Source organism: Malaclemys terrapin, chromosome 4, assembly GCF_027887155.1.
Source record: "Malaclemys terrapin pileata isolate rMalTer1 chromosome 4, rMalTer1.hap1, whole genome shotgun sequence".
Classification (NCBI taxonomy): domain Eukaryota; kingdom Metazoa; phylum Chordata; order Testudines; family Emydidae; genus Malaclemys; species Malaclemys terrapin.
Genome location: NC_071508.1, coordinates 153,817,804 through 153,961,982, shown reverse-complemented (window position 1 = coordinate 153,961,982; position 144,179 = coordinate 153,817,804). Strand labels below are relative to the sequence as shown.

Sequence of the window (144,179 nt, the reverse complement as noted above, 5' to 3'; positions counted from 1 at the left end):
CTATGCACTTTAGTGGTTAATCACAGACCCTTTGCTCTGGCAGTCTCCAAAAATGGAGTTGTCTCTCTGACAGGAGATATACCTCCTGTCCCGTCATACTCATAATTGATGTATCCGTACCTATGGCTTCTGAATTATGTAACTCTGAGGACTCTGAAACCTAAATGGTGTCACACACCAAAATCAGCCTGTTTAAATCCTAAGGAGATGTGTGTATTTTTCCCCAAGAGGGCAGAAGTAATGCCGACCCACTGAAGCTATTTCCCTTACTGTAGCGGGGTGGTTACCCCGCTCCTGCCCTGAAGGGCTTAAAACAGCCCTGGGGGAAGGTTGTGGCTGGGAGCTGCTAAGCTGGGCTGATTGGGGGAAGTGGCTGCAGCTGGGCCACACCCCAATCAGGCCTCAGCTGGTCCTATATAAAGAGGCTGTGAGCCAGAGGCCAAGAGTCTCTCTCTGAGTGCAGAGAGAGAAGGGCCTGGCTGTAGGGACTAGAGATAGCGTACCTGAGTGGAGCTGGGGAGCTCCAGCCTGGAAAGCCCCAGGCTGCAGCCTAGCGGAAGGCCAAGGGGTACTGGGGGTTGCAGAGGGCAGCCCAGGGCTAGGCCAAGGCAGCAGGTCCAAACCCTCCTTGCCAGTGATGAGTGGCCTATACTGCAGTCTGCCCCAGGGAGCGGGGGCTAGTTGGTGACTGGCAGTGGCCTAGTGCTGAGGCAAGGTGGGGATAATGGGTGGGGGTTCCCCTGGGAGGGGAGACCTAGTGTGTGTGGGTACTGCCAGGGGGCAGCACCCAGAGCAAGGGGCACCGGGGTCCTGGGAGGGACACAGGAGCCGAGAAGGAGAGGACAGGTGGATCATCGGCCTGCAGAGGGCGCTCCAGAGGCTGGGGAGCTAATTCCCTGGACGACCAGCAGGAGGCGCCGCAGGGGTGAGTCCGACCTCTTACACTTACACACTGGATCATGCAAATAACCAACCAAGATGCGTGAACATGGCAGACAATTCTCTCCCTAGCCCTGGAGACATAGTGGCAAGGATCCATTAATTCCAGAGGGAAGGTCTGGAAGCAAAGCAGACTCCATGTGAGACAGGCATCACATGCCACGGGTTGGGGGGATGGGTGTGTTACGTGCATATTGACAGTTAGAGAGAGCTGGAGTTGTTGATGCATCATGAGCAAGGTTAGGAACTTTAAGCCGGTGCAATGGAGAAAGTGGGTGGCATGGTCAGAGGGAAGGTTATTGAATTGATTGGCTCTGTACAGACTTCAGGAGGGGGTTCAGGTGTCACCTGAGAGGAGCAGATGCCACTAATCAAGCTGTAGGACATTCAAGGCAGGGCAAGGGCTGGGATAGAGAGGAAGGGCTGGATCTCTGAAATGTTGCAGAGGAAGAATGGCAAGATGAGAGGGGAGAATAAGAGGAATGAGTTGAAGCTGAGACCCTAAAGTCCACCCAGACATTCACTCCACCTGCCAGTTTTTTCTTTAGTAGAGAGATCTAGGATACTTCTCTTAATTTATTAAGTAAACTAAGTGAAATTCAAATTAATAATATACATAACAATATTCTTCATACCTTTGTATTTGACAGCATCATGAATGAGAGTAAACAACGCTTGTGGTACAAACTATTCCAGGCTCGCAGTGTGACACGGTACATTGCATATATCGTATATAGTGCAGCCACAAGTTATAGGGCTTGATAGTGTTCACGTAGAGTAGGGAAGAATAATTCCCTCCATTGCAGGGATTGCTGGGTGAAGTCCTATGGCCTGTATCATAAAGGAGGTCATTTGTGTCAGAGGCTCAACAGAACTGCCTCACATCTTCCATTTGACCACCTTGCGGGGTCTGAGCTCAGCAACCACCATTTTTAAAATTCAGGTTGGGCACAATTTACTATGGTGGGCAACTCAAACCATTAAACAACCCTAATCTCAGGTCTTCTCGGTGTATACATTCCTAGTGACTCTTTTCAGACAGCTTCAGTAAAGGCACTAAAGTATTTATCAGTTACTTTCTATTGAAGATTTACCAACGAGCTATCTGGAGCAGAAGTTTGGGTATATGCTTCCAACCCCACATCCCCTTTGGTTTGTTGCTGCCCCGAAATGCTGGCTGTTCAGTACATTCAGATACCATCAGAAGCTGTCAGTTCTGTGAAAAATGCGTGGCTTGGAAAAAGCCAAGTGCATTTCATTTGAATTCTATGAACAGTCATTCATACATATGTGTTCTCAGGGCACCATTGATGAAATTGAGGTAATAGTGGACTAATTAGGGGTGCAATCCTGCAAACACTTAGCAATGTTCATTGTTGTATCCGCTTCAATAGCGATGCAGACAGGGACAAGGATACAACAGAACAGGATCCTAAACTGAAGCCTGAGGGCACCTACAAACATATGAATCTAAAAAATTGCCTAATCAACCTAAGAGAAATGCTCCTGACAGAACAGACAATATTTGGGATTTTATTGATTATTTTCAGTTTTCATGAATAAAGCAGCACATGGAGGTGGTTTATTAAGGGTCTGAGTGTGCAACCGTCACACAGATGCTCACACCAGTGGTCCCACTGAGGTCATGAAAGTGAGTAATTGTTGGACAAGCGAATATGAAATGACTAAACACAATAAGAGCTCCTGTAAGCAAGTATAGCCCTGCCACGGGGTTCACTCACTGCTAGTAGTGCCTCCTTGTGGCAACATCTGGGCTTAGTTCCACTCAGGTCTGATGACCCCTTCCTTGCACAATGGCCCCTCTCGCTCCAGGACTCAAGGTGCTTCTTCATGACTCAGCCATCTGCCAGGTCACTACAGTCCTTCCCTTCTGGGGAAACACAGTCGCTGCGAGCCAGCTGTCTGGTTGGCATCTCCAGCGCTCCAGCTGGTGGAACCCAGCCCCACCCATTACAGTGGCTTCCAGCCCAGGGACCCTGTAACAAGCAACCAAGGTCTGCACAGGCCGACCTCTTGCTGCTGTTTCCCTGGGCCTCTTCCTACCTGGCCCTCCCAGGCCTCCTCTGGGGCTGACCCTTCTTCCATGGCTAGAACCCCAGGGCTGATTCTCACTCCTGGGTTTCCCTTCCCCTCCTCTCTGCTCCTAGAGAGAGACTGCAGACTTGCTCCCTGCAGTCCCCTTCTGCTGTGCACTTCCTGGCTTTTTAACTCAGCCTAGTCTGGCCCAGCTGGACTTCTTGTTCAGTTAGGTCTGGCTGTCCCTCCAGGTGCCCTAACTAGCCCCTCAAGCCCACATTAACCCTTTCCGCTGGCCAAGACAGAGGGCTGGGCCCATGTAGCGTCTGTGGCCTGGCACTCCGGGGATTTGGGCGGCGCGGCACTGGGGGTGGGGCGGTCGGCGGCGCGGTGCTGGGGGGGGGGTTGTTACGGTGGGGCGGCACTCTTCTTTTTTTGCCTGGGGCGGCAAAAAAGTTAGTCGGCCCTGCTCTCAGTGTGGGTCTTGTGGAGAAATAATCCCACTGAAGCTAGTAACTATCCAGAGCTGGTATTGCATGCACACCAGTGTGAATCCCCCAGGTGTGAGGGTAACAGGGCAAGAGTTCAGGATTAGGCCCCCATGTATCAACGCTGGATGGAAATCAGTCTTGTAGGAACCTACCGTGTAACCTTTGCTGTGTAATAGTCTGATGGCTGGAAGTTGAAGCTAGACGAATTCAGGCTGGAAATAACATGTACATTTTAACAAGGAGAGTAATTAACCATTGGAACAATTTAACAAAGGTCACAGTGGATTCCCTGTCAGCCGGTGGATTCTCCATTAATTTTTTTAAACCAAAATTGGATGTTTTTTCTAAAAGCTCTGCCCCAGGACGCATTGAGGGGCAGGTCTGTAGCCTGTTATACAGGAGGTCAGACTTGATGATCAACAAGGTCCATTTTGGCCTTGGAATCAATTAACTTCTGACCCTATGGGTCAGAAACATTCAACACTCTACCAAGAAAAACTACCTGCTATGGAAAGATCCAGCTGTCTCAGCTGTTTTCTACCAGGTTCCCACCACTGTGTCCTGCAGGGGAATACAAATCTGCAGGATAGTCATGTCTACAGCAAAATTCATCTGAAAAATCCGTTTGAGCCTCTCCATGTTACTGGACACGCTATTCCCCTCTCCCAGAGCCTTGGGAGCCCACGTTGTGTGTACATCCATCACCTGCTTCCAGTTCAGACAAGGCCAGTGCCCAGGCTGGCTCAGGACGTGCATGATGCTCTCCTGGCACCACAAGCGGTACAGAGCTTACATATGAATACACACTGCTTTGTATTTTTCCTGGTGCAGAGGGTGACCCTGGGCATGGCCGTGCTGGCAGCGTGGCTCTGTCCCCCCATTACAGCCTGGCCCAGGGGACATGGAGTGGGGCTGGAACGCTGCTGTTCTCCCAGGGGGATCCCTGACTAGCTGAACCGACATGGGCAGCCGGCTGCAACTAAGAGCAGCCGTGAGGAAAAGCTGGCCCCAGCAAGACCCGTGTTTGGCAAATATCAAAGGCTACGTAAAGGCGTCATTTCCCTCCGCCCTCCAAGGCTGTGACGAGCGTAGCTTGGCTAGACCATAGGGACCAAGCCAAAGACATTAACTCTAGTTCTCAATTTTACTGCAAAGCAGATAACGCAGTGGCTGCTTTTTTCCTTGGTAATGTAATGACCAACTCATAACTGAAATACCAAAGCCCCCTTCCAACCAGGGACAAGGGGAAGGGAACCACACAACAGAACTTACTTGGACTTTCTACCAGACTGACAAGTTTCCTCAGAAGTTATACTGGAGGGAGAAGCAAAGTAGTTCATGGATCAGGAACTGTGAAAGAGACAAGATACAGGGAGTCAGATACATGGTCAATGTTCAGCATGATGCAAGGTTAACAGTGGAGTGTCTCCAGGCTGCAAGTTAGCATCAGCGTTGTTTAATATAGATTGGAAAAGAAGGTGAATCATGAAGGAACAAAGTTGCAGACCACACATTATTTAGGTTATTCAAGACCAGAAGAGACTGAAGGTGATCGAATGGTAACAAGACAGTAAATGAAAAGTGGTTTGATAAATTCAAAGTGATGCATGTGGCGGGAATAATTTGAACAGTTCATCCTCCTTGCTGGGTTCAGAAATTAACCCTACCAACTCAGGAAAAGGACCTGTACATAACTGGGAGTGCTCAAAGACTCAATGTGCAGCAGCGGTCAAAACCAAACACACACACTCACTCTTGGGGCACATAAGGAATGGGATGAAACGGTACTGAAAATATTTTTTTAACCCTCCCCCCACCCGAATAGTGTGTTCAGCTCTGGTCACTGTCTCGAAGAGAGCAGAGCAGAAATATGGGCGGGCGAGGGGGGATGGAAATGATTAGAGGCCTGGCAAGACGTCTCTAGTAGACGCATTGACCAGATTAGGACTGTTTACCTTGCACGTGTGATGATAAAGTGGGGACCTGACAAAGGTAAACCGAATACCAAACAGTGCCATGAAGGGAGATTGCGGACTTGACTTGTACACATCCTGTCTCATGGACCAAAAACAAGGGAGCGTTCTGTGACAATGGGATGGAGCAATTTTCAAACAGATAGCAGGGCGCACTTGTTCATCCACAGCACAATTAGCCTGTGGCTCTCATTACTGCACGATATCAATAAAGCCCAGGGCCTAGCAGGATTCACCGAGAATTCAACATGTATACGGAAAATGGGAACTTCCAGGGTTACCTTAGCAAAGATTAACATAAAGCAAGAAATCAGAAGGGGTATAAACCATCATACTTCAGGGCATGAGGCAACCTCAGAATAATAGGCATGGGACAAATGTGGAAGTGCACTTTAATAATGATTAATTCTGGATCTGCCCCTGTCGTGGTGTCTGTGCCACAGAAGGCAAAGGATATTTCACCCTAGGGGTTGTTGGGTTAGCAGAGATTGCTTACCTTGGGAAAGAAGGATCAGACCCTCTTTACTCATCATAAAATATCAGGGTTGGAAGGGACCTCAGGAGGTATCTAGTCCAACCCCCTGCTCAAAGCAGGACCAATCCCCAGACAGATTTTTGCCCCAGATCCCTCAATGGCCCCCTCAGGGATTGAATTCACAACCCTGGGTTTAGGAGGCCAATGCTCAAACCACTGAGCTATCCCTCCCCCTCTTTGGTTTGTTTTAAACCCTCTGCCTGCTAATGTAGATGTGTTAATTCTCATCTATGTGTTGTTAACAAGACATATGGGAGTCTGTGCACTACAGCACAGGTGAGAAACACAAGGAGACCCTTTAATATGAAAGGGTCTTTCAAGGGCCAAGGACCAGATCCACAGGGGATACTTCTATTAATAGGGTGGGATGCTCTGCAGACCACTGAGGGCAGTGGTGGGCAACCTGCAGCCCGTCAGGGTAATCCGCTGGCCAGCCACAAGACCATGTTTACACTGACTGTCCGCAGGCATGGCCGCTTGCAGCTCCCAGTGGCCTCAGTTCGCCTTTCCCAGCTACTGGGAGCTGCGGGCCGCAGGAACAGTCAGTGTAAACACTGTCTCATGGCCTTCCAGCAGATTTCCCTGATGGGTCGCGTGCCACCCGCAGGTTGCCCACCACTGACTTAGGGTGATCATCTGCGAGTGGTACATTTGTCCTCCAGCCTGAATTTATCCAGTACTTGAAACATTAATTTGCTTTCTTGGCTGTAGGAGAACAGAGGATGTTTAAAAAAAAAAATCAATATTTGTCAAATGGAAAAGACCAAGACCATTACGGAAAGACATTTTAGTTTTTCAAGCCTCAGAGTATAACAAATAATGGAAATCTGAAAGCATGCTGTGAGTGCCCCTTTAGGTATAAACACTAATGATTTTTTAATTTTACTTTTTGTAAAATACAGCAATTGTCAAAATTATTCTGAAGCCCTTTACTGCATTTGAATACAATTTATTTCATATTTTGTTCTAAGGTAATTAACTAGACTGTTGTGTATAATGAGCTGTGCAACAAGTTGTACCTATCCTCACTACACTCTAAGTAGAAACAATTGCTAATCGGTTGGAATATTGGTTTCTATTTAATTAGAGGAAGAAAAAGATAGCTATCAGACTAAATGTGAATATTTACAGACTTTGATGTGTTCAGGGTATAAATCTGTTTGCTTTTAAATTTAAAAATATAAATGGTGCTTTGATACTCCAGTAACTTCAGAGATACATGTGAAGCCTTTGCCACAAAGATCAGTCTTGTTATTCTGTTTGTGTTTTAGTTGCAGTGACTCAATCCAATCAACATGGAAATTAACAGTTCTGCTTCAGTCTACTCCAGGCTTAAGCCACAGTTTTGATCCACATGGGTGAGTTTTATTCTAAATCATCTTTTTCATTATTAACATATATATATGTTTAAACAAGTGCACACACTATTGTACAGTCTGACTGCAAAAGTCCTAGCTAGCAAAGTTTAAATTGAGAAAGAAAAGAAATCATTTTTATAGAGCACTCCACCCATGATGTGCTCCTGTCAGTGGTTGGAAGTTGGCTAAACTGACCATGGAGACACGGTCTCTGAAAACTGTATTTGCAATGTAACTATTTTATAACACAACTTTTCATTACACCATCGTCACCTGCCAGCCTTCCTACAAGGATTAATCCGGCATCCACTGAAGTTGAGGGTAAAGCTCCCATTGACTTCAGTAGGGCAGGATCAGATACACCAAGATGGCTCTACACCTGAGTTATGCATCCCAGCTGTTCTGGGTTCTCAAAAACCCCCTTGTAAAACGTGTTGGTGAAATGCCCTTAGCACCAAGGGTCTTATGGTGGATCTACCCTAAGCAAAGTGGGACTGCTGTTGTCACAGACCTAGCTGGGCACTCACCAGACTGGGATCCAAACACTGGATCCCATGTTCTTTAAGACTCTGTTCAGACTCCCGAGTCTAAGCCCTGCTCCTGGCTCAGGGTCTCTAGGCACACTCTCGGGGTGCAGATCCTCTGCCCAGCTCCCCTTCCAAAGAGCCAGGAACTCGCAGTCCAACTTTCCAGCTCCTGGCACCTGTGTTGAGCCCTCAGGCTGTCCTGTAGCTTAACCGCCCCCTCTCCCAGAACCCAGCCACGGGGCGCTCTGGGCCCACAGGGTAACTTCTCAAGGGCCCAGGACAGGTGTAACACAGAGCACACAGTCCGACACGCTTTGCACAGGAGTCTCACGCACCACTGCTCTTTCCTTAATAGCCCGATAAATACACAGATCTAGACAAAGATAATCAATTCTCTGTGCATTTCCCTGCCTCAGTTTCCTCATAACTCCAGAGTTTTCCTGGACCCCTGCCCAGGTATTACTCTGGGGGCAGCCAGGGCCCTTCTCCTGCAGGGCATGGTTCGGCTTCTCAACCACAGACCACTTCTCTCTCCCCCTCACCAGATCAACTTGCTTGGACCTTGGCTCGTCCAACAGCTATATGCGGCCCCTGCTGCTATGAAAGCATGCCCATCTTTCCCCCCTCTCCTTTCCAGAACATCCTGCTATCTTCCTCTTTCCCACACACCTGCTGTGGGTTTAAGGGCAAGCATGAACACCTTGGTGTTTTGGGTCTGCATTTTGGGTTTTCTAATCTCTCCCCTTCACAAGCTCCCTGCAGCAAGTTGGGGAAAAAATGGGTTCTTCCAGTTTCAGCCAAACTCCTTAGTATATCCGCTGTGTGGTCAGAGTACAGGCATGAAGGTTACCTACTCTCCATTACCTGAGTCTGGTGGCTACACGCCCTATCAGCCCACACATAGAGGCATTTAATGATACAGCAACATTCGTAGTAACAACTTCACAATATCAACCAGAATTCATAAGCGATACAGACAGATTCTCCAAACTGTCGCTCTGAAAACTCCGCCACAGGAACGCCTCATCCCATGGAAGCCTGGCAGGACCTAACGCTCCAGGGAGACCCATCCCATTCTAACATCGCCAGGCCTAAGGAGCAGGGTTCGTTTAACGTTTGCATTATAATAGCACTCAGTGGTGCTAGAGCCCATTTTGCTAAGCCCGGAACAGCTACATACAAAGACACAGGCTGCTGGGAGATGAGACAAGACGCATGAAGCCTGACTTATTTCCTGCGTCACTAGCTGGGAGGGAGGAGGTGAACCACCAGCATCTCCGGAAACTGGGGAAGGAGGAGGCTCGAAGTGGAGGCTTTGAGATCAGCCTGGAAAGAAGTCGTTCGAGACTTTGCAAGGGCAGCAAAGTTGATGGAAGCCAGATCAGATTGTTTTAAATGGCACATTCAGTGGGCTCAGCGGGGAGGGAAAGACTGGGAGATAGACTCAGTTAGAAACTCTAACTGAAATCAGTATCAACCCATGAGAACAGGCCCAGGTGTTACACTCCTGGAGAACTCTCAGGGGATTAAATAGAGAGGAAATCTGGAGACCGCTCTAGAAATTTCACATGATTGTAACTATTCATTGAAGCACCCTATAGAATTCCAGAGCAGGGATATAATGATGGTTCAAACTAACCTACAAAAAGATTGTCATGCTGACCCACATTCAGTCAGACTGTCCCACTAGGGTGTAAACAGCAATGCCAAACCACACACGCTTTGAAGTTATTGGTATTATTTATATTTTGGAGGTGCCGAAAAGCCTCGGCCAAGGTGGGGACCCATTGTGCTAGGAGCTGTACAACAGCCAAAGGTTCAGAAGTGGTGAGTAGTTCCACTGACTTTAATGAGACTAGTTACATGTGTAAAGTTATACATATACATAAGTACCCTGTCAGTCAGGGCCAGGGTCTTTATTCATTAGCTTTACTCCTGGTATTTATTAACTTTTGGACGCCAGTGCTGGATGCATAAACTTTGGTTCCCCATCATTATGGATGTGCTGGAGACATCTGTGGGATGAATGAGGAGAAAAAGTTGTGAAAAGAGATGATCCCAGCAATTACAGGCTGGTAAGCCTGATTTCAGTACCAGTCAAACTGGTTGAAACAATAGTAAAGAACACAATTGTCAGACCCAGAGAGGAACAGAATTTGTTGAGGAAGAGTCAATGTGTTTTGTAAAGGGAAATCATGACTCACCAGTAAATTATGAGCTTGAATTCAGTGGATACTCTTCTGCACCTGTAACCGCATCACTCTAGGGAAAAGCAGATGCCTAAGAGCTGGGAGCAGCCCGTGATTTGCCCATAGCTTGCATTGGCACTAGTGGGACGTCCACATGTGTACGCAGAAGTCATTCGTCTTTGTTCCTGCAGTGGGGTGAAGTTCAACCTGGTGAAGTGTCTGTGTAATCCTATGGCCCCTCTCCCCACCCCAGCAATGGCTCATGGTGTAAGATATGCACGGACGTATTGGAAAGGGTTCAGAAACGAGCCACAATACTGGTTCCAGGTCGGGAAAACCCATCCTACAGTGAGACAGCAGCAGCTCAATCTACTTAGCTTACCAAGAGCAGGTTAAGAGGTGACTGGAACAGCGTCTAGCGGGGCTGGCATGAGGAGAAGGTTTCTGAGAGTAGAGGGCTCTTTAACCAAGCAGACACAGGCACAGTGAAAACCAGCGGTCGCAGGCTGAAGAGACACATTCAAACAAGAGGCAAAGGGCAGTTTTAACAGGGATGGTGACTGATCATTGTAACAATGAACCTGGTGGATCAGCCGCCCCTTGGAGGAGTTAAATCCAGGCTGGAACCTTTCTAAGGCAGATCTGCTCTAGCTCAGCCTGAGAAACAGGCTTGAGGCAGGACCACAGTGGTGAAAGTCTCCGGTTTGTGCGCGGCAGGAGGCCACACTGGAGCTCCCAGTGGTCCCTTCTGGCATTAAAATGTAGGAATCTGACTACTTAGAAGAGCAAGGATTTCTTCCCGTGTAGCTTGCTGCAGAAGTCAGAGAGAGGTCTGTTGTACAGCTTTCTGCTTGATATTGCCTGAACATGATGAAGAAGTTTAGCTTTCCTTCCTAAGCAAGGCCAATAGAAATCCACAGTAGCGGAGTCTGACTCTGCATTTATTTCCCCCTCTGGCACAAGTCTATAGTCTAGCTGACATTCCCCATTTCTCCCCACTAACGCTTCCAAACCAGGCCAGAGAGAGAGCGGATGTTGCAGTGGGTGGCAGTGTGGGGCAGAGTGGGAACAGAAAGGCTGGTGGAAGACAGAGAGCAATTCCAGAGAGGTTCACCTTTGCTTCTGTAGCTGACGCCATCACTGGCACATCCCCTTTTAGAAAATAAAAGTATTTGTAAAGTTGTAGAGACCTGTGACTGCTGCGCTTCTGATGGCGCCTTACCAGCCCGGAGACGCTCTCCTACCCACACCGCAAGGACAGCTGTGGAGGCTCCCCAGGGAGCCGCACTAATGTGCCTTAGTGTCATTCTGGATGGACCATGGTAGGGGACAGAGCAGTTCCCGTCTTCATGCCCAGTTGAAGCCCTGACCCTTCTGGTGGAACTGCCAGCAAAGCAGCTAATTAGTGCCAATTGTGGTGGTGGTTTTTTTTAATGAGAAGCGGAAACAATTTATCACAATTAACAGCCCCAGCCAAGCGCAATCTACTGGACAACACTCCTCTGCTTCTCCCAGCTCATGTTAATCAGCGCCAGGTAGACTAGCGTGAATGAGTGCTCTCCGAATCCAACCAGCGCAGGGCAGAACCTCTGCAATGGTCAGTCTCTGCATTGCCATTGTGTGGCTCGGGATGCTGGGCGAGCTCATTCAATGCATCACAACGGACAACAGTGTAACACAGGATAGCTGCCAGGCTGTAATATTGTCAGCAAAAGGCTTTCTTGTAGAGAGCCGTTTGAATACTTGATTTTGAATCTTTAGGAAAAGAGAAAGCGATGGGGCCAGAGTCACTGGTGTGCCTGGGCTACCAGGCAGCTGTGACCCAAGCCAAGCCAGTTTTGTGGCTAGGGGAGTGCAAGCATCCAGAGCATACTTGTGAATCTAGCCCAGGTCACAACAAAGCATTGTGTCCTGCTGCACTGTTCAGTCTGTTAATGTTCCTCTGTCTTTGCTGTCAGTTTCCATCCTCTCTTCAGCAAACCCCTTTCTTTTTCTTCACTTGCCGGTATCGTGTAAGCTGAATTTCAGTGCACCCAAAAGGCAAATCTCACTCAAGCCAACTTCTGCTGATGTGTAAGGCCGCCTGGAAAACAAAAATTCCAGTTTGCAAAAAATGTCAGATTTCTAAGTCCCGCCTACCAGGAGACTAAAACTGAGGCCTTCGGAATTTTTCTGTCAAAGAAACCCCCTTGAGGCTATTCCTCTCTGCCAGTAATATGGTGGTTATGCCATTGGCCTGAGAGTGGCAGGTCCCAATTCCTGCTCCAGCCCTACCGCTCAGGAGCGTGCCCTCACCACTGGGCAATTAGTAGTGAGTCCGGGGGTGTGGTAGGGGGGCTCTGTATTCTACCCTGGGCCTGAGACATTTTTCTAAGAAAAAATGTTTTATTTCCCAATTCCTGACCAGCTCGACTTATCGGTGCCTGCTGGTCAGGAGCACAAAGCTGTTTTATTGTCTAGAATGAAAAAGAAAGCAAAACAGCCATCTCCAAAACCCCCAGAAGTGAATGTTTTTTTCTGACCTCTTCAGTCAGAACGGGGCTGGAGAAGAGCAGTGATCCTTGCTTTCCCCGAGGAACACAGCTTGAACAGGTTCACATCAGAAGGTGTCTCCTTTGAGAGGAAGATTGGCGTCTGAAGATTTAAAATGTGATTGTCACAGGCTGGTACTAGTACAGTGTGGCTTGAGCCTTGGTATTTCCGACAACGTTGCCAAGTGGAATCTCTTTTCCTGTCAGCGTATGTCTACACAGCAATTAAACACCTTCGGCTGACGCAGGCTCCTGGGCTTCGGGCTGTAAAATTAGTGTAGACATTTGGGCTGGGGCCGGAGCCCAGGCTCTGAAACCCTATGAGAGGGGAGGAACCCAGGCTCCAGGGCAAACCTAAATGTTTACACAGCTCCAAGCCTGAGTACTTTTTTTTTTTTTTTTAAATGGAGATATCATATCTCCTAGAACTGGAAGGGACCTTGAAAGGTCATAGAGTCCAGCCCCCTGCCTTCACTAGCAGGACAAAGTCCTGGTTTTGCCCCAGATCCTTAAGTAGCCCCCTCAAGGATTGAACTCATAACTGTGGGTTTAGGAGGCCAATGCTCAAACCACTGAGCTATCCCTCCCCCCCAGCTGACATGGGCCAGGCACGGGTGTTTAATTGCAGTGTAGACAGACCCTCAGTTCCCTTTTTACAGTCGATTTTCCTATAGGAACAAAAAAATCATTCCTGGGTGTCAAGGCTGATTTCCCCACTCTGGCACTTGGAGTGCAGAAGGTGGGGCCCACAAGGATTCTAAACATTAATACTGGCCACTCCAGGCGTGTATTAAACTCCCAAGCTAACAGCTTTTCTCTGACCTTGGTTTGGTAGATGTTGCCACCACCCAAGTGCAGAACCCCCTTGAGAGCCCAGGAAGGCTCACTTGGGAATTCCTTCCTGTGGGTACCCTCAAGCCCTTTCACACCTCCTCTGGGGAAGAGCTGAGAAACAAGGGGGGCGTGTAGTAGTTTTGGGCCACGGTTCAGCCCCACGGTTCAGCCCTCAGCGGGGCTGTGGGGTAGCCCACCGCCTCCCTACAGTCAGAAAAGAGCCCCGAGCCCTCAATCAGGGCGGGGCAGTAATCACACAGTCAGGCAAATACCCAGGCCTTTAAGCAGGGGCTGGGTCGGGGTTTGTAGCAGCCCAGGCCCTAGGTCAGGGCGGGGCAGCAAGCAAATAGTCAGTCAATGGCCCAGGCCTTGTAGCAGGGGCTGGGTCGGTAGCAAATAGTCAATCAGGTCCCCAGCCTCTCTAGGCTGGGGAAACAGGGGGAGTCTGACACCCAAGGGGTGGGTGGCAGGGGGGACGCAGGCCCTCCTACTCCACTGCGTCCCAGCCCGGGCCCTAGCAGCGACGGGAACTCGCTGCTGTCAGTGGGGATCCTGGCCGCAACACACTGACATCGGCTCTGGCAGTGCAGCAGCCAGACTGGGGTCGGCTGCCCCCGGGCTACTTCCACACTCCCCCTCGTAGGGTACCTGGGCCGTCCTAGTGTCGTCGGTGATCTCCACCAGCATGGGCTCCTCTGGGTAGGTAGTGGGGGGCAGGCTCGGCTCCTCCTCGGGGTAGCTGGCACGGGACAGGCTCGGCCAGTCCTCCTCGGGGTAGCTGGCGAGAGGTAGGCTCGACCGGCCTGGTGACTCAGCAGGCCGGTCGCGGCCTGCGGCTGTTTCCCAAGCGGGAGCTCGGCCAGGGACGTCTGCTCTCTCCCCTGGCCTGGCCTCCACTGAGCTCTGCAGGCGGGCTTTTATACTTCCGGGTCGGGGCCGTGACCTCGGAGGGGCGGGCACCGGACCCAGTGGCTCTGCCCACGTTGGTATTAGGGGAGGTTCGGCCCTCAGCGGGGCTGTGGGGTAGCCTCACTACAGGGGGGAAGAAAAGAAAACCGCTGTTGCCACCAGCTAATTAAACATGTGCACAAACCTCTTAAGACACAGAAATCCAGTCCTGTTCTTAAAAAAGGTAAATTTTATTTAAAAAAAAAAAAGGTACATGATACATCTGGAAACTCAGGCTATTGCTAGATTTTAAAAGAGTAACTACAAGGATTAAGCACCAAGAATAGTTTTCTTAAAGGTTACAAGCAAAACAAAAGCACCTGGGGTTAGCACAGAGGAGTCCACAAGCCATTAAGAGATAAACCTAATCACATCTTCCTAGACATTTCCTCATCTACTTCCATATCTGGGGTTTCAAATGAGTAGTTTCTAGGTATGATACTGAAGATTTTTCATACTTGGCCCCAAGCTTCTTACAGCATAGCTGTTGTCCTGTCTGCCTCTCCCCAGGAGAACAACAACAGACAGAAAACAGTGGAGCCTTTGTTCAAGTTTAAAAAGATCTAGCCTTCCCATTGGCTCTTTTGGCCAGTTGCCCACTCACTTCCTTTTCCTATGCATAGCAGTGAGACTTTTTAACCCTTTACAGGTGGAGCAAGTAGAGAACAGCTACTAAGAGGGATTTTATAGCTACTGGCTGGCTGGGTGTCCATACCTCGGTCTAATTGTTAGACCTGTTTGGGACAGTGTCTCTGATGTAAGAGACTGTCCGTGTGAACCAGCAGTGGGGCTTCCCCACTAGCAGCTGGAATCTGAGAGATGTGTTAAGTGGTAGGACCTGAAGCCATCCTGGCGGATCAGCAATCAGCTGGCAGGATGGCTGCCGGAGAGGATCGGAGTGAGCCTGGCGAAGAGGTGTGGTGAGTGGCCAGCAGGGCGGCTAATGGAGAGGAGCAGCGACCGAGTGCCTGGGCAGCAGACCTGAATCGGGGGGTAGAAATTGACCTCTCGGGGATCGATTTATGGGACGCAACACTCGATCCCCGAATCGACGCTCTTACTCCACCAGCGGAGGTGGGAGTAAGCGCCGTCGACGGGAAGCCGCAGAGGTCGATTTTGCCGCCGTCCCTACAGCGGGGTAAGTTGGCTGCGATACGTCGAATTCAGCTACGTGATAGCGTGGCTGAATTTGCATATCTTAAATCGACCCTCCCTGTAGTGAAGACTCAGTAAGGTGCCTTCCTCCCCTCCCCCTCCACCCAGGGTGGAAGGTGTGGGGGAGGGATAGCTCAGTGGTTTGAGCATTGGCCTTCTAAACCCAGGGTTGTGAGCTCTATCCTTGAGGGGGCCACTTGAGGATCTGGGGCAAAATCAGTACTTAGTCCTGCTAGTGAAGGCAGGGGGCTGGACTCAATGACCTTTCAAGGTCCCTTCCAGTTCTAGGAGATGGGATATCTCCATTAATTATTATTATTATTAACTCTGCAGCTGCATCTCTGGACTCTGGGGATGCACTGCCCAAGGATAGCAGTTGTGAGTGGGGTGCAGAGAAGAGACAGGCACATTAAAGGGACTTTTGGGTTGCTGAACTTAAAACCCTGAGGGGAAAAGGACACTGCCCTACTTACTTGGGGATGGGTCTTTTGCTCATGGTTTGTTTATGAACCCTGCTTGCGGTGTTTCCCAAATTAATGACAAGTTATTTTCCCCCCTTTTATTAAAAGTGTTTTGCTACACTCAGACTCTGTGCTTGCGAGAGGGGAAGTATTGCCTCCCAGAGGCGCCCAGGGGGTGGTGTGGAATTGTCCCAGGTCACTGGGTGGGGGTTCGAGCTGGTTTTGTGTTGTATTGTTGAAAAGGAAGCCCTAGATACTGAACCCGGCCCTGGCTGCTGCCAACGCTGACTGGCAGAAGGGTTACACATATAAGGTACTTTCACTTGAACAATAGCACCATTAATAATGGATGGATGGATGGACATCTAGAATGGTCCATGGGCCCGTAAAATTTAGTCCTTGTGTTATTGTATGTGGAAAAAAATAGATGGGTGACACTTACACAGCAGAACTGGATTTTTTTATTCCTACAGCCTGGTTTTGTGAGTGAGCAATTGGGTTACTCAGAGCATCCAAATCACATTTCCTGCTTTGAAAAGAGCTGTGCAAATCTTCATTCCCATGGCAGGCAGGATTTAAAGATACATGCAGTAGGTGCCTACTTTCCCAGCTTGATGTGAATTCAATTTGATTATTCATCCAAAGGGCCCTATGTTCAAAAGCCATGCATTTTTCAGCTCCTTAATTAGCAATATTTGAAATATCAGCTAGTGAGGGATTTTCCTCCTCATAGATAATCGGCTGGGCTTCAGAAGTTTTCTACCCTTCTTTTCACAGTGCTTTGTCCTTGGGCATTCCCTTTGAAGATTTCATTTGTATCTGTGGGGGAGTCCTCAAACTCTCTAGCACAGAACATCAGATATATCATTCATATTAACGCTTTCAGTCTGATTCATGGTGCAAATTGGCTAATTCAGCCAGCTCCATACAGTGTCAGGAGGGATGTGTGGGGGTGTTCTCACTCAAACTGTGGTATGGGCTGGTTTGTTTATTCAAGAGTAAGGACAGTGACTGAGCCAGGCACCTAGAGGTGCAGCAAGGTGGGGATATGACTCAAGCCAATATATTTTATGCCAAGGGAATTGGAGTTATATTATCATAACACCTGGGAGCCCCAGTTGTAGAGAAGAACCCAATTGTGGTAGGTGCTGTGCACACACAGTACAAGAAGTTAGCTTACAATCTAAGTATACGACAAAAGACAACAGGCGGATACCGGCAGATGGACAGGGGAGTACAAGGAGACAATACTGACCAGAATGCTAGGCAATGGACTCCGCACACCGGCAGCCTAACCATTGTCAAATTTTGTGTCAGCTTCGTGGCAGAGAAGAGTTTTAAGGAGGATCTGAAAGACCATGAGTTCTGCAGATGTTTACAGGAAGCGCCTCCTACATGTGAGGGACAGCCTGGGAGAAAGCATGAAGGTGCTTGTTTGTAAATGTAACAAGTTGGCAATGGTCATTTGGAGGTGGGCACTGACCCCTTGATAGTGAATGGGAGATTATAGGTGGGGGGGTAGGCTATGAAGGGCCTTGAAAGAGAAGACAAGCAGCTGATGTTTGAGGTGAGGGAGAAGAGGAAACCAGTGGAGGGACGCAGAAGGAGGGTCAAATGGTCAAAGAAACAGGTTGGAAGAATGATCTTTGCATCAGCATTCTGAATGGATATGAACGGGGCAAGGCAGCGGTCAAGGCTGATTCCCCACTCTGGCACTTCGAGTGCAGAAGGTGGGAGCCCGCAAGGATTCTAAAAAAATAATACTGGCCACTCCAGGCTGGTATTAAACTCCCAAGGTTACAGCTTCTCTCTGAGCTTGGATGGGTGGATGCTGCCATCACCCAAGTGCAAAAAACCCTTTGGACCCAGGAAGGAGCACTTGGGAATTCCTCCCTGTCGGATACACTTACGCCCTTTCACCCACGCCTCCCTCTGGGGAAGAGCTGAGAAAGGGGAGGGGGAGGAAATCAGCTGTTACTACCAACTAATTAAACAACATACACACAAATCTCTCAGGACACAAAAACCCCTAATCCTGTTCTTAAAAAAGTTAAATGTTATTAAAAACAAAAAGAAAGAAAATACATCTGGAACTTAGACTATTGATAGACTTAAAAAGAGCAAATGTAATAATTAAGGATCAAGAATGGTTTTCTTGAGGTCCAGCTTAATGGTTATAAGCAAAACAAAAGCATTTGGGGGTTATTGCAGAGGAGTCCACAAGCCAATACGGGGGCAGGGGGAAGAATAAATCTAACCGTGCCTTCCTAGACATTCCCTGATTTACTTACATATCTGGGGGTTTCAAATGAGTCGTCTCTAGGTTTGATCTGATCATTTTTCATACCTGGCTTAAAGCTTCTTACAGCATTGCTGCTCTGTGTCTCCTCTCTCCGAAGAACAACAACAGACAGACAAAGGGAAAGTTTTATCCCAATTTTAAAAAGTTCTAGTCCTCTCATTGCTTCTTTTGGTCAGGTGCTCGCTCCCTTCCTTTTACCTATGACTTTTTAAACCCTTTACAGGTAAAGTAGAGAACAGCTACTAACAGGGATTTTATAGTTAACTGGCTGGCTGGGTGCCCATCAAAGGGAGCTACCCTCACCCTTCATTTATGACAGCAACGTTTGTCAAGACCAGAGAGATGGATGTGGCAATAATGGAGATGCGTCTGACGAAGTGAGTATTCACCCACGAAAGCTTATGCTCCAATACATCTGTTAGTCTTAAAGGTGCCACGGGACTCTCTGTTGCCATCTGCCATTTTGTTGCTCAGTCACCCAGTTTTGTGAGATCCCTTTGTAATTCTTCGCAGTCTGCTTTGGACTTAACTATCCTGAGTAATTTTATATTGTCTGCAAATTTTGCCATTTCACTGTTTACACCTTTTTCCAGATCTCTACGGAACCCTGCTATTTACCTCTCTCCATTCTGAAAACAGACTATTTATTCCTACCCTTTTTTTCCTGACTTGTAGCCAGTTACCGATCCATGAGAGGACCTTCCCTCTTATCCCATGACAGCTTACTTTGCTTAAGAGCCTTTGGTGAGAGAACTTATCAAAAGCTTTCTGAAAGTCCTAGTACACTATAGCCACTGGATCACCCTTGTCTATGTTTGTTGATCCCCTCAAAGAATTCTAATAGATTGGTGAGGCATGATTTTCCTTTATAAAAGCTGTGTTAACTCTTCCCCAACAAATTGTGTTAATCTGTGTGTGATAATTCTGTTTTTTACTAAACTTTCAATCAATTTGCCCGGTATTGAACTCAGGCTTACTGACCTGTAATTGCCTGGATCGCCCCTGGAGCGAGCCTTTTTAAAAAATTAGTGTCACATTAACTATCTTCCTGTCATGTGGTCCAGATGCTGAGTTAAACGCTAAGTTCCCTACCACAGCTAACAGGATGAGATTCAAGAAGAGCAAGGTTGATGGTGTTGATCTGACAGGTCAAGGAGGAGGAGCACAGAAAGTTCTGAGCTGTGGCTAGAGAGTGGTCACTAGAGAACAATTCAGAATGGTTATGCGCAGGAAGGGGTTCAAAGGCACCACGAGACCAGCCGACCCTGAAATACAGCTTCCAGTGGCACTCCCAGTTCAGGGAACAATCCTGGCCCAGGGCGGCAGTCTGAGTAGCTGGGGCCTGCAGGAAGCCACATGTGGGTGGGGCTGTGGGGCAGACCCCTTGTCCCCAAGAGGCAGCAGGCAGCTCTCCATCTCTGCAGGACAGGTGCAGAGGCAGCAGGCGGGGTGGGGGCTCCCACTCTACATGGATTTGTTGAGCAATGGTCCTAGCTATGCACCTGCTGTAACATACTGACAGTCTCCTTAAGCAGCAGGTTCTAGCCATGGTTGTGTGATCAACGTGACTGACCTAGTGGGTCCAGGGAGCTGCAGAATCCCCTGTCCTGGCCTCCCTGCACCCCCCAGCCCCACTGCACAGTGAAAGCAAGTCATTTCCTGGAGGCCCTGCCTGCAGGGGGCTGCAGGATTTCCCCACCCATCAGCAGGCTGCGTTCAGAGGCCTATGGCAAAGGGGAGAACTATGCTAGCGAGGAGCCAAGCAGTGGAAGTAGCTCGCATTGCACTGATATTCCTGGTGGCTTACATTCCTGCAGCCTCCCGAGAAACGGCTTTTAACAGTTGTTATTCCGCTGTATCTGAACAACTGTAGGTGTTGAGCGACAGCCGGGGAGTGTCCTTGCCTCCTGTCGGCCTCCATGGAAGGCACCATCCTCTCTGCCTGCCCCAGGAGAGGAGGAGGCATGACCTCTCCAGCCAGCAGCCCGCCCCTGCTGTCCCCGCCCTAGCTCCATTCTGCACCTAAGCTGCTGTGATCCTTCTTTGTGCTTTTGTCCTTCCTCTGTCTTCCCATCTCCTGCCCTGATGGCTTCTTGCTCGCTCTCTGCTTAGTCCACTGGTCACTTGCCTCATTATTATGATGTCCCAGAGGAAAACAATGTCAACCTGGAGTTAAGACTGAGAGCGTATCACTGACTGCAATATGAGAAATGGCTTCGTGCTGTGTCCAGTGACAAGGATCTTGTACAAACTGTGCTACACTAACAATCTAGCATCTGAGCAAGGGCTTGAACATCAGAGAGTTAATCTACGCTCCCTGTACTTCGCTGTGCTGCATTCTGTCATTGTGCTGGGAAAGAGAGATTGCATTTCCTTTAGGCTGCGGCAAAGCAGCAAAGAGATGCCATGGGGCTGCGAGTTTGTGGACTGGCACCAGTTAGGCATCTCGCCATAGTTAGAAGAACCTGGGTGTGACACACAGCTCAGCTTCACTGAAATGCATGGAACAAAGCAAAAATAACTCAGCCCATCTCATGCTTTCAATAAATAATTCCCCTCGAGGTGGGTGTCCTCTCCCACTGTATAGTTACAACAAAGGAAAACCAGCACAGGCCACACTATGCGGCTTCTAAAAGTAGCCCCCAGTGAGTCTCTCAAATGCCTGGCCGTTTACATTTCGGCTCACTCAGCTGCAAAGAAACTTCTTTTCTGAACTTTCCAAGTGGTGGTGTGAAGAGAGTCCTGGATACAGCATTAGTTGTTACCTAATGTGAACAGTGGAGCAAAATCATAGGCTCATCCCTGTTTTTGTTAACTTCAGTGAGAGCCTATTTCTGTCAGAGATGCAAACAACATATTGTGATGCAGTGATTGGATCTCACTCTACTTCTCCCTTGCCAATCTATATGGCAAGTAGGCCACATATTAGGCTGTTAATTCTTTGGTGCATATATGTGCATCCCTTAGATCATCCGATGGACACTACAGATTTCCCTGTGCATGATCTTCTATATTTATATAGACCCCCCCACACACACACACACGTGTGCACATGCACACCTCTTTGTTAAACCATTTCTGTAACTCTTACTCACAATGCCTCTTTCTTGGAGAAGAAATATATAAACATATCATGAAGAACTAAATTCAACCAGAGTCAACAAAATAAATCAAAACAAAAACACCTAGAAAGGAAACACCTTTCAGAATCCTCTAGGGAAGGCCTCAGTTTAGTTTGTGTGCAACTCCATTGATTTTACAGCAGGGATGAATTTGACCCAACTGTCTTAGTGCTACATTTGCATTTGGTTCCCTGAGGTAGCAGAGAGACTGAAACACATACAGTCGTCAGAAAAATCCTGGCCCACAGAAAACAATGGGAATTTTATCATTGACTGAAATGGGGCTTGTAATGCAGCCCTAGAGATTACACAGCTGTGTTGGCTAAGGTCAAGAATAATTTATGTTTTAACAGTAGGTTGCCCACTTCACACCAATCGCAGTCTGTCTTGTAATAACTGAAATGGTGATCTGTCCTCTTTCTCCAGGATGGCGTCATAAATTCCAGCCAATTATCTATTTCGTTCACTAGTTGCTGGCAAGACCCATAATTCATAAAGAGACCCATGTTTTTGAGCTCTGCCAAGCAGGTCTGATGGTATCCCATGGGACCATGAACTGAATAGTAAATAGTAGCCATGTCTTTTGAAATATATAATCAAGACTGTTCTATATGAGACTATTGCTTCTTTTAGTTGACTGATGCCATACAATTTGATCTACTTTTTAAATATTAATGTTTCTATATTTTCTTAACAACATTAGATGTTACTAATTTGGGGTTACATTATGCTATTGGTTTTGGTACCGTAGTTGTTGTGAGCAAATGCACCCCTGTATTCTCTCCCTACACACCGTTGTAATATTTTGCTGTACAAAAATATGAGGTATCATTTGAAATCACTTGCTGGTCAATAATATCCTGGTTAACTATGTGTGGCAACTTTATATGTAGCGTTGGGGGGAGGGATAGCTCAGTGGTTTGAGCATTGGCCTGCTAAACCCAGGGTTGTGAGTTCAATCCTTGAGGGGGCCACTTGGGGATCTGGGGCAAAATCAGTACTCGGTCCTGCTAGTGAAGGCAGGGGGCTGGACTCAATGACCGTTCAAGGTCCCTTCCAGTTCTAGGAGATGGGATATCTCAATTAAATTAAAAAAAGTTATGAACATCAGCTGAAATCAGGACTGAGGTGTGTTTCCCAGCCTAGTCTGGGGAGTGGGTAAAACCTGTTTCTCAAAGACAAAGGATATGTTGAGGCCTCTAGCCAGGGCCCATCAAAGCTGATGGGCCATCGCCTGCTAAGTGGCCATTCTTTGGCAGGGAAGGGGGCAGGAACAAACAGCTCTGCAACTTAGCAAACAACAGCAGGGAACCTCTTTCCCCTTCTCTCCATCCTCACAGTGAGATGAACTGTACCAAGGGGAATCCCTCAGGAAAATGCTTTTCAAAAGGGGACTGGATTATAAATATGAAGGGCAAAAACACCCCAAGTTCTCTTTCTCTCTCACACACACCCAAGGAGAGAGACGAAACATGCTTTGGACTTTGGGAGCAGATCCTGGCCTGAGAATTTGTTCAGCAATGTTACTGGAAACATGTGGTAAGGGACTTCACCTTGGAACAAGTCTAGTTGGTTAAGATTTAGTGTTTTATCTTCCTTTCTCTAGTAACCATTTCTGACTTCAATGCTTTATACATGTACTCACTTAAAAGATGCCATTATCTGGGATGCTGCCATTCCCCAGCTTCCAGTGATACAAGGCCTGGACCAAACACCAACTCATGAAGATGCAGAGAAGGCTTTCAAAGAGATTGCACCTGGGAGAGCAGCAGGCAACCACCAGATGCCTCCAGAGCTCCTAAGGGCAGGGGGGAGGAAGCTTGCCAATGATATCTATGCACTTCTCTGCACCTGTTGGAAAAAAAGCCACATTTGCCAGGATCTGAAAGAGGCAAAGATAATTACTCTATATAAAAATAAAGGGGACACAGCAGACTGCAACAACTATTGAGGGACAGCGAGGTGGGCAAAGTGCTTGCAAGGGTCCTGCTGAAAAGACTCCAAGTCCTAGTTGAGAGAATCCACCCTGAGAGCCAGGGTGGGTTCAGAGCTGGATACTCCACGACTGACATGCCCTACACATTGCGCTTGTTGCCAGAAAAACACCGTGAACAACAGGCACCTCTCTATGGAGCATTTGTTGACTTACAAAAGGCCTTGGACACAGTTATCAGGAATGCATCCGTCATGCATCCGACGAAGTGGGTATTCACCCATGAAAGCTCATGCTCCAATACGTCTGTTAGTCTATAAGGTGCCACAGGACTCGCTGCTGCTTTTACAGATCCAGGCTAACATGGCTACCCCTCTGATAGTTATCAGGAATGACATCTGTAAGATCTGGTTGAAAACTGGCTGTTGACAAAAAGTGCTCTCCCTATTCAAGGAGTTCCATGAGGGAATGAAGGCAGCCGTCCAGTATGAAAATGAAACCGCATCTGAGTTTAGTATTGATACTGGTATGAAGCAAGGCTGCGTCTTAGTGCCCAGTGACTTTGGCAACTTCTTCTCTATTCTTCTTAAGTACATCTTTGGAAATGATCAATCTCTCATACCACTTGAATCGAGGATGGACGGCAGCTTGTTTAACATCAGACGATTCCAGAGCAGAGGCATATTACCAAGCTTACTGTTCAGAATTTGCTTTTCGCAGAAGAGGCCACATTTGTCTCTCATTCATCTGAAGAACTGCAGGTCATGATGAGCTAGTTCTCTGAGGCAGGCACTAAATTTAGCCTGGGAATCAGTACCAAGAAACAGTTGTCACGTCACAAGGAACCAACATTCCACCTAAAATCCTTGAGAGAGCCTAGAGTCTATGCAAACTATGCTGGACGCTAGCAGGCTTTGCTGGCTGGGACATGTGAAGCGCATGCCTCAAGATCGTCTGCCGAAGGCTGTGCCATATGGTCAACTCAAGAACTGCCTGGGACACAGAGGAAGGACAAAGCTCCGGTACAGCAATAAGGTCAAGCAAGGCCTCAAGAAATTCAGCATCCCACTGGCAACTGGGAGAACCCTGCCCACAGCCGGTCAGTCTGGAGAAGTTGGTTCAAGGCTGGTGCAGTCATCCCGGAGAGTCACCAGAGAGCCCAGGCTGAGGCCTGCAAGCCAGGAAGCGGAACATGTTCCAACCTCCATCTGGCAAATGGGCCTGTAGCCACTGGGGGCTTTTTTCCCAAACCATTGCTAAGCACCACAGAGAGACTGACTCTGTCACGTCTCCTTTCATCTGTCGCAGCGTTGGGTGGCCACGTGTAACCATTTCTGACTTCAATGCCTTCTACTTGTACTCACTTAAAACTTATCTCCTTGTAGTTCAATGAACTTGTTTTATTCTTTAATCAAAATGAATCCAGTGTCGTGAACTGCACAGGTAACTCCATTTAAAGTAGCAAACGGTTGTATATTGACCCCCTTAGAGGGACAACAGACCTAATATAGCCAGACTGTCCAGGAGAGGGCTGGACAGAGCAGAACTCATCTTTGGGGGGAAAATTGGGGACCAGCAGTGTGTTGGGGTCACCCTGCAAGTGGTAACCAAGGCAGGTAGAAGCCAGAGTGTGACTGGAATGTGCTGGGTCAGAGCTGCTGGCCCAGGGCTGTGGCTACACACAGACACTCAGAGTGGGACCTGCATACTGGCAGGCTGCTTAAGAGACACCCAGGTTGGAGGCTAGAGATAGATGGAAACATTAGCTATTTGGGGTGCTACTACTGCAGATCGGGACCCCAAAATCTCTCAGACTGTGTGCATGAGTATGGCAAATAGAAAGCTTCTGAGGGATCCATCTAGGTGTTATGTAAGCCTCATCACTAAGGTATCTGAACCCATCTTTCCCCCCCAACATGAGTTAGTTTTATCCTCACAGCACCCCGGGAGTTATGGAAGCATGATTTCCATTTCACAGATGGGAACTGGCACGGGGCTGAGCAATGACTTGCCCTAAGTCCTACAGGAAACCTTTGTGAAGGGCAGAACTTGAACCCAACCTGCCAGAGTCCTGTAGAGCAGTGGTTCTGAACCTTTGGGGGTTTGGGTCCAACTGGATGACCTCTTGTGACTCAGAGACCCTCCTGAAATGCCCTCGGACCTGATTCCCCTCACCATTGGGGTCCATTGGGGTGCAGGGGCCTTGGAGCTAAGATTCCACAGGCTTTGGCCAAATGGGAATCCACCACCCTCAGCAGCTGCACCCCCTCACCAGCAACCAGCACACAGCCTCCCTCAATGGCATATGGGGACAGAGGCTCTGGTGTGCAGGGAATTTTGAGGCCTAGGGATGAAGAGTGAAGATTGGGGGACCTGAGGTTTCCTAAGGAGGGAGTTGGTGGTTGTTGGGTGGGCTAGGAAAGGAACTTGGGCTCATAAAAATCGAGGGAAGAGGTGGAAAGCTGATAGCTCCCCAAAATCTCACAGCCCTGCACACGGCTCATGGATGCCTGGGGGAAGGAGCTGGTGGGGCAGACAAGGCAGTTCTGGGTACCTGGGGGTCAGGCTGGATGGAATGACAGAGGGGGAGCTGTCTGACTGTGAGGGAGGAGTACGTTGAGGGGAGGCAGCAGGAGAGGGGTAAGGAACATGAGGGGTACTAAGGAAGATGGGGACGGTACTTACTGGAGAAAGTGACACCAACCAGTTCCAGTCCCACGAGGCTGGCTGGGCTCAGCTCGTCGCTCAGGGCTTTGTGACCCTGTTGTGCCGGGCAGCCCAGACCCTGCCACACTGGGCAGCCAGGAACCTGGACTCGCTGCAGCCTTTAGCACATAGCTGGGCCGCAACTGCGTGCTAATTGGGTGCATATGGCCCACGGGCCTCAGGCTGAGAACTGCTGGAGTAGGTTGTGCTGGTGGGAGAGTGGCACTATATATGAAAGAAAATATAGAGTCAAATATAGTACAAATCTTAAATGAACCAAACTGTATCACAGAATCTCCATGGTTAGTAAGTCCATGCTTGAATAATAAGAATATTGCAGTATAAATATGGATGGTGATAGTGACTGTGAAATGCTCAGGGAGATTAGAGAGGCTATAAAAATAGAAAACTTAACAATAACGTGGGATTTCAAGTATCCCCATATTGACTGGGGACATGTCATCTCAGATTGGGATGCAGAAATAAAATTTCTAGACACCATTCATGACTGCTTCTTGGAGCAGCTAGTCCTGGAACCCACAAGAGGAGAGGCAGTTCTTGGCTCAGTCCTAAGTGGAGCACAGGATCTGCTCCAAGTAGGGTTTTTCGATTGCCCATTTTTTGACTGGAACGCCTGGTTGAAAAGTTGACCCTGGTGGCTTGGGTCGGCACTGCCAACTGGGCTGTTAAAAGTCCAGTCGGCGGTGCAGCAGGAGCCCCGGCTTAAGGCAGGCTCTCTGTCCTAGCTCCGCTCGGCTCCTGGAAGTGGCCTCCAGGTCCCTGCAGCCCCATGGCACATGGACAGCCAGGAAGGCTCCACACGCTGCCCCTGTCCCGAGGGCCAGCTCTGCAGCTCCCACTGGCCGGGAATCACAACCAATGGGAGCTGTGGGGGCGGCGCCTGCTGTCGCGAGGGCAGCGCACAGAGCCTCCCTGGACACCCATGCATCTAGGGGCTGCAGCGACCTGGCGACCGCTTCCCAGGAGCCACGGAAAGCACTGCTGGAACCCCGAACCGTCTCCTGCACCAGCCCGGAGTCCCCTCCCGCATCCAAACTCTCTCTCAGAACCTACACCCCCACAACATCCCAACACCCTGCCCCAGGCCCCTCCTGCACCCCAAACCCTCATCCCCGGCCCCACCCCAGAGCCTGCAACCCCAGCCAGAGTCCGCACCCCAACCCCATCCCAGAGCCCTCTTCTGCATGCTCATCTCCTAATTTCTGGCCCCACCCAGAGCCCTCATCCCCTCCTGCACCCCAACCCCCTGCCCCAGCCCAGTGAAAGTGAGTGAGAGTGGGGGGATGAAACGAGTGGGGGCGGAGCCTTGGAGAAGGGATGTGACAGAGGCAGGGCCTCAAGGATGGGGCGGGGGAGGGGACGGGGCAGGCGTGTTCAGTTTTCTGCAATTGGAAAGTTGGCACCCCAGATCCAAGAGATGACTATAGCTGAACTGCTCTGTGATAGTGACTTTAATGTAATTAAGATTTAACATCCTTGGGTGGGGGGACACTAAAGACACCCACCACAGCAACATTTACCTTCTGAAAGGGGAACTACACAAAAACGAGAAGCTAGTTACATTTAAAAGGTACAGTCACAAGAGTGAAATACTTGCAAGAAGCATAGAAACTTTTCAAGAACATCGTAATACAGGCTCAATTTCAATGTATACCGGTCTGACCCAGTAGGGCTGTTCTTATGACTGCACGGAGCAGGATTTAAAAATGCAAAAGAGTTTCGATCTGGAGGGTGTGTGTAACGGGGGAGGCTGGTGCACGTCACAGACCTCTGAACGGTGCGCCTCCAAACACCGCTCTGTAAGCCGGCAGCAGAATTGTCTCCTCTGAGCTAGCTGCGGCAGGATTTTGATACCTGATGTCGTAACCTGCAGCAGGACATTCTGGAGCGAGTAGTACAGGAGTCACATCACATTGCCCCAGAGATAACTAGAGTGCCAGGTATTCTCCGACAATGACAGGCACGCTTGGGCGACATTTTATTTGTTATTGAGACCCATCGTTAGCTCCAAGGTGTATTGGAAGAGTTATTTAGGAGAAGCTGCATTGCTAAGTCATTGTTTACTTCACTTGCCAAAAGTATATTGGAGTCAGTTCCCTTTTACAGGGTCCTTCCAACCTGCATTTCAGAGCCTCGCTCCGGCTCTGGAGACCTTTGGCTTTGTTTGTGAAGGAAATAATGGTGCTGTTCTCCAGGATGGAGTCCGTTTGTCAGTCAATGTTACATTCTCACCAGCCAGCACCCCCAGCTGTGTAGTGCTGCACAACTTCCCAGGCTGGATGTTACTTCTTGTTTTGCAGATCATTAGGCACATTTTCAGTGGCTGTTAAAAATGCAGCTTTAAATGGTGTTAGGAAAGCACTGGGTAGCACATGAAACTTTGTTAGTGATGATTTTATGAAGCAGTGTTAGTCCCACCAAGTCATTACATTATGAGACTATTAACATGATAAGAGTATGGAATTCTTTAACAGACAGGGACTAACAGGAAGGACCAAATCAGCTCACACCTGTTTGAAACAGCATCAGTACAGTCAGTGTTTCTTGGTGATTTAGTTTCACAGTAAGAAACTGACAAGTACAGTGACTAATATCAAACAGCAGGAGCAATTTCAGCTACAACAGAAGGTTCATCCTTTAGGCCATTTCTGTAGAAACATTCCTTGAATGCTTAGAGTAGCCAGGGCTGGAGTTCCCTCAGGAGCCTGACATGCACTGAGGAATGAGTTGGGTTGGTTTTGTTTTTTACATTAAAAATTTTACATTCCTCACAGCTTGTGTTTTCTTTCTTCTCTGTCTACTATGCAAGTGTCTAACAAAGGAGAAACCAGAGACTTTCTTTCATTTATATCAACCTTCTGAAAGTTAAGGCTTTCAATTGATTGTTATCCAATTAAGCCTCTAGGGCTTACGTCAGAAACATTATGCAGAGATCTGGACTACCTGGAATAAAGATGCTTATTGGGACAGCTGGAATCCCAACCCCAAGCTCGCCTCAACTTTTCCTTTATCTCAGAAGTAATTTCGAAGGGAGAAGTTACAAAGCATCACACTCTAGAAGGTCTGCTCAAGTCAGTGCGGGCTGCAGGGTTGGCTCCTGGTTAATGGCACCTTGTCATGAGTGGTGCAATGCCGGGGTAAGTAGAGTGCAGCTGCAAGGAATTGGTCACATGAGTTCTGGTCACAAGCGAACAGCCATTCGTCCGCAGCCTGGCGCCTTGTTAGGGGCTCCGTGTTCTCATTAGGTTTGCAGTGACCAGAATTAGAGGGTCAACTAGTTAAGGCTCAACATTTTGCCTGTTTAAAATGCTCTCATGTGAGTGAGAATGTCTGGCCGCTTCTCAGGACCGGTTCCATAAATATCTGTTATGTGTGCGCAACATCCAGCGCTGTCAGTAGAATGGACAGAAGAAAAATTTGCCGGCATGGCCATGGAGCCAAGAGAAGCTGCAGAAACATCTTCCCACTGCTCCATCTTCCAAGAGGTCCTGCAGCCCCCTCTCTGCCTCACTTCCAACCCTGAGTCCTCTGGGACAGGCTCAGTCCTTCCCCAGCTATCTGCCCGTTGGGCAGGAAAGAGACTGATTGCTCTCACTCACTCGTGTCAATCAGTTCAACCCAGGCAGTCCATGGGGTTCCTCTGGTGCGAGGGCAGATCCAGGAGCGGTCTCCCTCCTGCCATCTCCATGGATCAGTTATTATTGGTGTTGAAGCAGGGCCAGGCCCTGACTGTGCTGGGGCGTCACAGATTGGGTCTCTGGTTGCCACTGCAATACAAATAACAAACCACAACTGCAGCACATGGTGGTCCTTGACTTAAAGCTTGATGGCAATAAATAGAGATTGCTGATTGCCAACTGCTCCCCCTTTCTGGAGGCTTTCAGTTGATTTAATATATTTTTCTTACCTTTTTCATTTCTTGCTGCTTTAATTAAAATTCTTCATTGATTTCAATTTAAATCAACTCGGCTCAAAAATCTGGCAAACACGTCAGGCTGTTTTTTAAAAACTAGCTTGCTCAGGGGGGTGGGGAGTGTTCCAAGCCTCACCAAGCAACAGCGCTGCAACTCATTAACTGCCTCGTTCACAAACGATTCTGCAACAGTTGGTGACGTGGAATAAAAACAACTAATTTGAAAGTGAAAATTGCAGAATATTTATGCTCTGAAAGTTACAAAACTCCAAGGAGATCCCAGGCAAGTGGAGATTTATTTGTAGAGCTAAAAGCTGTTTGGGCTTCAGGTTATTTGCTACCAAGTTGCAACTAGGAATGTGTTGATTAGTGCACTCAGCCTTATTACTTGGTTGACAACATTAATGGCTCTGGGAACAATGGCTGTGGTTTGGAAAAACTCATGTTTATACAACTACTGAAATATACAGAAAGCTGGAAGGTGCTACAGCTTTTCTGATCCAGGAGTTTGGACAGTTTCTCTGAAGATACTTTGGTCATGATAGGTTTGTTCAGCTACTGGTCCTCACAAAGGATTTTGGTTTGAGAAGTGTTATGATTTTTTTTTTTTAGGGACCTCGAGAGGTCATCGAGTCCAGTCCCCTGCCCGCATGGCAGGACCAAATATCATCTAGACCATCCCTGATAGACATTTATCTAACCTACTCTTAAATATCTCCAGAGACGGAGATTCCACAACCTCCCTAGGCAATTTGTTCCAGTGTTTAACCACCCTGACAGCTAGGAACTTTTTCCTAATGTCCAACCTAGACCTCCCTTGCTGCAGTTTAAACCCATTGTTTCTGGTTCTATCCTTAGAGGCTAAGGTGAACAAGTTCTCTCCCTCCTCCTTATGACACCCTTTTAGATACCTGAAAACTGCTATCATGTCCCCTCTCAGTCTTCTCTTTTCCAAACTAAACAAACCCAGTTCTTTCAGCCTTCCTTCATAGGACATGTTCTCAAGACCTTTAATCATTCTTGTTGCTCTTCTTTGGACCCTTTCCAATTTCTCCACATCTTTTTTAAAATGCGGCGCCCAGAACTGGACACAATACTCCAGCTGAGGCCTAACCAGAGCAGAGTAGAGCGGAAGAATGACTTCTCGTGTCTTGCTCACAACACACCTGTTAATACATCCCAGAATCATGTTTGCTTTTTTTGCAACAGCATCACACTGTTGACTCATATTTAGCTTGTGGTCCACTATAACCCCTAGATCCCTTTCTGCCGTACTCCTTCCTAGACAGTCTTTTCCCATTCTGTATGTGTGAAATTGATTTTTCCTTCCTAAGTGGAGCACTTTGCATTTGTCTTTGTTAAACTTCATCCTGTTTAACTCAGACCATTTTTCCAATTTGTCCAGATCATTCTGAATTATGACCCTGTCCTCCAAAGTAGTTGCAATCCCTCCCAGTTTGGTATCATCCGCAAACTTAATAAGCGTACTTTCTATGCCAATATCTAAGTCGTTGATGAAGATATTGAACAGAGCCGGTCCCAAAACAGACCCCTGCGGAACCCCACTCGTTACGCCTTTCCAGCAGGATTGGGAACCATTAATAACAACTCTCTGAGTACGGTTATCCAGCCAGTTATGCACCCACCTTATAGTAGCCCCATCTAATTTGTATTTGCCTAGTTTATCGATAAGAATATCATGCGAGACCGTATCAAATGCCTTACTAAAGTCTAGGTATACCACATCCACCGCTTCACCCTTATCCACAAGGCTCGTTATCCTATCAAAGAAAGCTATCAGATTGGTTTGACATGATTTGTTCTTCACAAATCCATGCTGGCTGTTCCCTATCACCTTACCACCTTCCAAGTGTTTGCAGATGATTTCCTTAATTACTTGCTCCATTATCTTCCCTGGCACAGAAGTTAAACTAACTGGTCTGTAGTTACCTGGGTTGTTTTTATTTCCCTTTTTATAGATGGGCACTATATTTGCCCTTTTCCAGTCTTCTGGAATCTCTCCCGTCTCCCATGACTTTCCAAAGATAATAGCTAGAGGCTCAGATACCTCCTCTATTAGCTCCTTGAGTATTCTAGGATGCATTTCATCAGGCCCGGGTGACTTGCAGGCATCTAACTTTTCTAAGTGATTTTTAACTTGTTCTTTTTTTATTTTATCTGCTAAACCTACCCCCTTCCCATTAGCATTCACTATGTTAGGCATTCCTTCAGACTTCTCGGTGAAGACCGAAACAAAGAAGTCATTAAGCATCTCTGCCATTTCCAAGTTTCCTGTTACTGTTTCTCCCTCTTCACTAAGCAGTGGGCCTACCCTGTCTTTGGTCTTCCTCTTGCTTCTAATGTATTGATAAAAAGTCTTCTTGTTTCCCTTTATTCCCGTAGCTAGTTTGAGCTCATTTTGTGCCTTTGCCTTTCTAATCTTGCCCCTGCATTCCTGTGTTGTTTGCCTATATTCATCCTTTGTAATCTGTCCCAGTTTCCATTTTTTATATGACTCCTTTTTATTTTTTAGATCATGCAAGATCTCATGGTTAAGCCAAGGTGATCTTTTGCCACATTTTCTATCTTTCCTAACCAGCGGAATAGCTTGCTTTTGGGCTCTTAATAGTGTCCCTTTGAAAAACTGCCAACTCTCCTCAGTTGTTTTTCCCCTCAGTCTTGATTCCCATGGGACCTTACCTATCAGCTCTCTGAGCTTACCAAAATCTGCCTTCCTGAAATCCATTGTCTCTATTTTGCTGTTCTCCCTTCTACCCTTCCTTAGAATTGCAAACTCTATGATTTCATGATCACTTTCACCCAGGCTGCCTTCTACTTTCAAATTCTCAACGAGTTCCTCCCTATTTGTTAAAATCAAGTCTAGAACAGCTTCCCCCCTAGTAGCTTTTTCAACCTTCTGAAATAAAAAGTTGTCTCCAATGCAGTCCAGGAATTTGTTGGATAGTCTGTGCCCCGCTGTGTTATTTTCCCAACATATATCCGGATAGTTGAAGTCCCCCATCACCACCAAATCTTGGGCTTTGGAGGATTTTGTTAGTTGCTTAAAAAAAGCCTCATCCACCTCTTCCACCTGGTTAGGTGGCCTGTAGTAGACTCCTAGCATGACATCTCCCTTGTTTTTTGCCCCTTTTAGCCTAACCCAGAGACTCTCAACACTTCCGTCTCCTATGTCCATCTCTACCTCAGTCCAAGTGTGTACATTTTTAATATATAAGGCAACACCTCCTCCCTTTTTCCCCTGTCTGTCCTTCCTGAGCAAGCTGTACCCATCCACACCAACATTCCAATCATGTGTATTATCCCACCAAGTTTCAGTGATGCCAACAATGTCATAGTTGTATTTATTTATTAGCACTTCCAGTTCTTCCTGCTTCTTGCCCATACTTCTCGCATTTGTATATAGGCATCTAAGATACTGGTTCGATCTTTCCTCCCAGTTTTGTCCTGACCCTCCTTTCTCTCTGACAATATAGCCCACACTCCCTCTCATTTCCGACCCATCTCCCCGGTCTCCATGTTCCCCACTTACCTGTGGGCTTTGCTCACCTGTCCCCGTCGAACCTAGTTTAAAGCCCTCCTCACTAGGTTAGCCAGTCTGTGTCCAAATAGGGTCTTTCCTCTCCTCGAAAGGTGAACGCCATCTCTGCCTAGCAGTCCTTCCTCAAATAGCATCCCGTGGTCTAGGAAGCCAAAGCCCTCCTGGCGACACCATCTTCGCAGCCAGGCATTCACCTCCATGATGCATCTGTCTCTGCCCGGGCCCCTACCTTTGACAGGAAGAATTGAAGAGAATACCACCTGCGCTTTTAATTCTTGTATAAACATCACCATGGAACTATTGCTTTGAACCATTATTAAAAGACTTGCCTTGAACATTTCATGGAAGGTTTTAAAAATTCATCATCGTAAATTACTTATTAATGGACTATCATAGAATATCAGGGTTGGAAGGGACCTCAGGAGGTCATCTAGTCCAACCCCCTGCTCAAAGCAGGACCAATCCCCAACTAAATCATCCCAGCCAGGGCTTTGTCAAGCCTGACCTTAAAAACCTCTAGGGATGGAGATATCACCAACTCCATAGGTAAACCCATTCCAGTGCTTCACCACCCTCCTAGTGAAATAGTGTTTCCTAATATCCAACCTCGACCTCCCCACTGCAACTTGAGACCACTGCTCCTTGTTCTGTCAGTTGTGTGGCCAATAAACATCAGTAGCACCAATAACTAGGGAAGAGCCTGGGAGTTATGTTGTGGTAGAAAAGACTGTAGCAAAATATTCTAACATAAAATATATTTACTGTGTGTTACTCATGCCAAAAGAACTTACACATATGAGAGCAAAGTGAATCAAAAACTGAGCAGCAAGCCCAGCATTTCATTAAATGAATCCATAATAACCCGCTTCCAACCAGCAGCTTTTACAGAGTAGGGAGAGAAAGGATGGCCTTGGGGCTCACACACTTGACTTCACAGACTTCCTAAGTGTGAATCTTTTAACCGCTCTTGGCCTCTGTTTTCCTTTTGGCACCATGAGGATAATAAAACATTGTAATAACATTTCCCTATTTCACAGGTTCTTTTGAATCTTAATGGTTGTGAGTTAATGACCTAGGTAAGAGTCGTACTCCGTGCTAGTGACCTATTCTTCTAACCTGCGTGCATCAGCCAAGATGCCACTGGAAGCAGATGGGATGCTGTGTGTGCAGCACACATGGCTGAACAGCTTTTACCAAACTTGCCTGCAGGTCAGCAGTGCCTCACACTGCATACTCTAGCACAGGGGTCGGCAACCTTTCAGAAGTGCTGTGCCGAGTCTTCATTTAGTCACTCTCATTTAAGGTTTCGCGTGCCAGTCATACATTATAACGTTTTTAGGAGGTCTCTTTCTATAAGTCTATATTCTATAACTAAACTATTGTGTGTAAAGTAAACAAGGTTTTCAAAATGTTTAAGAAGCGTCATTTAAAATTAAATTAAAATGCTGATCGTACGCCACCAGCCTGCTCAGCTCGCTGCCACCCTGGGGTTCTGTTCACCTAGGCCGGCCGTGGGCTGAGTAGGGCCTATGGCTGGGACCCCAGACCTGGGGGTGGGTGTTTCAGGGGTCAGGGCAGAGGGCTGCGGGAGGGGGTTCAGGGCAGAAGGCTGGCGTGTGTGTTGGGGTGGGGTGGGGGTTCAGGGCAGAGGGGTGAGGTGTGTGGGGGGTGCAGGGTAGAAGGCTGTGTGTGTATGGGGGGGTCAGGGCAGAGGGCTGGGGTGTGTGTGGGGTGTAGGGCAGAAGGCTGGGTGTGTGGGGGGGTTCAGGGCAGAGGGATGGGGCTGTGGGGGTGCAGGGCAGAAGGCTGGGTGTGTGTTGGGGTGGGGTTGGTGTTCAGGGCAGAAGGGTGAGGTGTGTGGGGGGTGCAGGGTAGAAGGCTGTGTGTGTATGGGGGGGCGTCAGGGCAGAAGGCTGGGGTGCTCGGCTCGTGGGGCTGGGAGGGATATGCCCTGTTCCACCCCCTTCCCCAAGGCCCGTCCCTACCTCTCTCTGCGTCCTCTATGGAGCTGTGTGCACGCTGCCGCTCTTCCCTCTCCCCCTCGCTAGGGCAATCAGCTGATTGGTGCAGGGATGGAGAGGGGCAGAGGCAGGAAAGCACCACGCTGGGGGAAGAAGCGGGGGAGGGGGGAAGCTTGGCTGCCGCAGGACCAAGCTTCTGCCTCCTGCCCCCGCAGGGGAGAGTGTGGGGGCTGAGTGGGGCTGGGGGCCGGGACCACGGCAGGGGAGCTGCGTGCCACTAAAATCAGCTCGCGTGCCGTCTTTGGCACGCGTGCCGTAGGTTGCCGACCCCTGCTTTAGCATGTGCAATTCATGATTCGCAAACATTGTCGAAAGCTAAGGGGCCCCGCAGAGCCTGGCACCTGCCCGCATCACTTCCTGGGCAAACCTTCCCTCTGAACATTCAGCTCTTTAAACTAAATGGGACACCTGTGTGTGACTCTTGTGTTAGCAGAAGCAAACAACCATCCGTGCATGCAGCCAAGGTCATTGTAATGGTGAGTGGGAAGTTAATGCAAACTGGCGACTGTGCAGCTAACAAATGCAAGGTTTGGGGAGATAGACCTGCTGGAGTTAAGCCTGAACAGTTGGACCTCTAGGGTGTAGTTAAATAAATAGGGCCTGAATATAATGCATAAAGTCTAAGCAATGCCTTGATAACCACAGCAAAGATGGTATGTGTGTCCGACGATGATGATATGTGGGGAATTTGGGCATATTCTATTACATATCAAACACTAATGAAGAGTTATGCTTCACATAGAAGAACAAAGATGATTAACATAAGCCTTCTGACTATCACCTTTCTATTAACCACAGCTTCTTTCAGATACATTTAATATGTAATTCAATGGGGTCTTTTCTCTGATGGTTACAGATAGATTTACAGGAGTAACTCCAATTAATGGGAGTTATGAGTGTTAATCCAATGCATCAGAGGGGGACTATTGTATATTCCTCTGTACGGTTTAGCTTCCTTGTGCTAGATAAGGCCATCATGAGGCAGATTAAAACTTCCTTCCTCCTTTGCTGTTGCTTCTGGTGCCATGTCCACGATGTTAACTCCTTCGGCCAAGTGTACTGGGGTTCCCCTCCCCTGACAGTAACTAGGTGTTTTCCTCCCTCCAGCCGCTTCCCTGACTAAACTATTAGGACTACACCAGCCACACACTGTGAGGGAATTGTAATGCACAGAGGACAAAATGTGCACAAAGCTCATGGACCTGTATTAGTAACAGGAGAAGAGAGAAACACTGACTAAGGCAAAAGGACACAGGATCTATGTTGAAAGATGGATTGTTAATAACTTCGCATTAGGTCACTTCCTCCTGAAGAAAACCCATGGGCTGGGGGCCAGGGAGGTGAGTTCTTCTGAGTCTCCCCAGAGCATGCAGCAAGATTGCAGGGCTGCATTCAGAAGTTTCCTCAGGCTACATTCACTTCTGAGCAGCTTGCCTGTTAGACTGGCAAGGGGGCAATATACCTTCTCCCTAGGTTCACTTCCCTGCCACCCACAGCCTGGCCCCTGCTGAGAGCTTTTTATTTATTTATTTATTTATTTATTTTTAAATGGAGATATCCTATCTCCTAGAACTGGAAGGGACCTTGAAAGGTCATCGAGTCCAGCCCCCTGTCTTCACTAGTAGGACCAAGTACTGATTTTGCCCCAGATCCCTAAGTGGCCCCCTCAAGGATTGAACTCACGACCCTGGGTTTAGCAGGCCAATGCTCAGACCACTGAGCTATCCCTCCCCCAGCTTGCTCCCCGATCCACCTGTGTACAGGTGTCAACTCATCACAGGTGCCTCCTTGTGGCTGGGCACAGCAGCTCTCCCTGCTAGGACGTCCTGCTCTGCCTCTGCACTGGGCTGCCTCCGTCCTCCGTCCAGGTCACTCCCATGCCTTCCCCTGCCAGGCAGCCCATAAACAAAGAGCCGGTAATTAATGCAAATGAACGGAGTCAGGAAGAGACAGAGCGGGATGCCTCCCACTCAGGGCGTATCAGGGTCTGGCCCATCCCCCCCTCTGGGAGGGACTTCGGGCAGCAGTTGTCAGGGAAGCTCCTACCTTTAGGCTGCCCCTTCCTCAGGAGCCAAGAATCTGTTCGGCCCACAAGTGAGCAACACCTTCTCCTCTTGCTGTCCAGGGTGAGGTCTGCATACCCCAAGTCAGCATCCCCTGCTACCTCACATCCTTGTTGGTGTACCAGGAGCTTTGAAAGGGATATTACACCTTAACATAGGGTTGGCAGGTTACCTGGAGCTGCTATAGAGAGCCAACTGGGGTATAGGCCATCTGTGCCTCGACAGTGGCTTATTTTAATCTTAATCAAAATTAACAGTTTAACATACATAGAGACAGTATTTTTGTTAGGTTTTTTAATGTTCCTTTTGTAAAAAGAAAAAAACAAAAAGGAAATTAGAACATAAGAACGGCCATACCGGATCAGACCAAAGGTCCATCTAGCCCAGTATCCTGTCTTCTGACAGTGGCCAATGCCAGGTGCCCCAGAGGCAGGGCCAGCTCCAGGCACCAGCTTCTCAAGCAGGTGCTTGGGGCGGCCGCTCCGGAGAGGGGCGGCCGCTCCGGAGAGGGGCGGCATGTCCAGGTATTCGGCGGCAATTCGGCGGACGGTCCCTCACTCCGCCTGGGAGTGAAGGAACTCCCGCTGAATTGCCGCCGCAGATCACGATCACATTTTTTTTTGTTTTGTTTTTTGTTTTGTTTTGGCTGCTTGGGGCGGCCAAAACCCTGGAGCCGGCCCTGCCCAGAGGGAATGAACAGAACAGATCCATCCCCTGTCACCCATTCCCAGCTTCTGGCAAACAGGCTAGGGACACCATCCCTGTCCATCCTCGTTAAAAGCCATTGATGGACCTATCCTCCATGAATGTATCTAGTTCTTTTTTGAACCCTGTTATAGTCTTGGCCTTCACAACATCCTCTGGCTAGGAGTTCGATAGGTTGACCACTCGTTGTATGAAGAAATACTTCATTTTGTTTGTTTAAAACCTGCAGCCTATTAATTTCATTTGGTGACCCTCTAGTTCTTGTGTTATGAGAAGGAGTAAATAATACTTCCTTATTTACTTTTTCCACGCTAGTCATGATTTTATAGACCTCAATCATATCCCCCCTTAGTCGTCTCTTTTCCAAGCTGAAAAGTCCCAGTCTTATTAATCTCTCCTCATACGGAAGCCGTTCCATACTCCTAATAATTTTTGTTGCCCGTTTCCGAACCTTTTCCAATTCCAATATATATTTTTTGAGATGGGCTGACCACATCTGCACGCTGTATTCAAGATGTGGGCGTAACATACATTTATATAGAGGCAATATGATATTTTCTGTTTTATTAGCTATCCCTTTCTTAATGATTCCCATCATTTTGGTTGCTTTTTTTGACTGCCGCTGCACAATGAGAGTATATTTTCAGAGAACTATCCATAATGACTCCAAGATCTCTTTCTTGAGTGGTAACAGCTAATTTAGACCCCATCATTTATATGTATAGTTAGGATTATGTTTTCCAATGTGCATTACTTTGCATTCATCAACATTGAATTTCATCTGCCATTTTGTTGCCCAGTCACCCAGTTTTGTGAGGTCCTTTTGTAGCTCTTTGCAGTCTGCTTGGGACTTAACTATCTTGAGTAGTTTTGTATCATCTGGAAATTTTGCCACTTCACTATTTACCCCTTTTTCCAGATCATTTATGAATATGTTGAATAGGACTGGTCCCAGTACAGACCCCTGGGGGACACCACTATTTACCTCGCCATTCTGAAAACTGACCATTTATTCCTATCCTTTGTTTCCTCTCTTTTATCCAGTTACTGATCCATGAGAGAACAATCCCTCTTATCCCATGACAGCTTACTTTGCTTAAGAGCCTTTGGTGAGGGACCTTGTCAAAGGCTTTTTGAAAAATCTAAGTACACTATATCCACTGGATCCCCCTTGTCAACATATATATATATATATATATATATATATACATACACACACACCTATCTCATAGAGCTGGAAGGGACCCTGAAAGGTCATTGAGTCCAGCCCCCTGCCTTCATTAGCAGGACCAAGTACTGATTTTGCCCCAGATATCTAAATGGCCCCCCTCAAGGACTGAATTCACAACCCTGGGTTTAGCAGGCCAATGCTCAAACCACTGAGCTATCCCTTCCCCTTGTTGACCCCCTCAGAGAATTCTAGTAGATTGGTGAGGCATGATTTCCCTTTACAAAACCCATGTTGACTCTTCCCCAACAAATTATGTTCATCTACGTGTCTGACGGTTTTGTTCTTTACTACAGTTTCAACCAGTTTGCCCAGTAATGAAGTCAGGCTTACCAGCCTGTAATTGCCGGAGTCACTTCTAGAGCCCTTTTTAAAAATTGGCGTCACATCAGCTATCCTCCAGTCATTTGGTACAGAAGCTGATTTCAATGATAGGTTACAGACTACAGTTAGTATTCCTGCAATTTCACATTAGAGTTCCTTCAGAACCCTTGGGTGATACCATCTGGTCCTGGTGACTTATTGCTGTTTAGTTTATCAATTTGTTCCAAAACCTCCACTAATGACACCTCAATCTGGGACAGTTCCTCAGATTTGTCACCTATAATGATGACAATTACCCCAAAAGGGAAATGGAAAAGAGAGATTTTTAACCCAAGGCAACGTGAACAGTTTAAGGTAGGGCAGAATCGATGTATTTCATAACAGCAGGGCTGCCTCAGGCTGAGAGATGAGAGCTTGTTTGAAACTCCCAGGACTTAGCTTCTAATTGCATACAGAAATTGCAGGAAATAGATGTGATCATGCGAGCAGTCATGGCACACACTGACCAGTGGGCACTGCAGGCACTGGGCAATTTGATTTTTAACTGAAACATGGACCAAGGTATCATTCATTCAACCTTACTCTTTTCCAGATCATAGACACTTAGTTGTTACCTTTGACTTGCAGTGTAAGTAAAAGAGTTTCCTCTCTTTAAAAAACAGATTAAAATACACAGTAATATTTTCACCTATGTCTCTGGTGCATTATTTGTGATGCAATGTCATATCATTCTATAATTACCAATTTAAGGCATCTGTCATTTATTCTGGACTTGGAAGAGATGCTTTGTGTGAATTTTGTTTAAATTACTGCTTGATGGGTAAAGTTTTCAGAACCACATAGAACTCCCTTAGATGAGTAAATTCCATTAGATGCTCAAGTGCCATTGATATATATAGAGAGAGTGTGTGTATGGACAGGTACATGAACCTATGGGTAAAAAAAATATTGACTCCCAGGGACATTTTAATTTCCATTTGGGGTTTAGTAAATACAGTGGTGTACAGCACACTCATACTCATTCGTTTTAATTCCATTTTGGATCGTAAATGAACTTCTAGCACATTTCTTGAGCCATCTGTATAATTTACATAAAGCCCTGTTTACTGAGTTATTAATAAAATATACTTAGCAAGTGCTTCATTATATGGCAAAGTGAGGTTATACTAATTAATTTCATGCACATGGTGAGATCTCATGAAGAGTCATGATGGTAGATATTGTGGGCCCTGGTTTCTGCTAGTAGTAATCACGTGGCCCATATGTTAATAGTGTCTTGTTTTATTAGGGTAATTATGCAGCATTACATGCTTGTCTCTACAGCTGTTACAGTGTGCTAGCTGTGATCTGCACAGCAGCCTCGCTCTTCCTCGGGCCTCTCTCTAGACAGTGAAGTCATCTTATTAACATATTTGATTTTATTTTTAAAAATCTGAAGAAAACTATAACAGGTGAAATGGGTGAAGTCAAGCCTCTATTCTGTTTTAGCTGTAAAACACAGGACTACGTTTGTTAGGTAATTTATTTTGCATGAGTAAATTCCATCAGCTCTGCAGAAGACATGCAACAAGTTAAAAAGAGAGAAAGCTAGTGAGCCATTGGTTTCCACACAAACACTGAGTCACACCTGGACCCGGGGGAAGCAACGACTGGGCAAAGTTCTGTTAGCTCCTCGGGGCAGGGACCATCTTTTTTATTATGTGTGTACAGCGCCTAGTACACTGCAGCCTGGATTAGAGCCAAACTTGGTACATCATTTGCTTCCCTAATAGGGATGGACAGTGTTCCAGGAGGTGTTTACCCACCCCACTCTGACCACTAGTGCAGAGGAAGAAATCTTGGTTGCTATATGAAATGAAATATTTTTTGCACATACATACATCACAAACCCAGACTCCATGGCCCAGATACTGAGCTTGCACCACTCAGCCTAGCCCCATTGATTACACTCTGATCTACAACAGCAGAGGATCTGACCCAGTGGGACTAAGCAATATTTCCATGTGATTCGGAGTTCTTAGTCTATAATATTAATGCAACAATAAAACTATGGATCCAAAGACTGTTTTAAGACACAGGCAGTATTTATAAAATATAGCCAGCAATTTCTTCTTTCAGAAGGTTGGGAGTGTATTTAATTATTCAGTTATCAAGCACAGAATGATAGAATCATAGAATATCAGGGTTGGAAGGGACCTCAGGAGGTCTTTTAGTCCAACCCCCTGCTCAAAGCAGGACCAATCTCAACTAAATCATCCCAGCCAAGCACTAGCCATTATTCTGATAACTTCTCCTGAACACGGGCTTATTTGCTGGGAATTTCTGATTAGAAAGGATTGGAATTACCTGGTTTAGCTACACACGTTGGGCCAGTTGAAGAGAGTAGCTAAGGAAACAGACATCTATAATTTTGTTCCAAACAGAAGAAGGGTCCCATGTGAGGTCTTCAAGTTTCCCACTGCATCTTCCAGAACCCACTTTGGGAGTGGTGTCTGCTCCTGAATCAGCTCTCGTAGTAGATGCTGAACTGACCTCTTCTCCCTTCTCTGAAACTCCGAAACTTACACCTCATCCCATCGCCTGAGTCCCTCCAGCTCCCTGGCCTCCATCCCCAGTGGTCCTGTCCACAGTCAGCCCTGCTGCTGCTCCTGTCTCCTGCTCTCGGAGAGCAGAGGGGGAAAGAGAGGCTCTGGCAGTTTGTGCTGGTCTCCAAGCTACACCCACCTCCCCCTCCATTCCTGGCACCTCTGTAGTGGCACGGGCCTCTGGCAAGAGCAAGGAAGTTTTGACAGCGAGGAGTCAGGAAAGGGCTGCTTGTCTCTAGAGACAAGAGAGAGTATTTTAGCAGCTGGGAAGATGGACAGTCAGGGACTATTTGTCTCTGCTGTGAGATGGGTTTCAGTGAGAGAAGCATCACCTATAGAAACAGGAGGCTACTCGTACACCACATAACAGCATATATTGGCTGGGTGAAGAATTTAAATCACATTGTCTCAGCATTTCCTACAAAGCAATAGCATTTGTATGGACTGTCCTGGTGGTGAAGGGCAGTCCGAACCTCCTCTAGCTCATTTCACTGGGCCTACTCCGAGGCCGTAGTGCCAGGATTTGGGAGCCCTGTCCCTCTGGTCCGGCAATCAGCGGCTGTACATCACCCATGCAGAACTCAGCAAACAATCAGTAATCCAGACTGTAATTGGCCCTGTCAGAAATGTTCATAGTTCCAAGCTGAGATCCATTCCATAGGCTTATTGTCGGGGACCCGATTACCCACAGAATTTGATAAGAATTCACACCCCCCCTCCACATGTAAGAATAATATTCTGGAATCTCAGCTCTCCTTGGGGGAGGGGGAGATTTTTATGCTTGCAGAGAGAACCATGAAAGTGTAGAATGAATATAAAGCCAGCTGCAGAAGGCTTGAAACAATAGCCAAGAGAGGTCTGAACTGCCCTTTCCCTCCCAGGCTGGTGGACACTGAGAATCTGGCACCTTTTCCTGATACCCAACGATTCAGCCTTTTTGTTTCAGAATTCCCCATTTTGCTGCTGCGAGGAGCCTGCCATTTTGCTGTCTGTCTCCCAGCCCTGCTGGGACCTGACCTGATGCTGGATCTCGCTCTGTCGCACATTGATTAATTTTATGTCAATGATATTCTCAGGCACAAACCGTTGCAGTATCTCGTAATGGTGTGATGGGAATGAAGGGAAGTTCATTGAGACAGAATAAATTAAGGTGTCTGCAGAATTCAGTCCCATTGTACCATGGGATACACAGGACCCGGCTTGTAGTAGTGACAGCCCTGGAAAAAGGAATCAGGAAAACGCAGTCTGCTAAACGTCTTGTCATTCAGCTGTAAAATACAAATAGAGTGCGCTGGGCTTTGCCTAAATCACAAGCTTGTTCAAGTAAGATCTTAAATTATAATTAAACGTAGGATGCACTTGTCCTGTGTAAATATGGTAATTGGTTCATAAATTTATAATGCTGTTAATTGGCTTGTGATCTCTTGTAATGTCGGGATGCGTGTGCTGCTCTCTCTGGAGACTCTCCTGTAGATGGAATGCTGTATCTGAAAGGGCTTGCAACATTTTTAAAGGAAATTAAAATAGTTCATTAAGCTGATGATGTTCAGAAACTTTGATTGCAAGAATAAGGAAATAGAGATGTGCCTCAGCTCCACCAAAACATTTCCTTCTGGGAACCTGGGAGCCATCCTGTAGAGAATGCAAAGTATTTCACTCTGCAAACTTGAAGTTCTGCTTTTCTTCATGGCCCTTATCCACAGTGAGATTCAGAGGCCAATGCTGAACAAGATCTTCTCCAGATCATAGCACCAGAACTGCCCTGTATCCTCCCCTGCTTCACAAAGAAATGATTTCAAGAGATAAATAAGGACACACATTCGTGCAGACACTGGCACACACACAAACACACCAATTAATGCTATTTCTAGTGCTTAAATGTAGATTTGATTTATATTAGGAAGCATAAGTCTGTAGACTACAAGAACAAGCGACTCCATTCAGAATGCCTGCACCATTCAGTATAATTTCCGTACATTATTCATTCAGTTGTTCATTTTGTTCCTGTTCAAGGCTTGTTAGAACAGTTATTTTCACTTGAAAGGTATCCTTAGAGGCACCTGTGAATAACTGCAGATTATTAGCATTTTGCAGTGAATCAGCATGTTGGCCTAACAATGCCTGTCAGAAATATAGTATCATATTTACATAATCTAACCAGGCCATTATGTTAACCTGTGTGGAAAGTAAGATGTTAATTAGCCCATAATATGTTTAAAATCATGCAACATAACTGACTACAGCCATGGAAACAAATCAGAGACTAGCTAAACCCTTATGCAATCGGTGCCTTGCCTATTGGATCTAGCAAGAAAACAGTCCCTCAACTCAGTCTGAGCTTTAATGGATAAATATTTGGCCATGACTGTAAACCTACAACATCATATTTACATACACAAATCTATATATATATATTTGCATATGCAAATCAGCGCATTATGTGCAGAAGTGGGTAGTGAGAACTGTAATTATCCAATAGGTGCAGGTAAATGGGGGTGTGTGTGTGTGACTGCACAATGCGGCCAACTGGCCCTCAGCTGTTTTGTTCTTTAAATTTGTTTTTTCTCGTACCTAGAACATAAGAACGTAAGAACGGCCGTACCGGGTCAGACCAAAGGTCCATCTAGCCCAGTATCCTGTCTTCCGACAGTGGCCAATGCCCAGTGCCCCAGAGGGAATGAACAGAACAGGGAATCATCAAGTGATCCATCCCCTGTCGCCCATTCCCAGCTTATGGCAAACAGAGGCTAGGGACACCATCCCTGCCCGTCCTGGCTAATAGCCATTAATGGACTTAACCACCATGAATTTACCTAGGGAGGTTAAACTAGCTTCGAGGTAGTGCCAGCCCTCCCAGTCTAAGTGGGAGCCAAAGCTCGGCTGAACTTTGGTTTTTAAGACAGGCAGAACAGGCGGCAGTGGATAAATATTTTTGGCACATCTCTGTGTTTCATGGTTTTGTGTGGGGCTGGTGGCACCAAAACACTACAAGAAGTATCTTGCTAGCATTGCAGCTTCATGCACGTGGAGACTATGGAGCAAGCCTGGTCTTGGGAGATTTCCAGTTCCCTTTCTAGAGTAAAGACGAGAGCCTAGAACAGAACAAAGCTGTGACGTTTGGGGGCGGGGGAGCTGAGCTCTCGGGGAGCTTACCAGGGCTCAAAGACGTGCCTGGGGAGAGTCCCAGAAAGAGTCTCTGGGGTGGTTGTACTCACACGCTAGTTTCACACCTGTCTAATTCCATTGAGTCCAGTGGAGTTACTTCAGATTTACACCAGTGGGGAAGAGCAGAATGAGGCTTCTGGCCTTTGTTAGTTCCAGCCGCTCTCTCATAGGCTGGTTTCTAATCAGTTAGCAGTTGATGGTCTCCCAAATTGGTCTCCCAACCCCAACCCAACCTTATGTTACGTACTAGGGTTTCATCTTCATTGCCCAAAGAGGTGTGTTTTTACAGGGGATAACGAACCTGCGGTACCCATCCCACCATACAATCCGACCGGAAACAAGGAACTGTAGCATTCCTGCGAGGTAGACTAGGCAAGCTCAACCATGGATGGGGGTGTAGTGCTGACCTTGCCCCGCTATTCCACAGTAACACAACCGATGTCTGGTCTCCACGGGAATTTTACAGTGGGGTAGCTAACTGACATTCACTCTTCCATGGTGAAAAACTCACCTCTTCTGAAAGGAAGACAGCCTTAGTCATCTCCTTTGAAACCAGCTCCTTCCAGATTGTGCTGCTTCCACTCCAGGCCTTCAAGGAAGGGGTCTGTGCATTGTTCCCTGTCTGGTTTGAAGGGTGTATATAATGATGCCATAACAACACTGTAAAATGGCTCTTTCCCTGGACTATTCTAGTGACTCTTTCTAGTTACGGGAAAAAATCTGCCCCTATTTCTCTCTCTGTTGCCAACCGTACAGAAGTCTAGTTTAGTCCCAGAATTTACAGGGACTCATGACATTGTGCAGAAGTTGCCCCAATGTGCCATACAGACTTGATCATACAGCCAGAGTTATTTATTTTATTTCTTTGTTTTTGTCCAACACAACCCTAGGTACCACGTAGCGCTCCGAGAGCCTCTCCCACACCTTGCCAGTCACAGCAGAAACGCAACCACAGGGATGCCAAGGCCGAGAGCTTTTTCTTGCCTCCTCAACAGCGTGAACACAAAGAGGGAAACGAGATGGGCTTTGCAGCGTGCGGGAAGAGCAACAAAACTGCTCTGGGGGAGCAAGGGTGGGGGAGCGAGGGGGAGCCCTAAAGCCAAGGAGCGCTCACTAAGAACGTCCATTGGTCAGATTGTTAATATACTCGAGTTATAAAGTTTAATGCCAAAAGGGACCATTAGTTCATCTAGTCCAGTGGTTCTCAAACTGTGTGTCAGGACCCCAAAGTGGGTCACGACCCCATTTTAATGGGATCACCAGGGCTGGCGTTAGACTTGCTGGGGCCCGGTGCCCAGGCCAAAGCCCAAGCCCCACCACCTGGGGTCAAAGCCAAAGCATGAGAGCTTCAGCCCTGGGTGATGGGGCTCAGGGCACAGGCCCCACCCCTGTGGAAGAAGCCCCTGGGCTTCAGTTTTGCCCCCACCAGGCTTTAGAATTGTCCCCCCACCCAGGGCAGTGGGGCTTGCGTGGGCTCAGGCTTCAGTTCCCCTGACCTGGGGTCATGTAGTAATTTTTATTGTCAGAAGGGGGTCATGGTGCAATGAAGTTTGAGATCCCCTGATGTAGTCTGAGTTCCTGAGCGTCACAAGCCCCCCCCCAAACTTGGCTTTGACTAAAGCATGTCTTCCAGAAGGGCTTCCGGTCTTGATATGAAGACATGAAGAAATGGAGAATCTTCCATTTCCCTTGAGTTTCCAGCACTGGTTCTTGTTGTGCCTTTTTGCCACAGCCCTGGCTTGAAAGCTAATGTTCAGGTGCTTGTCCACTCTGACCCATAAAACCTTTTCAAAAGACTCAGTTACCTATTTTGTAGGTCCGGCCTGCATTACCCCACCCAGCTTACCAAACAGCCCAGAGTGCTCCATACAAGTGTCCTGTCCTCATCAGTATTTACCACTTCACCAATCTTTGTGTCATCTGCAAATTTAATCAGTGGTGATTTTATATTTACTTCCAGACCATTGATCAGATTGTGGAATAGTTATTGATCCATGCAGAACTCTGGTAGAAACAACCTATTCAATGATTCCCCAGGAAGAGCTACTTTTGGAGATCGGTCAGTTCGCCATTTCTTAAACCACTTAACGTGTGCTCTGTGGATACCGTAGAGTGCGAAATTTAATCAGAACGTTGTGCCTTCCAAAAGTCTGTGTATATTCTATGCAGTTACCTTTATCAGCCACACTTGTGATCTCCTCTAAGAATGCAATCAGATTTGTCTGACAGGAGCTATTTCCCATAAATAGGTTCTCTGTGTATGTAGCTACATGACAGGTGGAATACATTCTTCAATTTCAAGTCTTATTTTCTGCACTTGTTTAGCCAGTTCAAAGGACTACCCTCATTGCACCTTGTCCTGGCTGAAATTCTGCACATTCTATCTTGAGCTGACGCTCTCCATGCACTTAGAGAGGAGAGCCCCAGAAGGAGAAGGGAGAGCTGAGCAATAAAACAGTAAAAACATGAAAGAAATTGGGGTGAATGCACCCATCCCAGTCCCAGCCCATAGGCCTGGAGACTGACAGGGCCCACATTTCACCCCAGCGGAGTACAGACCTACATGCAGACAAATGGCGCCTCCCTCCAATGGGTCTCTCAACACTCCAAGATGCAGGAAACAGATTTGACTGAACTATGCTGGTGCGGCAGAGATCCTGCAAACCAGCTCCTACAGAGGTACTCAGCCTTGCAAAGGCTGTTGTTGGCGGCTCCTTTGAAAGCCTGCACCATTTCCTGGCACCATAGCTATTATCTGTTCCCAGCCAACAACAATTAAGAACTACAGCATTGGCATGATTGAAGAGAACCAAATGAGCCCAACCGAGCCCATGAGAGCACAGGGACCGGCCGAGAGCAAAGCCTGTGCCACTGGCTGAGCAGCAGAGGGATGTGGAATAGCACTCAGCAGTAACAACAAGCACCAGCCTGAAGTGTCAGTGGTGGCAGGAGGAAAGCTCTGCGCCACCCAAGAAATGGACTTAAAACAGGAATTAGGGGAAATATACCGACGTCGGGGTTGTAAATCAAGGTTTAAAGATCCTGGTAAACGTCTGTGCACATGCACAGTTCAGGAGGTGGCTCTATAGGTCTGAAGCGTGAGATTTGCATGGTGGTGTGAGCTCTCAGTGGAGATCCGAGGTTTGCATTTTCTCCGTCGTGAGCAGACAGCGGAGCATGGTACGTGACTATCTGCGTAGAGCAGAGAGCGGCAGGAGGGAAGCTGTTTCATCGGCAGCAGGTGAAGGTCAGCGCAGAGCAAAGAGAGAAAGCATTTCTCAACAGCTGGCCTAAATTTAGTCTTTATTGCCTCAGCACCCATTGTAAAAATAAGCTGTTGTGATGTTCTTAATCTACCCCCGGATTGCTGGTATTGGTCAGCTTTACAGTTTTCTTTACACCGCTGTACGAAGAGAATGAACGGATGAGAATGGATAATACAACAGCTGGCTAAAACAAAGAGTTGGTGCCATGAAAGGTTTTCTATAACTGGAGAAGTGGATTTGAGACGACAGATACAAAATATGACTTCTCCTGGAAAACATCATGTAAAATGAAAATAAAAGCAAAGGAAATTGCTGAAACAGTTGGAGACAGATTATGGTTGGGCCTCCCCACTCCCCAAATGTTAATGCATCAAAGATACAGTAGATTATATTCCCCAGAGTCCAAGAGGATGGGAGCAAGCCTGCTAAACACAGATCAGTCGTCTCTTGGACTCATGATAGCAATGTCTGATTGCACCAATCTGTCACATACAACTGTACCAAATATTTAATTGCCTCATAAGTAAAACATTCATTGTTAAAACGGAATTGCTGGAAAACATTTGCAAAGATTTGACTTTGGCTCGGCTGCCAGGAACAGAGGAAATGGATCATAAGTGAATTGTGCTTTCCGCAGTGGATTTCACTGCATTTTAATTTAATCATGCCCCCTGGAGTCTTATTCATTTATCTCAGGGATCAGTGTGCGCAACACTTCTGCTCTCAGCTATCAGCTCCAGTTTACAGTGTCTTCAGCCTTTTGGTCCCTTTTCACCTGGGTCACAGATTACAAAGATAGCGAATAAAACAATATGAACTTTACAACAGTCCCTTGTCCAGTTTTCATATGCAAATGAGGCATCTGCATCTTGATTTCTCCTGACGTTTCCCTGCTTGTCACTTTGAAAATATCACAGCCCCAGAGCTGCACAATCTGACAGTGACTGCAAGTTGCTGGAACCCGAAGCCACCTTTTGGGCTCTGTTCTAATGTGTTTAGAATTAACCCCTTGTAGGCGGTCTGAGAGCAAAGGATGGTGAAAAGAGGAGACAGCTGGTCTTTTCCCAGTTTTTAATGCTAATGCATTTTCAAGCCATCATTACTGTACACAGTTAATGAGAAGCACAGGGCCAGGGCAAGCTGCTGTATCGCTGTTCGGGCACAGCTTGTGTTGAGGCCTGTCCTATATCCGCATCTACAGTGACTGAACAGCATTGACACCCTGGGGCGGCTCACTCTCCTTCCTTGTATGTCCCCATTCCAGCAGCGGCTGTTAATGCTCACACAAAAACAACAAGGAGTCTGGTGGCACCTTAAAGACTAACAGATTTATTTGGGCATAAGCTTTCGTGAGTAAAAACCTCACTTCTTCGGATGCATCACAGCATTTCCCACACTGACTAACACACGTGCAGGGGACACGGAGAATCTGGCTACACCAAACGTTTCGGTTTTGTAGAAATCTGGTTTTAGCCAAAATTAATAGAGAGATTTGAGGTTAAAGCAACAAGGACATGGTGGGATCCCAGCTCCTCTCCTGCTGCTGAGAGAACGGCCCTGGCTTCTCTCTCCCTGGCCTCACTTCCCAAGACAGGAGAGTGATGTGGGAGCAGCAGGAGGAGCTGGACTGGTTGGGGGTCCCAGCTTCGTGTGGTGTTTAGATGCTGCTGTAATGATGAGAACTGGGAGCACCGGCTGTTGGGAGTCGGAAAGCACAGGAAACAGGAAGGAGGGGGAGGAGTTGAGGAGGCTGGGAGAGGTACAGAGGGTGCAGCAGCAGCAGCTGGGTAAAGAGGTTTCCACTGTAAAAATAAAGTCCTGTTGAAGCGTGTTAGTACCTTGCCTGGTTGATACAACACTTCGCACCAGTGGGCTGAGCAATGACAGCACTTCCTGGTGAGATGACGCTGGGGCACCTGTTCTAATCTAGGGTTACCATTCGTCCGGATTCCCCCGGACATGTCCGTCTTTTTGAGCTAAAAATAGCATCCGGGGGGAATCTGTAAATGTCCGGACTTCCCCCCCCCCCCCCCCATGCAGAGCGCGCGCGGCTAACAGGGCAGCTGGCCGGATGGTGCCACTTACATGGGGCTCCGACAGCCAGAGAGACCCCCTCCTCCCCCCTGCAGCAGAGATCACTCCCTCCCTCCCTCCCTCCCTGCATTCGCAGATCCCTCCGGCAGTCTGGAGCTCCTCCCCCACTGCTGCCGGGACGAGCCTTCCGGGACGAACGGCTCCAGCCGTTCCTGAGCAAGTTCACAGAGACGTTAGGCAAAGGCAACAAGGGGGCCAGGGGGTCGGAGCAGGGGCAGGGAGGTTCTGGAGGGGGCAGTCAAGAGACGGGGGGGTCGGGAGTTTGGGGGGGGCTTTCTGGGGGGGGTGGATAAGGTTTTGGGCAGTCAGGGTACAGGTAGAGGGTGGGGTTCTGGAGGGCAGTTATGAGCAGGGGTCCCAGGAGGGGGCAGTCAGAGGCCAAGGAGCGGGGGGAGGGTTGGGGGTTCGGGGGGGGGCGGGAAGTGGGGGGCAGGGACGGGGCTAGGGCAGGACGGGGGCGGGGCTCCTCCCGTCCTCTTTTTTATTTGCTGAAATATGGTAACCCTATTCTAATCCCAAGTGATGCAGTCACTGTTTGGGCATTCATGGAAAACTGTGTAAATGTAGGTCTGGTCCGTTCAGTCCCTAGCGAAGAGGCATACCCCTCCCCCACACCACCATCATCCACGTCATAAACCCCACCACCTGCAGCATATACCCTGCCCCCCCACCCACAGCGTATCCCCCCATCCTCGGCATACACCCCCCCATCCTCACCCATGGCATACAGCCTCCACCATCACCCGCATCCTAAACCCCCCCACACTTCCTGCGCCGTCCACCCGCCCGCCGACCCCCGCGCCGTCCACCCGCCCGCCGACCCCCGCGCCGTCCACCCGCCCGCCAACCTCCGCGCCATACACCCGCCCCCCAACCCCCGCGCCGTCCACCCGCCCGCCAACCCCCGCGCCGTCCACCCGCCCCCCGACCCCCGCGCCGTCCACCCGCCCGCCCACCCCCGCGCCGTCCACCCGCCCGCCAACCCCCGCGCCATACACCCGCCCCCCAACCCCCGCGCCGTCCACCCGCCCCCCAACCCCCGCGCCGTCCACCCGCCCGTCAACCCCCGCGCCGTCCACCCGCCCGCCAACCCCCGCGCCGTACACCCGCCCGCCAACCCCCGCGCCGTACACCCGCCCGCCAACCCCCGCCCCGTACACCCCCGCGCCATCCACCCCCGCGCCATACACCCGCCCCCCAACCCCCGCGCCGTCCACCCGCCCGCCGACCCCCGCGCCGTCCACCCGCCCGCCGACCCCCGCGCCGTCCACCCGCCCGCCCACCCCCGCGCCGTCCACCCGCCCGCCGACCCCCGCGCCGTCCACCCGCCCGCCCACCCCCGCGCCGTCCTCCCGCCCGCCCACCCCCGCGCCATACACCCGCCCCCCAACCCCCGTGCCGTCCACCCGCCCGCCAACCCCCGCGCCGTCCACCCGCCCGTCAACCCCCGCGCCGTCCACCCGCCCGCCAACCCCCGCCCTGTACACCCGCCCGCCAACCCCCGCCCCGTACACCCGCCCGCCAACCCCCGCCCCGTACACCCCCGCGCCATCCACCCCCGCGACATACACCTGCCCCCCAACCCCCGCGCCGTCCACCCGCCCGCCAACCCCCGCGCTGTACACCCGCCCGCCAACCCCCGCGCCGTCCACCCGCCCGCCAACCCCCGCGCCGTCCACCCGCCCGCCAATCCCCGCGCCGTACACCCGCCCGCCAACCCCCGCGCCGTACACCCCCGCGCCATCCACCCCCGCGCCGTCCACCCGCCCGCCAACCACCGCGCCGTCCACCCGCCCGCCAACCCCCGCGCCGTACACCCGCCCCCCAACCCCCGCGCCGTACACCCGCCCGCCAACCCCCGCGCCGTACACCCCCGCGCCATCCACCCCCGCGCCGTCCACCCGCCCGCCAACCCCCGCGCCGTCCACCCGCCCGCCCACCCCCGCGCCGTCCACCCGCCCCCCAACCCCCGCGCCGTCCACCCACCCGCCAACCCCCGCGCCGTCCACCCGCCCGCCAACCCCCGCGACGTACACCCGCCCCCCAACCCCCGCGCCGTCCACCCACCCGCCAACCCCTGCGACATACACCCGCCCCCCAACCCCCGCGCTGTCCACCCCCCCGCCAACCCCCGCGACATACCACCTCTACCACCCCTCACGGCATACACCCACCGCCACCATCACCCGTGGCATACAGCCCTCGCACCCACCGCCTGCGGCATACACCCCGCTCACCCGCAGGATACAGCCCCCCCACCCCTCGCAGAATACACTCCCCACTACCATCACCCATGGCATACCCCCCTGCCTGCGGCAGACACACCCCACCCTCACCCGCACCCACATCAGACCCCCACCCCGTGTCAGACACACCACCACCGGCAGTAATATGCATCCTGGTGAGCAAGTCTCAGCTGAGGGGCCGAGGATTCATCGGGGGGGAGCAGAAGTTGCTTCCACAGGTCAGGGTGGAGTCAGATTAGCAGGGCAGCTGGTGGGGAAGCTCGCCCTGCTCCTGGTTTGTGGACAGACAGGGCACTCTGCTCTCCAGAGCTGGCAGAGGGCACCTTTCACACGGGCTAGGTGAATTACAAACCTAAAGGAACAATTTTCTGCTCCCTGTAGTTTCTCAAGTCGCTGGCCCCGCTGATGAAAGGGAGGCTGGATTGTCCAACAGATGAGATACAGTCTGTTTACATAGGTGGTTCCCAAGAGTTAACTGCTCCTGTAACCCAGGCCTGCTGGCTGTGGCACCTCGAGATTGGAGATCCTGCTACAGTGTGGGCTAAGAGCCCTGTGGCTTATGCATTGAGATCCCAGGTTCGATCCTGCCCACCAGCAACCAGAACTGTGCATGAAGAGCATGGTATGGCAAGGTGCCCCAGTCCCATTATCACAGGGCTAATCACAGTGGGCTGGTGTCATGCAAATGAGCACTGTAAAAAGACAGAGGGGCGGGTTAAATGTAAATGGTAACCACAAATGTGCTAAAAACAATCAAAGTCTGGATTTTGAAGCGCGATAGACAAAGACGCAAACCAGCCCCACACCTCACTGGGGATATGTATTTGCAAAGCCATTCTTTCACACTGGTGCCAATGTATGCAAACCAAGCACATTAGCACCGTCTCAGTGGACAAGGCTTAATGGTTCCAGTTAAGAAGCAGCCTGCGTTTCTTAGGAGGCTTCCACAAGTACAGAGGTTGTGGGTATCGCTTTTGACTTCCAAAATCCACATTGGCATGCAGAGGTTGGCACTCACCAATGAAATCCAGGTTGTTACAGGTCCAGTGGACGCAGGTATTCATGAAGCCCAGTGAAAACAGGTGCCATGCAATTCACTAATTAAGACATGCAAGGAAAAGCAAGATATTGGCCTTGTTGTAATACTGAGTGAGCAAATTTCAAGAAGAGAACGTTTTACTAAACTTTAAATCCTATCAACACGCCACAAATCAAATGGATTAAAAAGGGGAAAGAAATTATACAAAAGCAGCTTAGAGAACTCACCCAAACAACCAATATTCTGTTAAACCTGTAGACATCCACAGGAATGCTTGTATTTACCCCAGAGGCTCTGCCTTTATCCAATTAATCGGAGAGCAGTAGCTTTCGGGCGTAACTGAGTACAAGGCTCAGCGGACATGGCTAGCATCTTATACCAGGGACCAGAGTCCGTTCTTCTGTCAGAGTGGGGTAAAGCCAGGCTCACTTCATTCGTTGCTGGACTCCCTCCCACTGTTTGGCCAGTTGCAGGAGCCAGTCTCTCTTGGAGAGGGGAATGCACCTCACTAACGGTGCCCTTTGACTCAGACACGGCTTGCCCATTACTTATCAGGATTAAACCTAAACTCAGCCGCAATCGCTGATTTCGCTGCCAAAACTAACAGTTTCAGGGATACATGTGATAGTCCCTGGGAAAGATACTCCCCTGCCCCACACCTGTCATTGCCACACACACAGCCCCCCCAAACCTCTGTGGTTCCCCACACACACTCAGCACCCCAAACGCTCCTTGGTTGCTCACAGAGGCCCCTCTAAGTGCCTCTCCTGTCGTGCAGTTCACTGGCCAGCCTGGGGTCTTGGTTAACCGTGAAGAGGAGCCCTTGTGGCCGGCCCTAGCCTGGCATGTGTGAAACCTGAGTTCAATCCCCTGCTGTACCACAGCGGCCAGGGGTGACCCTGGGCCTCAGTTCCCCTCTGTTAATAGCATGGCCCTGCCTCACGGGGGTTGTGAGGATCACTAAGTCTCTGTGGGGCGTAGACGCTTCAGTAACAGGGCCGTCTTGGTATCTCACACAGAGAGATGGGCTGGGTGATCAGCTGGTGAAGGGGTCTCCTGTCACGCTAACGCCCTGCATTGAAAATCTGTTTTATACTCCCCTTGTATAACGGCTGCAGTATGGGAGCAGCTTGGTGGGACCTGCCGGTAGGGAGCCAAGCACAGCGGGCGTGAGGCCTGTAGGTGCTGCCACATTATAAAGGGCAAATAAATAAAGAGATAAATATTAGTTCTCTTCACTATCTCCCTAGGCAAGTTGTTTCAGAGGCTAATTACCCTCAATACTGAACAGCGAGGGTGAGCACCGATATACGTGATTGGGTTGATACAGAAATGACATTGTGAGGTTCTCTGGCCTGTGTTACACAGGACGTCAGACCAGATGGTCATAAATTGTCCCTTCTGGCCTTAAAATGTATGAATCTGCTCCCAGCTCTCTCACATATATATCGTACGCACACACGCTCACACATACACACGCACGCACAGAGTAGCCAACATTTCCAAACCTAGGTGCCTACGTTTAAATAAGTCCATATTTAAGCACCGAAGAAAGAATTACCTGGTTTACAGAGGTCTGGTATCAATGAAAACTTTGACTAGAATATAAGATACTTGAACAGCCTCAGATTCCCAGTATTCCCCACTGACGTGTTTGCAAGTTTGTGTGCGATGAGAGAGAAATGATGCACCGTAAAGGGATTAGAAAGATTATTTTCCTTTCAATGAGACACTTATGGCCAGTGATCAGCAGAGCTGGCAGCAATGTCAGCAAATGTTGCATTACAAAATGTTTGCAATCTCCAAGTTCTTTCCAAATCCAGGGCACTGAAAAGAAGATGAGAAAGACTTTCAAGATCATTAAGTATAAAATCCCCAGAGCGATTTTTCCTTTCATGCAAGTCTGGATGGCCCCACTTTGCAGTTCTTTAGCCTGGCAGAAAGGAGAGCCCACAGGCAGTGCTAACTTTAGTCCATCATTCTCCTATTTAACTGTCACCCTTCTGCAGATCCATCTATCTCCTTCTTGTTTTCCTCACTTGCCCTACAGTCCGTCTCTGAAGTGTCTGTCTACATAGTCTCCATTGCCTTTTCAAATTGCATAAGGGTGTCTTTATGCCCCCATACATCCCTGTGTTATTCCCCACAGAAACCTACTGTAACCACAAGAACTGAGTGCCACCCAGGCATTCTGCATATTAGGCTGTCTGATTATCTTCCTTCATCAGCTGCCATCATACAAATCGGGTGCTATGTTACATGCCAGAGAAGACAGCATCTCACCAGCAATCTGCCTGAGCACAGTATTACAACCTGCAGAGTCTGATTTCTGTGGGCGCGAAGGCACTCAGGGGAATCCTGCCGGTGAGACAGAACTGAACAGACAGAGGACACTGTATGGGAGGCTCTGAGGTGCTGGGTCTTCTGTACAGTCACTCCAAGATGCACTCCTGAAACCTGAGATGTTTGGTAGGGCTACCATATGTCCGGATTTCCCCGGACATGTCCGGCTTTTCGTTCTATAAATAGCCGTCCGGGGGGGATTTTTAAAAATCTAAAAATGTCCGGGATTTCCCCAGTCGGCTATTTATAGATCGAAAAGCGGCGGCCAAGTGCCGCTGGGCAGCCAAAGCCCCTTCCCGGCTCCCCCCATCCCCTGCAGCCTTACCACTCCGCTGGCCCCGCAGCTATCTTCCCCCTCCTCCCCTCCCCTGAACGCTCCGCCCCCTGCTCCCCTGATTCCCGCGAAGCTCGAAATGAAGCAGGGGCAGGCCGGCGGCAGCAGCAGGTAAGCTGGGGGGGGAGGAGAGCTCCGGGGAGGCGTGGCCCTGGCCAAGCGGCGCCCGGCGGCCCCAGCAGCACCGGCCAGGACCCGGCCCGCGCCCCAGCACCCCCGGACCCGGCCCGGCCCAGGCGCCAGCAGCGCCGGCCCGGCCCGGGCCCCAGCAGCGCGGGCCCCAGCAGCGCCGGCCCCAGCATCCCCGGACCCGGCCCGGCCCAGGCCCCAGCAGCGCCGGCCCCAGCACCCCCGGACCCGGCCCGGGCCCCAGCAGCGCCGGCCCCAGCACCCCCGGACCCGGCCCGGCCCAGGCCCCAGCAGCGCCGGCCCCAGCACCGCCGGCCCGGGCCGGGCCCCAGCAGCGCCGGCCCGGATCCGGCCCAGGCCCCAGCAGCGCCGGCCCCAGCACCCCCGGACCCGGCCCGGCCCAGGCCCCAGCAGCGCCAGCCTGGCCCGGGCCCCAGCAGCGCCGGCCCCAGCACCCCCGGCCCAGACCCCAGCAGCGCCGGCCCCCAGCACCCCCGGCCCGGCCCCCAGCACGCCCGGCCCGGGCCCCAGCACGCCAGCACCCCCGGCCCGGCTCGGGCCCCAGCACCCCCGGCCCGGACCCGGCCCGGGCCCCAGCAGCGCCGGCTGAGCACCTCCGGCCCGACCCCAAGCCCTGCAACCCCGGACGGAGCGCAGCCCGATTCCTGGGCTCTTTAAAGCTGGCCCTGGTCAGGTGACAGGGAGGGGGGGTTGGATGGGTCGGGAGTTTTGGGGGGGGGGCTACCAGGGGGGCAAGGGTGTGGAGAGGGGTTGCGACAGTCATGGACAGGGAGTGGGGGGGTTAGATGGGTCTGGAGGGGCTGTCAGGGGGCCAGGGGTGTGGAGAGGGTTTGGGACAGTCAGGGACAGGGAGCAGGGGGGGTTAGATGGGTCTGGGGTTCTGGGAGGGCTGTCAGGGGGCAGGGGTGTGGAGAGTGGTCGAGGCAGGCAGGTAGCAGAGGGGGTTGGATGGGTCAGGAGTTCTGGGGGTCCTGTCGGGGGCAGGGAGCAGTTGGATAGGGCATGGGAGTCACCAGGGGTCTGTCTGGGGGCAGGGGTTTGAATATGGGGTGGGAGTGTGGATAAGGGTCGGGGCAGTCACGGGACAGGTAGGGTAGTAGGGCATTTTCAGGAGGGGGCAGTCAGGGGACAAGAAGCAGGGGGGCTTAGATAAGCGGTGGGATCCTAGGGGGCAGTTAGTGGCAGGGGTCCCAGGAGGGGGCAGTCAGGGGACAAGGAGCGGGGGGTTGGGGGTTCTGAGGGGGGCAATCAGGGGGTGGGAAGTGGGAGGGAGTGGATGGGGGTGGAGCTGGGGCGGGGCTAGAGCGGGGCTCCTCCCCCCCCCCAGTGTCCTCTTTTTTGCTTGTAGAAATATGGTAACCCTATGTTTGGGTATTTTACTAATTTACCGGAGCTATTTCAATGTATGGAGCGGCGAGTTCTGCTAACTATCCTAAGGGATACAGGAGCAGTGCAGTGCCCAAGAGTGTGTTATGAGCTCTGATTAAATCTTGACTATTCTGCAACTACTCCCCGCCCCCCAATTAACAGCAATTAACAGCAATGCTCTTGACCCAGCTCTCGGCGGGTGGATGGGAGTTGCTGTTTGACATCGCTGGCGCTTGCCCTTTGGCGTTAAGGCATTTCTAAGTGTGTTCTGTTGAATGCTGTGTGGTGTCTGGGCACAGAGCTTGTAGTGGGTCGGCCCACTTCCCGTGGATCCCGCTTTGCAATGCGGCTAATGAGAAAGGGGAAGTAACTCTGGACTCTGTCTTTCCCATGGTTTGTGCTGAGCCTTGGGAAAAAGTCACTTTGCAATGCAGGCCCTCAGCCCGGAGCAAAGAGCCCAGCACCTGGTGCAGTGCAATTCAGGCCCTCGGCCCGGAGAAAAGAGACCAACACCTGCTGCAGTGCAATGCAGGCCCTCGGCCCGGAGCAAAAAGCCCAGCACCTGGTGCAGTGCAATGCAGGCCCTCGGCCCGGAGCAAAAAGCCCAGCACCTGCTGCAGTGCAATGCAGGCCCTCGGCCCGGAGCAAAAAGCCCAGCACCTGGTGCAGTGCAATGCAGGCCCTCGGCCCGGAGCAAAAAGCCCAGCACCTGGTGCAGTGCAATGCAGGCCCTCGGCCCGGAGCAAAGAGCCCAGCACCTGGTGCAGTGCAATGCAGGCCCTTCGCCCGGAGCAAAGAGCCCAGCACCTGGTGCACTGCAATGCAGGCCCTCGGCCCGGAGCAAAGAGTCCAGCACCTGGTGCAGTGCAATGCAGGCCCTCGGCCCGGAGCAAAGAGCCCAGCACCTGGTGCACTGCAATGCAGGCCCTCACCCCGGAGCAAAGAGCCCAGCACCTGGTGCAGTGCAATGCAGGCCCTCGGCACGGAGCAAAGAGCCCAGCACCTGGTGCACTGCAATGCAGGCCCTCACCCCGGAGCAAAGAGCCCAGCACCTGGTGCAGTGCAATGCAGGCCCTCACCCCGGAGCAAAGAGCCCAGCACCTGGTGCAGTGCAATGCAGGCCCTCGGCCCGGAGCAAAGAGCCCAGCACCTGGTGCACTGCAATGCAGGCCCTCACCCCGGAGCAAAGAGCCCAGCACCTGGTGCAGTGCAATGCAGGCCCTCGGCCCGGAGCAAAGAGCCCAGCACCCGGTGCAGTGCAATGCAGGCCCTTCGCCCGGAGCAAAGAGCCCAGCACCCGGTGCAGTGCAATGCAGGCCCTCGGCCCGGAGCAAAGAGCCCAGCAACGGTGCAGTGCAATGCAGGCCCTCGGCCCGGAGCAAAGAGCCCAACACCTGGTGCAGTGCAATGCAGGCCCTCGGCCCGGAGCAAAGAGCCCAGCACCTGCTGCAGTGCAATGCAGGCCCTCGGCCCGGAGCAAAGAGCCCAGCACCCGGTGCAGTGCAATGCAGGCCCTCGGCCCGGAGCAAAGAGCCCAGCACCCGGTGCAGTGCAATGCAGGCCCTCGGCCCGGAGCAAAGAGCCCAGCACCCGGTGCAGTGCAATGCAGGCCCTCGGCCCGGAGCAAAGAGCCCAGCACCCGGTGCAGTGCAATGCAGGCCCTCGGCCCGGAGCAAAGAGCCCAGCACCCGGTGCAGTGCAATGCAGGCCCTCGGCCCGGAGCAAAGAGCCTAGCACCCGGTGCAGTGCAATGCAGGCCCTCGGCCCGGAGCAAAGAGCCCAGCACCCGGTGTAGCAGCCTGGGGCGCTGACGGTCAAAGGGGAGAGTCTCCAGAGGCGCCATTTTCACAAGCTGACTCTTCCCTCCGGCTTATCAGTGCTCAGGCTGCCTGGGGGCAGCTCCCAGATCAATGTGCTCGTAACAGACGTATCTCGTTACTGGAGCTCAGAGGAGATGCCCTGTGGGGGGGGGGGGGGGTTCCCCTCTGGCTCTGTATTAGTGCAGCACCTTGACTCTCCCAGGGCCAGGAGCATCAGCACATGCCTTTCTCAGGACACTCAAGTGGCAGCCAGGTGAGAGCCTCCACCCTGAGGACCCTGGAGTGGGAGTTGGCATATTACATATAGATAGGGTGACCAGATCACCCAAGACAAATATCGGGACGCGGGGGGGGGGGGGGGGGGGGGGGGGTGACGTGGGGGGGCGTGCCGGGGGGGGCAAAAAAAAAAAAAAAACCCTTCCTCCGCAAGTGCTGGAGGGAGGCCCGGGAGACGCAGGGGAAGCGCGGGGCCGGGGTGAGTAACTTTCCGGCCGGTCCCTTGCAGGCAGGACTGCGGGAACCCAGCAGCGCGTATGCTGGGCCCAGCCCCTGGCCAGTCGCGTCTGGGCTGCTGCCCAGCTGGTACTATCCCGCGGCGGCCCCGGAGTGGGGGCAGCAGGCTCCAGCCCCCCCGTCCCGCTCGGGTCCCGCAGGGGAACGAACGGGGCTGGGCTGCCGATGCCGCCGCGGGATAGCACCAGCTGGGGAGCAGCCCAGACGCGACTGGCCAGGGGCTGGGCGCAGCGTGCGTGCTGCTGGGTCCCCGCAGCAGGCCCGGGCTCGGGGGGTTCGGAGGCGCCAGAGCCGCAGCCGCCGAGCGCCATGGCCGCTTCCTCCCCCGCGGCAGTGGGAGCTGCAGCAGCGGCTGCTCCCGAGTCCCGCTGCCCGGGGGGGAGAACAGCCACCGCCTGGCCCCGCGGGCCGCCCCCCTCCTCTCCCAACCACCCGACTGAGTCCTGCCTGTTCGGGGCCAGGCCGGACTCTCACTCACCCCGGCCCCGCGCTTCCCCTGCGTCTCCCGGGCCCCCCTCCAGCGCTTGCGGAGGGAGGGGGAATGGTGAGCCCGGGGAAGAGGCGGGGATTCGGGGAGGGAGCCAATCGGGGGAGGAGGGGGTGGAGTCGGGGCGGGGGGGGGGCGGTGCGAGCACTTCCGGGCTCTAGGCTCCGGGGCATTTCCTTGTTTGTCCAGTGTCCCGACCGCATGTCGGTCGGGACGCGGGACAAACAAGGAAATATCGGGACGGTCCCAATAAAATCGGGACGTCTGGTCACCCTACATATAGAGAGAGCGCACACCCCCGCCAGTCCCCTCACCACGCTTATCACCCTACCCTCATCTCCCTCCACTTTGTCAGTATCTTTCCCGCAGTGTGGTGCCCAGACATGAGCACCGTGTCCTCGGAGCTGTCTCACCTCAGCCGTATCTAGCGAGGGGTTAAACCGCCCCGTGTCAGGAAGGGGCGCCCCTGAGTATGCAGCTAGAAACCGCTTTGGCTTTTCGTAGCTCATTGCAGACTCATGCCCTATTCGCTGTGCAGTGTCACTCCTAAGTCTCTGCTGGCACCACTGCTTCACCACTGCGCTTCTCTTGACTAGCCCCAGTACGATAGCTAGTATTGGTCCCCACTTCAAATTTCAGTCTCTCGTCTTCTGCCCATGATTTAATCTCCGTCCCTGTGCGTTATTCCTCTGTCCTCTTTCAGTCTCGTCTCTTAGAGGACTAAAATGGAGCTCCAGGGATCTAGGAGCTCGCAGACAGGCTAATTTCCTTTTCACCAAGCACATCCCTCAGGACTTCCCCTTTCGGGACACCCAGTATCTGCACCTATAGCAAGATCTTGGCTTTCCCAGTGAGTTCACTAGGCCGTGCATGCAGAAAGGGTTTATCCGTGCCGGCCAGAGGGCCGGCTCACGTCCTGCCTTAGGTTACGAGGGCAGAAGGTGGCTCGCTGTCTCTCCCAGGCTCTGGGATCCCAGAGGTTGCTCTCTTTCTCTCCCAGTTTCCCTCCAAACACCAACCAGCTGGACGAAGGCCTGTAAAGATCCCTCCACCATCCCCAGGAAATGGGGGAAGGTGCTGCCCTTTGGAGTTAGGGTTGCCACAAAATCCCACAAAACTGAACTCCCTTACCCCGCCCCTTCTCTGAGGCCCCACCCCCTGCTCGCTCCATTCCCCCTCCCTCTGTCGCTCGCTCTCCCCCTGGGGCAGGGAGTTGGGGTGCGGGAGGAGGTTCTGGGCTGGGGCAGGGAGTTGGGTGTGGGAGGAGGTTCCGGGCTGGGACAGGGAATTGGGGTGCGGGAGGAGGTTCCGATCTGGGGTAGGCGTTTGGGGTTTGGGCTCCGGATTGGACTTTGGGTGCAGGAGGGGGCTCAGGCCTGGGACAGGGGGTTCGGGTGCAGGAGTGGATGAAGGGTGGGGTCTGCGGGAGGGAGTTTGGGTACTGGGGGGGTGCGGGCTCCAGGAGGGAGTTGGGGGGGGCTCAGGCCTAGGACAGAGGGTTGGGGTGCAGGAGGAGGTTCTGGGCTGGGGAAGGCGGTTGGGGTGCAGCTGTGGGCTCTGGGTGGCACTTACCTCAGGAGACTCTCCAGAAGCGACAATATCTCCCTTGGCTCCTTGGCGTACGGGCGACCAGGCAGCTCTGCGCAGTCCAGTTCCCATTGTCTATGGTTCCTGGCCAATGGGAGCTGCGGAGTCGGCACATGGGGCGGAGGCAGCATGTGGAGCCCCCCGGCCATCCCTGTGCCTAGGAGCCGAGGCACATGTCACTGCTTCTGGGAGCCGCACAGAGGTGGGCAGGGAGCCTGCGTAAGGCCCACCGGACTTTTAATGGCCCCGTCAGTGGTGCTGACCGGAGCCGCCAGGGTCCATTTTCTATAGTACATTCTGGATGAAAACCAGACACCTAGGTTTGTATCTGGGTTGTGGTTTTACATAACTCCTGCACCGAGCTGGGACACAAATAGGTTCCCTGCCCTCGCCCAGCCACTGGAGAGAAGCTTCCTGGCTTACCGCACTTTTCAACTTCTAAAAATCCAGAAGAACAGCCCCCGTCCCCAGCCCCCGTCCCCGCCCCAGCCCCAGCCTCAGTGTGTTTGGTGTCTGACGTTTGGTGTTTGAGCCCGGGTGCAGGAAGCTCATACCAGAGTCCAGTCAATCACCACTAACACAGAGACCCAGATGAAAGCCGGACCCTCACCCAGCTGCTGTCAGCAGCCCTCCATATTACTCAGGCTGCCCCTCCTCGAAGGGACGGCTAGCGCCCCCTTGGGGCGGAGAATGTAACTGATGCCTCGTGCAAGCCAGACCAGTGCCCCTGCTGGACATGGCATTCTTTGGTAAATTCAGTATCACAAACAGAACTGGATTTTGCAACATCCAAGCTGGACCCAGGTCGACAGGCCTCAGAACCGCCTGGGGCTGAGGCAAAGAACCATCCAGACTCAGGCTATAAACCCTCCGCTTCCTACAGGGCATTTTGGCTGCAGACGAGAGACCCTGGCAAGTTTAACCCGCAGTGCCGCAGGGCGTTTCTCCCGAAGAGCGAGTGAGCAGCGGTGGGAAGGGATGTGGGGGTGTTGAATCGTCTGTGCGTGCAGAGAGCAGGGCCGGCTCAGAGCCAGAGGGGCCAGACCCAGCCAGAGGGAAGGTTTGGCAGTTAGCAGCACAGTGGTTAGAAAGCTGCCATCATGGACAGGCAGGTCAGCGCGTCCGACACTACCTGGGCCTGAGCTGAGGCCGCCACCTCTGAGGGACAGAAAAAATGGCACAGGATGATCCTGGGCCCAGAAAACTGGCCGGCTGGCAGGGTGGACTGAGCACCTGACAGATTTCCCGTGGGAGCGTCCTCAAAACGGGACAGTCCTGAGTCCACCGGTCAGCCTGAGGGTGCCAGCCAGAGCCCAGGGTGGGGGAGGGCGAGTCTGACAGCTCATTGCATTGGGCTGATTGACACAAGACCTGGGGGGTATTTGCTGGGGGCTGGGCCCCAATCGTCTGTCATGCTCTGGGCTCGGGATTTCCTCCCTGTCCACAAGCTGAGGAGAGCAGAGGGTGGGACACCGCTCCTCAGAGGGAGCCACCCAGGTGGATTGGGACTGAAGGGCTGCAGCTTTCAGGCTCTGCGGAATAGGGTGACCAGATGTCCCGATTTTATAGGGACAGTCCCAATTTTTGAGTCTTTTTCTTATATAGGCTCCTATTATCCCCCACCCCCGTCCCGATGTTTCACACTTGCTGTCTGGTCACCCTACTGCAGAATGAAGGTCACATGCATGCACACACACATGTGCACACGCACACACACATGCACATGTGTGCATGCACACACTCACAAACGCACACACACACATGCACGTGCGCTGTTCGGGCCCCATTATCGACTGAGAATTCATCCCTGTCCAAAGGTCAGAGAGGCAGGAGCGTTGGCCTGTGTGAGCTGACGTACAGACGGGAAAAGTGGCGCAGTGATGTTACTCGGTAAGGCAGATGTTAGACATGCCCCTGTTCATTCCATGGACCCTAGTGACTGCCACACCCCCAGGCATGGGTGCAGCAGCAGAGTGGTGAGCGGGTAGGAAGACACACCCGACAGATTTACTAACCAGTGCCTTTGGTTTTAAAATGACCAAAGACAATATTTTAAATACTGTTTACACTGGGCAGTGTGTGTGTTTTAGATCTTTGCTTCCTAAGCAATTGCCTGGAGGGTGACTGGAAGCTGTTACTAACACCCTCATTCAGGATTTAACCCAATAACCCTTGGGTCTGACCCAGGGTACTGCTCTCCAAACAGCCCTGAGAAGACAGCCTGGCCTGTGCTCCAGAACGTCATGCGAAGGGACAGGAAAGGGGACGATCAGAGTGGTGCTGATTCACCCCATCAGCTGTTACACAAGGGGGTTGAGATTTGGCTCACTGCCCTGTTGCATAAACAAGACAGATGCGGCGGGGGAGTAATTTCCTTAAACAGCACTTAATGCTGCTAATAGGCTTTAGATTATACCCTGCCTATTTTTTCCTCGCCGGCTCTAAGTTGGGTACAATGTGGGATGCTCTTTACTCTCCATTCTGTGCAAACAAGAACTTACGCACCCTGCAAAGCTTCAAAGCATCCCCTTAAATGAGTGGGAGCTACCGCGGCATAACTCAGCCCTGCGGGTGATGAAGAAAGCAGACTGGTCAGCAGGAAAAATCAAACTGCCTTTAGCCATTCAGGCCCTACGGCAAGAGACATGTCAGCGTGAGGCAGACAGGCACCGCAGAGGCACAATGCTACAGCTGTTCTCTCTTCATTCTAAAGTCCAAGCCATTCTGCGGCTCCCAGAATTTAAAACTGCATTACAGTTGACATCCTCATCTTCAGTATCTAGCCAGTCGCTGGCCATCCCTGAGCTGAAAGCTCACTCCTTTTAGCGAGCTCCTGGGGCTGTCTCCCAGGCAGCAGAGCTGCAAGGTAGCCCTCTCCTGTCTCAATCAGTTCTTTCTCACCTGCATTAGAAAGCCACGTGTATTTCAGCCTTCCAGCAGAACGCTGATTTCAGGTACGGGACTGCTGCACAGCCAGCCTGTTCTTACTTAATGTACACACACTTTGCAGAGTAGCTTTGACAAGCAGCGTGGCAAGTGACAAGAACCCAGCTAACCCCAAGCTTTCGCCCTGATTACTCCGGCTGATCGCAGAGAGAAGGTGGTGAAAGGTGAAGGAACACGAAGGGTGTATTGGTATTTATGGCCACTTGAGGGAGCGCACACATCTCTGCACTGCACCCACCCTACTGGCGGCTGAGAGTGCAGTCCTTTACATCGTGTTTTTTTGCCGTTCAAAGGGACCTGGCACTGTTCTCTCAGATGCTTTTTATCGGGTGGCATTGCCTTGTCGGTGTAGAGTCTGCCCCCCACGCCCCACCATGGCTTACGTTCCCCATCCGCTTGTTTCCAGAGATCTTCACCTCCTCTGTCCTGCTCTGGGAGCACCGGTGAAAGCCAACCACACGCCCGGCGCTCAGGCCGGTGTGCGTCCTAACAGGCCGACGGAAACGCCACCCTCGTTGGGGACCCAGGGCTGCCAACACCTGAACCGAGGTCGCTATGCTGAGAGCCCCCCCGACCTTGCAGCACCCAGAGCAGGTAGCGCAGGGAGCAGGTGTTTGTACCCGCCTTGGTTCACCTGTAACCCTGCAGACGTGGGGCTGTGTTGTGGGAGCTCACTGCTTTCCCCTTCTTCCTGGGGCCCAGCTGAGAAGCCATGGGCCTGACACTCAGCAATGCAGAGCTGGCACTGCTGGGTACCCCGCTCTGGAAATCTGGCCTAGGGGCCCAGTTGGGCACCAGAATCAAGGTCACTGGAACGGGTTTCCTAAGGACATCACTGGGAGCGCTGTCCACAGCACGGAGCCCTAAGACGTCGTCCCTCTGGGTCAGCCCTTGCCTGCGCCCCGAGGCTGGAGGCTCGGTGCTCTCAGCCCATCACCTGCTGCTGCTGGCCAGAGGAGCAGCGTCGGCAGCTGCGGCCAAGCCAGGCTCCTCGTCTGCAGTCAGCTGTGCTGCTCAGGTCACCGAGTCCCGGGAGGTGGTTTCTGCCTGGCCCTGCTCAGGGCGGAGGGTGTTCACAGTGCCGGCTCTGCCATGGAGCCATCCCCTGGCTTGGGAAAGCTGTCGTGTTTGTGGAGGATCCATTCCGTGATGGTCTTTTTGAGAACCAAGTATAGCAGCCGGATCCCAGTGGTCCATTCCAGGTTTTGGGTTTGACGGGAGAGCGCATTAGCTGCGAGCAGAGGAGCTGCGTCCATGCTGCGTTCTGGGAGCTGCAGGATTAAGGCAGTGGGCTGCAGAATCTTACTTTAAAATAATCCCTGAGCCATTGCAGAAGCTCCTAATCTGTTAGGGCCCAACACTGGCAAGGGAGACGGGATCAAGCAGAACCAGAAAACAAAACAACAAACAAACGGGACCCAGGAACAGGGGAGGGGAGGTGCAAGCTCTTTCTAGCGGTTGAATGTGCAGAGTGTACGATGCTGCCCATGAAAACAAGAGTCTCCTGCCACGCTGTGAGCAGCACTTGGCATGGCCTGTGCCTTGCTCCGGCAGCCAAGCAGCGGTACAGCCATTTTGAGTATGGCCTATACTCAGAACTGCATCAGGAAGTCTGAACACGCCTATCTTCCATTTAAACAAACAAACAAACAAACCAACACACAACAGCGTCCACATTACCACCCCAGGTTCTATGAGAGCAAATCTGACAAGGGTCTACCTCACCTCCCGTTGCTACACAGTAGACTTTGCTGAACTGCAGCCTTCACGTACAGAGAAACAAATGTTCCTGAACATCCCTGAGTTCCCTGGCCATGCATCTCACCCCACTCTGGGACCCAGATGGCAACACTGGCTTGAGAGGGTAGAAAATCTCTTCCTTGCAAGGAAGGAAGATGACTCCACCACAAACCATGGTGTGCTCCTACACTTTTCAGGAAGCATAGTGCACTGTATTTTTAAAAAGAACAGGAGTACTTGTGGCACCTTAGAGGCTGACAAATTCTCCAAGATCCCCAAATGATTTTGTTGGAATACTGGACACGGCTCGGGAGAACGAGATGTCAGAAACACACGTTCAACAGATAGAGTGAAGAAACTTGGCAACAAGTACAGAGACAGCCCATGCACGCCACACTAAGAACTCAGTCAGGAATGGAGTGTGGCATTCTCAATACAGTAACCAGTCGGAAAACTCAGGGTCTAGCCACAAAGATGACACACGTAAAAGGCTACACATGTGGAGGCTCGTACCCACACCAATGGGATTGCCTAGCAATAGGAGTTGTCTCTCATAGCTATGGAAAACAAAACCACTCTGCAAGAATCTGTAGACCTACCATTCCCACACAGGTTGAGACAAATTTCCAACAAAGACATCAAGATTGAGTGAACACTGTTCAAGCTGACACCTCTGAATATGACAGCTTTTATGCCTGTGCAGTATTCCCCGAGAACAAAGTCTTCTGTGCAGTGTTCCACCAGGATGCCACATCACATAAAGATATGAGGCTGAAATTCTAATTGACACTCGTGCATCAATGAATATGCTGTCATCAGACACCTGTTGATCAATGCCAAAGAAACTGCTTTTACAACTGACAGCAGTAAAAACATACACCTATGGAAATCCAGACTCACTACAATGTGTGGTATATTCTCGGCTCATTTTATATTTAAGGATAGGTCTGTTACCAGTCTGATGTACGTGGTGACTAATGGCACAGATACACTGACTAGTGATGCCACAGCAAGTTTACTAGGACTGATTCAGATGATCTAGTAGGTTAAATCAACTCTCCCAGTCTCATGGGGACATGTTCAAAGGAACAGGAAACTTTGAAGGGACAGCAAATAAAATAGCACTTTGATAACATGATTCAGCCCATAGCTTTAACACACAGACACATTCCTGCTCACATCAGAAAGCTGGTGGAAGAAGAACTAGCACATCTGGAAGAGCTTGACATCACTGAGCGAGTGGAAGACCTCACACCATGGGATGTCCCTTACTGTAGTTGTCCAGAAGCCAAACAAACCAGGCAAAATCCAAATTTGCATGGATATGTGTTTACCCAATTGGGCTATTGAGCGTGAATGACATCACCCCCCACTAGAGAGGACATTATTACAGATCTGAGTGGAGCAAAAATTCTTCTTCAACCTCAACCTCACAACAGGATACCATCAATTTGAGCTTAATCTTGAGTCAAGGTAAATAACAACCTTCACACAGGTCTACGCTGCTATAAACAGCTCAGTCTTGGCATTTCTTCAGCTGCAGAAATATTTGAAAGCATCATATGTGAGGTACTAGCTGGAATCCCTGAAGTTCTTAATTATCAGGGGGTAGCCGTGTTAGTCTGTATCTACAAAAACAACAAGGAGTCTGGTGGCACCTTAAAGACTAACAGATTTATTTGGGCATAAGCTATTTGGGCATAAGATTTATTTGAAGTTCTTAATGTGAGTGATGACATATTAGTATTTGGCACCACATCTGAAGAGCACAACACTTGACTATCAGCTGTTTTTGAATGCCTGGAGGAGCAGAATCTCACATTAAACCCAGACAAATGTGAGTACAATAAACCCACATTAGAATTTTTGGGATACACATTCTCCAAAGAACGTGCCTGAGTGCATCCTTTGAAAGTGAAGGACATACACAATGCCACTGTGCCCTGTGATGGTGCTGTCCGTGGGAGCCACAGAGGTCACTCAGTCAGGGTGACCTGCAAACAAACGGGGCAGACAAACCCCCAAAGCTGGTGGATATTCCAATACTTAGATTTACCAACCAGCCCAAAACAGCTTCTATAGTTCCTCACTGGTTACTCAGAAGTCGAAACAACGCAGTTCCCTTAAAGTACCCAGCCTCAGGCTTGCATTCAGAGACACATGTCAGATATGATGAGATAAGATTTTCAGTAATCATCATCATATCTGACAGGTGTGTCTGGACGGAGGCCTGAGGCTGGGCACTTTAAGGGAACTGCGTTGTTTCGACTTCTGAGTAACCTGTGATGAGCAGTTGCAAAAAGTTCTTTTAGAAATAGTCCATAGTTTATCATCCAATGTCCATAGTACAGGAATCTTGGCGTTTAGCCATGAAAGCAATATGGTAGTGTGCCTCAGTTTCCCTTCTTATTCAGCACCTTAGGTTGGGAATGTCTTTTCTCCTGTGAAAAGTTCCAATGCTGTTTACAGGCATTAACAGTGCAACATTACCATTACAAGGCCTTTTAACATAAAGTGTGTTCTCATGTATTCCTTTCAACATGTTCAAGGAATTTTTCAAAAGATTAGGCACATTGTACATTTTTACAGTTCTTGGTAATAGCAACACATTAGTTACAAAAATTACCATTAGCATCAACAACAAATTAATTGCAAGTGTCCATTTACAATCATGTTTGTTATGCCACACCTTTGGCTCAATACCATTGGGGTTTTGGCATTTTAGGGTCACCCTGTGGCTTCCCTTTGCAAAAGTAAGTTCTCTCTTTCCTCCTTATTCTGATTTCCTTGCTCCTCCTGATTTCTCTTGATCAATAGACTTCACTGGCTGATTGGCTGTGCTCTCTTTGCTAACAGCTATTAGCAAGTCTTTCTTCCCCCAGTCAGTCAGATAATTTGCATCAACACAAATATTGGCTTTTAAATTCTCAACTGCTACCAATTTCAAGGCGTAAAGAGATACCACACAAATCCAAAGAGTCTGAGGGTGAGTTTGCTGGCTCTCCCCTACATCTTTAAGCATTTAGCCATAAAGCTGTTCTGCTTTGAAACACCAGTAACCAAATCTGTCACCAGACCCTGAAGCACAGACTGCTCACTTAAAGAATTAGCATGGAGACATTCCAGTTCCAAAACCATTGTCTTCCCAACAAGCTGGTCAAGCACAGCCACTTGGTCATATGCCCACAAATCCCACTGAAGTTCCTAGCCTGATAGGGCTTGCAAATTACCATGGCAGATTCGATAAGTTGCATCCGAGGGTGCTAAAGGAGTTGGCAGATATGATTGCAGAGCCATTGGCCATTATCTTTGAAAATGCATGGTGATTGGGGTGACTGGAAAAAGGCTAATGTAGTGCCCATCTTTAAAAAAGGGAAGAAGGAGGATCCGGGAAGCTACAGGCCAGTCAGCCTCACCTCAGTCCTTGGAAAAATCATGGAGCAGGTCCTCAAGGAATCAATTGTGAAGAACTTAGAGGAGAGGAAAGTGATCAGGAACCGTCAGCCTGGGTTCACCAAGGGCAAGTCATGCCTGACTAACCTAATTGCCTTCTATGATGAGATAACTGGCTCTGTGGATGAGGGGAAAGCAGTGGACGTGTTATTCCTTGACTTTAGCAAAGCTTTTGATACGGTCTCCCACAGTATTCTTGCCAGCAAGTTAAAGAAGTATGGGCTGGATGAATGGATTATAAGGTGATAGAAAGCTGGCTAGATCATCGGGCTCAACGGGTAGTGATTAATGGCTCCATGTTTAGTTGGCAGCCGGTATCAAGCGGAGTGCGCCAAGGGTTGGTCCTTGGGGCGGTTTTGTTCAATATCTTCATTAATGATCTGGAGGATGGCATGGACTGCACTCTCAGCAAATTTGCAGATGACACTAAACTGGGAGGAGTGATAGATACGCTGGAGGGTGGGATAGGATACAGAGGGACCTAGACAAATTAGGGGATTGGGCCAACAGAAATCTGATGAGGTTCAACAAGGACAAGTGCAGAGTCCTGCACTTAGGACGGAAGAATCCCATGCACTGCTACAGACTAGGGACCACATGGGTAAGTAGCAGTTCTGCAGAAAAGGACCTAGGGGTTACAGTGGACATGAAGCTGGATATGAGTCACCAGTGTGCCCTTGTTGCCAAGAAGGCTAATGGCATTTGGGGCTGTATAAGTAGGGCCATTGCTAGCAGATCGAGGGACGTGATCATTCCCCTCTATTCAACATTGGTGAGGCCTCATCTGAAGTATTGCGTCCAGTTTTGGGCCCCCCATTACAGAAGGGATGTGGACAAATTGGAGAGAGTCCAGCGGAGGGCAATGAAAATGATCAAGGGACTGGGGCACATGACTTATGAGGAGAGGCTGAGGGAACTGGGATTGTTTAGTCTGCAGAAGAGAAAAGTGAGGGGGGATTTTCTAGCTGCTTTCAACTACCTGAAGGGGGGTTCCAAAGAGGATGGATCTTGGCTGTTCTCAGTGGTGGCGGATGACAGAATAAGGAGTAATGGTCTCAAGTTGCAGTGGGGGAGGTCTAGGTTGGATATTAGGAAACACTATTTCACTAGGAGGGTGGTGAAGCACTGGAATGGGTTTCCTAGGGAGGTGGTGGAATCTCCTTCCTTAGAGGTTTTGACAAAGCCATGGCTGAGATGATTTAGTTGGGATTGGTCCTGTTTTGAGCATGGGTTTGGACTAGATGACTTCCTGGAGGTCCCTTCCAACCCTGATTCTATGATTTATTCTGAGATTAGCCACTATCACACAGATCTGAAAGCTCTTCCCAGGAAAGATCAAATATGGATTTGGTCAGTTGAACATCAACATGTATTTGAGGAACTAAAGAAATCCCTTTTCAGTGCTGTAGTCATGTCATATTTGATTTCAGTAAGAGAACTGAACTTTTTGTAGGTGCGAGCCCATTTTGATTAGGAGCAGTCCTCAGACAGGTTGACCTGAGTGGGCAGATTTACACCGTTGCTTATGAGCAATACTCTAACAGAGAAAGATAAGCTCTTCTTGTAGCAGGAGGGATGGTTCCAGTTTCGTTTATACATTCACAGATGTCATTTCATGATTATGACTGATCACAAACCTCAACAATCGTGCTTTTCACCCACCAGCTCGCATCGACCGGTGGATGCTCAAACTACAAGGTTATGACTTCAAAGTTATCTATCGGCCAGGAACGCATAACTGCTGACTGCTTCCCCAAGCACCCTAATCCCGAAACAACTAATAATTGCAACACTATGGAGAAGGCAGAAACACATGTAAAACTTCCTCCTCCCATGCATCATTCGCATCATTATTTGTTACAACAAATGAGAACAGCTGCAGAGTCTGACAGAAGCAGGGAAGGGGCGACAGGGGATGGATCAGTTGATGATTACCTGTTCTGTTCATTCTCTCTGGGGCACCTGGCACTGGCCACTCTCAGAAGAGAGGAGACTGGGCTAGATGGACCTTTGGGCTGACCCAGCATGGCCATTTTTATGTTCTTATGTTCTTATGACATGTCTCCAAATGGTCATTAAAACCATTCAAAGAGTCAACAGAAAGAACTTCTGTGTAGCCTACAACATTTGTTGCCTGCAACACAAGTTGTCCTAGAATTGTTTCCTCTTGTTAAAGGTGAGCTTACTGTCATGGGCTATGATCTCCTACTCTGAGATACAAGACTTGTTAATCCACATTTGTTGTGGGATCACACAATTGATTTAGCTCACGAAGGTCACCAAGGACTGATAAAAACAAAATCCCTGCTCAGAGAAAAAATCTGGTTCCTGGGGATCAATAGCCTTTATATATATATATATATATTATATAATTTTTTAATATATATAAAAAATGGAGATATCCCATCTCCTAGAACTGGAAGGGAAGGTAATCGAGTCCAGCCCCCTGCCTTCACTAGCAGGACCAAGTACTGATTTTGCCCCAGATCCCCAAGTGGCCCCCTCAAGGATTGAACTCACAACCCGGGGTTTAGCAGGCCAATGCTCAAACCACTGAGCTATCCCTCCTCCCCAGTAAGCCTACTGAAGCTCGCCTTAAGCCCTGCAGACTATGCAAGCAGCAATTCTGGGAAAAACAAATCACACTCCTCCACTATAGGTATCTCTTCTGCCCATGTTTCTATTGACATAAGTTAGCATGGATTTGTGTGATCTCCCTAGGGAAAAACATTCACTGTTTTTTACAGATGACTATTCTGGTTACCCAGAAGTTGAAACGGTCAGCACAACTTCTGCCCACACTGTTCTAGCTAAACTAAACAAGATTGTGTCAGCCTATGGCATACCCACTGTTACTAAAACTGACCGTTGTCCTCCCCTTCAAGACTTGCAATGCTCAGCTGGAAGAATACATTGGTTTCAAACATCATAAACTTACTCTGCATTGGCCACAAGCTAATGGAGAAGTTGAGAGGTTTAAGTGAACGCTCAAAGCACTATGAATTGCTGCAGCTGATGGATTGGATATGAAGCAGGAGTTATTTCATTTCCTTCGCAGTTATCGAATCACTCCCTGCTGTTCAACTGGCCTGGCGCCAGCAACTGTCCTATTTGGCAGACAACAAAATTGCCAGAAGCTGAGATAAGAGCTGATGATGAACCTCTACATCAACAGGACAATGAGGCAAAGCTCATCATGAAAAAAAATGCCGACCATCTTTCAATGTGGGGGATGTAGTTCTTGTCAGAACCTTTCACCCTCACAGCAAACTCTCTGAGCCTTTTTATCCTTACAAGTGCCAGCTGTGCTGCCGAGGCAACCCCTCTCTTGGGAAAAAATGAGACAAATTCGAAGAGAAACCATTTAAATGAATCAATTCTCTGTTGACTCACCATTTCAGTAATTTAGGAAGTCTGGTGTAAGCACAGTTCAGCTCCTGGCTTTGCCTGGTTGATTCTCCAGTATCCTAATAACAAACATTGTCACTTGCTATACCAGTGCTAATTGGGTATTGACAACACGTCTTAGAGCATAAAGAAAATTAGAAGCTCATTAAATGCATCATAGAGTCTCTTGCAAGCTATAGGCCTCCTTCAGGAGATAATTCTCCTTTTTGGAATCACTTCTCAAATTCCCATGAAATAAAGGCTAGGAAAATGTCTTAGAGTAAAGTGAAAATCTTCAAATCCGTCAGAGACAGGCAGCTAGAGCCGGTTACATTTTTCCAATGGACTTGTTTCCTGTCGGAACATGCTGTTTCATTGACACTGAAATGCTTTCACAGGAATTTTGATTAAATTTTCAACAGAAAAAGTTCAAAATGATTCAAAATCTACTATTTTATTTTGACCCATTTTGTTTAGACTTTGTTTTGTTCTGATTTGTATAATCTATTATAAAATTTTATTTTTGTTACTCTCTTACATATTATCTTTAATATTTATTATATAATGCTCCAACTATCAAAACACTTTGTTCTGATGAGGTCATTCCAATGTTTACACATCAATTCTCTTCAGAACTTTGGTTCCATAACAAAAATTCAACATTTTGACTCTTTGTCCCGATTTGGCAGGAAAACAAAACTTTGAAATGTCAGAATTTCCCACGGGCTGGAAATTCCGTTTTCCAACCTGCCCCTCAGGTAGCTATTGACACAGCTCTCCTAAAACCTGTCAACATGCATCCCGCTGAGGCCTATTTCCCTTCTGGTGCGAGGTTCTAAAAGGAGTGAGTGGCCGGTCAGTCAGAGCTGGCCCACACCCATGGTCCCACTGCACCCTGGCATGTGTCTTGGAGGGGCCACGGAGTCCGTTTATGTAGATCCAGAGGCCCAACATACCTGCAGAGGGGGCGCAGAGTGACAGAGGGCATTCTTGGGATTCCCAAGCTGCAGTCACAGCTGCAGAGGCATTGTGTTGTAGCCCTGTGGGCTGGGGAATCTAAATTCCAGTCCCCAACCCCCTGTCTCATGGAGTTCCTGCCCAAGCCCTTTTACACAGGACATGTTCACCTTAAGTTGCTGGGTAAGCAATACAGACGGGAATTTCTGATTGGATGGGGCCTCATGTAAAGTCAAGATGTCAAAACAACTCTCAGAATATTAGTCAGTGTAAACTGGCATGCAGAGCTCCAGAATCCTGACTTCCTATGTAGTTGGGCAGGATGTAGGTTCCCAATCTGCATGTCTGCAGTGTCTTGCTTGTTCTGCAGTTGCTTCTGCATTACTGGAATTTGATTGTTTCCTGGAGATTTCCTAGTAGAGGCAGCAAGCACTAATCTAGATCAAATCCAGGGACCAGGCAACAACTTTAAATAATATCTTGGATGAAAGGGTTACACATGCCTAGAGGTAGGACAAGTGTGGTGCAATGTTTTGTCTCTTAATGAAAGTACCATAATCTTCTTCTTTCACGTGGGACTTGAAAAGCAAAAGGCTGGCATTATAATTGCATTTTAAGATTTGAAAGCCATCCTACTGCTTCTGGGGTAGCTAGCTGGATCCCCCTTGTACCACCACTGTAAGCATAAATGGGGCAGTTGTCCATGGTGTGTTGCATGGTTTGTTCCTCACCACCGTCATAATTTGGTGATTCTTTGATTTTCCATTTGTGGAGGAAACATCCACCCCGTGTTGTCCAGACGTGGTCCAATGTAGTCCTCTGCCTATGGGGAAGGCAGAATCCCAGGACTTCCATTTACCATAATACATTTCACATCCATGTTTCCAATTCTATTTGACTGTGATATATAATATATCTCAGAACATTTCCTATCTTGTATTAGAGACCTCTGAATCCTACACTGTACAGTAAAATGAGAGCTGGGCAAAAGTTTTCAGTTAACTTTCTTGTGCCACAAAATGCAGATTCAGATCAACTGAAACATTTTGCATATTTGTTTTGAATGTGTTGAATTGTTTTGGTCAAATGTTTTAAAGAAAGAATCAAAATGTTTTTATATTTTCCAAATAAAATGCTTTAATTTTTCCAGCTTTCATTTCAAAATTTCCTTTTTATTATTTTTAAAAGGTAAAACCCTAAGTGAAATAACATGCTTCGATTGACTCAAAACAATCTTTTCCAACTTTTTGGTTTGAAGAAAAAATTTCATTTTGGGTTGACCCAAAACTATGTTTTTAAAAAAAATATTTTTCAGTACAGCCAGGAAAATCACTTAATCATGCGGCTCTAATAGTAATAACAAACAGGATAATTCTGGTGTCCTCTTCAATGTTCCCTTCTAGGCGTTAGATTTTTGTGTGTTTTCCATTAAATCACTAAATGCAAAAACGTCCATAGAAACACTTATTCTAACTCACTACATGAAGTATGATTATAGGATATAATTAACAGAGTGTGACTGACTGAATTCAGGAAGCATGATAATACAGAGCATTTCTCATGAGACAACACATTCTGACATCTCCTGTGTTTTTTGAAGTATCAAAGAACACAAGGAGGACAGAATAGCATACAATGTATGATTTTCATATTACAATTTAACTGATTATGTTGACGCAAGTGATTTCCTACCATGCCCACTGCAAAGCCCTCACCAGACCTCCCTTCTGCTGAGTTCCCCACAGACCTTTGAGGAACAGCTGGATGGGGGGATGCTGACACTGTGGCCTACTGGGAACCAATGTTCCTTCTAATTTGTTACGTCCATGTGCGGAATGAATTTTGTTATGTGCACCAATAAGGAGGTGATGTGTGACACATCACCTTCTTATTGGTGCACATAAAAAAATCATATGGTGGGGCTGGGGCCGAGGGGTTCAGAGTGTGAGAGAGGGCTCTGGGCTGGGACAGATGGTTGAGGTGTGTGTGGGGGGGTGTGGGCTCTGGGGTGGGGGCTGGGGATGAGGGGTACAGGAGGGGGCTCAGGGCTGGGGCAGAGGCTTGAGGTGTGGGGGGTGCAGGCTCTGGCAGGGGGTGCGGGTTTTAGGGTGGAGGTGGGGCTGGGGATGGGGTTTTGCGGTGGGGAGCTCAGGGCTGGGACAGAGGGTTGAAGTGTCGGGGGGGGCGGCTCTGGCAGGGGGGGTGGGCTCTGGGGTGGAGGTGGGGCTGGGGCTGGGGGTTGGGGTGGGGGTCTCAGGGCTGGGGCAGAGGGTTGAGGTGCAGGGGGAGTGAGGGCTCTGGCAGGGGGTGCGGGCTCTGGGGTGGGGGTGGGGCTGCGGATGAGGGGTGCAGGAGGGGGCTCAGGGCTGGGGCAGAGGCTTGAGGTGTGGGGGGGTGCAGGCTCTGGCAGGGGGTGCGGGCTCTAGGGTGGGTGTGGGGCTGGGGATGAGGGGTGCAGGAGGGGGTTCAGGGCTGGGGCAGAGGGTTGAGGTGAGGGGGGTGAGGGCTCTGGGGTGGCACCAGGGATGAGGAGTTTGGGGTGCAGGCTGCCCAGGGGCTGTGGTGGGGAGAGAGGACTCCGGCCAGCCTTCTCTTGCCACAGCAGCTTGGGGTGGGAGGGGAGGTGCCTGTCCCCGGCTGCGGCAGATCCGGCGGGACTGGGCTGGGCCGAGTGAGGGGCTCCTCTCCCCTGGCCACGGCAAGTCGGGACAGGTCCATGCTGGGGCCAGCGGGGAGAGGTGCCACACCCCTGAGCGCCTGCACGGGGTTTAATAGGCAGCTGTATGGCCGCATGCGCACGCAGCTTAGCGGGAACTTAGCTGGGCACCACCATTTTGTTGGGATTCCCTCTTTGGCCTCTTTCCACTTGGATTCCCAAGAACTCAGTCTGACTGCAGACGTCGTTACGGAGGTGTTTTTAGTTGGCATAGAGCAGTGCTATGCTGAGTTGATTAGACCTAAAAGCAGGGGGCGGAAGCAGGATGCATGACAGATCTGAAGTTACACAGACAGCCTCTCCCTTTACATACATTCGATTGAATTTCCTAGACATTGCATTGCACATTGTGGGATTGGCTTGGTTTCTTTGTAGGAACCCAACCCTGTACAGCACGCTCCGTCCACCCACTGTCTGTGTTTGACCTAGTCTTTACCTGATCTTTACATTCTGGACGTATCTTGTCCATTGTTACCTTGTCCATTATAGATGGTTCTTCCCTTATTTTAGCTAGTTTAGGCATTTTGTCTTTGAGCTCACTGACTCATGTACCTGTCTTAGTGAGCACAAACATTCTGTTTTCAGCCTGCTGATCGATTTACTGCTCTTATCTCCCCTTCCAAGAAATGAGACCTCCCCCACATTTAATTATTCATGTCAACATTTCTCTGCTCCTTTGCACCATCCTGCCTCCCTCAGCATCCTGTTTTGCTAAGAATTGAGCCCTAAAGGCAAGGGATTGTGTACAGCTTCTAGCACACTGAGGCCTCGATCCCTGATGTGGGCTTCAATGTGCTAATGCAATGCACATAATTAACAAAAACATCTCATCTGAGGGGGGGACCTTAGGGCTTCATTCGTGAGTCAGGAGAGAGAAAACTCCCCAGAAAGGCCATTTCTTTGTCAAGCTCTCCACAGCTGTATTTTGTAATGCAGAGAGGAATGGGTGCTGCCCATACAGGCTTATCCGTGATGATGTCTCTGGCTAAAGTGGCATAAAACATCAAACCAAGAGAGTCCTTATCGTTCTAAGCAAATGGAGCTCAGCTCAAAGGATGTGGCCCCCAGTAGGATGACAAATTCCGAAGAAACCATTAGTCTACAATTTGCAGTTACATGCCTACATTTTGCCACATGTCCCATACCCACCACCACAGCTACAAGGGGCAGGAATCTCTTTGCTTGGGGTTGGGCTTGAGTGACATAGATTCCTGCATATGCTGTACAAACGCCGGACTGAATGAATGATTAGAAAGATGAATATCAGATAATTGATGCTAAAACGTCCCAGGGCAGATTCCAAATGACCTATGAATAGTTGAGCTACAAAGAAAGAGGAAGGGATGCTCGACTGCTTGCCAGCAAATCCAAGGGTGGGTTTCACTAGCACATCAATTTAGGCATGAAGTGGTCCTATGTGTCTCTATACCTCCAGTCCCTACCTCGCTGCAATTCCTACCCCTCACTCCAGACCTTCGTTGATCTTTGCCACACACAAACATGATGTTCTCCCACGCTCAGTAATCACGGCCCCCAGTGCTGAAGCTATGCAGGACTGAGGAAATGGTTCCTACAAATGGGCCATTCCTGCCCAGGATTAACCACTGTGAAGTGGCAAATTCATCTCCAGACTGGGAGCTGAGGGTGACATGGGAAGTGCAGGCTGTAAACCCTACATTCTCCATGGGCACAGCCTCACCCCTGCTCCTGTGCCCCCAGCACTGGTCGCCTGAGAGACGCATGTGTACGTCTGGGAGGAGATGAATTCACCCTAGCGTCATTCTGGGGCAAGCACATCACATAGGATTCCAGGTGGCACAATGTTGGTACTTCCAAGCCTCTGTCAGTGCCCTAATAACCCTCCTCCCATAACCCCCAGTGAGGTCCATTTGTTAATGTTTGTACAACGCACACAGCTGTAAGTGAGAATGGGTAATTATCCTACATGAGTCTGGTTTTGAACACAGATTCAAGGTGTTATCAGACTAACATTCTAAATGAAGGCTAAATTCTGCACCGAATTGTTGATCATGGACTAATTGTTGGAGTAATAACAAGAAATGTTATTCAGGTTGAGGAAAGCAAAAAATATTAAAATCTAAACCAACCAATCTAAACAACCCTCCCAAGCCCCCTGAAGCCCCCCACTAAATTGTACGGGAGCCAGAGTGTCTCAGATTTTTACTGCACTTTTATCCCAGTCAGAGAACATCCTTAACCAATATTTCTGTTAGGATCCCATGTAAATGATATAAACTAGTTTCACTTCAGCACAGTGTTAAGGCAAAGATTAGGTCACCTCTGGTCAAACTAAGAGCTTTTTAAAAGGTCACCTACATAAAGAAAGAAACAGAACAAAGTGCTAAACAGTAAAACATCCGGTGAGGTAAAGGTTTGGTAGAGCAGATTCATCGATTCCAAGGCCAGAAGGGACCGCTGTGATTGTCTAGTCTGGCCTCTTGCATAACACAGGCCAGAGACCGTCCCCAAAGTAATTCCTAGAGCAGATCTTTTAGAAACATATCAGAACGTGATTTAAAAGTTGTCAGTGATGGAGGATCCACCACGGATCCTGAGTAAATTGTCCCAACTATTTCTCTCCCTGTCAAAAAAGTCTGCCTTATTTCCAGTCTGAATTTGTCCAGCTTCAGCTTCCAGCCATTGGAGCGTATGATACTTTGCTCTGCTAGACTGAAGACCCTGTTATTAGATATTTGTTGCCCATGTAGATACTTACAGAGGAGGTGGAGGTCCAGGGTTTAATGATGGAGGCTTTCTGCTTCTCAGGAGGACCTCAGTTCAGGTTCCTTTTTTTTAGCAGCTGTGATCATTTATGGCCTCACTAACAGTTAAAGTGCCAATCCTGACGCTTATCGTATGCACACTGCACCACTTGTGCAGAGCCCTTACAGCCAATGGGACTGTGCATGGGTATGTCAGCCTAGCCTTGAGCAAGAAGGTGCAGGACTGGGGCCTAGAATAGCCTAGGAATCTGCATTTCAGAACTGCTTTAGGTGTTAGGGGTGTAATGGAAGCAGCACGAGAAACATAGAACTATGCCGCAGCTGGCCGCCTCGATAAAAGTGCTGTCTAGAACTTGTGCTGGCCCCTCTGGTCGGGTGAATTTCACCCTAACAGAATTATGTTTACATGTTATTGTGCATTTGCTCTTCTTGATACCAGCTGTTCTCCTGTCCCTATTCTCATTCATCCAGGTTGGGAAGGGCTATTGTGAGGTATGGCTGAGTGACAGTGATTGTATGAATACACAAATTCCTCAAACTCTGGTGAAACAAATCTAGGACCGGCAAAGGGAGCACAAACAGAAGAAGGGAAATGAGTTTGCAAAAGTTGACTTGTGGGAGATTTCATTCCATGGACATTGTGGAGAGAAAGCTCATCAAGTTCCGGGACATTCCCCACAGAAATTTCTTTCCTTCCTCAGACCGAGAAGCACCAGTGGAAGTGCTACCACTAAAAGACTGTTTCACTCTCTGAGCAGGGACATACCAAATAAAAGAGACAAGTCTTTTGCAATAATGAATTCCAATCAGGGGCGGCTCCAGGCACCAGTGCAGCAAGCGCGTGCCTGGGACAGCAAGCCACGGGGGGCGGGCTGCCGGTCCCCGTGAGGGCGGCAGTCAGGCGGCCTTCGGCAACATGCCTGCGGGAGGTCCGCCGGTCCTGCAGTTTCGGCGGTAATTCGGCGGCGGGCACACCAAATCCGCGGGACCGGCAGATCACCCGCAGAACCGCCGCCGAATCCGCGGGACAGCAGGACCGGCGGACCTCCCGCAGGCACGCCGCCGAAGGCCGCCTGACTGCCGTGCTTGGGTTGGCAAAAAACATAGAGCCACCCCTGATTCCAATAATATTCTTGCTTGTTATGCTGCTGTGGACTTCACTACTCACATCATGTCTCCTGCCAAAGAAACCCGGTAGTTACAACCCACCCAAACCTGTTTTTGTTATTAACACTAAAGAAGGGAGTTGAAGTTATTAATGTGGCTTGACAAAATGACCCCTTCTCCCCATATTCAGTGTGGTATTGACACTGCTCACACCCGCAGCTCCCCCACAATCCATTTCCATCTTTAGAGTTGCCCTTGGGATCTCAGCAGGTGTGTACAATTAGCCAGACACTGGATGTCACTATTGCGCTACACCAAAGAACGACATTCATCTGGAAAGGAAAAGCTGGAGCTGAAATAAGGGCTTTTCTTCATAGCTTGGCAAGGCTCTTCAGAGGGGTTGATTTGGAGAGCAGGACAAAGTCAACATGACATAGGTACCTTTTAGAGTGCACCAGCAGGGACTACATGGGGCAGTTAGAGCAACACGTCTGAGCGCTCTGTTAGAGAATACGTGTTTTGGAGGGTCATCGTAAGTAGAAGTTGAGGTCAGGCCTGAGCTTGTGAAGTATTGTCAAGGGTTAATAAGCTTTGCTAATGGAAACTTTCAGTTAACACCACAACACACACCCCAGCTACAGCTTGTGTCAGTTGGGTGCTTTTTTAATAATGGAGATATCCCATCTCCTAGAACTGGAAGGGACCTTGGAAGGTCATCAAGTCCAGCCCCCTGCCTTCACTAGCAGGACCAAGTACTGATTTTGCCCCAGATCCCTAAGTGGCCCCCCTCAAGGACTGAACTCACAACCCTGGGTTTAGCAGGCCAATGCTCAAACCACGAGCTATTCATAGATTCATAGATTATAGGACTGGAAGGGACCTCGAGAGGTCATCGAGTCCAGTCCCCTGCCCGCATGGCAGGACCAAATACTGTCTAGACCATCCCTGATAGACATTTATCTAACCTACTCTTAAATATCTCCAGAGATGGAGATTCCACAACCTTCCTAGGCAATTTGTTCCAGTGTTTAACCACCCTGACAGTTAGGAACTTTTTCCTAATGTCCAACCTAGACCTCCCTTGCTGCAGTTTAAACCCATTGTTTCTGGTTCTATCCTTAGAGGCTAAGGTGAACAAGTTTTCTCCCTCCTCCTTATGACACCCTTTTAGATACCTGAAAACTGCTATCATGTCCCCTCTCAGTCTTCTCTTTTCCAAACTAAACAAACCCAGTTCTTTCAGCCTTCCTTCATAGGTCATGTTCTCAAGACCTTTAATCATTCTTGTTGCTCTTCTTTGGACCCTTTCCAATTTCTCCACATCTTTTTTAAAATGCGGCGCCCAGAACTGGACACAATACTCCAGCTGAGGCCTAACCAGAGCAGAGTAGAGCGGAAGAATGACTTCTCGTGTCTTGCTCACAACACACCTGTTAATGCATCCCAGAATCATGTTTGCTTTTTTTGCAACAGCATCACACTGTTGACTCATATTTACCTTGTGGTCCACTATAACCCCTAGATCCCTTTCTGCCGTACTCCTTCCTAGACAGTCTTTTCCCATTCTGTATGTGTGAAATTGATTTTTCCTTCCTAAGTGGAGCACTTTGCATTTGTCTTTGTTAAACTTCATCCTGTTTAACTCAGACCATTTCTCCAATTTGTCCAGATCATTTTGAATTATGACCCTGTCCTCCAAAGTAGTTGCAATCCCTCCCAGTTTGGTATCATCCGCAAACTTAATAAGCGTACTTTCTATGCCAATATCTAAGTCGTTGATGAAGATATTGAACAGAGCGGTCCCAAAACAGACCCCTGCGGTACCCCACTCGTTACGCCTTTCCAGCAGGATTGGGAACCATTAATAACAACTCTCTGAGTACAGTTATCCAGCCAGTTATGCACCCACCTTATAGTAGCCCCATCTAAATTGTATTTGCCTAGTTTATCGATAAGAATATCATGCGAGACCGTATCAAATGCCTTACTAAAGTCTAGGTATACCACATCCACCGCTTCACCCTTATCCACAAGGCTCGTTATCCTATCAAAGAAAGCTATCAGATTGGTTTGACATGATTTGTTCTTCACAAATCCATGCTGGCTGTTCCCTATCACCTTACCACCTTCCAAGTGTTTGCAGATGATCCCTCTCCCTAAGGCGGATAACAGTCTGCTTGAGAAACACAAGGTCCCCCACAGCCAAATGGTCAAGCACAAGAACAAGGCCCAAGAACAGATACATTGAGAAAACTAGAAAACTTCTGGATATGGCAACCAGGCAAGATGACACGGTTACTATGAGTGATCTGAATGTGACTGATAAGAGACAACCAATTAGGGGGTGTTTTGGTGCAATAATGAAGCGTGGAAATGTTGCAAGTACTTCGGAGGAAGATTAGAATTCAAAATGTTCTGGACAAACTGGAGAAATGGTCTAAAATAAATAGGCTGAAATTCAATAAGAACAAATGCAAAGTACTGAACTTAGGAAGGACCAATAAATTGCATAGATACAAAATGGGGAATGACTCCCCAGGAAGGAGTACTGCAAAAAGGAGTCTGGGGGTCATAGTGAGTCACAAGCTAAATATGGGTCAACAGTGTAACGCTGTTGCAGAAAAAGCAAACAACCTTCTGGGATGTATTAGAAGGAGTGTTGTAAGCAAGACATGGGAAGTAATTCTTCTATTCTACTCTGTGATGATAAGACCTCAACGGGAATACTGTGTCCAGTTTTGGACAGCACACTTTGGGAAAGATGTGGACAAATTGGAGAACCACACACCAGAGAAGGGGATCTAGAGACCATGAGGGGCACAGAGTAGGATCCTGGGAACAAGTGTTTCATCTCCTCAAGGCAGATAACAGAGGACAGCAACAAAAGTGGTTAAAGATCTAGAAAACATGACCTATAAAGAAAGATTGAAAAAAAAATGGGTTTAAGTCTGGAGAAGAAAATACTGAGGGGGAACATGATAAAAGTCTTCAATTACATAAAAGGTTGATATAAAGAAGAGGGTGAAAAAAATGTTCTCTTTAACCTCTGAGGATAGGACAAGAAGTAATGGACTTAAATTGCAGCAAGGGCAGTTTAGGTTGGACATTAGGAAAAAAATCCTAACTGTTAGGGTGGTGAAGCACTGGAATAAATTGCCTAGGGAAGTTGGGGAATCTCCATCATTGGAGATTTTTAAGAGCAGGTTGGACAAACACCTGTCAGGGATGGTCTAGATAATACTTGGTCCTGCCTTGGTGCAGGGGCTGGGCTCGATGACCTCTCGAGGTCCCTTCCAAGTGTATATTTTTATGATTCTATGTACGTAGCATGAAATATATCAAATATGGACAAGGGAGATAAGTGTTCAGTTAGGTCACAAATGCAAGAGCAAGACCAAGTCTTGAGAAGACGGTTCTAGAACACGCAGGTACCACCTGCGTCATGGCAGTACCTTACGGGGGTGCTAACGGAGCACAGTGTGTGTTAACAATGCCACAGTGCTGGACTCTTTACGCGCTCTCTGTTTGCTTTGGGAGGAAAGGGTTCCTTTGAAGGCCACGTTAATGGAAGAGTCCATACCTGAAGCACAATCACTGCAGCTGCAGCTGCACCTGCACCGACGGTGGGGAGTCAGGTGCCTAGAGAAAGAGTTTCCAAGGCACAATGACGGGTAGGTACCTGTCATGGTGTCGGCAGTCACTGGGTGCCCCCTTTCGGCCCAGTGACGCATTGCGGGTGGGCCCCACCGTAATTTCCCCCAATTGGGCAGCAATAGATTTGCTTTTAACACCCTGATGCAAGGAGAAGCCAACACACACTCACAAAACAGCAAGTCCTCGTTGAGTCAGGGTTCAGGGCAGGGGGACGTCACAGAAACGGTTCATGTGCTCCTCACCTCAGAACCCTGGTCCAGCTCCCAAGCGAAGTCTCTGGTTGGGGTGATCTCCTAGGCTCCAGCTACACTCGGAACTGGGGTCGGATTCCCAGGGTGAGCAGACGAATGTGCACTAGCTCGATGAACATAGCAGAGCCCTGGGAGCACAGGGAGGGCAGCAGGGAGGCACAGGCTGGCGGCCTCAGAACAAGCTTTTCCCAACAAAAACCAAAATATTCAAGTGCAAGGGCCAGATTGGCAGAGCTCCACTGGAACCCCTGGGCCAGATCCCCAGCGGGTGTAACGCAAACAGCTCCACTGGAGCCCCTGGGCCAGATCCCCAGCGGGTGTAACGCAAACAGCTCCACTGGAGCCCCTGGGCCAGATCCCCAGCGGGTGTAACGCAAACAGCTCCACTGGAGCCCCTGGGCCAGATCCCCAGCGGGTGTAACGCAAACAGCTCCACTGGAGCCCCTGGGCCAGATCCCCAGCGGGTGTAACGCAAACAGCTCCACTGGAGCCCCTGGGCCAAATCCCCAGCAGGTGTAATGCAAACAGCTCCAGTGGAGCCCCTGGGCCAAATCCCCAGCAGGCGTAACGCAAACAGCTCTGGAGCCCCTGGGCCAGATCCCCAGCGGGTGTAATGCAAACAGCTCTGGAGCCCCTGGGCCAGATCCCCAGCGGGTGTAACACAAACAGCTCCACTGGAGCCCCTGGGCCAGATCCCCAGCGGGTGTAACGCAAACAGCTCCACTGGAGCCCATGAGATTTTGGCTGCTCCATTGTTTCTACAGCACTTTACATGGGCTGAGAGTCTGACTTTCAAGTGTTTAAAGCTTCTGAAGGGTCTGTGAATATTCACGTCTGTTAGACAAGGGGTGGCTGGGGTCCGGTGGGCCCCACAGGGCTAGTTAGATTCATGCAGTGCTTTAGGCAGGCAGACTAGCCACTGTTCTGCCCTCCCACTCTTCACCCCACTTCCGGAGCATCCTCAAGGCCCACCACACGTCTCCATTCGTGGCTGTCTAGAGCAGGTGCCGATTTCCTGGAGCTATTGGGTGTAGTAGTGAGGTGAGGCTTCTGTTACTGTGTAGGGCAAAGCCTTTGTTTTGATTTGCTTTGTGATGCTAAACCCCATTCCACACTTGCGCTGTCTGCTGCACCCGGGGAGCAGTAGCAGAACCACACACCAGGGAAGGGGATCTAGAGACCATGAGGGGCACAGCGTAGGATTCTGGGAACAAGTGTTTCATCTCCTCAAGGCAGATACAAGCCAAGTGCTGGGTAGCTCCAAGCACCTCCTCATCCCACCTTCCACAGCGTGACCATTACTAGACACAGGCTCCTCATTAGAAACCCAGGTGGGCAGCTCAGCATTCACGCCGCTGCGTAACTATCCCTGGCCCCAATCCTGCAGACACTCACCCACGTGCCTAACTTTGAACCAGTGACTGAACAGCCCCATTGACTTCCATGGAATGACACCTCAAAGGGACGTATCCATCTAAGTGTTTACAGGATCAGAGCCAGGTCTCTAGCTGCCTCTGGCAAGACTAGTCACAGAACCAGCACGGGTTTCAGAGTAGCAGCCGTGTTAGTCTGTATCCGCAAAAAGAACAGGAGTCCTTGTGGCACCTTAGAGACTAACACATTTATTTGAGCATAAGCTTTCGTGGGCTACAGCCCACTTCTTCGGATGCACAGTTTTCCTCACCCCTGGAAATCAGTGTAAATAGCTCTCCGTTTGTTTTCCCTGCAATTGCTGGATTCAAAACAAAGTATTGGTGAGTACAAACATTCTGTAGCTGTCTTGGGTCAGAAGGGGCGATTTTTTCACACATGACTTCTGTCGTTTGAAAACAGTCAGCATTTGCACCTGCTTGTACAATAGATGCTTTTGGGGCACTGTGTTCATTCTAATTTAAGGCTTTTAACCTTGAGAGTGATTCTGAATGCTAAAATGAAACAAATGCTGCTAAAGATTAGCTTTACATAGGAGCTTGAAGAGCCTGTGAATAATGAGATGAATGTTTAAACAGAGTTTTTGTCATTTTAATTCCCTGGGTTTTGAATTCATTGCATGTGGACAATTCCTGTGTATCAAGTCTAGAGTAAGGCTAGGTCTACACTGGGGGGGGGAAATTGATTTAAGATATGGAAATTCAGCTACGCGAATAGCGTAGCTGAATTCGACGTATCCTATTCGACTTACCCCGCTGTGAGGAAGGCGGCAAATCGACCGCCGCAGCTCCCCTGTCGACAGCGCTTACTCCTCCTGACGAGTGGGAGTACGTGCGTCGATTCGGGGATCGATTTATCCATCTGGATGAGACGCGATAAATCGATCCCCAAGAGATCGATTTCTACCCGCCGATCCGGGCGGGTAGTGTAGACTAGCCCTGAATAGTATATCCATCTATGTTGGACAGTTGCATTCTATTTGAAAGACAAAACTTGCAGCAGTTTTTAAAGTTGTTTTGATGGTTTATCTGCTTCCGGAGGACACCTTCGCTTGAGGGGGCATCTCCTGGGCCGCCTGGAGACAAGCAATACACGGTTTAGCCTTTGGAGCCCAGTCAGTAGGTACAATGTTGAGTAGCTGACTGGGCGAGACAGAATCTTTAAACACAGGGCTTGAGGGGGAAACCCCACAGGTGCTCACAGAATCATACAAATGTAAACACCACACATAAGTTTTCCCCCTTTTATCTTTACCCAGAGATTTTCAACTGGTCTGTCTCTCATCCTTCTGGATCCAAGAACAAGTGTAGATATTCTTATAGAAAAACATAAAAAACAGCCATGCTAGGTTAGACCAATGGTCCATCTAGTCCAGCATCCTGTCTTTCAACAGTGGCCAGTGCCAGGTGCTTCAGAGGGAATGAACAGAACAGGCACTCATCGAATGAGCCATCCCCTGTCATCCATTCCCCGCTTCTGGCAAAAAGAGATTTAGGTACACCCAGACAAGGGGTTGCATCCCTGACCATCCTGGCTCATAGCCATTGATGGACCTATCCTCCACCAACTTATCTAATTCTTTTTTGAACCCCATTATAGTTTTGGCCTTTGTGATGGACAATGGAACACCTTCTCTCTTTTTTCCCTGACTGTCCGTTTGATCCCCCTCTATACCAATATTACAGTAATGAGATTTATGTCACTGAATCTCTGTGATGCCAATTAAATGATAATTTAGCTGATGTATTAATACTTCCTGTTCTTCCTGGTTATTCTCCACACTCCTTGCATTTGCTTATAGACATTTAAGCTGTTGAGCAGATTCCCCCACTGATTTCCTTTTATTGCTCTTATGACCCTGTTGTAATTTTCCACCCGCTCCCCGCACACACACACCATCTAGCCCTCTGTTACGGTCACCCTTTTAACTTACCTGTGAGCTTTTGTCTCCTGCCCCCTTTCAACCTAGTTTAAAGCCCACCTTACTCAGTTGCTGAGTCGATGCGTGAAGATCCTCTTCCCCTTCTTGTCCATGGGACCCCATCTTTTCTCAGCAAACAGCCTTCCTTGATTTCCAGTCTGAATTTGTCTAGCTTCAATCTTGTCACACCCTTGTCTGCTAGACTGAAGAGCCCCGATGTCAAATTTCTGTTCCTCATGTGGGTACTTGCAGGCCGATTTCGCCCACCCAGTTCAGATTCTAGGAGTAGCTTTAGGTAAATTGAAATGCACCCCCCAAGGAGATGACCTAGGTTGCTGGGGCTCTGTCTGCTGGCAGCTCAGGGAGAGGCGCACTGTCCCTGGTAGGGAGGGGGAGCCTGGGCAGACTCAGAGTCTGCCCGGCAACCGATAGGGAGTGAGGTGCCCTCCCAGGGAGCTCAGGAAAGGGGAGAAGCCATTTTTGGGGCAGTCTGGAGCCATCCAGGGCAAGGGCAGGACTGGCTGTGTGGGGAGTTGGGGAGTCCCAGGCCTGCATGCAGGGTTCCCCCTGAGAACTGGCCTCTAGGGACCTGACAGCAGATCCCTCAGCTGGGCCTTTCCCTCTCCACTGATGATTCCCAATTTGTAGAGCTTTGCTGGGAAACTTCCCCAGCCTGGCTCCCTAGGGGTGACCAGCCCCCACATGGTCAGCTCTGCTCTGGCTGCTAGTCTGGGGCTGCTGCCTGCTGGGAGTGTGTCTGCATGCTGGACTAGGAGGCGACAGTTTGGATTTTAGTACAGTTGTGTAACCTGCACCTTGAGCCCTGCACCCCTTTGTAGAGAGGGGAGATCCTGGGACCGACGCAGCCTGACTCCTGCCTGAAGAGGATCCCTGCCGGCAGGGATCAGCCCCTCTGCAGTGACCAATGAGTCCAGAGTCATCTCTGAACCCGAGGATCATTCATGGAGTTTGTGAGTGCACCATCCTTTAGTTAGTCAGTCAGGGAGCTTGTTTTGGGGACCCCCTACTCCCTGCACTGTGTCCTCGAGCCAGGGAGTGAGGGTTTGGAGATTTTATGACCTGCTGCGTAGTACACCTGTGAGGGATTTACCACCTCCTCCCACTTGTGAGTCCTTTGGGCTGTACTGAACCCCGTCAGCCACACGGCTAAACCACTGCAGAGACGATCTCGTGGTCATAGGTCATCAAGGGCCCCAACAAAGGACCTGTACCAACGGGACACTGATCTTATATTTGCTACCTCAAGTCACGTGACTGGGGAAAATCACAGGTATTAGCAGCATGGGCAGCGGTAAACCTAACAATTGTGTTACCCTGTTATGTTATATTTGTCTCCTGTTTAATATAATTATTGTGTTGAATATATTGTATGTGTTTGTGTTATTTCTTGGAAGCCTCCAACTATCTGGCAAGTAAGTGAGGGTTACCCTGTGGTTAGAATTTCCCTCCCAAGCTGCCCTGGTGACCCTGCCAGGAAGGAGTGAGGGGGGTGGAGGCACCGCCAAATAAATTCATAGGAAAAAATAAAGAAGATACACCCTGCTGAGTGGGTGGCGGGATCCAGAAGAACCCAGACTTGTCCATCAAAACCTGTCAGCAGATTGGCATTAAAGAAGGTAACCGGGTGGAGAGGGGGCGCTACAAGAACATTTTAAATAGATTATCCTCCTACTTTCACTGTTCATGCAGCAGTGTAACTCCTTTGACTTCCAGGGATTTCCTTCTCTTTTTCACCAATGTCAGTGAGATGAAAACCAGGCTCTTCAGTACCATGAACAATTTTCAGCATTGTCAATGGTGGCCCTAGTTTATAAGCACTGCCAGCACGTGAATGGGCCAAGTCCATCCTTGGCCTTACGCTGGTTTTACTCTGCTGACTCAGTGCTATTCCTGATTTACACTAGAGCAAGTCAGAGGAGGTGCAGGCTCATTGACTCCATGGGGTTTGGTGTACAGCTCTCTACAGGTTATCTAGTAGGCACAGTAATGACATCATATTGTTGCCCTCTATTTTCTTGGTACCACAGTGCACTACGCTACACACCACTGACAGGCAGACTCAAAAGGTTCAGAACCAAGTTCAGTTCAATTGAAAGAAGCATCCAGAAGTTCAGATGCTTCTCAGAAATTAATCCAAACTAAGATGACCTCTTGAGCATGTAAACTTGGTTGATAATCTTGCAAGAACTTTCTTGTGTGATTCCTGGTCAGAGTTCTAACTGGGGAAAAAACAGTCATTGTACTTGTCCCAGCTCCACACACAAAATAACCTTTACCCACGTGAGTCCATGAGAATGTATCCCCCTCGGTGAGGCTGTTTTCTTCAGCAGCTTAGGAGAGGCTGGCATTAACTGTAGAGCCCCAGCCTGCCGGAGTCTGAGCCCTGTTGCTGGTACTTCCTGTGGCTGAATGGGCTGGAAATAGAAAGTGTGAGCAGCATTTACTGTTTTTATGTCTACTGCTTCCAATCTCAGTAAGAACTAAGACATGCAAGGGCCAGTGGGAAACCAGGGGAAAATAATAATAAAAAAAAGATTAATGGGCCACAACTAATTCTAGACAGTGGTTGAGCTAGTGTGGGACTTTCAGATATTTATTTTCTAATTAAATTTGCTCATCACAAATCTGTGTAAGATGCTCCCATATTATTAGACTGAATTAATAATAATTTCATTTGTTCAGTGTTTATCTATACTTTTGAAAAATTCAATCACTTTATATTAAGGATCAATTTATAAATAGGTTATAAATGATTACGATATATTTTAATATATAATTAAGATATAATTATAGGTTTTATAGTGCAACAGGTCCAACAGGGATCAGTTCAGGGTCCAGTTCTGTTCAATATCTTCATCAATGATTTAGATAATGGCATAGAGAGTACACACATAACATTTGTGGATGATACCAAGCAAGGAGGGGTTGCAAGTGCTTTGGAAGATAGGATTAAAATTCAAACTGATCTGGACAAACTGGAGAAATGGTCTGAAGTAAATAGGATGAAATTCAATAAGGACAAATGCAAAGTACTCCACTTAGGAAGGAATAATCAGTTGCACACATACAAAATGGGAAATGACTGCCTAGGAAGGAGTACTGCGGAAAAGGATCTGGGGGTCATAGAGGATCACAAGCTAAATAATGTTGTCACACTGTTGCAAAAAAAGCTAATACCATTTTAGGATGTATTAGCAGGAGTGTTGTAACAAGACACAAGAAGTAATTCTTACGCACTACTCCATGATGATTAGGCCTCAGCTGGAGTATTGTGTCCAGTTCTGGATGCCACATTTCAGGAAAGACGTGGACAAATTGGAGTAAGTCCAGAGAAGAGCAACAAAAATGATTAAAGGTCTAAAAAACATGACCTATGAGGGAAGATTGGAAAAAAATTTGGATTTGTTTAGTCTGGAGAAGAGAAGACTGAGAGGGGACATGATAACAGTTTTCAAGTACATAAAACGTTGTTACAACGAGGAGGGAGAAAATTGTTCTTCTTAACCTCTGGATAGGACAAGAAGCAATGGGCTTAAATTGCAGCAAGGGCGTTTTAGGTTGGACATTAGGAATAACTTCCTAACTGTCAGAGTGGTTAAGCACTGGAATAAATTGCCTAGGGAGGTTGTGGAATCTCCATCATTTTTAAGAGCAGGTTGGAAAAACACCTGTTAGGGATGGTCTAGATAACACTTAGTCCTGCCTTGAGTGCAGGGGACTGAACTAGATGAGCTCTCGACTGGTCCCTTCTAGTTTTATGATTCTATGATTCTATAACCATGGCGAACAGGGGCTGCTAACAGGGAGTTTCGCAAGGGAGTTCTCCAGGTGAAGGAGGAGCAATACAGCAACCTTTTGGGGTAAGTGACTGTCTGTAGTGTGTGTTTGTTTGTGTTTGAGGGTTACTTGCTGTGTGCTGAGCTTGTGTTTGTCAGTCTGTTTGTTTGTTTTGGTTGTTTGAAGGACCGTGTGCTGTGGCTGGCAGTTGGAAGCTGTGAGCTTCAAAGGAAGGTTTGAAAGCTAGAAGCCTCTGGTAAGTGGCTGAGCCTTAATCAGTGGGCGGGGCATTCATACAGGCCAGGGCTTTATAAAGCAGCGCACAAGCGACCAGGGGCTGCTAACAGGGAGTTTCGCAAGGGAGTTTGGAAGGGAGCAGGAAGGGGGCGAGGGTCCCTTGCCGGTTCCATCTGTTTTCTCTTGATTCCCCTTAATACCTATAAAGCAACTACATTCTAACTGTTTGCTTAAACAACCCTTTCAGCTGACAGGGGGCTGCAGACGGGAGTTTGACAGAGGGAGGCTTACGATGGTTAGGAAGACCCGCAACACCTGTGCCAGCACTGCTACTGTCTCCTCCACCTGTGCCTGTAGCCAGACAGAGCGCCTGAGCATGGATGCCTTTACCCAGATCCTAGTGTGGTTTTGCAGAGACTGTAACTTGCAATTTCCACTTACTGATATCCAGGCTGGGGGGACCATCCAATGTGAGAGGTGCCTGCTGGTGGAATCTCTCAGGCAGCAGGTGGGAGAGCTACAGGAGGAGGTGGCTAGGTTGAGGAGCATCCGTATCCATGAGCAATTCCTCGACAGTGTCCATGTGGAGACAGCTGAGGTAGCTGTCCCAGTACGCAGGACTGCTGATACACCACTGGTGGAGGAGGAGATGGATCAGGGTGGACGCTGGCAGCTGGTTACTTCTGGCAGCAGGCAGTGCTCCACCCTTGCTCCGAACCCTCCTGCCGTGGTTATAGGTAACCGTTATGCTCTTCTTGATACAGGAAAGAAGGAATCACTCCCTACAGTAAAGGAGGAGAAGCCTCGTACCCCTAAGGCTGGAGAGTCTGCTGCCACCACTGCGAATAGGAAACGTAGGGTAGTGGTGGTCGGAGACTCTCTGCTGAGGGGGACGGAGGCGCCCATCTGTCGCCCTGACATTTCATCTCGGGAGGTATGCTGCCTGCCGGGGGCCCGTATCCGAGACGTTACGGAGGCATTGTCGAGGATTATCTGGCCCTCTGACTACTACCCCATGCTACTCATCCATGTGGGCACAAATGATACTGCGCGGTGTGACACTGAGCGGATCAAGAGTGACTACAGGGCTCTGGGAGCACGGGTGAAGGAGTTTGGAGCACAGGTGGTATTCTCTTCAATTCTTCCTGTTAAAGGTAGGGGCCCGGGCAGAGACAGATGCATCATGGAGGTGAATGCCTGGCTGCGAAGATGGTGTCGCCAGGAGGGCTTTGGCTTCCTAGACCACGGGATGCTATTCGAGGAAGGACTGCTAGGCAGAGATGGTGTTCACCTTTCGAGGAGAGGGAAGACCCTATTCGGACACAGACTGGCTAACCTAGTGAGGAGGGCTTTAAACTAGGTTCGACGGGGACAGGTGAGCAAAGCCCACAGGTAAGTGGGGAACATGGAGACCGGGGAAATGAGTCGGAAACAAGAGGGAGTGTGGGCTATATTGGCAGAGAGAAAGGAGAGTCAGGAAAAAACTGGGAGGAAAGATCAAACCAGTATCTTAGATGCCTATATACGAATGCGAGAAGTATGGGGAATAAGCAGGAAGAACTGGAAGTGCTAATAAATAAATACAACTATGACATTGTTGGCATCACTGAAACTTGGTGGGATAATACACATGATTGGAATGTTGGTGTGGATGGGTACAGCTTGCTCAGGAAGGATAGACAGGGGAAAAAGGGAGGAGGTGTTGCCTTATATATTAAAAATGTACACACTTGGACTGAGGTAGAGATGGACATAGGAGACGGAAGTGTTGAGAGTCTCTGGGTTAGGCTTAAAGGGGCAAAAAACAAGGGAGATGTCATGCTAGGCGTCTACTACAGGCCACCTAACCAGGTGGAAGAGGTGGATGAGGCTTTTTTCAAGCAACTAACAAAATCATCCAAAGCCCAAGATTTGGTGGTGATGGGGGACTTCAACTATCCGGATATATGTTGGGAAAATAACACAGCGGGGAACAGACTATCCAACAAATTCTTGGACTGCATTGGAGACAACTTTTTATTTCAGAAGGTTGAAAAAGCTACTAGGGGGGAAGCTGTTCTAGACTTGATTTTAACAAATAGGGAGGAACTCGTTGAGAATGTGAAAGTAGAAGGCAGCCTGGGTGAAAGTGATCATGAAATCATAGACTTTGCAATTCTAAGGAAGGGTAGAAGGGAGAACAGCAAAATAGAGACAATGGATTTCAGGAAGGCAGATTTTGGGAAGCTCAGAGAGCTGATAGGTAAGGTCCCATGGGAATCAAGACTGAGGGGAAAAACAACTGAGGAGAGTTGGCAGTTTTTCAAAGGGACACTATTAAGGGCCCAAAAGCAAGCTATTCTGCTGGTTAGGAAAGATAGAAAATGTGGCAAAAGACCACCTTGGCTTAACCACGAGATCTTGCACGATCTAAAAAATAAAAAGGAGTCATATAAAAAATGGAAACTAGGACAGATTACAAAGGATGAATATAGGCAAACAACACAGGAATGCAGGGGCAAGATTAGAAAGGCAAAGGCACAAAATGAGCTCAAACTAGCTACGGGAATAAAAGGAAACAAGAAGACTTTTTATCAATACATTAGAAGCAAGAGGAAGACCAAAGACAGGGTAGGCCCACTGCTTAGTGAAGAGGGAGAAACAGTAACAGGAAACTTGGAAATGGCGGAGATGCTTAATGACTTCTTTGTTTCGGTCTTCACCGAGAAGTCTGAAGGAATGCCTAACATAGTGAATGCTAATGGGAAGGGGGTAGGTTTAGCGGATAAAATAAAAAAAGAACAAGTTAAACATCACTTAGAAAAGTTAGATGCCTGCAAGTCACCCGGGCCTGATGAAATGCATCCTAGAATACTCAAGGAGCTAATAGAGGAGGTATCTGAGCCTCTAGCTATTATCTTTGGAAAGTCATGGGAGATGGGAGAGATTCCAGAAGACTGGAAAAGGGCAAATATAGTGCCCATCTATAAAAAGGGAAATAAAAACAACCCAGGTAACTACAGACCAGTTAGTTTAACTTCTGTGCCAGGGAAGATAATGGAGCAAGTAATTAAGGAAATCATCTGCCAACACTTGGAAGGTGGTAAGGTGATAGGGAATAGCCAGCATGGATTTGTGAAGAACAAATCATGTCAAACCAATCTGATAGCTTTCTTTGATAGGATAACGAGCCTTGTGGATAAGGGTGAAGCGGTGGATGTGGTATACCTAGACTTTAGTAAGGCATTTGATACGGTCTCGCATGATATTCTTATCGATAAACTAGGCAAATACAAATTAGATGGGGCTACTATAAGGTGGGTGCATAACTGGCTGGATAATCGTACTCAGAGAGTTGTTATTAATGGTTCCCAATCCTGCTGGAAAGGCGTAACGAGTGGGGTACCGCAGGGGTCTGTTTTGGGACCGGCTCTGTTCAATATCTTCATCAACGACTTAGATATTGGCATAGAAAGTACGCTTATTAAGTTTGCGGATGATACCAAACTGGGAGGGATTGCAACTACTTTGGAGGACAGGGTCATAATTCAAAATGATCTGGACAAATTGGAGAAATGGTCTGAGTTAAACAGGATGAAGTTTAACAAAGACAAATGCAAAGTGCTCCACTTAGGAAGGAAAAATCAATTTCACACATACAGAATGGGAAAAGACTGTCTAGGAAGGAGTACGGCAGAAAGGGATCTAGGGGTTATAGTGGACCACAAGGTAAATATGAGTCAACAGTGTGATGCTGTTGCAAAAAAAGCAAACATGATTCTGGGATGCATTAACAGGTGTGTTGTGAGCAAGACACGAGAAGTCATTCTTCCGCTCTACTCTGCTCTGGTTAGGCCTCAGCTGGAGTATTGTGTCCAGTTCTGGGCGCCGCATTTTAAAAAAGATGTGGAGAAACTGGAAAGGGTCCAAAGAAGAGCAACAAGAATGATTAAAGGTCTTGAGAACATGACCTATGAAGGAAGGCTGAAAGAATTAGGTTTGTTTAGTTTGGAAAAGAGAAGACTGAGAGGGGACATGATAGCAGTTTTCAGGTATATAAAAGGGTGTCATAAGGAGGAGGGAGAGAACTTGTTCACCTTAGCCTCTAAGGATAGAACCAGAAACAATGGGTTTAAACTGCAGCAAGGGAGGTCTAGGTTGGACATTAGGAAAAAGTTCCTAACTGTCAGGGTGGTTAAACACTGGAACAAATTGCCTAGGGAGGTTGTGGAATCTCCGTCTCTGGAGATATTTAAGAGTAGGTTAGATAAATGTCTATTAGGGATGGTCTAGGCAGTATTTGGTCCTGCCATGCGGGCAGGGGACTGGACTCGATGACCTCTCGAGGTCCCTTCCAGTCCTATAATCTATGAATCTATGAATCTATGAATCTATGGTTTATAACCAACTATCACACCTCCTACTGATGTGCTTATAGCCATGTCTAACACATGGTACTCCTGCGTGTAACATGTTTAACGGCATCTATAAATAATTTAAAAACATAAGAACGGCTGTACTTGGTCAGACCAATGGTCCACCTAAACCAGTTTCCAGTCTTCCAAGCGTGGCCATGCCAGATGCTTCAGAGGGAATGAACAGAACAGGGTAATTATCAAGTGATCCATCCCCTGTCGTCCAGCCCCAGCTTCTGACGGTTGTATGTTGAGGGACACCTGGAGCATGGGGTTGCATCCCTGATCATCTTGGCTAATAGCCATTGATGGCTGTTTCCTCCCTGAACTTATCTGTTACGACCTTTGTCAATCATTTATAAGTGAAACCTTAATATAAAATCTGACTCAGAGTTCAGAACATAGGATTCATGATATTGAAGAGCAAATCTAGACACATGCATATTGTTTGATTAACAGAATTCCAGTCTGCTCTAACAGCTACAGCTATGCAAATAGTGGAAAGAAATTGTGCTACAAATATTCATTTCCAATTGAGAGTGAATTTTGATTTACACCATTTCATGGCCTTTTGGTTTTCACTTTCAGTGAACATTCAAAGCTTGAGAATTTACTCTAGTAAAAAGTTCTAATGAAAAGAAAATTTAGTTCAAATGCTGAAATGTTTGCCTGAAGGAAACTTCAGAGGTACATTTGATTGTAAAAATTGTATTTTAAGATGTATTTGCTAGTTACCTCAGCCATCCAAGCAAGGAACAGAAACAATGCCAACAATAAGTAATTTTTTTGTTTGTTGTTTTTAAAAAGCGGCATGATCACAAAATTAAACAAAGAGTAAGAATTTCTCTACATTTTATTATGTTGCCTCTGGACAAAACAACTCAATAGCTAAAACTTATTAAATTCAATTTTAATCAAGTGCCTTGGTAGTTATACAGCTCGCTGAGTTATCACTTTCTTGAGTGCCACATTACTAAAGAACTTTAACAGAACTAGAAACCCAGAGAAGAAGGGCGTCTATATTCTCACAGGTTCCGCAGCTTTCATTGATTCTTGATTCATTGGTTGCGGCAGGCTAGAAAATCAGCCTAGGGAACTCATTCTCTGTCTCCTTCTCTTCTTTGGTAAATTAATGAGGAATCTCTTTTCCATTCCTCTTCAGGCAGGCAGTACATTGTCACCTTACTATTTCCACGAGAAGGAAGTGGCCCGAGAGTGGAGCAGAGCAGGATGTAGCAGGACATTCATAGATTCATAGATTCTAGGACTGGAAGGGACCTCGAGAGGTCATCGAGTCCAGTCCCCTGCCCGCATGGCAGGACCAAATACTGTCTAGACCATCCCTGATAGACATTTATCTAACCTACTCTTAAATATCTCCAGAGATGGAGATTCCACAACCTCCCTAGGCAATTTATTCCAGTGTTTAACCACCCTGACAGTTAGGAACTTGTTCCTAATGTCCAACCTAGACCTCCCTTGCTGCAGTTTAAACCCATTGCTTCCGGTTCTATCCTTAGAGGCTAAGGTGAACAAGTTTTCTCATTTGGCCACTCGTCTATAGGTACTGATTCTGAAGTCAATGGCAGAGCTCCCATGTACCGAAATGGAGAGGAACCAGACTGAGAGAGAAAGAAGCTTTCCCTGGTGGATGAGAGGCAAACACATCAGTCCTGGGGACAAAGACTGACCCAAGAGGGAGGCAAGGAGTTGACCACACAATGGTGGGGTTGTTGTCTCTATGCATCCCAAAGACATGGCAGCTCTGAAATCAGTTTCACTGTCTCTTACATTTAACTTTTCTGGGCCTGATCCAAAGCCCATTAAAGTCAATGCGAGTCTTTCCGTTGACTTCCCTAGGGTCTGGATGAGGCCCTAGAACTGCTACACCGTAGATCTGGGATTTTCAGCCTGCTTTAGCTAGCCTCTTCCTCCAGTTGCCCGGCATTCTGTGCAGCGTGAGCTTCTCATCATAGACAGACCAGAACATGTGATGACTGACTGATCAGAATGGCACACCCCCTGGAGTACTAGGGGCTGAAAGCTCTGCCATACAGCATGTCCTTCACAGGGTAGTTCACATATCTGCAATAACGTCTAGGATCCATGACTGGTCATACAGAGGCACAGAGAAATTCATTTTTTTCTACACGTGGTTATTTTTATTACATAATCCCAACTAGAAGAATTCATTCATTCATAGAATTCTATTTATTTGCATGGAATATTTCCCATGCCTTGGATTAGGGTCCTTGCTAGAGAGTCAGGGCTCAGCCCTACAGTCCACAGTTAGGCAAATCTGGGCTGCACGGGAGTTTTGTATGTGTGGGAGAATTAGTGCTGCTTAATGCCATTTCAGAAACAAGACATCAAACCTTGCCTAGTTTTCCTCAAATGAATCATAGAAGATTAGGGTTGGAAGAAACCTCAGGAGGTCATTTAGTCCAACCCCCTGCTCAAAGCAGGACCAACCCCAATTAAATCATCTCAGCCAGGGCTCTGTCAAACTGGGCCTTAAAAACCTCTAAGGATGAAGATTCCACTACCTCCCTAGGGAACCCATTCCAGTGCTTCAACACCCTCCTAGTGAAATAGTGTTTCCTAATATCCAATCTGGACCTCCCCCACTGCAACTTGCTCCTTGTTCTGTCATCTGTCACCACTGAAAACAGTCTAGATCCATCCTCTTTGGAACCCCCCTTCAGGTAGTTGAAAGCAGCTATCAAATCCCCCCTCACGCTTCTATTCTGTAGACTAAATAACCCCAGTTCCCTCAGCCTCTCCTCGTAAGCCATGTGCCCCAGGCCCCTAATCATTTTCATTGCCCTCCACTGGATTCTCTCCAATTTGTCCACATCCTTTCTGAAGTGGGGGGCTCAAAACTGGACACAATACTCCAGGTATGGCCTCACCAGTGCCGAATAGAGGGGGATAATCACTTCCCAGAATAATCTGCTGGCAATGCTCCTACTAATGACATCCCTTAGTGTTCAAGTAGCTTCCCCCGAGTGCTCCGATACCCTGAAGAGGACGGAAGCAAAGCAGCAGCTCTGATCACGGTGCTCATGGTCTAATGGCCCAATATGCCATTAGCCTTCTTGGCAACCAGGGCACACCGCTAACCCATATCCAGCTTCTCGTCCACTGTAACCCCTAGGTCCTTTTCTGCAGAACTGCTGCTTAGCCATTCGGTCCCTAGTCTGTAGCAGTGCATGGGATTCTTCCTTCCTAAGAGCAGGACTCTGCACTTGCCCTTGCTGAACCTCATCAGATCTCTTTTTGCCCAATCCTCCAATTTGTCTAGGTCACTCTGGGCCCTATCCCTACCCTCCAGCGTTTCTACCTCTCCTCCCAGTTTAGTGTCATCTGCGAATTTTCTGAGGGTGCAATTAATCCCACCATCCAGATCATTAATAAAGATATTGAACAAAACCGGCCCTAGGACTGACCCTGGGGCACTCCGCTTGATGCTGGCTGCCAACTAGACATGGAGCCGTTGATCACTACCCGTTGAGCCCGACAATCTAGCCAGCTTTCTATCCACTTTATAGTCTATTCATCCAGCCCATACTTCTTTAACTTGCTGGCAAGAATATTGTGGGAGATCATATCAAAAGCTTTGCTAAAGTCAAGATAGATCATGTCCACCGCTTTCCATATTGACTGTTCCTGATCACCTTCCTCTCCTCCAAGTGCTTCAAAATGGTTTCCTTGAGGAGCCGCTCCATGATTTTTCCAGGGACTGAGATGAGGCTGACTGCAATGACCGTAATGGTCTTTTACTTCCTCTGCTCTGGGCATTACTGTACTTAGGGACTAATAAATATTTTATTGTATGCTTTCTAGGTTCTCTCATATATAACTTCATTTCTCTTTTAACTAACATTTTTTTTCAGTTCTGTAAGCGCTGCTCTTAGCAGAACTTTGAAGACAACAGCAGAACAAGAATTAAGTTCTATTATTTAGTTTGCGTATTTCACTCTTTTGAACAGGTGGTTTTTTCCAATCCTTGGGCATGGAAATAAACTTGCTTTTTAAAATCACTATTCAGGCATCCTTAAGAAACTGGACTCAAGAGAGTGAGGTAATTTCCAAACACAGTATAAGGAAAGGAAAGGATTGCATTAAAAATATTTTATTTTGCATAAATATTATGTTTGTAAAGTGTTAATGTATGAGTAATTTTCTCAGTCATGGAGGAAGAATGAAGCTCCTTGAGAGACTGGTTCCTTACCATGAAAATTAACCCATGGTTTTACAGGTTTTTTTTTATTAAATACCACGAAGAAGCACTGGTAAAGACATGACTGATTGTGTTGGGCGATGACATCCCTTAGTGTTCAAGTAGCTTCCCCCGAGTGCTCCGATACCCTGAAGAGGACGGAAGCAAAGCAGCAGCTCTGATCACGGTGCTCATGGTCTAATCTGCCAATAAATTACTTGCTACAGTGTTTTGCTTTGCTCTGTTTTATCAGCACCTCCTAGCCAGAACCTGCACAGCCCCTAGAGAACCAGCTGCCAGCAGGCCGGTGATCTGATTAAATGACACAAAAGGGATTATGGTGCCTGGAGTGGGATTACCCAAGTGTTTGATGTAAAGCGTGTGCTCAAGTGTTTTGCTGGGCTGGGGCCTAGAATGGGATTAATTTTTGTGGCCTCCAAAACAAATATTAGTAGTAGTAGTAGTAGTAGTAGTAGGCAGCATTGCTCTGAAACAGATTCACAACATGCAGAGTCCCTCAGAAGCCAGGCAGTGAGCAGCATGTGACATAAGCAAGCATGCTGCCCCTTGAAGGCCAGGCCAGGCCCAGAGGGCCTGTTACAGGGCCTCAGTCCCATTAAAGGCAGGTCTTCTGGGGGCTGTAGGCCTGGGGGCAGGCCCTGACTGCAAAGGAGGGAACAGAATATAAGAGAGTTCTGGCCTCAGTTGGGGAGAAAGTGGGGAGATTGCTTCAGAGCTGGGATTGGATCCCCACAGGCAGGCCAAGATGGGGAGTGGCCTTGGAAGTCAGGGAGGGACAATTTGGAGCTGGAGAGAGGACAGTCTCTTTGCAGTATGTGGCCCGAGTGCAAAGGCCCTGGCCTCCCCCAGGGCAACCCTGGCATAAGGGGAAGGATTTTAGTCCAAAGGAGAAGGAACTGCTGGGTTTCTTGCACTGTCACAAAACCCAAGCGTACAAAAGTCATGAATCATAAATGTGGGGGCTGTCTTTGACGTCTAGTCTGAGCCTTCAGGTTTCTCTCAGACCACATTTTCAAGCTTTCCTCAGCAACCGTGACAGCAAGAAATATAGTGTTTTAGAAAAGGAAGCAGAACTTTGACTGCAGTCTCTCCATTCCCACAGCCAGGGCTTCGAGAAACACACTAACTATTGAGAGACTCTCAATACAATTGCAAGGGTTGGCATCACTGGGCTTGCTGTGCACTTGGATTTCATTTACCCCAGAAGGAGGCAATTTTTATTTTGGACTGAGGGTCAGGGCATCAAATCTCCCAACCTGCTCAGGGTCAAGGTCTCCAGGGGAAGTGTTGACTTCCATGTTCTCTCCACAGGTACTAATGCGGAGAGTGGACTAGATGACCCATCTGAGGGAAGGGAGCAGAAGGAGACTCCACCGATTGGAAGGCAAAAGATGCACTGTCCTAGGGATGGGAGTTCCACGACCACCACTCCCAAGAGAAGGAGGAGGATGGTGGTGGTCGGGGACTCCCTCCTCAGGGGGACTGAGTCATCTATCTGCTGCCCCGACCGGGAAAACAGAGAGGTCTGCTGCTTGCCAGGAGCTAGGATACACGATGTGACGGAGAGACTGCCAAGACTCATCAAGCCCTCAGATCGCTACCCCTTCCTGCTTCTCCACGTGGGCACCAATGATACTGCCAAGAATGACCTTGAGTGGATCACTGCAGACTACGTGGCTCTGGGAAGAAGGATAAAGGAGTTTGAGGCGCAAGTGGTGTTCTCGTCCATCCTCCCTGTGCAAGGAAAAGGCCTGGGTAGAGACCGTCGAATCGTGGAAGTCAACGAATGGCTACGCAGGGGGTGTCGGAGAGAAGGCTTTGGATTCTTCGACCATGGGATGGTGTTCCAAGAAGGAGGAGTGCTAGGCAGAGACGGGCTCCATCTAACGAAGAGAGGGAAGAGCATCTTCGCCAGCAGGCTCGCTAACCTAGTGAGGAGGGCTTTAAACTAGGTTCACCGGGGAAAAGAGACCAAAGCCCTGAGGTAAGTGGGGAAATGGGATCCTTGGAGGAAGCACAAGCAGGAGAGCGCAAGAGGTGAGGACTCCTGTCTCAGACTGAGAAAGCGGGACGATCGATGAGTTATCTTAAGTGCCTATACACAAATGCAAGAAGCCTGGGAAACAAGCAGGGAGAACTGGAAGTCCTGGAACAGTCAGGGAACTATGATGCGATTGGAATAACAGACTTGGTGGGATAACTCACATGACTGGAGTACTGTCCTGGATGGATATAAACTGTTCAGGAAGGACAGGCAGGGCAGAAAAGGTGGGGGAGTTGCGTTGTATGTAAGAGAGGAGTATGACTGCCCAGAGCTCCGGTATGAAACTGCAGAAAAACCTGAGAGTCTCTGGATAAAGTTGAGAAGTGTGAGCAACAAGGGTGATGTCGTGGTTGGAGTCTGCTATAGACCACCAGATCAGGGGGATGAGGTGGACGAGGCTTTCTTCTGGCAACTAGCAGAAGTTGCTAGATCGCAGGCCCTGGTTCTCATGGGAGACTTTAATCACCCTGATATCTGCTGGGAGAGCAATACAGCGGTGCACAGACAATCCAGGAAGTTTTTTGGAAAGTGTAGGGGACAATTTCCTGGTGCAAGTGCTGGAGGAACCAACTAGGGGCAGAGCTTTTCTTGACCTGCTGCTCACAAACAGGGAAGAATTAGAAGGGGAAGCAAAAGTGGATGGGAACCTGGGAGGCAGTGACCATGAGATGGTCGAGTTCAGGATCCTGACACAAGGAAGAAAGGAGAGCAGCAGAATATGGACCCTGGATTTCAGAAAAGCAGACTTTGACTCCCTCAGGGAACAGATGGGCAGAATCCCCTGGGAGAATAACATGAAGGGCAAAGGGGTCCAGGAGAGCTGGCTGTATTTTAAAGAATCCTTATTGAGGTTGCAGGAACGAACCATCCCGATGTGTAGAAAGAATAGTAAATAGGGCAGGCGACCAGCTTGGCTTAACAATGAAATCCTTGCTGACCTTAAACGCAAAAAAGAAGCTTACAAGAAGTGGAAGATTGGACAAATGACCAGGGAGGAGTATAAATACATTGCTCAGGCATGCAAGAGTGAAATCAGGAAGGCCAAATCACACTTGGAATTGCAGCTAGCAAGAGATGTTAAGAGTAACAAGAAGGGTTTCTTCAGGTATGTTAGCAACAAGAAGAAAGTCAAGGAAAGTGTGGGCCCCTTACTGAATGAGGGAGGCAACCTAGTGACCGAGGATGTGGAAAAAGCTAATGTACTCAATGATTTTTTTGCCTCTGTCTTCACGCACAAGGTCAGCTCCCAGACTGCTGGACTGGGCAGCACAGTATGGGGAGGAGGTGACCAGCCCTCCGTGGAGAAAGAAGTGGTTCAAGACTATTTAAAAAAACTGGATGAGCACAAATCCATGGGACCGGATGCGCTGCATCCGAGGGTGCTAAAGGAGTTGGCGGATGTGATTGCGGAACCATTGGCCATCATCTTTGAAAACTCATGGCGATCGGGGGAGGTCCCGGATGACTGGAAAAAGACTAATGTAGTGCCCATCTTTAAAAAAGGGAAGAAGGAGGATCCGGGGAACTACAGGCCAGTCAGCCTCACCTCAGTCCCTGGAAAAATCATGGAGCAGGTTCTCAAGGAATAAAGATTGAAGCACTTAGAATCATAGAATATCAGAGTTGGAAGGGACCTCAAGAGGTCATCTAGTCCAACCCCCTGCTCAAAGCAGGACCAATTCCCAGCTAAATCATCCCAGCCAGGGCTTTGTCAAGCCGGGCCTTAAAAACCTCCAAGGAAGGAGACTCCACCACCTCCCTAGGTAACGCATTCCAGTGTTTCACCACCCTCCTAGTGAAATAGTTTTTCCTGATATCCAACCTGGACCTCCCCCACTGCAACTTGAGACCATTGCTCCTTGTTCTGTCATCTGCCACCACTGAGAACAGCCGAGCTCCATCCTCTTTGGAACCCCCCTTCAGGTAGTTGAAGGCTGCTATCAAATCCCCCCTCATTCTTCTCTTCTGGAGACTAAACAATCCCAGTTCTCTCAGCCTCTCCTCATAAGTCATGTGCTCCAGACCCCTAATCATTTTTGTTGCCCTCCGCTGGACTCTTTCCAATTTTTCCACATCCTTCTTGTAGTGTGGGGACCAAAACTGGACACAGTATTCCAGATGAGGCCTCACCAATGTCGAATAAAGGGGAACGATCACGTTCCTCGATCTGCTGGCAATGCCCCTACTTATACAGCCCAAAATGCCGTTAGCCTTCTTGGCAACAAGAGCACACTGTTGACTCATATCCAGCTTCTCGTCCACTGTGACCCCTAGGTCCTTTTCAGCAGAACTGCTACCTAGCCATTCGGTCCCTAGTCTGTAGCAGTGCATGGGATTCTTCCGTCCTAAGTGCAGGACTCTGCACTTGTCCTTGTTGAACCTCATCAGGTTTTTTTCTGCCCAATCCTCTAATTTGTCTAGGTCCCTCTGTATCCGATCCCTACCCTCTAGTGTATCTACCACGCCTCCTAGTTTAGTGTCATCTGCAAACTTGCTGAGAGTGCAGTCCACACCATCCTCCAGATCATTAATAAAGATATTAAACAAAACCGGCCCCAGGACCGACCCTTGGGGCACTCCGCTTGAAACCGGCTGCCAACTAGACATGGAGCCATTGATCACTACCCGTTGAGCCCGACGATCTAGCCAGCTTTCTATCCACCTTACAGTCCATTCATCCAGCCCATACTTCTTTAACTTGGTGGCAAGAATACTGTGGGAGACAGTATCAAAAGCTTTGCTAAAGTCAAGAAATAACACATCCACTGCTTTCCCCTCATCCACAGAGCCAGTTATCTCATCATAGAAGGCAATTAGGTTAGTCAGGCACGACTTCCCCTTCGTGAATCCATGCTGACTGTTCCTGATCACTTTCCTCTCCTCTAAATGTTTCATAATTGATTCCTTGAGGACCTGCTCCATGATTTTTCCAGGGACTGAGGTGAGGCTGACTGGCCTGTAGTTCCCCGGATCCTCCTTCTTCCCTTTTTTAAAGATGGGCACTACATTAGCCTTTTTCCAGTCATCTGGGACCTCCCCCGATCGCCATGAGTTTTCAAAAATAATGGCTAATGGCTCTGCAATCTCACCCGCCAACTCCTTTAGCACCCTCGGATGCAGCGCATCCGGCCCCATGGACTTGTGCACGTCCAGTTTTTCTAAATAGTCCCGAACCACTTCTTTCTCCACAGAGGGTTGGCCACCTTCTCCCCATGCTGTACTGCCCAGTGCAGCAATCTGGGAGCTGACCTTGTGCGTGAAGACAGAGGCAAAAAAATCATTGAGTACATTAGCTTTTTCCACATCCTCGGTCACTAGGTTGCCTCCCTCATTCAGTAAGGGGCCCACACTTTCCTTGATTTTCTTCTTGTTGCTAACATACCTGAAGAAACCCTTCTTGTTACTCTTAACATCTCTTGCTAACTGCAACTCCAAGTGTGATTTGGCCTTCCTGATTTCACTCCTGCACGCCTGAGCAATATTTTTATACTCCTCCCTGGTCATTTGTCCAATCTTCCACTCCTTATAAGCCTCTTTTTTGCGTTTAAGATCAGCAAGGATTTCACTGTTTAGCCAAGCTGGTCGCCTGCCATATTTACTATTCTTTCTACACATCGGGATGGTTTGTTCCTGCAACCTCAATAAGGATTCTTTAAAATACAGCCAGCTCTCCTGGACCCCTTTGCCCTTCATGTTATTCTCCCAGGGGATCCTGCCCATCTGTTCCCTGAGGGAGTCAAAGTCTGCTTTTCTGAAGTCCAGGGTCCGTATTCTGCTGCTCTCCTTTCTTCCTTGTGTCAGGATCCTGAACTCGACCATCTCATGGTCACTGCCTCCCAGGTTCCCATCCACTTTTGCTTCCCCTACTAGTTCTTCCCTGTTTGTGAGCAGCAGGTCAAGAAAAGCTTTGCCCCTAGTTGGTTCCTCCAGCACTTGCACCAGGAAATTGTCCCCTACACTTTCCAAAAATTTCCTGGATTGCCTGTGCACCGCTGTATTGCTCTCCCAGCAGATATCAGGGTGTTTAAAGTCTCCCATGAGAACCAGGGCCTGTGATCTAGCAACTTCTGCTAGTTGCCAGAAGAAAGCCTCGTCCACCTCGTCCCCCTGGTCTGGTGGTCTATAGCAGACTCCAAGCACGACATCACCCTTGTTGCTCACACTTCTCAACTTTATCCAGAGACTCTCAGGTTTTTCTGCAGTATCATACCGGAGCTCTGAGCAGTCATACTCCTCTCTTACATACAACGCAACTCCCCCACCTTTTCTGCCCTGCCTGTCCTTCCTGAACAGTTTATATCCATCCATGACAGTACTCCAGTCATGTGAGTTATCCCACCAAGTCTCTGTTATTCCAATCACATCATAGTTCCCTGACTGTGCCAGGACTTCCAGTTCTCCCTGCTTGTTTCCCAGGCTTCTTGCATTTGTGTATAGGCACTTAAGATAACTCAACGATCGTCCCTCTTTCTCAGCATGAGACAGGAGTCCTCCCCTGTTGCGCTCTCCTGCTTGTGCTTCCTCCCAGGATCCCATTTCCCCACTTACCTCAGGGCTTTGGTCTCCTTCCCCCGGTGAACCTAATTTAAAGCCCTCCTCACTAGGTTAGCCAGCTTGCTGGCGAAGATGCTCTTCCCTCTCTTCGTTAGGTGGAGCCCGTCTCTGCCTAGCACTCCTTCTTCTTGGAACACCATCCCATGGTCGAAGAATCCAAAGCCTTCTCTCCGACACCACCTGCGTAGCCATTCGTTGACTTCCACGATTCGACGGTCTCTACCCCGGCCTTTTCCTTGCACAGGGAGGATGGACGAGAACACCACTTGCGCCTCAAACTCCTTTATCCTTCTTCCCAGAGCCACGTAGTCTGCAGTGATCCGCTCAAGGTCATTCTTGGCAGTATCATTGGTGCCCACGTGGAGAAGCAGGAAGGGGTAGCGATCCGAGGGCTTGATGAGTCTCGGCAGTCTCTCCGTCACATCGTGTATCCTAGCTCCTGGCAAGCAGCAGACCTCTCGGTTTTCCCGGTCAGGACGGCAGATAGATGACTCAGTCCCCCTGAGGAGGGAGTCCCCGACCACCACCACCCTCCTCCTCCTCTTGGGAGTGGTGGTCGTGGAACCCCCATCCCTAGGACAGTGCATCTTTTGCCTTCCAATCGGTGGAGTCTCCTTCTGCTCCCTTCCCTCAGATGGGCCATCTAGTCCACTCTCCGCATTAGCACCTGTAGAGAGAACATGGAAACGATTCCTCACCTGTATCTCCATTGCTGGTGCATGGACGCTCCTCTTTCTTCTTCTGGAGGTCACATGCTGCCAAACCTCCTCACAATCCTTCTGTCCCTGCTGCGCCTGCTCTGAATCTTCAGAACATTGTGGCCGTAGAAGCATCTCCTGACGTCTGTCCAGGAAATCTTCATTTTCCCTTATGCAACGCAGAGTTGATACTTGTTTCTCCAGCCCTCGAACCTTCTCCTCCAATATGGAGACCAGCTTGCATTTTGTGCAGACAAAGTCGCTTCTGTCCTGCGGAAGAAAGACAAACATGGCACAACCTGTGCAGGTTACAACAGCTGATCGCTCACCTTCCATATCACCGTCCTCTTAGGAGCTTCCTCAACTGTTGCAGGAACTACTCGGAGAAACCTGCAGATGAAAGCCTCCGTGCGCTCTCCCTAGGCGAACTCCCAGGCAAACTCCCGCTGTTAGCCTCTGCTGTTCGCCGCTCAGCTGGTTCGCTGCTGACTGCCCTTATATACCAGTCAGGCCCACTCAAGGCCCAGCTGGAACAAAGCACTCCCAATTCACACTTTTCAAACAAACAAGCAAGCAATCAAGCACCCGGTCAAACTGACCAACTGTCCCAGCAGCAGACACTCAGATACTCACCAACACAGCCCCCCTAATGCAGCACTTAGCGTACCTCCTCTCGGACAGCTCCCAGGCAAACTCCCGCTGTTAGCCTCTGCTGTTCGCCGCTCAGCTGGTTCGCTGCTGACTGCCCTTATATACCAGTCAGGCCCACTCAAGGCCCAGCTGGAACAAAGCACTCCCAATTCACACTTTTCAAACAAACAAGCAAGCAATCAAGCACCCGGTCAAACTGACCAACTGTCCCAGCAGCAGACACTCAGATACTCACCAACACAGCCCCCCTAATGCAGCACTTAGCGTACCTCCTCTCGGACAGCTCCCAGGCAAACTCCCGCTGTTAGCCTCTGCTGTTCGCCGCTCAGCTGGTTCGCTGCTGACTGCCCTTATATACCAGTCAGGCCCACTCAAGGCCCAGCTGGAACAAAGCACTCCCAATTCACACTTTTCAAACAAACAAGCAAGCAATCAAGCACCCGGTCAAACTGACCAACTGTCCCAGCAGCAGACACTCAGATACTCACCAACACAGCCCCCCTAATGCAGCACTTAGCGTACCTCCTCTCGGACAGCTCCCAGGCAAACTCCCGCTGTTAGCCTCTGCTGTTCGCCGCTCAGCTGGTTCGCTGCTGACTGCCCTTATATACCAGTCAGGCCCACTCAAGGCCCAGCTGGAACAAAGCACTCCCAATTCACACTTTTCAAACAAACAAGCAAGCAATCAAGCACCCGGTCAAACTGACCAACTGTCCCAGCAGCAGACACTCAGATACTCACCAACACAGCCCCCCTAATGCAGCACTTAGCGTACCTCCTCTCGGACAGCTCCCAGGCAAACTCCCGCTGTTAGCCTCTGCTGTTCGCCGCTCAGCTGGTTCGCTGCTGACTGCCCTTATATACCAGTCAGGCCCACTCAAGGCCCAGCTGGAACAAAGCACTCCTAATTCACACTTTTCAAACAAACAAGCAAGCAATCAAGCACACGGTCAAACTGACCAACTGTCCCAGCAGCAGACACTCAGATACTCACCAACACAGCCCCCCTAATGCAGCACTTAGCGTACCTCCTCTCGGACAGCTCCCAGGCAAACTCCCGCTGTTAGCCTCTGCTGTTCGCCGCTCAGCTGGTTCGCTGCTGACTGCCCTTATATACCAGTCAGGCCCACTCAAGGCCCAGCTGGAACAAAGCACTCCCAATTCACACTTTTCAAACAAACAAGCAAGCAATCAAGCACCCGGTCAAACTGACCAACTGTCCCAGCAGCAGACACTCAGATACTCACCAACACAGCCCCCCTAATGCAGCACTTAGCGTACCTCCTCTCGGACAGCTCCCAGGCAAACTCCCGCTGTTAGCCTCTGCTGTTCGCCGCTCAGCTGGTTCGCTGCTGACTGCCCTTATATACCAGTCAGGCCCACTCAAGGCCCAGCTGGAACAAAGCACTCCCAATTCACACTTTTCAAACAAACAAGCAAGCAATCAAGCACCCGGTCAAACTGACCAACTGTCCCAGCAGCAGACACTCAGATACTCACCAACACAGCCCCCCTAATGCAGCACTTAGCGTACCTCCTCTCGGACAGCTCCCAGGCAAACTCCCGCTGTTAGCCTCTGCTGTTCGCCGCTCAGCTGGTTCGCTGCTGACTGCCCTTATATACCAGTCAGGCCCACTCAAGGCCCAGCTGGAACAAAGCACTCCCAATTCACACTTTTCAAACAAACAAGCAAGCAATCAAGCACACGGTCAAACTGACCAACTGTCCCAGCAGCAGACACTCAGATACTCACCAACACAGCCCCCCTAATGCAGCACTTAGCGTACCTCCTCTCGGACAGCTCCCAGGCAAACTCCCGCTGTTAGCCTCTGCTGTTCGCCGCTCAGCTGGTTCGCTGCTGACTGCCCTTATATACCAGTCAGGCCCACTCAAGGCCCAGCTGGAACAAAGCACTCCCAATTCACACTTTTCAAACAAACAAGCAAGCAATCAAGCACACGGTCAAACTGACCAACTGTCCCAGCAGCAGACACTCAGATACTCACCAACACAGCCCCCCTAATGCAGCACTTAGCGTACCTCCTCTCGGACAGCTCCCAGGCAAACTCCCGCTGTTAGCCTCTGCTGTTCGCCGCTCCACTTAGGGGAGAGGAAAGTGATCAGGAACAGTCAGCATAGATTCACCAAGGGGAAGTCGTGCCTGACTAACCTAATTGCCTTCTATGATGAGATAAGTGGCTCTGTGGATGAGGGGAAAGCAGTGGATGTGTTATTCCTTGACTTTAGCAAAACTTTTGATATGGTCTCCCACAGTATTCTTAAAAAGAAGAACAGGAGTACTTGTGTACCTTAGAGACTAACAAATTTATTAGAGTATAAGCTTTCGTGGACTACAGCCCACTGCTTCAGATGCATATATTCTTGCCGCCAAGTTAAAGAAGTATGGGCTGGATGAATGGACTGTAAGGTGGATAGAAAGCTGTCTAGATCATCGGGCTCAATGGGTAGTGATCAATGGCTCCATGTCTAGTTGGCAGCCGGTTTCAAGCGGAGTGCCCCACGGGTCGGTCCTGGGGCCAGTTTTGTTTAATATCTTTATTAATGATCTGGAGGATGGTGTGGACTGCACTCTCAGCAAGTTTGCACATGACACTAACCTGGGAGGTGTGGTAGATATGCTGGAGGGTAGGGATCAGATACAGAGGGACCTAGACAATTAGAGGATTGGGCCAGAAAAAACCTGATGAGGTTCAACAAGGACAAGTGCAGAGTCCTGCACTTAGGATGGAAGAATCCCATGCACTGCTACAGACTAGGGACCGAATGGCTAGGCAGCAGTTCTGCAGAAAAGGACCTAGGGGTCACAGTGGATGAGAAGCTGGATATGAGTCAACAGTGTGCTCTTGTTGCCAAGAAGGCTAACGGCATTTTGGGCTGTATAAGTAGGGGCATTACCAGCAGATCGAGGGACGTGATCATTCCCCTCTATTCGGCATTGGTGAGGCCTCATCTGGAGTACTGTGACCAGTTTTGGGCCCCACACTACAAGAAGGATGTGGAAAAATTGGAGAGAGTTCAGCGGAGGGCAACAAAAATGATTAGGGGGTTGGAACACATGACTTATGAGGAGAGGCTGAGGTAACTGGGATTGTTTAGTCTGCAGAAGAGAAGAATGAGGGGGGATTTGATAGCTGCTTTCAACTACCTGAAAGGGAGTTCCAAAGAGGATGGATCTAGACTGTTCTCAGTGGTGGCAGATGACAGAAAAAGGAGTAATGGTCTCAAGTTGCGGTGGGGGCGGTCTAGGTTGGATATTAGGAAACATTTTTTCACTAGGATGGTGGTGAAGCACTGGAATGGGTTACCTAGGGAGGTGATGGAATCTCCTTCCTTAGAGGTTTTTAAGGCCCGGCTTGACAAAATCCTGGCTGGGATGATTTAGTTGGGGTTGGTCCTGCTTTGAGCAGGGGGTTGGACTAGATGACCTCTTGAGGTCCCTTCCTACCCTGATATTCTATGATTCTAGGATTCTAAGTGAGGGACATCCACGCACCTGGCCAGGGTCTAAGTGAGCAGACCCAGTCACAGGTGGTCACATACAGAGAGGACCAACGTCTGCCATCATCAGAGCCAGTGTAAATGGGGAGTCCATCCATTGCATCGAATGCAGCTGCTCCACCACGGCTGTCATCAGCGTAACTGAGGCCTTGTCTGTGCTGGAGAAATGCGCACGGAGAACTCAGTGACCTGGCAAGCTCTTCACGCCGACGCACGCCTGCTGCACGGTGATAGTCAGGGAGGGCACTACCAGTGCGACTTTACCACTTGTACCAGAAGAACATTTTGGGGTGAAACTGGCTGTGCGCCAGTGGGAATGCCACACGCTGGCACAGCTGGTGCCCAGCAGGTCTGACAGCTCCCTCAGCTGTTACCCCCTGAGTCCTTCACCTGCCTGCATCCGTGCCCCTCCCTCCCTTCATAAACGTGTCCATCCCGTGTGAGGCACAGTCTAACTCTGCGCCAGGACACTGAGTGTTATTAAGGTTTTCCACAAAGGAGTCTGTGACGGGGTTCCCCTCACAAAGCTAGCACCTCCTGCTGGTCGTCTCGGAGATCAGCTCTGCGGGTCAGTACACCCACTCCCTGTGGTGCCTCACCTGCCATCACTTCTGCTCCTGAACCCACATCCCTCCAAGGACCACAGCTTCCTCTTCATGAGAGCCCTCCAGCCGTGCCATGATCTGCACTGCCCCTTCTGGGGGCCAGTACTGCAGTCCACCTATCCAGCCACTTCCTCAGTGGTGAGTGTGGGGGGACGGACTCAGGCCTGCCCACTACTCCGGGTCATGGCCCAGGGACCTGGTAGATGGCAGCCATGTGCTGCTTCCCCTCCAACCCCTCAGTCTATTTCCCTGGGCCGTGTCTCTGTGGCCCCCAGCACCCTCTTCTATTAGCTCTCTCTAGCTTCCCCGGTCCCTGTTGTAGCACTGCTCTGTCCAGGGTGCTGGCACTCCTTCCTCATGCTAGAACTTGATCTTCCCTCCTTGAGCGCCAGGTGGCTATTGATACTTCTCTGCTCTGCAGCTCTTCTTATATGGACCTGCCAGGCCCTGATTGGCTGCTCCTTGCAGCCCCCCCCCCCTTATTGGCTGCTTTTCGTGCATCCTCCCTAGGGCTCTATTAACCTGGACAGGCCAGTGTGGGGCAGATGCCCCATCATAGGGTCATTAAAGGAAAAGACAGCAGCGCCATTCTCTGTGCCACATATTGTGCCAGGCAGTGGAAGCCGCAATGGGAATGAGCAGATATGAGGTAATAGAACACGTCTAGTTGGTACAACAGAGTGACGCAGAGGAGTTGCAGCGAAAGTTTTTAATTTCCTTGCTTTTGTGAGTTTAAATTGATCCTTAATCTTTTTTTTTAATTGCACGACATTAATATTTGTAAAAAAACTTTACTAATTTAATTTGCCTTCTCGCTGCTACATGGTGATGACTCACGCTCACCAGGCTATTGTTCACAGTATGCAACAGTGATATGTGGTGTTTGTCACAGCAATTTCATTAGTCTGGTTTTAGATCTTGATACAGAATATCAATATATTAACATTTCCACTGTAAAATGGCGCTCGTAATTAACAGATCTTTAAATAGCCATGATAGAGCAGGATCTTTCTCTGTTGAAAACATCAAGCAGCACCCACAGTCTTCCACTAATTAAAATGGATTCTGGTCAATACTTAGCATTTTTCTACTACAAAGCAAATTAAAAAAACATTCAGTAATTACGGGGAAAAAATTGAGAACTATTTCCTGAGTGGCTTTGAGTTTGATACATGGAAATGTTTAACTTGGTTCATGAATCTGCTACCTTTATGAAGTTCTCTATACAGTTATTTCGATTGTAAACTCTTGGGGAGGGACTAGCTTTCTGTTGTATTTGTACAGCCCCTAGTGGGGGGGGGGCTGATGTCTCTAGGTGCTACCACAACACACACCCACACAAATGAAATGCAGACTATATGTACATCATCGTGTGCTTTGGAGATACTTCTCCACTGCTCACACAGGTTCCCATTCTCCACATTCCATAATGGAGACTCCTTCTAAGCTCTCTAATGATTCCCTCCCGACTTGCCAATTCTGTAAATTCTTGATTCTCTCCTCAATTGTGCAATTTCTGGACTATTTCTTAGTGTTGTGTGTTTCCCCACTGACTTTGTGGTTTCTCTGGAACCCGTGTGTCTTTGTTTGCTGCTCATGTCGGTTTTGTTGTAGATTATTTATTTGTGCTACAGATCATTAGGAGACTTTCCCTAAGTGGGAGGTCAGTCTCCTTGCAACATGACTGTATTCAAACAGCACTTTCTCGCTGCCCACGGCTACTCCCCACGTGTTCTCAGTCTCACCTGATCTCTGTAGTGAGGGCAGGAAGTGTAGGTCCCTGGAACTCTTAGCCTTGGAAGGGCAACGAAGACATGGGGAAGGAGGTGAATTCTGTTCTAACTCACACATCATCAGCAGAAACGCTCCAGGTGCTGGGCCAGTTCTGTCCTCAGTGAGAGCCTTGCAATCACCCCGCATTGCTCCTTGGCTTCCTTTTGGCCACTGTGTCAAGTGTGCGCCTCTCATTCACACCAACCAGGTCCTGCACAATCCAGCCCCAGGCTCCAACCAAGCCCTCCTGCTTGTTTAGTCCCCTTGCCTTCTTTGCTGTGCCTGACGACTAACCTTTTATTGCCTTCTCCATCTCCCATCTAGGTGCCTTCTTCGGTATAGCTATGCTGTGATAAAACACCTTCCACTGGCCCGGGTCAGCTGATCCGAGTGCATGAGACTTGGCTTGTGGGGTATACAATTGCAGGATAGACAGCCTGAGCCGCTCTGGGACCCTTCCTCCACCCCCGGTTTAGGGTCCTACAGCCTGGGCTCCAGCCCATGCTCAGATGTCGACACGGCAATTTTATAGCCCTGCAAGCTCACGTCAGCCAACACAGGCCAGCCGTGGGGGTTCTATTGCAGGGTGCCAATCGCCTTAGACGCTCCCCTAAGCCATGGAATGATTGCCCCAGTTCTAGCCCACCAAGCCCTTGTTATCGCATCCAAATCCTGACTGGAGACGCCACCTGCCACCGCCCTGCCACCCCCGAACACACACATGGGAAATAATGTATTGCCCAGTGGGGCTTGTCCTTCAGTCTCTCCTCCATGGCAAGCGCTCCGGAGAAGAGAGAACCTAGGTGCTATTGCCCGGCAGACAGGGCTGGCTCTAGGTTTTTTGCCGCCCCAAGCAAAAAAAATTTTGGCTGCCCCCCGTCCCAGCCCTGGGCTCCTCACCGGACCCCCCTGCTGCCCCAGCTTTGGGCTCTCCCCACCCACCCACCCACACCTCCTGCCGCCCCAGCTCTGGGCTCCCTCATTCCCCCCCCTCATTGCCCCCCACACACACCTCCTGCTGCCCCAGCCCTGGGCTCTCTCCCCCCCTCCCCCACCTGCACCCTCCTTCTGCCGCAGCCCTGGGTCACTGGTAACTCGCTCCCAGGGCAGGTCACTCAGCAGGAATTTTGGATGTGCACAGAACACAGACAGGATTGGTTCCCATATGGTCACAGAACTGCAGTAAAGTGGAACAATTTTCAGCTTGTGTGATTGGAGGATATCTGGATGCATATTATAAGACTGTCCTACATAAATGAGGAAAAGTTGAGGTGCCTTTATTATTCTTTTGTTCCACTCTTTCTTTCTATGGGGAATTTGCCAATGCCATATCACTGTCTTCCTTTTAAACAAACAAACAAACAAACAAACAAACAAACAAACAAACAAACAAACAAACAAACAAACAAACAAACAAAAGGCAATGGCTGTTGAAAATAGCAATTCCAGTCCTAATAACCACTGGGAAGCATTTCTTGCTCAATTTTATCTACTTTTTCTACAGCAAGTTACAGTGGATCAGTATATTTGATTTGGGAGAAATGAAGTAACAGGCGCTCAAACTCAGCTTGAGCACTCCTGAATTTTGAGGTGTTCAAATCTGGAAGGCAGGTGCTGGGGGGGCCTGTGGCTCCACAGGGGAACACGCTGGTCTGAGTGGTACGATAAGGGGGTTGGAGAAGGGGTAGGCTGTTCCGGGGGAGCAGTCAAGGGACAGGGAGCAGAGGCGTGTCGGGGACTTTTTAACCCGGACGGCAAGGTTCATTGTCTGACCGCAGAGTGAGAGACAGGCAACACCAGCAAGATCCAATACAAGCTCTTTATTGAAGAGTGCACACAACAATAGAGAGCGGCCCGTCTCCAGAGAGAACCAGCCACGATTACAATAACTAGTGAGATTATATAGACAGTTCCGTCGCGTCATAGTTAAAGCAACCCAATCCCCTCCTTTACTAGTTAAAAGCTTCTAATATTCATGCATATCTATGTTCTTTGACAGTACAAACAGTTCATGATTCCTCAGCAGCTTCTTATCAGCTTTTTCGTCATGCACTAGAAACTAGGAGAAAGTAGGGAGTTAAGAACAGAAACAGGGAGTGGAGACTGCAAGTCTCCATATGTCCAAACAAACCGTTCCTAGTACATTTGGTACAAGAATATGGTCCCCCCCTTTATCTCATTCTTTGAAGCCCAAGCAAGCATGTCCTCATGTTTCACAGAGAGACAGGAATGGCCCAGCAACCACAGTTAGCCTAACTTTGGCTAAGCTGGCCAAACAACCTGTTCTATACTCCATTTTCCTTGGACCTAACAGTCGGTTGGATGGGTCAGGGGCTCGGGGGGGCAGTCAGGGGACAGGCAGCAGTTGGATAGGCATGGGAGTCCCAGGGGTTTGTCAGTGGACAGGTAGGGGGCAGTTGAGGACAAGGACCAGTGGGACTTAGATAGGGGGTGGGGTCCTGGGGGTCAGTTGGGGCAGGGGTCCCAGGAGGGGGTGATCAAGGGACAGGGAGCAGGGGCACTGGATGGGGCGGAGGTTCGGGGGGGCAGGGAGAAGGGGGGGTTAGATGGGTCAGGGGTTCGGGGAGCAGTCAGGGGGACAGGCAGCAGTTGGATAGGCATGGGAGTCCCAGGGGTTTGTCAGGGGACAGGTAGGGGGTGGGGTCCTAGAGGGGAAGTTGGGGGGGGGTCTCAGGAGGGGGCAGTTGGGGACAAGGAGAAGGGAGGCTTAGATGGGGGGTGGGGTCCCAGGAGGGGACAATCAGGAGACGAGGACCAGTGGGGTTTAGATAGGGGGTGGGGTCCTGGGGTGCAGTTGGGGCAGGGGTCCCAGGAGGGGGTGATCAGGGGGCAGGGAGCAGGGGGGTTGGATGGGTTGGGGTTTCTGTGGGGGGGGCAGTCAGAGGGAGTGGATGGGGGCTACCCTCCCTCCCCATGGAGTGTCCTATTTTTTGAATGTTAAAATATGGAATCCCTACTCCCCGTGCAGCTCTCCATTCATAGCAGGCTGCAGCATGAGGTCTCAGCTTCCTCCCTCCCTCCCCCTCTTTCCTGTTGGTAGTGGCCAAGGGAATGCTGGGAAATGTAGTTCTTTCCCTGCTCCAGGGCTGGCTCCATAGGCAGGTTAGTCAGAGTGAGCAGGGTCATTCTCTTCCCACACAACTCCCTGTGGACCTCCCAGTTTCCAGCAGCCTGTTTGTAAGTACAGCCCAGGTAAATTACAGCCCGTCTGTGTGCAGACAGGACTCCATAGGGGATGCTGCTCTTTATGCTCTGTGGGTGATAGAAGCTGTATGCTGTGTCTGTCTGTCCATCCGTCCCTGCTGCCCTTTGCTGGAGGGCATGAGCCCTACTCAGTGTGTGTGCGCATCCACGTGTGTGCGTGTGTGCTGCCCCCTGCTGGAGAGTATACATCCTGCTCTGTGTGTGTGAGAGAGAGACTTCTTACAGACACATACCCTGTACTCTCTGCTCTTCTAACCCGCTTTTTAATTTCTCTCATGATTAACCACCAGTCATCACTGACCGTCCTTTGTCATTGAATCATAGGGGTTATCAAGTCCAGTGCCCTGCGCCAACACAGGACCAGTAAACCCCAACCGTCCCTGACAGTGTTTGTCTGACCTGTTCTTAAAAACCTCCAGTGATGGGGATTCTACGACCTCCCTTGGCAGCCTGTTGCCGAGCTCAACTAACCTTAGAGTTAGAAAGATTTTCCTAATACACACCTTACACCTCCCTTGCTGCAGATTAAGCCCAATACTTCTTGCCTGGCCTTCAGTGGACATGGAGAACAATTGATCGCTGTCCTTTTTGTAACACCCCTTAACATCTTTGAAGACTTATCAGCCCCCCTGCCCAAGACTAAATGTGCCCAGTTTGTTTAACCTTTCCTCATAGGTTGGGTGTTCTAAACCTTTCACTATTTTTGTTGCTCTCCTCTGGACTCTCTCCAATTTGTGCACATCTTTCTTACAGTGTGTCCCCCCCGTACTCCAGCTGACGCCCCACCATTGTCTAGTAGAGCACAACAACTACCTCCCGTGTCTTGCACATACCCCAGAATGGTATTAGCCTTTTTAGCAACTGCATCACATTGTTGACCCATATTCAGTTTGTTGTCCACTATAACACCCAGGTCCTTGTCAGCAGTACTTCCTGGAGCCAGTTATTCCCCATTTTGTGGTCATGTATTCGATTTTTTCCCCTAAGTGTTGTACTTTGCACTTGTCTTTGCTGAATTTCATCTGGTTGATTTCAGACCAATTCTCCAATCTGTCAAGGTCGTTCTGAATTCTAATCCTGCCCTGGAAAGTTCTCAGTTCCCTCCTCACTCTTCCCTATCCCCGGGTGTCTTCTCTGCCTGGAAGCTGGGTGGCTTTTGAAAACACCCTCTGACAGGAACTCTTCCAGTCTTTCCTCTGGTCCCACCCTGGCTTTGACTGGCTCCCTTCCACACTAGCGAACTAGGTCATGTTAGAACACGTGTTAGCTGACAACAGAAGCTGTGGTGTTTAACATCATGTCAACTGGTTGTAGTTCACCCAAGTGTCCTTGACCATGGTTGGCCCCACTGCAATCAATGGAAAAATTGCCATTGGCTTCAATGGTGCAGGATTCCACCCTCAGTGTGTCACATTGTGTTAGTTAGTATTGGTTTTGACATGACCTCTTCATCTAGGGAAGATGAACCCTTTTTCTGCCTCAGGCCCCTTCCTTGTCCCCTAATCCCATCATCTGACTCCTCTCTCCCTCACCTTTCAGCACTCTCACCCCTTTCTCTCTGCTGTTGTTATCATGATACTTATTATTTGTATTCTGTAGCACCAAGGAGCTCAAGTCATGGCCACGACCCCACTGCACTAGGTGTTGCACCAACACAGAACAGGAAGATGGTCCCTGCCCCCAGGAGCTGACAATTGAAGTGTAAGACAGGAAATAATAGATGGCCATAGACCGACAGGGGAGTACAAATGAACAGTGAGCACAAACTCCTAGAGCCTGCCACCTACACCCTCACCTGCCCGCTCCACGCCGATGAAACTTTCGTAAGTCACTCATGATCTCCCCCAGCTACGTCAAAGGTGTTCTCCGCTGGGGTTATTGCGTTCTGTTACCTAGGGAGGATGGAACCCATGTGAAGTCCTATTACCAATAGAGATAGCTGGCTCCTGCACCATGCACTGGGCCAAGAAGGAAGTCATATAAGAGGGAACAGTTTTCCATCTCCAAACTGTCCCTACACCAGGGCTGATGAGCCCAGTAGGGTGACACTTATATTCACATGTATGTGTCTATCCTGGGAAATATCAGTCCACCCCCTACCAATCTGCACTCTGTGGCCATCCTGGGGGTTTCTAAGCACCACTCCAGTAAGGCTGCAAAGCGAGACAAGTGAGTTCAGATGGCGAGCGAGGTCTTTGGCATGGTCCTGTGCTGTGTTAGCACCGATTTGCTTTTTCTGGTGTGCACATGAAACATCACTCTGTATATCAGGTTTCTGGGTAAGGCCTGGTCATTGGCTCAGTCCAGCTGTGACCATTTGCCTCCTTTCTCCACCAGCTCTTCCTTGTTTCTCCTTTCTCGCCCAGCTTGTGTGTGTGCCAGCCCCTCCAGGCACTGAGCCACTTTGCTTTAATTTTAATTTCTGCTTTATGAATGCTACAGTGTCCTAGATACTTTTATGTGATGGGCACTTTATATGCAGATGAAATAATAAATACTCATGAAAAGCTTGAAGCAAAGGCTTGCAAAGAAAGATTTATGCAATATTATAGCTGCAGTACATAGAGTATTATGGCTACAGCATGCAATATATTACACATCACTGTATTTGGACTCAGCAATGAGGCAAAGTGGTGTCTTCTTTCTTTATTGCTCAGTGTGACTAATATGCATAGAATAATTGAACTGGAGCATGTAAATACTAGCAGATACATAAACAAATGATTTGTTACAGCTGGACATTGTAAGTGGGGTGGGAATATCCATGTGATCGATTGCATTTACCATGCTTGTGTGCCTCGCCTGCATGCGGCCCAGGAATCCATCTCCCCCAAGAATTTATTCTGACAATCTAGAAGTCTAAGACACTTCAGACACCTGAAATCAGTCTGACGAAAAGATACTTCCTCCTTTGCCCTCCCAATGAAGTTTTCGTCACTCATGGAAGGGTGCACTCCTGAACCGCAAAAGTTATTTTTGGTCATTTCTAGAGGTGTTTTAAATGAGCTAATTACAAATTCTCTCCTATTGAGTCCTGAGTTGTTGGACTCATGGTATAATGTTACCTGGCATTCTAGCTAGATGAATACAAAAAATAGCTTCAATAAAATGGAAAACTGTCCCAAACTATTCTAGAATCCTCCTTCTGTATTGTATGTGGTTTATGGTATATGTGATTATTATCTGTGACAACCTGCATAACACTCTCATGGCTTGACCAGTCACGAGTCAGATAGCCATGCCAAATGCATAGCACACATTTACGACATAATGGTTACATGTGTATTCACAAATAGAAAAACTCCATTAAATATCAATAGAGGCTGCTCACCAACCTAAATTCAAAGATCAAGCAATGAGCAGCTAAGGTATTCAAGCAATTCCCCAACACAATATAATCCTTCACCACTTGCCACCACCCACTCCAATTTACATCGACACAGCCTTCATAGTGTTCCTTCAAATTTGCTAACACATGTTTGGTTTGCATCATTAGAACCACACTCCCTTGTCACCAAGGGTAGATTTGGCCATACAGAGCTGGCCATGTAAAATTCCATCTCTCCCGCAGAAGAGAGCATTTATCAAAGGAATTCAAGGGTAGCCAATACTATTCATACTGTGGGAAAGGAGGAATTTTAAAAGATCTAAGCCTGTCTGGAGTAAGTGCGATTCGAGTGAGTGAAGGTTAGAATAGCCTTTATCTTTACAGTCAATGACTTCTGAGGGTTTAAAGTTCTAAACATAACATTGCATCAACATAAAGTTTCAGATTTAGTTGCAGTAGTAAAAGTTTGTGCCCTACATGTGAAAGAAAAAAAGCATCTTCTGGTTGGTTAAACAGACAAAGGCTATATTTTTGTTTTAAAAATTCTCATTAGATCAAAATTAATACAATTGCTTATAAAAGACTCTAATCCTAATTCCTCGAATATAACAATAATTTGAGCTGATGGTGCATTAGGCACCAACACTGAGATAAAACTAGAGACATTCTATGCGAGTATGTGCTTGCCTCAAAGTATATTTTTTTAATTGCTAATTACTTGATATTTTGCATTTTACAGATAAAGTCCCTATTTCTCATCCCCACAAAAGCATTTCAGAAGATTAATTAGCTCTTCATTAATAAATAATTAAGCATTTTATCTGCTCATTGCCCAAAAGCAATTGTAAATTTGATGTTACTAATTTGATGTCCTGCGAACAGCACTGCTTGAAGAATTCTTTGTAAATCAGGCTTATGATATATTTGCTGCAGTTTGCTTGTCTCTCATTTCCTTTTAATTGTTGCAAACTATAATCCCGTTACTTGAATTATATGCACCATCAGAGAAAACAAGAGGGCCAGCATTCACCCCTTAGAGCAGCCTTTCCAGAGGGGAATTGACCAAGCCCTGTGCTGCAAGGGCGACGGGCGAGCAGGGATCACGGGAGGGCCCTTGCAGGAAGGGTCTTGAGTCTGAGTGGATCCAACACAGGGAGTGTGGAGCCCCCGGGGCTGCACTCCGGCACTGGGCCTGCCCGTCTTCAGGTGTGTTCATGTTGGCACAGAGCCAGCAGGGACATGGGGTATGTAGCCCATAAAGCTAGCTTGCCTTTATTATATTCACTGCTTTGCATTATATGCAGCACTAATGCAAGGAACCTCCAGACCTGTGTCCTGTAAGTGGTCCCCCCACTACAGAAGGGATGTGGACAAATTGGAGAGAGTCCAGTGGAGGGCAACGAAAACAATCAGGGGACTGGGGCACATGACTTATGAGGAGAGGCTGAGGGAACTGGGATTGTTTAGTCTCCAGAAGAGAAGAATGAGGGGAGATTTGATAGCAGCCTGAAGGGGGGTTCCAAAGAGGATGGAGCTCGGCTGTTCTCAGTGGTGGCAGATGACAGAACAAGGAGCAATGGTCTCAAGTTGCAGTGAGGAAGGTCTAGGTTGGATATTAGGAAACACTATTTCACTAGGAGGGTGGTGATGCACTGGAATGGGTTACCTAGGGAGGTGGTGGAATCTCCTACCTTAGAGGTTTTTAAGGCCCGGCTTGACAAAGCCCTGGCTGGGATGATTTAGTTGGGGTTGGTCCTGCTTTGAGCAGGGGGTTAGACTAGATGACCTCCTGAGGTCCCTTCCAACACTGATATTCTATGATTCTACAATTAGCTTCAGTAATTAGCATAAGGCTTGGGGCCTATGAACTTTGAACAGATAAATGGCCCAGCTGAAAACCCCAACTATTGGGGAGCTGAAAATAGAGGGTTTAAAGAGAAGTTCTGACCACAGTTACATGATCCAACCACAAGTGTGTTAGTGCAACGAATTGATGTACATAACAGGTACATGAGCTACATCCCCAGATATCTAACCACAAGAGAGCCCTGGCAACAAATTGACACATATGATAATAAGTTGAGATCACTGATATATTCACCTGTAGGAGAAGGACACCACAACATTAGTAAGGTGAGGAAATCCAAATAAGGAAAAGGGAGAAAATCCCCTACTGAATATGTATCGAACACAACAGCATCAGCGTAACATACTATAAAAGTGGCATCCCGGCCTAGGGGCGGTAGGAGAAGAAGATATCGCCCTTGGGAGGTGCCAGGATGATGGCCACTGGTGATGATGGGGAAGGTGATGGTGATGAGGAAGCTGATGGCTAATGTTTCAGGTTGGTCTACAGGAGATGGTGTGAGTATATGGATGTGCAGATGTACGTTCTGTGGTATCTCTATCTCCCTTACTGAGCTGGGGTGTTTGTGACTGTGCTAAATGTATTAATAAATTATATTTGTAAATATAGAACAGTTCCTATAGTGTGAGTGTTGGCAACTGTGCACATTGGGGTTCCCAACTATATAATACTTTCAATAATACTGGGCCTGATCATGGGGCAAGAACCTGTCAGCCCACAAAGTGATAACTGGGGATTCTTCAGTAATCAATATAATTAATGCATGATCTATAGAATGGGCTACAGGTAAGGGCCTGATGTGCCTTTTGCAGCTACATCTCTGGGCCTATGATATCGCACACAAGCTATTTGTTTTCACTTTCAGAGCCTTTCTCAGTGTGTTCCCATCCTACTTATTGTGTCATAGATTCTTAGATTCCAAGACCAGAAGGGACCATTGTGGTCAGCTAGTCTGACCACCTGTATGACACAGGCCATAGAACTCCCCCCAAATAATTCCTACAGCAGAGCTATTGTCACCCTATCATCTCTCATTCAGCATCCAAAGGATGATGCTTGCCTCCATTCACCCATGGCATCAGCTCCATCGTCTACTTGTTAAATCTTCACACAAGCACCTTCGTGCTTTCTCCAGTGCTTCACCACCCTCCTAGTGAAAAAGTTTTTCCTAATATCCAACCTAAGCCTCCCCCACTCTAACTTGAGACCATTGCTCCTTGTTCTGTCATCTGCCACTACTGAGAACAGCCGAGCTCCATCCTCTTTGGAACCCCCCTTCAGGTAGTTGAAAGCAGCTATCAAATCACCCCTCATTCTTCTCTTCTGCAGACTAAACAATCCCAGTTCCCTCAGCCTCTCCTCATAAGTCATGTGCTCCAGCCCCCTAATCATTTTTGTTGCCCTCCACTGGATTCTTTCCAATTTTCCCACATCCTTCTTGTAGTGTGGGGCCCAAAACTGGTTCCACCCCCTCAGCTAGTGACCCTGGAATAGAGTCGCCCTGGAGGTCTAGGTTAGCCAGCATCTGCCTGTCACCCACAAGTTGTATCCAGATGAATGGTCGGGATTCCCTGGCCATGCCAATTGGCTGCTGCTCCTTCTCCTCTCTGGGTGGTAGGACATCATGGAGGACACTGCCGCTTGTGCTGGTGTGGCTGCGAGATCTCTCCGCTGCTGGGACTCTGGGGGAGCGCTGCCCGGAGTACTCCAGAGGTCACGGATACAATCACGGGCCAGATCAGCCCCCTGTCTTCTGGGGGGAGGAAACCTGGGCAAGAGGCTCCTCCCACATTGTTCAGTTGGGGGGACATGGGAAAGGCTGAACCCCACTGCCCAACCTGTCAGATCACCCCCAGCTGCAGGAGGCCCTGAGCCTCTGCACCAGCTCTTCTCCTTCCTGGCCCCAGACAGCGCAGCCCGTCAGAGCGGCCCACCCGAGATCCCTCCTGGCCAAAGCCTCCCCGGGAACTCTGCCTGTGTGCCCCCCTCCCACCCGCTGTAATCAGGGTTTTCCACATGCACTGCTGCTGACATGGCCTCAGGACACAAGGTAAGAGTTGAAAACCACCTTCATTTAGTTTATTTTTTAAATTTTTAGGGAACAGCTGCTACTCCATGCTCAGTGCTTACAGTATGAATCAGCAAATTTTCACCTGTTTGCACCGGGACGTGACCTCCTGCACCGCTACTGCCATGCCAGGAGGGGGTGTGAAAATAAACATATAACAAATGTAACATAACATTCAAAATGATATTTCAACGTTTTCTGAAATGAAAATTTTCCAAATCAGACATTTTTGGGAGTTTTGATTTCACAGGAAACAGCAATATTTGTTTTTTTTTCCGAGTTGGAACAAAAACATTTCAAAGTTCAAAATTTCCCATGGAACAGAATTTCCAGATTTTGACCAGCTCTAATGGGGATCATTTTTGACTTCACAGAAGGGGTTGCTGACCTGAACAGGCTGAGAACATTGCGCTAGGTCACGGCTGGGTGGCCTGGTGGGGCAGATTCCCACACAAGGCGATGATGGCCGTGATGTAAACAGAACTGTGCTACCATCCATGTCTATAACTGGTCACACAATGCTGGGTGTAACTGCAGGGTGATGGGCCATAAAAAACCCAAACTCACATATATCTAGCTTGGCTATGCTATGGCTATGGGTCTCAGTGGTGCAAAGTCTGCGCAGGGGTCACTGGTGAGAAAGGGCTATTACCAAAGGCAGTACAAGGGGCATGAACAGGAATGATGGGCGGGAGAACGAAGAAAAGAAAATTCTGTGTTGAATGTCTGGAAAGTCTTCCAGCATGAGTTCTCTGGGACTCAGTAACCGTGTCCTGGGAAGAGTGGGAGCGTCTTCACTGGGGATGTTTGAAACCGGGCGGGACAAAGCTGTAAGGAAGGGATAAGGCAGGGGATGGTCTGCATGGCGGAACATGGCTGAACACAGGAAAAGGAAGGAAGATGTAAGTGACTCCTATGGATGTCACTGGGACTTGCCTGGTCCTTTAAGTGGTGTGCGGAGACCACTGGGTCCAATCTGGCAGGATCCGGCCCACAGATACTAGGGTTAAATTGAATGTGCAATTAAATGAGAATTCTGAGCAAAGAAGTGGACAGCTGCATTAACCACAATGTAAACACGTTATAAGTTTCTTGAGCTCATTTACTTTGCTTCATTACAAAGCTATTCATAACAGCCATGGGGTAAGTTAGATTTTTGACCTAGAAAATCGTCAAACAAAGCCAAAGGCAAACAGACTCAAAGTCAATGGTGCAAGAATAATATATATTTCTAAAGGCTTTCAGACATATACAGCAGCTCTTTCCCCACAGTGTCGCCTCATTAAAGTGCTAGCAATAACTGTGAAAGGTTGCAAAAAGAGGGCATTTTAAAAGTATGTGTGGGCTATATATTTCCTCCCCTCTCCAACACTGTGATGTTCATAAGTGTAACATGAAAGAGAATCTAAACCAATGGTTGCTAGAAAATATTTCCCTTTGTTATTAGCATGCGGGCAGTCCCCAACTGATTAGTCATGGTCAGAGGCAAATAACTTCTTTTCTTTTGGCTCCTGGTCTGGAATCAGTGGGTGTAGGGTCCACGGTGGTAGAAGCAGCTCACACCTGACATACCATAATCCTGATTATACTGTCGCAGTCTGACTCTAGAGCCATAGCATGTACGTGATATAAAATTATTCTGCTTAACTGCCAGGGGACAAATTTATCACGTACACATGGGAGAAAGAAGAAGGACAAAATGCAGGGTCAGCTATAGGTAGTCAGGAAGTTCCTTCAAGAGGAAATGTAGCCAAACTCCAAACCTGGAGACAACGGACCTTTCTGTGCCTGCATCCTGTAGCTAACCGCTTAGTTTGCAAAATAAGCAAGGAGGAGGGGGCAAATAGATGAACAATAAGGGGTCATAAGAGGGGCAGATACATGTAGCTTGCTAATTATGTATGGTAATGATGGCAAATTTTGGCCAATCATAGAGTGATAGATTATCATAAGCAACTGCATATAATGCTTTGGTGTAAGTGTTTTCGTTGTTCTTGCTGACTTATGAGCTCGAACCCAATTGCAATTGAAATAAACGGATCGCCCCTCCTGGGACTCCTTGCTTGATTAGCAGTGTCCGTCTCGCCTTATTCCTCAGCTGGAACGGACAGAAATTTCTATGACATATGGGTCTAGTGTTACAGCCAAGGTACAGTTGTACTAAGGAAGGATTTTGTATTGGTAGGTAACCTTGGTAGGTAACGGTCGAAGGCACAAATAGTGGTGAAGCAACTAACTGCTGCCTGGCACATGGTCAGAACCTGTTTTTAACCATCTGTTTCCTAAGTGTATTTAACACTCTTTTCCCTCTATTGCCACTGTCACACGACTTGTGATGCCATGCTTCGTTCCTCTTTGAATCCTTGTTGGCATCATACATTATCGAACAAACACAAATCAAAACAATTCACCATCTTTAATACGCTCTGCAGCAAATCTGTTAGCAGTTGAGGTCAAGCTAAGAGACAAAATATGTATAAATGGGTCACAATGACCAAAGCATCCTACTAATGGGCATTATCAGATGGGGACAAACACACAGGTGTGTTGATCTGTAATGTTCTGAGTACAGATTATTACTTTGTGCATTGCTGACAGAAATGAGTGTCAGATCCTCTGCCTTGCAGCACACGCCGCTATTTACCCAGGAGACTCTGCAGGTGCTTTTCACGCCCCGCGCTTGGCGAGTGATGTCCAGACGCCAGCCCAGGGGTGTTCATACTCAGGGTAGGGCTGGCTTGCACCACTGAACTCCTGACGGGTTCCCCTGGGGCAGGCAAGTGGCACATGCAGCTGCAGCTCGGAGAAGAGATCTGCAGGGGGACACTGTTAAAAAAATCCTATTTTGGGATTGCTCTGGCCAGCTGCAGGCCCCTGGTGGAGCAGATGTGTGGAGCTCCCCGGACACGGGGCACCTTGATCTCCAGGCAGGCGCTGAACCACCGTACTCCTGAGTTCTCTTTATAAAAATGCAGAAACATGTAAAAACCATCTGAGCAGAACCTGTCACGAGTCATTGGCAAGCCCAGTGCTGTCACATGCTGTCCCTCCGCAGCAGTGCCATGAATGGCCGCAATGCAGCTGCCTGCTGTGGATTCTGCAACCTAACCGAAATGTCTCCTGCTGGGGAACCGACATCTCAGCCAGGAGCCGATCAGCCCGAGAACAGACCTGGCGTCAGTCAGAACGAATGTGCCTGGAATACGAATGTGCGAACTGTGAGCTATGTGCTGGAGTGGCCAACACATGCTTGCTGCCATAGGCCGAGCGGTGCAGGAAGGAAGCCAAGGACAGGCCGCTGGGCTGCGACTGCTAGTTACCGTAACATTATGTTCCAAGTCACCTTCCTGGTTTTAGAGATAAGAGCAAAGAACCCGCTAGGCCTCTCTAATTCCCTTTGCACATTGCCTGCTGCCGAGCAGGTTTGCTCCCTGGCTTCCAAAGGCGGGTAGAAAAGGGGCGCTCCGGGCGTAAGCTGAGCGAATGAAGCTCTCCAGCTCGCTTTCTGGGAGACATGCTGAGGGGTGTGTGTGCTGGGTGTGCCTTTCTCTGTCTGGCAGCAAGAGATGCCTCCGCAGTGAGCCGGTGGAAATCCCCACCCTGGGACCCCAGGGGGTCTGATGGAGCCCCTCGCTCTGGAGAGGTGGGACTGGCCGCAGGCTGGCCCGGGGTTATGACAGCGTGGGCAGTAGCACTGCACTTGCTGTGCACCATCAGCTAGGCACAGTGGCGGATTAAGGTTTCCTGGGGCCTTGGGCCAGAGCAAGAGGGGGCCCCTCCCCACCCCTTGCACCTGCAGTCCCGCTCCCGTTCTGCCCCTTCCCTGGCCCGCCCCTGTTCCACCCAGGGTCCCCCCCATTCCATCTGCCCCACAACCCATTTCCCCATTTCTGTCGCCCCCTCCACTGCAGCCCCAAGACTGGAGAAGTTCTGTCCCCACCATGGCCCTGGGCTGCAGTGGGGAGGGAGAGCTCCTCCGGGTCCAGGACCGCATCTGGGACCAGGATTGGGACGCGGGGGCTTCTCCCACTCCGCCCACTCAGCACATCTGCCAGAGAGAGAGGTCGAGTGCAGGGGCTTCCCTTGCCACCCCACGGCTTCTGCCGGGGACAGGATCAGGGGCTGCTGTGGGAAGGGGCTTCCCTTGATGGGGACTTCTGCCAGGGAGAGGATCAAGGGGGCTTCTTGGGGGCTTCCCCACCCTGCAGCTTCTGCTGGGGTTGGGGGGCACTGCAGGGCCTTCCCCTGTCCCGCCTGGCTCTGCTGTTGTGGAGAAGGGTCAGGGCATGGAAGCTGGGGGGCCCCATATTGGCCAGGGCCCCTGGGCACGGGCCCCATGGGCCCAGTGGCTAATCTGTCACTGGTTATGGATGGTATTTGTGCCAGCGCCAATAGCCAGGGACAGGTGCTGAACTGATATGTTGACTTTACAAACACAGAGCTGGACCAGGGCTTTCCCTGAGCAAGAGACGCCACATTCGCTGGGCTCTCCGTGAAGCCGAGCCGGTGACTTTCGCGGGGGGAGTCCCCAGCAGCAGCCCCATACCTGGCACAGACTCAGTGACAGATTAGCCACTGGCCCAAAGGGGCCCATGCCCAGGGGCCCCGGCCAATTGGGAGCCCCCGCACTCCAACCTGCTCCGCCCGCCCGGCGCTCCTGCCGGGGAGCAGGGGAAGCCCCCGCACCCTGACCCCACTTCCCGGCAGGAGCTCCAGCAGGGGGCAGGGACTGCAGGTGGAAGGGGTGGGGAGGGGCCCCCACTTGCTCTGGTCCAGGGCCCCACAAAACTGTAATCTGCCTCTGCACAGGGTATGCCCCTGGTGAGCTGGCAGAGTTATACTAGCTAGCAGGTTGGTGGCCACACCAGGGGTCTGGCCCTTGCCCTCAGCTGAACGGGGAGGGGGGAATGTAGTGACCCTGGGGAGCTTGTTCACCTCCCTACATTCCTACCTGTGCTGAAGGCACCCGTGCAAGGACATCAACGGGCATCTCAATAGTCCTTGTGCCACCACAGCCGGGAGGTCACAGTTGACCCAAAGAGTTGGCAGCATAAATCATGGTGGTTATGGTGTATTGTGGGGTGAATGTTTGAATCCCCTGGCTGCGACCCCCAGCGTTACAGCAGCCAGCTTCCACAGAAACCCAGGCACATTCCTGTAAGACGCTGCCTAGCTCCTGATCATCCAGGAGATGCTCTGGACTCAGTGCATACATCTGCAGAGCAGGAGGCTGGCTGAATTTTTAGCTCTTTTATTTGTTTGTTATATTATAATATGGGAACAATAATCTCTATAAATCTATAGAAAATAGTATATATAATACTAGCATTCCTGGGCATGCTACACTGAACAGAGAAGAACCTGCTGGTTTACACAGTACATAAAAGGGAACATAAAGCAAAAACCGTTCCAGTGAAAGTCATTATTAAGTTAATATGAAAAGGAGGGAACTTTCCTCTTAGCCATCTAAGAAGGCAGATCGGTTTTCTGTAAAACCATCTGGATTGTCTCTCACTGAAGGTGACTTTTTCCAATAGTGTATTGGAGTTCCAGTAATTCATCTTGCCAGGCACTTGTATGTAGGAGAGAAAGCAATTTCCAAGACTGAAGTAGTAATTTCTTTACACTCACTGATGCTTATACTATCCATTTTTAAAATTCTCACAGACACGCACATCAGAGGAAGGGGGTATGTTTAAAAGGCTAATTTCCATACTTGTATGTGTTCATTCAGGCAGCAGCAAGACATGGCTAGGCGCCTGCGGGGACCTAAAGATTAGAGCAGTGGTTCCCAAACTGGGGTTCATGAACCCCTGAGGGTTCGCAAAATGTTCTTGGGGAAAAAATTCCCTAATGGTGGATAGAGCTGTGCCTAGGGACCCCAGGCTGCACGGCGCCAGCAGCCCAGAGCCCCTGGACTTCCAAGAGCTAAGCAGATCGAAGCAAGCATCTCCATCACACTGAGGAGATTTAAACTTCAAGACTCCTTATAAGAAATGGAAAGGGAGGTGGGTATTTTTTGCTGTTTTTAAAATTAAATAGGCAGCTAGTATTGTTTTTAAAATTATGATGAAGAACAAGTTTAAGCTTTGTTGTAACGTGCATTACTTGCCTGGACAGCTCAACCTGAATGCTTGTGTAGGAGGAACTCTTTGAGTTGGCTTCTTAAATACCCTCATGCTGTTTCACATCTGAGACTCCTTGATGAAACATAGGAGCCTTGTCTTATAACAGGCTTATTCAAAGTGATACAAGCTACGAAGGTGAGACTTGGAAGAGTGTTGCCATTTTCATAATGTAATAAAAATACTGTAATGATAAATAATAATTAATAATAAATAGTGTGTAATAAGCATGTCATAAAAACAAATTTTATATTTCCAAGATCACTGCTTTTAAAGTTTATACTCAGGTAAAGGAGAAAACCCCTGGAAATATTCATTTTTAAGAGGGGGCTTGCGAGACTTGACATTTTAGTGAAAGGGGTTCACGGGTTGTTAAAGTTTGGGAACCAATGGATTAGAGTGACTCCTATAGTTCTCTGACAATCTGTCAGCACCAAACTTCTCCCAGGAAACCTGTTCTTGGCCTCTTGCTCCCTACTCCACATTCCTATCTGCTGCCACAGCTGAGTGGTCTCTCTCCATACAGCCTCAGACAGTCAGAGCAGCGACAGTCACCTTTTCATAGACATATAGATTCAGAGATCCCAAAGCCAGAAGGGACAACAGTGATCATCTAGTCTGGACTACATAACACCTTGGATGCAGCTGTTCTTTAATGGTACCCCTTTGGCCCCAGGTATTAGAGGTGTGATTCCTCAGGCACATTCTAGCACCTGGGTTTAAGAGATGGGAGATCATGCACCCTTTTGTCAAAATACTATTTCTGATTCCACTTCTGATTTTTTCCCTGTATAGTTTCATTGTTATGAGATTTCAGCAAGTTATCAGTCATTGGTAAATAGGATCTGATCCTTCTTCCCATTAACAGCTGAACTGGAGAATAGCCGTCCTCCAGGGGGGCACTTTGGTAAACCAGACATGCTTTATACAAATCACCCCCACTGTCAAAAGTCTTCGTCATAAGGTTCTTTACTGTTGGCATAGACTGTTCCACAAGTCCATTTGATTGGGTGTAATTTGGACTTGATGTTTTGTGTTGAAATTGCCTAAAATCTGCACTGAAAAATGGTGGCCCAGCATCACTAATGACTGCATCTGGAATTCCATGTCTGGAGAAGATTCCCTTCATGCCAGCTATCACTGACTTACTATTACTACTTTGCAGTGTGCAAATTTCTGGATATAGAGAATAATAACCTGTGACTATTACATAATTCTTTATTGCCAGATAAATAAATCAGGCTGACCTTCTCCTAAGGCCTTTGTGAGACTGGATGAACTTGAATTTTCTGCATTTGGGATCTGCAGAATTTTGCAAAATGAGTATTTTCCCCACATTTCTGACAGAGTTTCCCAAAGGCAACACACGGGGGCCATGCTGTGGTCCACACCTTCCACATGACAGTCTTCCACCTAGCAATGCTCTTCATAGCCAGTGATTCCACTCTGATTTGGCTATATTCTCTGGCTATATACTTTTGTACTCAGTACATGGATAACCCCTTCTGGGAAATTCAGCGCTTTGGCTTGTGCTTTCACAGTTTCTGTTGTCCTGCACATCTGGAAAGTTTTTTCTAAAGTTAAGTCTCCTTCATGGAGCAACAGAGAGTCCTGTGGCACCTTTAAGACTAACAGATGTATTGGAACATAAGCTTTTGTGGGTGAATGCCCACTTTGTCGGATGCATGTCATGGAGCAGTCTCGCTCTTAACACATTGTCTTTAATGCCACAAATGATTCTATCTCTGACCAGAGACTCGGTCACTCCACTAAAGTCGCAGGTTTTACTGAGTTTCCTTAATTCTGTGACATATTGCTCTATGCTGTCACCAGTTTTTGCATGCATGTAAAAAATCTCTCTCTCTCAAAGGTTTCATTCCTTTTTGGCATGCGATGTTCCTTAAATGTAGTCAGTATTTTACTTAACTTCATGCTTTTACCTTCTTCAAACTTAAAGTTGTTATACATATCCAATGCTTCCTCCCCAACAACATTCAAAAAGATTGATGATTTCACTTTATTATCTCTCTTCTCTGCCCCTATAATGCACAAGCGATGGAACAAGTTTGGGAACCACGGTCCTAGAAATCAGCCCCTAAGCCAGTCACAAGCTGTAAGTAACACTACTGAGATTCTCACTAAGGCTCTTCTTGTGCTGCCATGCAGCAGGGTCGTGTTCATGTCATTGCAGCACATTGTACATTTTAATCCAAAGACCTTAGACATTGAGAATTAAAACTGGCTTCAGTCGTTCACCCTCTTATTTATAGTTGAACATTTTAATGTAAAATAGGAACCATACATGGATTTAATTTTCAAAACTCTTAACAAAGACACTGTAAAAATTGCCAATTACCATATATCTCTCTCTGTCCATAGCTGTTACTTAGGACTTCTAAGACTCTATGAGCCAAATTCATTAATGTTATAAAGACTGTTTAATTCATGAGCATACAGCTCAGAAGAATTGGGCCTTTTTTGTCTACCTGAAACATCTGCCAGGAAAACACTTCATGTTACTGTCAAAAGAAAGCTGAAATATCAATTTATTTTTCAGTGTCTGGTGTCAAATGATGACGAATGCCCTTTATAACTAGAAGAGAAACCTTGATTTTTCTTTTATTAAAGGAACTCCTGTTTCGTTTGAACGTTTGTACAGCTCCTCCACTATTGTTAAAAAGATGATAGGCTTTTCATACATAGAGATAGTGTGGTGTGGTACAAAGGCTTTATCAGCGTGAGAGTTGGGTGGGCATGTTAGGCAGTAATAAGTTCTGGAGCAATTACTAGTAATTATAATATATTATCATATTATAGCATAGTAATTATCATGTAAATGTTATGATTCTGCTCCACAATAAGAGAGCAAAGTCCTCATTTACTTTGAAACATGGATTCAATATTATGGCAGAGTTTCGAACCTAGCAGGTAGACAGATTAATTTCTTACATATTACAGTCACTATCCTCACAAACATTTATAAATGCAGCTCATTGCTGAGTGTACATAATAGCCTCCATCAAATCTGGGAACTGGAAGAAGAATTCATGAGGTGTTCCCAGCAGTGTCATTCTGAGTTGGAGAGTCTGACGCCATGGGAGATTTAGTCTTTGTGCACAACATCCTAAGGCAGCAGTTCTCAAACTGTGGGTCAGGGTCCCAAAGGGGATCACGACCCTATTTTAATGGGGTCGCCAGCATTAGACTCGGAGGGAAGCAGGGCTCGGGCTCTGGTCCCCCCACCTGCCCAGGGCAGTGGGTCTCGGGCTCCAGCTCCGCCCCCCCATTCCCCTCCACCCGGGGTCATGTAGTAATTTTTATTGTCAGAATGGCATTGGGGTGCAATGAAGTTTGAGAACCGTTATCCTAAGGAATTTCCCTTTGGGTTTCACACTTCCCAGATCAGGCACCTTTCTTTGAAATGGCATTTTGAGGTGTTTTGGGGTGATCAGAATAAGCAAAATTGCTGAGCAAAGCCCTCTGAGCCAAGTGTTGTAACCACCCTTCCTGCAGAGTTTCACAGGAGTTCCCAGAGGGCAAAGCTTGTGCACATGTGCACATGTGCTAATCCACACTTACAGGATCTTTGCCTACCTCTTGACATGACAGAGGGCAGCAGCTCTGAAGAAACTACTACAGTCTAGTGTGTCAGTCATCCACAGATAATGAGTCACTGGGAGATTCTGAAGTGTACCTTTCCATCTGCACTGTAGTGCTTTGAAGATATGTCAGGGTGATTCAAACCTCAAAGGACCTCAGGCATTAACTCACACAGTTCCTTTCAGACAGAGCTGGTATGGCCACAGTGATTTCAGTGGTAGGTGTCTCGTGCACTCCCTTCTCTTTGGAGTGGCCAGATTTCCACCAGAAGCGTTGGGAAATCTTTTAAAAATAAAGAAAGTATTTACAAAACCTGGGATGCATGCAAAGATTGCAAATAAAACTAATTGAAGCAAGGAAATCCCGAGAGAAGGCTGTCCCTCTGTCCTGAACTAGTCTGCCTCTTACAATAATTTGTAATTATTTTTTTTTTGTATCGTGGTTGTGCTTAGAGGTTTCATCCAGTTCAGATCTCCACTATGCTAGGCACTGCACGAAGATACAGCAAATGACAGCCTCTGTTCCAAAGAGCTTACAAGCCCATCCCAATACCAGCTTCTAAACCCTTCTCACACCAACACAGGCACATGGTGTACATATCCTGGCGCCTACCTACCTACCTCTGGAGCTCTGTACTTCATTCTTTTTATTTATTAGAAGAGCCAACAAATTCTTACAAAGTCATTCTTATGCTAACTTCACAATCCAACAAAAAAAGGTTTGGGGCACATACAAGTTTAAATGCATCAACTGGCTTCAGAAATCTGTCAAATTAGGATGGTGGGTGACTAGTGGGGCTGCAGTTTCTCCCACCCATAGTATTTACAAGAAGTCCTCAGTCTTCAAGGTTTCGTGGCCGGAAGATGATGTGTCTAGATAAAAGTATCTTTTTTTTCCCCTTCCACTCTGCAGAACTCTGACTTGATGAGTCAGCTTGTCTAATCCTAGGATTTCCCATAATTTTGGAATCCATTAATTTATTTGGGGAGTTTTGTGCCCTACACCACTATGTGATTGTTTCTTGCTGGAACTAACAGATGGGAAATCAGTTCATTGTGGCTTTTACACAGCACAGAATTATCAGGAAAATGAAACAAAAATAACGATGGCTTATCTGACAACAGAAAACTCATCAGCTCCTTAGTGGAGTCCCCAACCTCTTCCGAAAATGTCCTCATTTTTAGATAGGTCACCATGTGTGCAAAAGCCATCCATTGTGTTACATTCTCTCGACCATTCCCCAGGCCCATTCTATAAATGAGTTGACTTGAGTTGTAGTTCTGAGTGCTCAGTAGTTCTGCAAATCAGACCAGAATCTCAACTTGGGCACCCAGCAAATACAGAACATTCAAATCAGTGGCTGCCTGTGAAATGTCTGGTTTAAATGACTTGCTCAGCATCCCCTAGGAACTCTGTGGCAGAGGCAGGGATAGAATCCTCAGGGCAGCCTTCAACTGCCTTATCCACAAGACCCTCCTTTCTCTCCCTGAAGAGCTCTGTCTCATTCAGAGATGATGCGTAACTGTTGATAGTGGGGGCGGGGGGAGGGAATGTAAAGATTCGGGTGATATGCAGCACGATTCAGAGCAGGGCATATAAACCTTAGCAGAAATCAGTGGGAGGGGACCTGACCCTGTATGCTCCCCCACCAAGCATTGCCTCTGGCTTCATTCACTACATAGCTTCAAAATTCTGCTACAAATTCTCTACGCAACCCTGACTCCTAATCGGGGCAGGTCCATTGTATGCCCTGAATGAGGCAGGGCAGGGTGGAAAAATAGTATGTTAATGTAATTAAACACTGTATCATATACATATGCAGAAGGGAGCCAAATTAAGGTTGTGAGGGCATGGAGCATGCCCAGTGTGGATGGAATTTTCTGAGAATTTAGCCAAACTTTAACAAGAGTTTACTCAGCATGTGCAAACTGAAATTTTTCAAAGTCATATAACTTGGCCACATTTAAGAGCAGATTAGACAAATACCTGTCAGGGATGGTGTAACATTATTGACATAATCTGGGACCATATAGAACATGGTTGCAACCAAAGTCCTGTAGTGGCACCAAATCTTGTATAAAGGGGGTCAAATAAGGTATCTCAGACAAGGTTATGGTTTGCTGGTTATGATTATGCTGTCTATATGTGTGTATCATTTTGTAGTTGAAGTTATGAATATTGGCTCTATACTGTCTGTATTTCAAACTTAAGATATGCTTCTGGGTGACATTCCAGACAAGTTGGTGTTAGCTCTGCCTAGCCTGCTTGATGGCCCATTAAGGACGATCAGCTGTACAATTGACCCACTGAGAGAAGGCAGATACGCCTTGCAACTCAGCAAAGTATGCAGGGACTTGCCCATGTGACTCTAGACTCCATTTTGCTGTAATTTTCCACAGTAAGAACAGAGAGGTGTTCTTACACCTGGAAAAGACTATAAAAGGCTGATGCCTCATCTCCATCTTGTCTTCAATCCTGCTTCTTACCTCTGGAGGGACTTTGCTACAAACAGAAGCTCTACACAAAGGACTGATGACCCATCCCAGCTGTGGGTGTACTCCAGAGATGTGATTTGAACCTGCAGTTTATTCTATCACTGCTGCAAGCCTGAACCAAGAACTTTGCCATCACTGTATGTAATTGACTCCATTTAACCAATTCTAGCTCTCATCCATATCTTTTTCCTTTTATGAATAAACCTTTAGATTTTAGATTCTAAAGGATTGGCAACAGCGTGATTTGTGGGTAAGATCTGATTTGTATATTGACCTGGGTCTGGGGCTTGGTCCTTTGGGATCAAGAGAATCTTTTTTCTTTTATTAGGGTATTGGTTTTCATAACCATTTGTCCCCATAACGAGTGGCACTGGTGGTGATACTGGGAAACTGGAGTGTCTAAGGGAATTGCTTGTGTGACTTGTGGTTAGCCAGGGGGGTGAGACCAAAGTCCTCTTTGTCTGGCTGGTTTGGTTTGCCTTCAAGGTGGAAAAACCCCATCCTTGAGCTGTAACTGCCCTGTTCTAGCAATTTGTCCTGAATTGATACTCTGAGTTGGGTCCTGCCAGCACCAACATCGTTACAGATGGTCTAGGTAATATTTGGTCCTCAGTGCAGGGGACTGGACTAGATGGCCTCTTAAGGTCCCTTGCAGTCCTATGAGTTTATGATTTAGGTGAATTTTCATGGGCTAGCAAAAGGCACATCCTTCACAACAGGGAAACCTCCTTGCCAAATTGCAAGTCCCTGCTCCAAAGCATAGAGATGCTAGAGTTTCTCAACAAAACGGTTGTAAGAATATTTTTAACAAGGGAAAAACATATTTTCCCCTAATCTGATTCTTGGAAATGGCTGAACCATTTTACATGAAACTTAAAAACAAACAAACAAACAAAATCAGCCTGAGCTGGGACCTGGCTCAGAACATTTCAGCCAGAATGGGTTCCATTTCGCAAAGTCATAAGCAGCTGAAACCAGGTTCTTATAAGAGAAAGCATACGGCAACCTTAACCTAAGGCCGTGGTACCAGCTCCACCTGTAATGCACAATTTTATAATAAACTCCTTTGACACCAAATAACCTCAGAAATTAGAGTGATCTCATGGAAATTATATGAAATCTAATCAGTAATTCCCAGGTTCACAGGAATCATTTAAAATGACTGTAAAAGGTTTTTTTTCCCCACTCAGAACAAACGTCAGTGTTGGTTAGATTCACCATAAATATAAATATTAATCACAGCAGCTTATATGCCAATGGTTGAAGGATAAAAATGGATTCACTGAATGCTGGAAGGAGAAATAACATTGTGCAAATTAGTCAGGGGTATATAGTAAAAGTCATGGACAGTGAAGGGCCGTGAATTTTTGTTTACTGCCCGTGACCTGTCCATCACTTTTACAAGAAATACCTGTGACTAAAACATAGCCATAATCATGATAATCTAATCTGACCTCCTGTACATTGCAGGCCACAGCCCCTCGCCCACTAACTCCTGTAACAGACCCCTAACCTCTGGCTGAGTTACCTCAAATCATGGTTTAGAGACTTCAAGTTACAGAGAATTGACCACTTACACTAGTGTAAACCTGCACGTGACCCGTGCCCCATGCAGCAGAGGAAGGTGAAAAAAAGCCAGGGTCTCTGCCAATCTAACCCAGGAGAAAATTGCTTCTCGGCCCCAAATATGGCGATCACTTAGAACCTGAGCATGTGGGCAAGACCCATCCTGCCAGACACCTGGGAAAGAATTCTCTGTAGGAAGCCAGAGCCCTCCCCACCCAGCGTCCCATCACCAGCCACTGGAGATATTTGTTGCTAGCAGTTGCTGATTGAGTACATGCCATTGTAGGCAGTCCCATCCTACCATCCCCTCCATAAACTTATCAAGCTTGAAGCCAGTTATGTTTTTTGTGCCCATTGCTCCCCAGTTTTAAGGCTTTTCACACTGGTGACTGTTCCTTTCAATTGCCAACTAGCTTCTTCATTTTTGTATAGCTCCCCTTTTGGAAGTTAAATGCTTCTGTGGGGGGTTATTTGGCATTTCCCCCCACACGGGTGTTAACTGTAATTACTTTACGGTCACTATTACCGAGTGGTTCAGCTCTATTCATCCCCTGGACCACCTTCTGTACTGGGGGAATCCAAAGGGATCATTGAGGCCCAGGATATGGTTTAGTGTATACCATTTGTGCATATGAGTAAGTATGCACTAGCACACAGAATTCAGCAAGTACATTCACATCATTTGCATTTCATGATCCACACAGTAATGGTACCTCAGACGGGAAACATTTATACGCACAATGGAGCATTGTTCTCCTACTACAATTTCCTATAGATTATAACGTACAAAATGGCCGAGATTTTCAAGACTGAGCAGTGACATAGGTGCCTTCATATTCGAATGTGCAACTTGAGACAGACTCAGCACTTCCTGAAAACTGGGCCCGTTCCAGTGTCTTACGTAGGGCCCTACATCCCTCACCGCTCTTGAAAACCGTGGCCAGTCAGAACTAAACAAACAGCTTCAATTTAAATTGCTCACAATAAACTGCTCACAAAAAAGCTACAGAACAAAAAATTACTCCCAGCAAGCATTGGGATCTAAATTCACCACAGGCATCACTGACAGCCCACTTCCGCCCTCAGGGAAGCCTTCAGGGAGACTTATGTGGCTCCTCAGCCTTGTGCTGGCCCCTCTGCCCAGGATGGATCTCACCCTCCCTGAGCAATCACGCAGAGGGAATAAATCAGAGACAGCTGTCAGCTGTCCTTGGCCCTTGGCAAAGAGAAAAGGAGTCACAATCCAAACCAATACTTTGCCTTGAACATCAACAACAAGCCAGACAGTGGGCGTTGGTCTTGTAATTTATGAAGAAAGAAAAGAGTTTCCCATGGAGCACATCCAAAGGGAGGAATTGTGAACACTTCTCCTTCACTGGTCAAAGGGTTTCCTAGCCCCCTTCCAAAGCAGCATTACTGCAGAGCTGTCTAGAACATTTTAGTCCCAACCTTTTAGAGAAAGGAGCCTAACACAGCAAAGACAAATGAGAGCAACCACCGGATAAGATCAGCTGCTCCCGAGGGAGATTGTTAGAAGGATGACTGATACACTTGCTCAGGCATAACAAGCAGTAACACTGGGGCTAGAATGCATTCTCAGAGAGTCTAGTCTAAAAATGTAAACTCCTCTGGAACAGTATTACTGTAGTGAGACAGAAACCACTATTGCTTCCTATGCCACTGCCTCCCCTTTACACACACACAACACACACACACACACACACACCCCTCTTTAATGCTTCTCATATTTGGGGTTTTAGACTGGAAATACGCAAGAGGGAAGCACAGTGATTGACAAGTCATTTTAGCATTTGAGTGCAGGGCAGACAGTCTGGGCAGCCTAGTGGTTAGTGCACCTGACCTCCGGCTCCTTGCCTCTCTTTCAGAGTGGTAGAGGTACCTAGTTTCTGACCCTATGCAGGGAATCTTCTGGTCTCCACCTGCATCAGCATGACAACTCTCAAGAAGGGTGTGGTAGAGGGACCCAGGCCCTCCCTCTCCACCAAATCCCAGCCCAGGGCCATGTTGACTGTCCTTTTTAAAGGTTAATAATATTTAGATTACTGGTCAATTGATCTGACTGTGAAAGGTTCTCCCCCCAAAATCAGGCCAGACAGAATTCACACTATGGAGCTCAATAGCTTCTGGGGAGTCTCTGGGTAGATGAAAAGGGATCACAGTGAGGGCAAAGTAAAACCTTAGATACCTTTATTACAATAATGGGTAAAGCTAGAAAAGACACAAGCCCCATAACAAAATGGAGATAATACAGGATCGGGGTAATCTGGGTTATCATTCAACACAAACTATTAGAATTGCATACTCACACCCTTAGTTGAGGGCCTGGTAGTAAGAGACAAAAGGACCAGCCCTGGCTCTGGCAGTGTCCGATGGTCCAAGTTCCCCAGCGAGTTGAAGGGTCAAGTAGAAAAGATGCAGACGGCAATGGGCGAGGCCCAGGAAAGAACAGCTCCAGACCACATGGTAACTGTCCTGTTATAGGGCCAGAGCAACATCTGCCCATGCTCAGTCCTCCATGCCCATATTTAGGTTTTTTGCCAGTATAATACTGAGCTGTACTTAGTCTGTAGGTTAACATCTCGATACCTATAGCTGCCATTTCAGCTCATGATCACACCGTCACCCCTCGCGTAACCAGATTGGCGGTTATTACTTCCAGTTTCCTTGCGGTCGCACTTACCGGAATATTCTGACTCCTACCATTGAGCAAGCTCTCCTTAGTTCCCCAAATCTACAGGTAACCGTTGATCTGTGCCAAGGGTTACGGCCCACTTAACCACACCTGCGCTAACTTATGCTCCAGCTAGTATCTTACAGGATACAGGCCTGGTAGGTTCCTGCGCTACGAGTGAGTATAATAGAAGGCAATCCAAGGAATGTAATGGGGTGAATATAATAGGGCAGACTTGCCCTGTGGGCTATAGAAAGCAGCACTGGCAGGGTCCTCCCTGCAGAGAGTCTAAGTCTGCTGCCCTGGGCTATTTCCTACCCATATGTCTCTTCATAGAGGAGCGGGGCCCTGCAGCACCAGCTGGTTCTCAATGGGGCAGGGCTGGAGAAGGTCCTACCAGGGGCCTTATCCGCTTCGTGGTCCTCTCTCAGGCTCAGCCTTTCGCCTGGCTTCCCAGAGGAGGGTTCCTCTCTCCCGCAGCCTGTCCACCACCCCTTGCCTGAGAGTCCGAGGCCCTTTTAACCTGCTCCTCCAACTGGAGTATGCTCGGCAGTGCTCCCTTACACATTATGTCCCTGTGTGGCCTGGCGTAGCTCTCAGTGTGAGCACGAGGGACGGTGCGGCGCGCTGTTCAAAACGGTGTCCCCCAGCTGATATCGGACAAAACCACATCCGGTTTGGTCCCAGTACTGGATGGGGGATAAACCAGCCAAACAGAGGACTTTCCGGTATAAAACTGGACAAACGGCCTCCCTGCCCATCCCAGACAGAATATATAAAACATTAACATGCAGAATGGCAAGGCAAGGCAAGGCATGCGGGAGGAGAATCGATGCTAAATGAAAATCACTTGAAGCAATTCTCTGTGGAGCTGGTGTCATAGTGTGGGATTCTTGTTACCCAGCTCTACTGTTGGAACAGGTGTTCACACTCCCCCCCCCTCGCCCCCTGCCATAGGATCATCAAACAAATCCAAGTGGTCTCAAGCTACCCACTGAATAGTCTAATCAGAGGCCATTACACGCAGACACAAAACCTCACAGTAGCTCAGAATGCTCCCCTCTGCTCCCACAAGTGCACTTCCATTCATTCCCCTACACAACAGCTGCTGTTTCATTCCCCAATTACTATCCCCTGATTTCCCAGTTAGGGTGAAAAATTCAAGATTCCACAAGGAAAAGGCCTTGCAGAGAAAAACAACGCTTTATTCTTTCTATATGTTTGCTCTCCTAGCCAAATAATAACCTCATTTAAATCTGTCTGAGATCTTCGGTATTGCACCTAAAGGAGAGAGCATCCAACCTCAATCAGTATCGCCTCGACTTTCACAATGCCCCTCAGGGCACTGCATCATACCAGTGCCGTAGAACCTGATTTTAATCGTCCCAGTCTTCTGGATGGGGGAAAGCGTATGGGAGAAATTAGTCTCACTGTAGAGTTTCTTCATCACTCATAAGAAGGACATTGTCATAATTGTATTTGTGCCTTTTTTTGCACCTGACATATAAAAATCAGGCC

The 144,179-nt window shown here is 48.7% G+C and overlaps 1 protein-coding gene across 1 annotated transcript; it reads left to right on the top strand.

The window, feature by feature from the left end:
• The first annotated feature begins 51,704 nt into the window (after positions 1 to 51,704).
• On the top strand, positions 51,705 to 53,375 carry LOC128836169 (uncharacterized). The gene has a single exon (XM_054026185.1). The coding sequence runs from the start codon at positions 51,705 to 51,707 to the stop codon at positions 53,373 to 53,375; it is 1,671 nt and encodes a 556-aa protein (XP_053882160.1).
• Positions 53,376 to 144,179: the final 90,804 nt, after the last annotated feature.

Excerpts from the sequence above, each read along its gene's own strand:
- LOC128836169 (XM_054026185.1), top strand. The coding sequence starts at position 51,705 with ATGGCATACAGCCTCCACCATCACCCGCATCCTAAACCCCCCCACACT.